General features: G+C 37.6%; 3 protein-coding genes and 1 long non-coding RNA gene across 5 annotated transcripts; 2 read left to right on the top strand and 2 right to left on the bottom strand.

Moving 5' to 3' along the window:
- Positions 1-59,994: 59,994 nt before the first annotated feature.
- Positions 59,995-108,102, bottom strand: LOC127519351 (cholecystokinin receptor). Its single transcript, XM_051906994.1, has 5 exons — positions 107,662-108,102; positions 75,460-75,708; positions 71,383-71,644; positions 68,412-68,539; positions 59,995-62,462 (listed from the first exon to the last, which is right to left on the bottom strand). Exons 1-5 carry the CDS (start codon positions 107,822-107,824, stop codon positions 61,933-61,935), a joined length of 1,332 nt encoding a protein of 443 aa, XP_051762954.1. The 5' UTR covers positions 107,825-108,102; the 3' UTR covers positions 59,995-61,932.
- Positions 108,103-110,062: 1,960 nt separating this feature from the next.
- Positions 110,063-120,845, top strand: pdzk1 (PDZ domain containing 1). The gene is made up of 9 exons (XM_051906990.1): positions 110,063-110,146; positions 112,062-112,275; positions 112,390-112,618; positions 113,398-113,534; positions 114,430-114,625; positions 117,223-117,419; positions 117,727-117,963; positions 119,456-119,836; positions 120,173-120,845. The coding sequence occupies exons 2-9, from the start codon at positions 112,069-112,071 to the stop codon at positions 120,254-120,256; spliced, it is 1,668 nt and encodes a 555-aa protein (XP_051762950.1). The 5' UTR covers positions 110,063-110,146; positions 112,062-112,068; the 3' UTR covers positions 120,257-120,845.
- A 1,494-nt stretch (positions 120,846-122,339) lies between these two features.
- Positions 122,340-130,914, bottom strand: si:ch73-390b10.2 (Golgi pH regulator). The gene is made up of 14 exons (XM_051906993.1): positions 130,707-130,914; positions 130,426-130,485; positions 130,229-130,332; positions 130,033-130,139; positions 129,822-129,923; positions 129,404-129,524; positions 129,226-129,306; positions 127,673-127,782; positions 127,308-127,396; positions 126,110-126,202; positions 125,923-126,018; positions 125,131-125,220; positions 124,828-124,893; positions 122,340-123,440 (listed from the first exon to the last, which is right to left on the bottom strand). Exons 1-14 carry the CDS (start codon positions 130,746-130,748, stop codon positions 123,234-123,236), a joined length of 1,368 nt encoding a protein of 455 aa, XP_051762953.1. The 5' UTR covers positions 130,749-130,914; the 3' UTR covers positions 122,340-123,233.
- Positions 130,915-130,978: 64 nt separating this feature from the next.
- LOC127519354 (uncharacterized) lies at positions 130,979-140,366 on the top strand. 2 transcript variants are annotated; one of them, XR_007931790.1, is made up of 5 exons: positions 130,979-131,105; positions 131,214-131,420; positions 133,164-133,287; positions 135,818-136,324; positions 139,583-140,366. It is a non-coding gene; the product is annotated as an uncharacterized LOC127519354 (long non-coding RNA). The 2 variants fall into 2 exon arrangements; XR_007931791.1 differs by having other exon boundaries at positions 135,818-139,479.
- Positions 140,367-144,179: the final 3,813 nt, after the last annotated feature.

The following is a 144,179-nucleotide window of genomic DNA, read 5'->3' as shown; positions in this document are numbered from 1 at the left end:
TTGAGGAGCGAAGAAGTGTGTCTTAAGGCCCGTTCACACCAAGAGCGATAACTATAGCAATAAAGATGTAGTTCTAAAAGTCTTTCTAAATATAAAAGAATAGCAAAGTCCACACCACAACTATAACGAGAACAGCACTGAGGAACGGTATCTTTGGAATCACTTTCAAATGATTTTTTTTTTTCTTTTTTTTTCCCAGCTAATGAACTATTGAAACAATGACAGCCAAACAGAATCTATCCTGCATTAAAGAGCTTGAGCATTTAAAGCGGCAGACGACTATGTTATTGTTCGCTGGTGTGGACGCTAATATAGTTATTGTTATATCTTTACAGTTATTGTTCTTGGTGTGAACGGGCCTTTAATTTAGCATACGTATTTGAGTCATAGCCAATATGCGTAGCCTGTGCGTAGCACTTCATCTTTAATAACATGAGATTTTGGTCAAATGACATAATAAACTGAGAGCTTACATAGCTACAATAAACTTTATAACCTGTAAGTTGATGAAAACGTAATGCGATGCACTTACTGCTTCAGATGCAGCCATTCTAATGAAGGAAAAAAATATATGTTCGATATTCTCCAAAATTCGCTGGTAAAAAACCTTGTAACTCTATTTCAGCTTGATTTTGGTAAAATGTTAAAAATATAATGACACATGCAAGTGTTACACAGTGTTAAATTCTTTATAAAATACAGTGTTTTTCCATTTCCTGCAATGTAGCGTGTTTGGAGATATCATTAACACTATCCTTTTGCTTATTTGACTGAAAATTAGTTGATTTAATCAGCTTCAACAAAACAAAAATCATAAAGAAGTCTGTTGTCTCACAATATATTGTTAGATAAACATACACTATATTGCCAAAAGTTTTGGGACGGCTGCCTTTATGTGCACATGAACTTTAATGACATCCCATTCTTAATCCGTAGGGTTTAATATGGAGTTGGCCCACCCTTTGCAGCTATAACAGCTTCTCTTCTGGGAAGGCTTTCCACAAGGTTTAGGAGTGTGTTTATGGGAATTTTTGACCATTCTTCTAGAAGCGCATTTGTGAGGTCAGGCAGTGATGTTGGCGAGAAGGCCTGGCTCGCAGTCTCCGCTCTAATTCATCCCAAAGGTGTTCTATCGGGTTGAGGTCAGGACTCTGTGCAGGCCAGTCAAGTTCCTCACCAAACTCGCTCATCCATGTCTTTATGGACCTTGCTTTGTGCACTGGTGCGCAGTCATGTTGGAACAGGAAGGGGGCATCCCCAAACTGTTCCCACAAAGTTGGGATCATGAAATTGTCCAAAATGTCTTGGTATGCTGAAGCATTAAGAGTTCCTTTCACTGGAACACTCAAGTTTGGAGGTCTGTAGCTATTGACTCTGCTGAAAGTTGGCGACTTCTGCGCACTGTGCGCCTCAGCATGCGCTGACCCCACTCTGTGATTTTACGTGGCAAACCCCATTGCTTCCACTTTGTTATGATACCACTAACAGTTGACCGTGGAATATTTAGTAGTGAGAAATTTTCACGAATGGACTTATTGCACAGGTGGCAACCTATCACGGTACCACGCTTGGATTCACTGAGCTGATAACGACCCATTCTTTCACAAATGTTTGTAGAAGCAGTCTGCATGCCTAGGTGCTTTTTTTTTTTTTTTTTTACACCCGTGGCCATGAATGTGATTGGAACGCATGAATTCAATGATTTGGAGGGGTGTCCCAATACTTTTGGCAATATAGTGTACCTTGAATTTGATGTTTTGTTACTGCATGCACTGACCTCACGGATCAGGATATTTTGCTGTGCATGGTGTCAAACAGGTGTTTAGGAAAGGGCTGTGCTGATATTTGTAGTTGTTTACCGTTTTGACTTTTACCCCGGGGGTTCTTTTACCCTGCTTGTACCCTAATCATTCATTAAATGAATCAGTAACATAATTACATTGATTTATTTAGCCACCTACTAACAAAATAACAGATCTTGATGCTATTTTCTTGTTTGTTTGTTTTAATCTGTTCCCAACTGCTGTTTAAACCTAGGAGTTCTCTGTGTCTTTTATTAGTAAAATACAATCTATGTTTGCTTTGTTTGAATGTACCATCATTATATGTTCCTCTCATTAATGTTTCTCTCTTTCCATACAATTTGTGTATGTTGATTTTCTTGACAGGACACCACCAAGTTCAGTGAAAAATGAAGTAGCACTTGCCAGCTTTTTCATCTCCATGTAGATTTCAGAGTGGCATATGGGCATTCACTCTTGGATGGCAATGCTGATTCCTGCATCCTCTGAGTTACAGCTCCGTGTCTAGACTCGCAGATGAAGGTAAGTGGCTTTGGCATGAGGATTTTTCCCGGGGCAGTTTGTTTTTCCGCAGACAGCTGTCCCTTAACATGTTTGGATGGCTGCAGAGTCTTACTGGATGGTTGAGCAAAGCCTCAGGCAGGAAATTAAAGCTGGATTTAATAAACAAATAAGTGACGGAAAGCTGGAGATGAAAAGAAGCCAGCAGAAACATTTAAAACCACAAAGGCATCTTTAAATTAACTCTGCACCAGTAACTGCTATTGCTGGATTTGCTATTGTGGGTAAAAATGGTTTGTTTTATTTTTGCATGTCTTTAGCTGTAACACATTATTCATAATTGAACAACTCTGGGAAAAAATATCATACTTTGTGGAGGAAACATTTTCTGTCCTCTCAAATACTGGTGGAACATTTAAAAAAAAAAATTAAAAAAAATCCTGTCATCATTTCCTCACCCTCACATTTATGTTATGTGGAATGTTTAGCAAAAGCATGTTTTTCCATATGCTGCTGAGCCCACAAAACGTCATAAAAGCACAATAAAATTATGACAAAATAGTCCATATAATGTGCGCACCTTATTTACTGTGAATTTTCTCTGTCAGGGAGAGAATTGAACTACAAGTGTGAACACATCCTGGAGGAAAATACAACATAATCTACAAGTAAATAATGAGATTTTTTTTTTAATCTATTGTAACTTCCGTTTCATGCCGTCTCTACATTTAATGGTGCTTCTTTCCAAGAAATGTCTGGGTTTTGTTCCAGTTTGCTCTTTGAGACACTGATGGGATATTCACTCATCTTTTCCATCTGAATCAACATCACTGTGTGTAACTAAAGATATCTACCACAGGTGACAACGTGAGGACCCTCTTCCAATTTCTGTTAACCTGTGTTTCCACAGGAAATGAACATAATGAACCAAATCACCCTGATCCGCAATCCAGCATGTTTTATCTTAGTCTCTTCATGTCAAGCAAAATATCTTCCCCCTTCTGTAAACAGCATGTCTTAATGTCTAAGGCTTTATTCAGAGAGGCAGCAAATTTATAAGTTTTTTGATGCATCAGACTCCAGTCTGGGTTTTTTTTGTTTGTTTTTTTCTTCTTTTGTAGTCTGAATACACTCATTTCTGCTTACTCTTTCCTTGTATAGTGAACATTCAATATGCAGTGAACAGTGAAAGAGAGAACAAGTTACCAGTTTTGGGCACATTATACGCATGAATGCATTTAATGCTGCTTATGTTCCCCCTTCATTACTTGTAGAAAATAAAGCTTTTAGTTTCTGCTAAAACAGATTGAACATTAAGAAAATTAAACTGGTTTCATAGAGAGGTACATTTCTGTAGCAGAACAAAGTAATGGCTACTTCGACTTGGATGATTGATTTGTTTTCCTAGTGGCACTGATAGGACAGAAACCGCATCCTTATCATGTTGCCCATTTTAGGAAACCAATTACCAATATCCATGCATGAGAAATGACTAAATTGGCTCATCAAATAAGTATAACTAAAGCAAACAGATAGCATTCATCCTCTTTCTTGGTCGCTAATCTCTTCACTTATGCACAGAAAATTGCTTTTGAAAGAAAAAAAGAAAAGTTTATTATATTTCAATGTGCATCCCAGAAAATACATTCAACTTATATGGATATACAGTGCTCAGCGTAAATGAGTACACCCCCTTTGAAAAGTAACATTTTAAACAATATCTTAATGAACACAAAAACAATTTCCAAAATGTTGACCAGACTAAGTTTAATATAACATCTGTTTAACTTATAACATGAAAGTAAGGTTAATAATATAACCAAGATTACACATTTTTCAGTTTTACTCAAATTAGGGGGATGCAAAAATGAGTGCACCCCACAACAAAAACTATTACATCTAGTAGTTTGTATGGTGTCCATGATTTTTAATGACAGCACCAAGTCTTCTAGGCATAGAATGAACAAGTTGGCGACATTTTGCAACATCTATCTTTTTCCATTCTTCAAGAATGACCTCTTTTAGAGACTGGATACTTGATGCTGGATGGAGAGTGTTGCTCAACTTGTCTCTTCAGAATTCCCCATAGGTGTTCGATTGGGTTCAGATCAGGAGGCACTGAATCACTTTCACCCTGTTCTTCTTCAGAAATCCAACAGTGGCCTTAGATGTGTGTTTAGGATCATTGTCATGTTGGAAAAGTGCACGACGACCAAGGGCACGAAGTGATGGTAGCATCTTCTCTTTCAGTATAGAGCAGTACATCTGTGAATTCATGATGCCATCAACGAATTGCAGCTCCCCGACACCAGCAGCACTCATGCAGCCCTACATAAGGACACTGCCACCACCATGTTTCACTGTAGGCACCATGCATTTTTCTTTGTATTCCTCACTTTTGCGACGCCATACAGTTTTGAAGCCATCAATTCAAAAAAAACATTTATCTTGGTCTCATCACTCCAGAGTATAGAGTCCCAGTAGTCTTCATCTTTGTCAGCATGGGCCCTGGCAAAACCTAGGTGGGCTTTTTTGGGCCTGGGCTTTAGGAGAGGCTTCTTTCGTGGACGGCACCCATGCTTGCCATTCCTCTGCAGTGTACGCCGTATTGTGTCACAGGAAATAGTCACCCCAGTTTGGCTTTCTACTTCTTTAGATAACTGCAGTGAACTTGCATGCCGACTTTCTTCAACGCTTCTCATCAGAGGACGCTCCTGTCGAGGTGTTAACTTCTGTGGACGACCTAGACGTCTCTGTGACATGGTTGCATCTTTTTAAAATTTTTGTACCACTTTTACTACAGTATTCTGATTGATAAGTAAAGCTTTGCTGATCTTCTTGTAGCCTTCACCTTTCTGGTGAAGAAAGGTAAAGAAATTATTTTCTTTCTCAGGTCTTGTGACATTTCTCTTCCATGTGGTGCCATTGCTGACAGCATGAAATGGGAAGGGGTTTTAACGCCCTTTTATAGTCAACTGTGTGCTGGACACCTGTGTAATGAATAATTAGACTCACCTGTGCTTGAATTCTTGTTAAATTAGACATTTGTAGTCTAAAATTTAGCTTTGCTCCAGAGACTTTCAGTGGGGTGTACTCATTTACCTAATTTGAGTAAAACTGAAAATGTTGTTCTCTAAGTTATATTATTAACCTTACTTTCATTTTATAAGTTAAACAGATGTTAAATAAAACTTAGTCTTGTCACCCTTTTGGAAATTGTTTTTGTGTTCATTGAGATATTCTTTAAAATGTTACTTTTCAAAGGGGGTGTACTCATTTACGCTGAGCACTGTACATGTAACTGTCGTCTTTGTTTGCTGATGCCGCTTGCCGATTTCTTCCTGCTCCAAACCTTTGTATGTTTATGACACAGTGTTTTTTAAAGGGATAGTTAACCAAGCAGATCTCGCCCCCCATTGACTACCATAGCATTTTTATTTCCTACTAGTCAATGGGGGGCGAGATTACAAACATTTACAAACATTTTTTCAAATATCTTCATTTGTGTCCAGCAGAACAAAGAAATGTATACAGGTTTGGAACAACTTGAGGGAGAGTAAATGATGACAGAATTTGCATTTTTGGGTGAACTATCCCTTTACGTAGGCTATGTAGAATGTGCCCATCTCTCTTAAACTAGAGCCTTTTGAGCTGGGAGACTTACAGATTTTTTACATTCAATTTTCCAAAAGGGTAATTCTTTGAAGACCTGTATGTTACATTTTAAGAAGAAAATTAAAAGAATAGTTCACCTAACAATGAAAATGTATAATCCTAATTATTCCATCATGCCAAATGTACCCCATAACAAACTCATCTACATATAACTGAGATGAACAATCATGAAAATCATGAAAATAAATTCAGGCATTGACTTTGCTATATAAGGGATAAGATGTTCAGCTCTCTCTAAGTCTGACCTTATAATGTAGCATAAAAAATAAAAAATACATACTGGACAAAGTTATATATTCCAATATAAAAGTCAAATAAATACTTGTAATGGCAAAACAGTTGCAGTTTAGATATGGACAATAAAAAATGGGGGAATAAACAGATCAGTGAATAAAGAAGATTGAAAAACAATGAATCGTGAATTATTTTAATATTAACCACTATAATATAGGATAATAATAAATATAATTTAAAAGATTAAATGTATATGAAAAAGAGAGAAAATGCTATTAAAAATGAAATAGAAGAATCATTATGAGTGTAGACTGCATTGTATTTTATGTCGTTTGACTATCCCAACAGGTGATATATTTCATTCACGCTTCAATTTGTTCTTTGTCTTTTCTGTACCAACAGATGAATGAGGAGGGTATTTTCTTTTCTTTGTCTCTTGGTATCTCTTGATATTTTGTTGATATTTTTCTTCATATCTTTATAATCGAATATAATTGTATTGTATGCATTTTCTAATGCACATTTAATAAGTTCAAGATTGGAAAACAGAATGTTGCTACAGTAGTTAAACATAACACATTCCTCAATGTAACTTAATAAATTGTGTCAAGAAAAATAGTTCAACTTTTGTCATGCAGTTAGTTCTGGTCCTTGAATCTTGATTGGCTGAGAGGCCTTTCAGGAGTATGAGGTCTCTATAGATCAAAAGCAGACATATCTAAATTTGTGGGTGTTTAAACTGGTGGGTGTTTCTAAATCATGCAATGAAAGTGATGTGCCTTCTGGTAACTCCCATTACTATCCTGCAGAGACCTATACTTGTTATATTGCACCAGTATCAGCATTGGGACTGTTCATCGTATGTATCACTCTGATTGTCTCTGCTCCTTCTAGACAGACAGCATTTCTCACAGCGAGTGGCAATAGTGGAGAAGAAAGCACACTATAATTAGCGGAATACTGCTGTTGTTCTGTCACTGAATGTAGTTTTAAGAGTTTTCAGGAGAGAATGTAGTTGTTTAAACTTCAAATGTGCAGTGTATTTATAAAGATTATATGTATAAGCCTAACTATATAAGGATTATTTGAAAATATGCTCAGACATTTTCGTGAGTTGCGATCACCGTGCAGTCAGCCTTGTCTTGGCAAGTCCTTCTGACATTTGTATCACAGTTATGTTCTGTTTCTCTGTCTTGTTTAGTTCAGTCATAGTTTTCATTGTTTCTGTTTTGCCTTAGTTCTAGTCATTCATTAGTTGTCATGGTTTCTCATTAGTTATCACCCATTCCCTGTTCCATTGATTACCTTCCTCAGTGTATTTAAGCCTTCAGTCTTCCTCAGTTCTTTGTCTTGTGTTAATGTTATGATCCCTTGTGTAGAGTTCTTGTTCCTAGTGTCTATTAAACTTATATTTAATTAAATATTAAATATTAAATATTAAAACCTATCATTCTTTCTGTGTCACACATTGTCTTTGGATTCCACTACACAAGCAACCCCTGACAATGTACCGCTTGCTTCGATATCTCCATAGTAGTTAAACATGAGATGTAATTTGTTTTGGGAAAATCTAATGCGCAATCTTTGGTCACATAAATCTATTATTTGTTAACGGGCAAATTGTTTTGACTTAGGGTACGTTTACACGACAACGATATGGTTAAAACGGAGAAGTTTTTCCTTTGAGTTTTCCGCGTACAGACGACACCATTGTCAAAACGATCCCCATTCATACGAATCCGTGAAAATGACTAAAAACGCTGTATTCTGCTGGCAGGCCATTAGATGGCGATGAAACACTATAGACTAAACATGTACATGAAGTCATCGTTTTCACAGATTTGCGTTTTTGTTGTTTACAAGGAGACTGTTTTCAAAAACTTGCACTTTAAAACCCGTTTTCAAAAGTTTGCGTTTTCAGGCCAGCAAAATGCCGTTGTCATGTAAATATACAGCCAAAATGCATACGTTTTCCATTTTTAGTTGAAAACAGTGTTGTGTAAACGGTCCCTAACTGCAAAGTTAAGTTAACCATTGAAAGGATGGTAAAACAAAGATATTTGTTATATTAGCTCACTTGGACATTTATTTTCACAATTTTATGACATGACCTAGAGAATGAAAGCTCTAACAGACACAGGTAACAGACACACTCTCTCTTTCTCTCTTTTAACACTCTAGTCAGTAATACTCTAATACACTAATAATATACTTGCAGCAACCCAAGCTGTCATTGCTTAATTCTAAAGTGATGTTTTAGAATTAATAACCGAGGCTTGTGCGCATCTGTTTAACTATCAATGTCAGCTTTGAATCAGTCAAGTCAAGTCAAGTCACCTTTATTTATATAGCGCTTTTTACAATGTAGATTGTGTCAAAGCAGCTTTACATTGATAACTGGTACATTGTTTGACTGCACAGCAGCTCTTAAAGAATAGTGTCAATGCAGGCAGATCAAAAGCACTGTTGAATATCAAAATGTCAAGTCAAGTGTCCCCAACTAAGCAAGCCAGAGGCGACAGCGGCAAGGAACCCAAACTCCATCAGGTGACATCAGGTGGCAGACAAGTGGCAAATTGGTGTTAAAATGGAGAAAAAAACCTTGGGAGAAACCAGGCTTAGTCGGGGTGCCAGTTCTCCTCTGGCCAACAGTGCTTTGTTACAATTCAGGTTGCTATCATAAGTCCAATAGGATCGCAACATTAAAAGTATTTATTTCAGTTCCATCCAATTGAGGATCGTATTCATCACGCCGGTATGGACGGTTGTTGAGGAACTGTGTCGTGGCTGTCGTGTCGATGAGGCCTTCACAGGGGATGATCTAGTTGACTCAATCTCTGCTGATACTTCAGGGCTGCGTTGTGGTCGTGTCAAGGTGCAGGTCCTTGGTCTCACCTGGATACGGCCCGGATCCGGTTGACTACGGTGAACCTCGGGATAAACAGAAAGACTAATATTAGCGTAGATGCCATTCTTCTTCTGATGTAACGAGTACATCAGGTGTTATAGGAAGTGTTCCCGGTTCCGGCTGACCTAATTTATGCAGCCTAATAATCCTTTAACGGATTTGGAAATATAAATTGGTAATGTGTTATGTGTATGCCAGGTTAAAGAGATGCGTTTTTAGTCTAGATTTAAACTGACAGAGTGTGTCTGCTTCCCGAACAATGCTAGGAAGATTGTTCCAGAGTTTAGGTGCCAAATAGGAGAAGGATCTACCACCTGCAGTTGATTTTGATATTCTAGGTATTATCAGCTGGCCTGAATTCTGAGATCGCAATAGACGTGAAGGACTATAATGAATTAGGAGCTCGCTCAGGTACTGGGGAGCTAAACCATTTAGTGCTTTGTAAGTAATTAGCAAGATTTTAAAATCTATACGATGTTTAACAGGAAGCCAATGCAGTGTTGACAGAACTGGGCTAATATGGTCATACTTCCTGGTTCTAGTAAGAACTCTAGCTGCTGCATTTTGTACGAGCTGTAGTTTATTTATCAGGCGAGCAGAACAACCACCCAGTAGAGCGTTACAGTAATCTAGCCTTGAGGTCATGAACGCATGAACTAACTGTTCTGCATTTTTCATTGAGAGCATATGTCGTAGTTTAGATATATTTTTAAGATGGAAGAATGCGGTTTTACAGATGCTAGTAACATGGCCTTCAAATGAAAGATTGGTATCAAAGAGCACACCTAGGTTCCTAACTGACGACGAAGACTTAACAGAGCAGCCATCAAGTGTTAGACAATATTCTAGGTTATTACGTGAAGAAGTTTTTGGTCCAAAAATTAGAATCTCTGTTTTTTCTGAATTTAGTAGTAGGAAATTACTGGTCATCCAATTTTTTATATCAGCTATGCACTCCGTTAATTTTGTGAATTGGTAAGTTTCGTCAGGGCGCGAAGAAATATAGAGCTGAGTATCATCAGCGTAACAGTGAAAACTAACGCCATGCTTCCTAATGATATCTCCCAAGGGTAGCATGTACAGAGTGAACAGTAACGGTCCTAGTACTGAGCCTTGTGGTACTCCATATTGAACTTGTGATCGATATGACATGTCTTCGTTTACTACTACAAACTGATAACGGTCAGATAAGTATGATTTGAACCATGACAATGCAATTCCACTAATGCCAACATAATTTTCGAGTCTATTTAAAAGAATATTGTGATCAATAGTGTCAAATGCTGCACTAAGATCCAGTAACACTAATAGAGAGATACAACCACGATCTGATGATAAGAGCAAATCATTAGTAACTCTAATGAGAGCAGTCTCAGTACTATGGTACGGTCTAAATCCTGACTGGAAATCCTCACAGATACCATTTCTTTCTAAAAAGGAACATAGCTGTGATGATACTGCCTTTTCTAGTATTTTTGACAGAAAAGTGAGATTTGAGATCGGCCTGTAATTGACTAATTCTCTAGGATCAAGTTGTGGTTTTTTAATAAGAGGTTTAATAATAGCCAGCTTAAAAGTTTTTGGTACGTATCCTAATGATAAAGATGAATTGACGATATTGAGAAGAGGGTCTATGACCTCTGGAAGCATTTCTTTCAATAGCTTAGTCGGTATAGGGTCTAACATACATGTTGTTGATTTTGATGATTTAACAAGTTTAGACAATTCTTCCTCTCCTAAAGCAGTAAATGAATTGAATTTTTCCTCAGGGACACTACAATGCACTATCTGACACGATACTGTAGTAGACGGTTGCATGGTTATTATTTTTTCTCTAATATTATCAATCTTGCAAGTAAAGAAGTTCATAAAGTCATTACTGCTGTGCTCTTTGGAAACATCAGAAGTTGAAGCTTTATTTCTTGTTAATTTAGCCACTGTATCAAATAAATACCTAGGGTTGTGTTTATTTTCTTCTAAGAGTTTTGAAAAATAGGCAGATCTAGCAGATTTTAAGGCCTTTCTGTACTCAATCATTCTCTCTCTCCACGAAATACGAAATACTTCTAGTTTTGATTTCTTCCAGCTGCGCTCCATTTTTCTGGCTGCTAACTTTAGGGCCCGAGTGTGGTCATTGTACCATGGCATTGGATTAATTTCCTTAATCTTTTTTAAACGCAAAGGAGCAACTGAGTCTAATGTGCTGGAAAAGACAGAGGCAATAGTTTCTGTTGCAACATCGAGGTCTTCTAAGCTGTCTGGTATGCTAAGGCGATGAAAATGATCAGGAAGATTATTTATAAAGCAATCTTTAGTGGTAGAAGTGATGGTTCTACCATATTTATGGCATGGAGGCAGTTTAGCCGCCTTGACTAAATGTAGTATACACGAGACTAGATAATGATCTGAGATGTCGTCACTCTGCTGCAGAATTTCAACAGCATCAATATCGATTCCATGTGACAATATTAGATCTAAAGTATGATTATGACAATGAGTGGGTCCTGACACATGTTGTCTAACACCAATAGAGTTTAGAATATCTGCAAATGCCAATCCTAATGCGTCTTTTTTATTATCTACATGAATATTAAAATCACCAACAACAAGGACTTTACCTGCAGCTAGTACTAACTCTGATAGAAAGTCAGCAAATTCTTTGATAAAGTCTGTATTGTGTCCTGGTGGCCTGTATACAGTAGCCAGCACAAATGTCAACTTACATAATGTTACGTAAAGTACCATAGTTTCGAAGGAATTATATTTGAAAGACTTCTGACTAATACTGTAAATATTACTATAGATTACAGCAACACCTCCCCCTTTGCCTTTCTGACGGGCATTGTGTCGATAATCATAACCTTGAGGACTAGACTCATTTAAAGTAATGTAATCGTCCGGTTTTAGCCAAGTTTCTGTCAAACACAGCACATCTAGATTATTATCTTTGATAATATCATTAACAATAAGTGATTTTGAAGAAAGGGATCTAATATTTAACAACCCGAGTTTTATCATTTGTTTAGCATTATTATCTCTATTTTTTATTTGTTGAACATCAATTAAATTTTTACCATTAAATGGGTTTGGAAGTTTTTTGTTTTTACTAATTCGGGGTACAGACACAGTCTCTATTTGAAAATATCTAGGTGTAAGAGTTTCTATGTGTTGAGAGTTATCTGAATTTTCTGACTTCTGTAACGTGAGGCAGCTAGCAGACGGTCGGTTTAGCCAGTTTGTCTGCTGCTTTCTGACCTGGGCCCCAGTTTGTCATGTTTCAGTTCTAAGACTATGTGCCATATTACTAGAGAGAAGAGCAGCACCATCCCGGGAGGGATGAATACCATCTCTTTTTAACAGGTCAGGTCTGCCCCAAAAACTTTTCCAATTATCTATGAAACCTATATTATTTTGCGGACACCACTTAGACAGCCAGCCATTGAGTGATGATAATCTGCTAACTATCTCATCACTCCGACGAACAGGAAGGGGGCCAGAGCAAATTACTTCTCCTGACATTGTACTTGCGAGTTCACACACCTCTTTAATGTTAATTTTAGTGATCTCCGACTGGCGAAGTCGAACATCATTAGTGCCGACGTGAATAATAATCTTAGAGTATTTACGATTAGCATTAGCCAGCACTTTTAAATTTGCTTTGATGTCAGGTGCTCTGGCTCCCGGCAAACATGTGACTATGGTGGCTGGTGTCTCTATTTTCACGTTCCGTGTAATAGAATCGCCAATAACTAGGGCACTTTCAACAGGATTCTCAGTGGGTGTATCACTGAGTGGGGAGAACCTGTTTGATGTTCTTATTGGAACGGAAGAGTGGTGTTTTTCGCGGCTAGGCCGCCTCACCGTTACCCAAGTGCCCTGCTGCACGGGCTCTACAGCCGGAACCAAACAATGTACAGAGTTCACTAAGCTAGTCGCATCCAAAACAGTATCTGAAGCCCTTGCATTCTTACTATCCTCGATTAAAGTTTGGATGCGTGTCTCTAATTCTGAGATTCTCTCTGTCAGCCTGACTATTTCCCTACATTTATGACATGTAAATCCCTCATCACTGACAGAGAGAGCTATGGTAAACATGTGGCAAATGGAACAGGTAGCAATGCTGGGAGAGGATGACATGACTCACCGTGTTTGTAGACTGATCCGACTGAATCAGTGGTGTAAGAAAGTAGTTTGGCACATAAGAGGGTTTGTTTTTTTGTTTTTTTTTCTTTTAAGACACTCCGTGGTTGTTTCTTATTCACGGCTATGGCACTTGGCTATATTGTAAAGTGTTACCTATAACATAATATATGATGTATGGGATTAATGCACATAAAAATGCACCTTCTGTTCAATTGTTCTGCCCCTCTCTCACTGTTTTTACCTCTAGATCAAGTGTGTGGATGACCCCTATGAATCTTATCTGCAGAACCAGGGAATCAGGGAATTTGTTAAATCTCTCTGCACAAAACTGCATTATAGCAAGTACAGTGAGACAGTCAAACTTTCACTGGGCTGCAGGTGTTCCCTGCAGAGATGTGTGGGGTAGAGCGAAGAACTGAATTACAGTTATCAGAGCCCACCGTCTCCATCTGAGAGACCAATCATCTCTGATTTTTAAATTAGTCCCTTCTAAAATTTTCTACATTACTGCTCACATCTTAGAAGTGCAATTCAGTTCGTAGAAAAAAAAAAAAAAATCAATGCGTTAAAGGGCAATGCAAAATATTTTCTGTAGTTCTAATTTAAGTGTACTCTTTGTGCATTAGTGCAACTTCTATATATATATGTTCTGCTTTTATAGCATTTCAGAAAAAAAAAAATATTAATGAACATGCTTTCTTAACATCATTTATAAGGTAAAGGCCCTTTGCTGGAGAAAATAAGTGTTTTATTTCCCTTCTTTGATTTAAGATGAAGCTGAACAAGGATACAAACTCTATTTAATAATTCATTCCATTGGCTGCAGTGCCGTTAGCTTTCAGCACGGTGTTGTGACTGTGTGTGTGACTACCTACAAAGCCCTTTAGTGCAAACACTGGAACAAGAGATTGCATGGGCTACTGCCTGCAAGTTTACGTCAGAGTTTTTTTTTTTTAATGCGTCATGACAGCTGAACATTAAGAAAAAGAAAAAAAACCCAGTTTTTTTTAGAGTAATTTACCAAGAATTCACAAAAACCAGCATTCACTTTGACTCCAAGGCAGTAAGTGTTTGCATCAAATGCAGGTACTGAGAAAAATACGTCACTACACACACTGCAGCTGTGGTTAAAAAGCTTTGAATTCGGAGATCAGCATGGTGATGGATAAAAACTGCAGCCATTAAAAAGAGAGAGAGAACATGCGTGAGGCGAACAGAGAGAAATCATGCCTTCAAACATTTTAGAGAAATGTTCTTAGGGAAAAGTGAAGCAGTCTGGCACCAGCTGCTTTGATCTAACACAATATTCAGCCTGAAACATGAGAGCACCACACTTTGACTGAAACATCCTGATACAGTAAAATCACACGCTCTGAGAAAAAACAATTATAAGAGTCTGTTTGGTGGCATTTATTCACATCAGTATAAATGGTTGACTGATGTATAGAGCATGCACTCTAAAAATCTTTTACTATGAAACATTTTTACACTTAAAAATAAAGCAGTGAAATCAATTACATATACCATGGACTGAGTAAATGTAAGTAAAAAAATTTAAGTACATCTGAGTAACTGCATTTGTACGTTAATAAATAAAATTGAGTAGAAATAATTGGGGAAAAACATTACAAAATAATATTTATATTAACTGTTTTTTATTTATAAGTAATGTTAACTTTTAATTTCCTCTAAACCGACTTTTGGCCTTTATTGTCGATATGCAGCAATGCAGCATATTTTATACTGTTTTAACATGTATACAATATTGCCTATATTTAAACTGATGTAACAAACATTTTAGAAGTAGAAATTAAACATTAAAAAGTAATTCAAGTGTAATCAACCGGTCTGTTATCCCATTTCCACCGTATCTGCGCTGGTTCTCGTGCCTAAGACGGACTCATCCCCTGCGGATGAACTTCTAACTTCAGATTTCTAACCTCACAACTTCTAATCTCAATTTCTTAAGTGTGTGTTAAAGATTAATAATATTGACTTTAAGTAATGTTTGTGGTTCTTGAAACAGATAAGTTTAATTCTCCATCCTCAAATATTTTAATAGAAATTTCACAAATATAATAAGTATATCTTTTAAAAAAAAAAAAAAAAAACTAATTGGTTAGTCAAATACTATTTTTTTTTTTTTTTTTTTTAGTGAAAAAAAAAAAAAAAACCTTGAATATGAATATAACTAAAGTTTAGACAAAATTAACTGTTGGATTTTTAGTCAATTATTTTGGTATATGTTCAACTCAAACCAAGTAAATAATGATATTTAGAGATTTTATTAATAAAGTTAATTACTACTGTGATATTTACTAAGCCACTGAATTATATTTAGAGTGTGCAGAACTGGCTCTGGTATCATAAAGTACAGGCATTATTTCCCCAGTGCTGGATGTCATTATTTTGAGGGCGCAGTAAAGGATGTTGTAAATATGTTTTGAAACAGAAGTGACATATCACCATCTTTTGGGAGCAATACATCACTTTCAAATTAACATTCAATTACAACAGGTAGAACAAGTTGTATTGACCTGTATTTCAGCAATTTGTTCAGCAAAACCCAAAGGAGACACAGCGTCTCCACGAAGTAATAACATATTCATTTTAAGATTATATTGATTTACTTTCTGCAGCCTTCCCTTCCGTATTACAGTCATAAAGCAGAGGAGACCGGGGCTAGTTGCCTAAAGGCAAGCTCGTGCTACAGGACTGTAAGACTTCCTGAATTGCTGTGGTACTCACACTACACAACAAGGTTTCTTGTCATCTGCCATCTTCTTGTCGTAGCAGTGCACACACTACACAACACTCATCAATGCTGATGAGGTGCACAAACTAGAAGTCCACATAATTTGACTTCAGAAACTGATTATGAGATGTTTCCATTTGTACCATCTGCACTGTGATTGGCTATATTTGTAGTCCTGTCAAATCTGTCTGCGACAGTGAAACCTGACCAAAAGTCATGTAGTGTGAGCTTGCCTTAATAGGGAATTGTTACATTGGCCATGTCTCAATAACTATACATAAAAGTGTTTTTCTCTAGTAGTAATGTGTCATGCTCAGGCTTGGATGCAATGACCAGAGGTGTGCTTTTTTTTTTCTCATACAACAACATAATTCGCTGCTTAACTACCATAGTATTATGCATCTTTGAAGAAATCAATTAGCTAGTCACGACTGCTTCCCGAAACTGTATTGCCTCAAATTTGTCATTCAACCATGTTGGTTAGTGATGATTTCACTAACCAACATGGTTGAATGACGTTTGAGATCTAATCTGTTGGAGTTTGTGGAGTTTGGGTTCCTTGCCGCCGTCGCCTTTTCCTTGCTTAGTTGGGGACACTTGACATTTGATATTTTACAATGTTTCGATCTGCCTGCATCTACACCATTGTATGCAAACTGAACTGAGCTGGATGATGACTTCACTCTTTACTCCAGTGCTGATATAGATAAATTAATTAAATTAATAACTATTGATCCTTACAACGGAATGAATCAATACTGAATTTACTTAAGCTAGACAATAACACCATTTTCTTTAAGAGCTGCTGTGCAGCCAAAAATTATAAAGCAGTTATCATTGTAAAGCTGCTTTGACTCAATCTGCATTGTAAAAAGCATTATATAAATAAAGGTGACTTGATTTGACTTGACTAATTAATGCTAGAATTTTTGCTATAAGTTACAGACATTGCATCTGAGGACTAATATTTCTCAGTTATTTTTATTTCCAGATTTAATTGGCACATTCTTACGTATTACACACATGCACACTCTTCAAAAATGCAAAGCTTTGAAAACGTGTTTCAAAGTGCACATTTTGACAGTCTCCATGTAAACAACAAAAACGCGAATCTGCGAAAACGATGATGCACATGTGCATTAAACGTTCATTCTATAGTGTTTCATCGCCGTCTAATGGCCTGCCAGCAGAATACAGTCATTTTCACGGATTTGTATGAATGGGGATCGTTTTGACAACGGTGTCGTCTGTACAGTGAAAACTCAAAGGAAAAACTCTTCCATTTTAAACATATCGTTGTCGTGTAAACATACCCTAAAAATCTCTTGATAAACTAAAAGATAGGTCTTAATGACATTTGTATTCGAAATAAAATAGATTGCACTGAATGTCAGCTTGCTTATTTTGCTCAAGATAAGGATTTATTTAGTCCAAATGTCATAAAAACAAGAAACTATGCTTCTAACCACAGCTCGAGAGCTTTAGTTTGCGATGGTGTTTGCAAATATGGTTTGAAATATGGTTTCGGGAAACACCCACTTCTTGAACTAATAATGACGGAACTTGCGACCATAGTATCGATGCTTTTGGGAAATGCACCCCAGAACTGAGGTAAAACTCAAACAGGTTTATTTGCAGATATGGCAGGAACACAATGCATAAATAGGTAACTGATGATACTTGAGATTGTTAGCAGATGAGGTAGACTTGTAGCTATTGATAACTTTTAAGTCTTTGTCTTACAGAACAGTTAGAGCACACACGGAGCAACGCTGAGATGAGGGATGACTGGAAGGTGACTTGGATGACGTGATGGCTGGAAGATGACTTATATGAGGTAACAGCAGCAGCATTTAGCAACATTTAGCGACTTTTTGAACAGGTTTTAGCTACTTTCCATTAAAAATAGTTGGCAATACTGAACAGCAGCCTACTTGGCTACTGAGGTAGTCAGGAACATTAAGCAGGTAAGTAGTCTGTAGCATAAGCTGACGATGTCAGACAGCAGTGTTGCCATACCCTGCGTCCCAATGTCTATACTATCCATCCTAAACAGTAGGCCTGTGAGATTATAATAAGTGTGTCCCAAAGCAAAGTATGTTGAAAAGAGTAGCCTATGCCAGAAGTCCCCGGATGGTCTACTATTTCGAAGTGTGGATCCGTGCACACTATAAAGGCTATTGCCCACAACCCATTGCACTTTGGACGAGGATTCGGTTCAGAACTATAAACATGAGTAAAAAGTGTTAAAAAACTACAAAACATGGTAGATATGCGCGACAGACGGTGAGAGGTTTAGATAAAGGTTTGCATGACTAATAATCAAAGTTTTACCTGATAAAAATATTTTTCATTTTCAATAACAATGTGGACTTTAAAAAGATCTGTTTTGCCATTAACTTATCCGCATGAAAGATCCGCGACTGCAGATCAACGTACTACTGCATTTCTCTCTGAAACGATAGGAAATGGAATGAAATGAAATGTGGAGGATGTTAACTGTGACAAGATGATTGACTGGCCAGTTTACGGTGACAGAATGCGACAGAGAGCAGCCATTAAAGACACAATTGTATGACGTGATCGTGTCCCAAAGCTTGTCTACTCTTTTGCTACACACTCAAAAGTATGTATTTTTTTCTTCACAAAAAGAGTACATACTTTTAGGGCTTAGTATAAGTAGGCGAATTAGGACACAGCAAGTATGTTGATTTCTAGTTCACAACTCTCTTAAATTAGGATCATTTTTGTGAATTCTATGATAGGCTGCTTGACCATTAAGGGAATTGGATTCCCAACTTATGTTGCAGCTGTATTGTCCTGGCTAATAACAGTGGAATTTTTCAAAGTAACCAAGATTTAGTGTATCCCTAAATACAGAAATTGACATTCAGAAATAATAATAATAAAAAAATAATAATATGTATTACTATTATTATTATTAGCTAAATTATTAAAATGTTCTTCACACTAAAATAATAATAATAATAACAATAATAACACAAAACCCAGTCTGTTTTCTGAAATGTTTGGGGAACCGAAAATGGTTCTTCTATGGCAGTGGTTCTCAAACCTGTCCTGGAGTACCACCAGCCCTGCACGTTTTGTATGTCTCCCTCATCTATCACACCTGATTCAACTTATGATCTCATTAGTAGAGACTGCAAGACTTGAAATTGGTGTGTCAGATATAGGGAGACATACAAAATGTGCAGGGCTGGTGGTACTCCAGGACAGGTTTGAGAACCACTGGTTAGTGGCATCACTGTAAAAACTCCCTTTTGGAAACTTAATTTTTAGAAATTTTCCATTGCAAAAAAAAAAAAAATAATAATAATTATATATATATATATATATAAAAACTTGGGTCATAATGTGTCAGTTTAAACACTAAATATTTTAGTTTTGGGGATGTTTAAATCCACAGCTATTTCAACAGTCTCTAGTGAATTAAAAGCCTTTAGTTGCTCTGGTCTCAGCCAATTATCACTTGCCTTCTCTTAATTGAGAGTCTATTAAAGGCACTCTAGGCTGTGTAACCTAGAGTGTATAAGAGCGTCCCAAATTAGAATAAATCATGTCTGTGCCTCTCAAGAATCACTACAACAATCTTTCATTATAACTTCTTTAGCTTTATATTAAGTACACAAAAAGACAGCACAAAATGTTCCAATGAATTGATTTCAATCATGTTTTATTCTGAGTTACTAAATGATAGTTCTTTCTATTCAAAGTTTCAGAAATGTGTAATTTAACACTCTGTGTGTTCGGGAAGGGCACATTAACTCTATTTAATGACATCCTGTGGGTAAGGCATGTTATTCTTAAAAATGTATCAAATGTTCTATAATAATCTATAAAAATATTTAGTCATCTTATTTTATTAAACAAGATACAGTACAGGTTTGATTCACATTGTTCTTTCTTTGTTTTTCCAAAATGACAGAAGCAGAAATGGAAAATTTGCATCACAACATTGGCCTTTGACATTTTAAGGAATTGTTTTTCCACCTCTGGGACAATCATCTCCCTGGTGACGTAAGCCAAATACAGCTTAAGAAGGATGGGATCTGTAAACAGCATTTCTGCCCAAAGACTTAGGTAACCTTCAATGGCTTACCGTCAGGACTTGTCAAGGTTATATTCTCACAAAAACTCACACAACTCCCAGAGTGCACTTGGATGTTATCAGGGATCAATCTGAGACCTTACTGCAGAGCGAGGGAACCTCAGGGTCAGATTGTTTTGTCTTGCGTATAATTACAGCATCACTGTGGGCAGAACTAAAGCTCTTTACCAGATGTTTATCTTCTACTGTTACATGAAGATATATTTCACCTAAGGTCAAGGCCAAAGTCTGTGGAACTGTACTGATACACATCCAATTTCTTACTCAACTGTTTACGTTCATAATTGATTGTGTTTACTTCAGAGACAAGTATTTTTACAATTTTGTGTGTATGTGGCCGTTCAAGCACAGGGAGATGCAAAAGAGGAATAAATAAGGTGTTTGCGTGCCGTGGGTGTGTATGGGTGTGTGTGTATGCGGGTGTGTGTGGCTATGCACACAGAAAGCACCATGCAAGTACCGAATTGAGTTCTCTTTTGCCTCTTCTTGCGCTGCAATGGTTTAAAATCAATTGAATGTGTAAATTGGCCAGACAAAACACTTGCAAATGATAAACTTTCACTCTATGATGGGAACTCTTTGTAATTAATCCACGAATCACATGTGTGCTGAACCGTGGGGGCCTGGTTCGTACAGTTCATGGATCATCTACGATTTATTTAACCCATAGAAATACCATAAAGCTTTGAACGTTTCCACAGTTATCACACATAATAGATATAAACTTGCAATTGCGAGAAAAAAAGTCCAAATTATGAGATAAAAAGTCACAATTACCTTTTTTATTTCTTATTCCATGGTGGAATCAATCTTCTATAGTTTTAAGCTAAATTCAAACAGTAAAACAATTATAAAGCACAAAATTGAACAGCAAAAATGGAAGGGTAACATAAAATATATATATATATATATATATATATAGACAAATTGGCCAACAAATATTGTAAGTAATGATTTGTGTAAATTAATAACATAAACATATATGTGCCGAAGGCATTTTTACTATTTTTATTTTATTTAATACTATTTACAAAATCACTGCTAGAGAAAACACATTGGTTTCACTGGATTTTTCGCTCAAAACCTTATAGTCTCTGAGAGCAAAAAGAACAAAATCTATTATCACTCATGCCTAGTCCTCCATGCATAGTAGAAAGCAGTTGTGGGTACTGCATTTAAGCTTTTTATTATAGCACACTCCAGCGTGTGAGCAGAAATAATAGCACTAATATCCAAACCTTGCAATTATACGTCCACAATAGATCATACCGGAGCAATTTTGACGGAATGTCATGGTAATTTTCCAAGCTGCATGTGTCAAGCAATCCATCCCTCCCCAGAATTCAAATGAGCTTTCTATCAATGATTAACCTACCACACAGAATTAATGTGAACAAAAAGCTCCATTAATTTGTTAACATTTACCTCTGGCATGATCAAGTCTGTGTAAGGGCAGGTAATTAACAAAATGAATCTGTTATACCGACATTCCTTCATCAGAACAGACTCTTAAGCAGGCACTACACTTTGAGGCTTTCTTGGTAATTGCTAGCCATGGGGAGCAAGAATGGAAAGATTTATTGATTCAGCGACAGATGCTTGGAAAAGAGCAATGGTGTTAAACAAGGAGGTGGTGTAAGTGTGCTCCATGTACAATCTCACCACAATAATGACAGATATCATCTGTGTTTGGAAGCTGCTGATTTATGCAACTAAAAAGATTCATTATCCTGTCACTCATGTCACATTTAGTTAATGAAAAAAAAAAAAACAGTCACAATCTTCATTCCCAAGCAAAATGAGGGCCCGTTAATTGAATGTTAATGAGATGCCATATGAGAACTGTAACACTGGCTACGTATCAATATCTAATTAATCACAGCATGTCTGCCACCCGACACCTGCTCAGCTGAAGATCAGTCCACTGTGAGACAAACAGCACTGGTGCACAAACATATGCATTGCAAACACTGTATAAATATTTGTAATGCTTAGGAGTTCACCCAGAGCTTTATATGTTAACACAATGGTTTGTCATTGAGAACACAGGAGCATTGCATGTTTTGTTGTTGACTGACTGCTGGTTTTCTGTAAATGAAAAACAAAATGAATCGCAAACGAAGGGAAAACATTCATCAAGATAAGGAGCATCATAGTGTCAAATGAATGTAAATATAAACAAAATCGAAAAAGCCATTACATGAAAACAAAGGAATCAAACTTACTTATAATAATATAATAAACATAATAATAACTATAGTATTAATATTATTAACAGAAGTAATATAAAATAATACATTATTCAAATATTATTATTATTATTGTTATTATTATAAGTATTGTAAGTACATTCAATTTCTATGCAGTTAAATTGTTTTTTAGATTTCCATTTTAGTGAGGAAAAATTATTGTCCTACCCATATGACTGTCATGTTTGTGTTTTGTTTTCAGTCTGTTACCTGCCTGTCTGAGTTCTCATTAATCTCCTTGGTTACTCATTGATTAGTCATTCTGTTCAGCTGGTCATTATTAGATCGCATCTTTGTTTGCATCGTGTATTTATACCCTGAGTTTAAATCTTTCCTTTGTTCGTTCTCGTCAATGTTAAGTGGTTTATGCTTTCCCGTTCTCCTGCAATTTCACAGAGTTTATGGAGTGGGTGCTGGAAAACAGTAGAGCAACCAACACCATCTGCCAAGGGGAGGATTCCAGCCCCACTCTCACAGATCCAGAGCCCAGCCAGCAATAGTCCCGGCGCACAGATAAGACACCTGAGTCCTCCGCAGATGGAGAGATTGAGTCTGCCACAATGCACGAGCCAGCACCAAGAAAATGGAATGAGCCAAACATCACCCTGGAGCATGAGCCTCCAGAAACATCTTACCAGGGGTATGAGCCAGCATGACCACTGTGTGACATCTTTGGAGCATAGTGGGTATTTATCTTGATCTCCTGACCCCGCTAGTCATATTTATTAGGAAATCTCCTGTGTTTAAGCTGGTTCTGCCCACTCCCTCAATTCTCTTGCTCCACCTCGGTCAGACGTCGCCTCGCCTGTGCCACGGACTTGCGAGCCATCCTCTGCACTCCATTTCCCCAACAGTCTTTAAAGCTCTGCATGCAGTTCAAGTAAATACGCAGGGCACGTACTGGACACAGCAAAGATAAGAATGGGTCTGCCTCATCCCGAGGCACTTGATCCCTAAAAGGAGGTCCTTCCTCAGAGGGATCTACCATGGAGGGGCTGTCGTCAGGAGAATGAGCTATGAGAACCAAGTCCAGGAGGGCCAATACGATGCAACCAAAAGGACATGTTCTTTGTCCTCCCTTACCTTGCACAATGTCTGTGCAAGCATGCTCACTGGGGGAAATGCATTTTTGCACAGAACCCAGGGCCAGCTGTGTGCCACTGCATCCATGCAGAGCGGGGCCTCGGTCAGGGAATGCCACAGAGGGCAAAGGGAGGTTTCCTGGGAAGCAAAAAGATCTACCTGTGTTGACTCCAGAGGAGAAGGCAGGTGAGTTGTGAAATGGGATGTGAACGTAAACTGCCCTGATGGTTTATGTACACAACCATCACCATGTTGGTCCAGACATGTTGGCCTTGCCCTGCATCAATGGCTGAAACATCCACAGGGCCAGCAACACTGCCAGCAACTTGTGGCAATTGATTTGCCAGCACAGTTGAGGTCCTGTCCACAAGCCCGAGGGTGCGTGCCCGTTGCATACTGCACCCTAGCCTGACTTGAATGCATCTGTTGTGACAATGTGTCTGGATACTTGTTCTAGGGGAACTCCTGCCCATAGAAATGCAAGGTCTGAGCAAAGGTTGAACGTATGGTGGCAGATCGGCATGATAGCCATGTGATATGTACTGCTGTGCAATGCCCATCTTGGGACTCGAATCTGAAGCCATTGCTGAAGTGGTCTCATATGCATCAACCTCAGGGGTGTTACCGCTGCCGAGGACGCCATATGCCCCAGGAGCCTTTGAAATTGTTTAATTGGGACTGCTGATTTTCCTCTGAAAGACTTTAGGCAATTCAGCAGAACCGACTGGGCACGCTTGTCAGAACTCACAGATCTAGAATTGGTCATAGTCCACTGCCTTACTTTGGCACAATGAAGTAAAGTAGAAACCCTTCTTCATCTCGGCTGGAGGGACAGGCTGTATTGTGTCCTTCACCACTTGGACCACAATTTCTGAATGCAGGACAGGGGTATCTTTGCCTGCCACCAAGACAGGTTGGGAAGTGCTAACCAGGCTTCCAAACTCTGCACGAGTGGTACCAGGGGAACAACTGTGTTTGACATACTTACTGCGGGGCGGTGTAGTGGAGTGTTGGCCGCCATGTCGGGAAGTTGTAAATCCACTGGGGAAAGGAGTGGTGCACTCACCATCTCCTGGAAAAGAGCTGCTCCTGCCTTCCCTGGGTCGCCCGTCTCAGGAACGCTTCACCTGAGGAACCTCCATGAACCCCCTGGCCACTCCACTATTGAGGGTAGTGAGGGTGGAAGAGCCCTTAAAGTGTGATCTATCAGTAAAAGGTGCCTTCCACGACTGGGGCCCAGATATCAATCATCCAACGAGAGTGCTCGGGACAGGGTGGAGGATTCCATTCCAGCCCAAAGCTCTCGGTGGCCCAGGCGATCATGGCCACCAACTCTGTTTTACACTGGGCCATTGCATCCAAGGGTGGGAGCTCAGCCGAGACCTCTGCGTCAGAAGGCATTGGCCGGTCCTCCAATGCTGCTGTTGACAGCTCCTCCTCATCTAAAGCCCAGAATGAGAAATCCGGTGCATCATGTGATGCAACATTAAACTGCTCTACCAGGCACAACATGCATGACAAGGAACGGGAGGCCCGCTGGGATTGACCTGGCAGAAAACAATCCCGTTGTTGCCGCAAAGGAGAGTTGCGACCGCAATGTCATCATGGTCATGTTCTCACAGTGAGGACATGAGGCATCCATGAAAGCTTTCTCAGTGCGTGAACCACCTAGACACACAAGGCAGCAATCGTGGCTGTCCAAAGCTGACAGGTATCGACCTGCAACCAGAAACACACAGGTGTAAAGGCATCTTTAAAAAGATACTCTCTGCTAGCATTTTGCTCTTTTAGAGGTAAACTGCTCTTTTAAGATTGTTGAAGCACCCAGGGGAAGCTCTCACTACACTTAGCTGTGTGTGGGGTGGAGAGACTGCTGCAATGCACCGTAATCTCAGGCGAATGAGAATGAGTATCTGTGTGACATCCACTCTGCACCAAAGAACAAATCTGAATAAGTGGCTGCATGCCAGATCCTTTTATACTCGTATGTCTGGGGGAGTGGTGCATGCAAATTCCACTCAATTCTCATTGGCTTTATCAGAGGTGTTTGGGACTCCCAAGTGCGAACCCTGTTAGCATTCGACACCATGTCGATGTGACTGAAAAATAGGGAACAGATTTGTGCTGATTCTAAACAATTTGAATAAATGTGTTGTTTTTATGATTTAAATAAAATCAGTAAATGAAAATAATTAATAAACTATGCCATAATTTATTTAATATTTATGTGTTTCATTTATGTATGACTGACAAATGCATCACATTATATGTGTTAGTTTATGTTAAAATTGTGTAATCCAAATGGATGGAAATTTTAAATGCAATTCAAATACATCTTAAATTTAGGCTTAATTTTTTTTTTTTTTTTTTGGAATGTACATACACAGTGCAGAGATGCACTGAGCATCCTCATTTGTTTTTCCCCTGATTTCTTCAATCTCTTTGCAGCCTCCAGCAGCAGGTTGGATTATTTGTTTATTTCCCACATTGCAGAGCTGTCCATCACCCTGAAAATGCTGTTGGCATTCTGAAGTTTCTATGCCACTTACATTAACCCGCTCTAAACAGGACAATCCCAATCAGAATAAACACCACCAATCACAAGCATTACTGACATTACATGGGCTGTTTTGTTTTTTCTAGAGCTAAAGATTACAGAAAGACCTGGTGTTGAGTCCAGGATGGTTAAGCCAGTTGTTTGAGAGTGTAATGCAGCATTTCCTTGTTTCTGGATTCACACCAATAGTGCACATTTTGGATGTCTCACTTATCTGGTCCTTACATTTCATCAGTCTCTACTAACAAGCTGAACGGAGAAGTTCAAAAAAACCCATTGTTTCCAAGAGAAATCTTTAAAATCTGGGGTCAGGTTTCTATTCATTAAACAAATCCTCAAAAAAATGCATATATATAAACAAATAAGCATCTCGACTGTTTTCAACATTGATAATACTAATAAATGTTTCTTGATCAGCCAATCTGAATATTAGAATGATTTCTGAAGGATCATGTGACACTGAAGACTGGAGTAATGATGCTGAAAATTCAGCTTTGCCATCACAGGAATAAATTACATTTTAAAATGTATTATAATAGAAAACAGTAATTTTAAATGGTCATAATGGTTCACAATATTACTGTTTTATTTTATTTTCTAACCACTGCAGATAAAAGTACAGTCACAATAAAAAAAAAAAAAAAACTTATAAGAGTGTTCCAATCTGTGCTGCACTCCAACGTCATTCCAAATCTTCTGAAGCCATACAATAGATAGGTTTGTCTGAGGAACAGAGTGAAACTGTTAATTACTGAAAATATTACTACTCTGTGAACACAGTTCCATCTCATTAAAGGAGACATCTGAAATTTAGCATCACAATCATTGGCAAAACACAAGAGAGCCATTGATGTTTGACATCACTGACGTCATGGTGGCTCTTAGGGGAGAAAACGTAATGGTATTTGCCTAAATAAAACATAGCTGACAACATAATGAAATAAGCACAGAACAGAACATAATTAGAATCAATATAAATTGAACGTTTGCCAAATGGCATTTCAAGTCATTCACAGAACAATGCGGATTTGGTTTCACTTTTTCACAGGACATGGAATGGTCAGATTATTAGATTAATTATTGACAGCTTGCAGTTGTGGGGGATGTAATACAACAAGAGTGAATCTGAAACATTATTTGGGTAGGTGACTGTGCAGCTGATTCAATATGTCAGGCTTGTGAACTGTTGCTTCCATTATCCAGGCTCATTCGGCACAGGTGCACAACTAAATTGAAGGTGACAGAGGAGCTTGACCCCTGCGGGTAAGACTCCATTTCAGATAAAAATAACTAGGTCCATTTCATCAAAATGTTTCATCACAGTTCTGTTAGTGAAATGAATAAATGCATGTGTTCTGTTAAAAGTAAGCTGTGTTATGCATAATTAACTGATAGATTTCAGAAACAAAATTTAGAGAATCTACAAATATTTTCTAATGCATGTATTAATATATATATTTAATTTGTCTAATTCTGCTAGACAAGCTCAGTCTAACCTTGCCTGACATTTGTATCAGTGATACTGCAAGTCTGTTCAGTCTCCACTTTTGACTTGCTAAATGCCAGAATAAATCTGCGGATTTAGAGGAGGGAACTCTAGTGATATTCATAGATGCATGAGGCAAGCGTAATGACAAATTTGTGCAAATGTGGTTAAAAGACACTGTGTTTTGTTTTTGTTTTCCAGTGGAGTGTCTGTTATCTTTTGGATAACATATGTTTCTTTTTGATTTAAGCATTTGTGTTAACACTTTAAAATAAGGTTTCATTGATAAACTACATTAGTAGTCACGCCGGTATGGAAACAGTTTTGTTGGGGATCTGTGCCACTGGCTGTCGTGTCGATGAGGCCTTCATAGGGGATGGTCTAGTTGACACAATCTAGCTGACATTTCAGGGATGTGTTGTGCTCGTGTTTAGGTACAGGTGCAGATCCGGCTGACTACGGTAAACCTCGGGATAAACAGAGTGACTAATATTAGTGTAGATGCCATTCTTCTTATGATGTAACAAGTACATTAGGTGTTATAGGAAGTTTCCTGGTTCCGGGTTAACCTAATTTATGCAGCCTAACAATCCTTTAACGGATGTGAAAATATAAATTGATAATGTGTTATGTGTATGCTAGGTTAAAGAGATGTGTTTTTAGTCTAGATTTAAACTGACAAATTGTGTCTGCTTCTCGAACAATGCTACTTTGCTAGATAATGCTAGGAAGACTCCAAAGTTTAGGTACTAAATAGGAAAAGGATCTACCTCCTGCGGTTGATTTTGATATTCTGGATATAATCAACTGGCCAGAATTCTGAGATCACATAGACGTGAAGGACTATAATGCTTTAAGAGCTTGCTCAAGTACTGGGGAGCCATTTAGTGCTTTGTAAGTAATTAGTAAGATTTTCATGTTAAATAGGGAGCCAATGCATTAACAGTCTTAGTTAATGTTAATTTCAACATTTACTAATACATTTCAGATTCTGGGTCACTAGTTTATCATAAACATTAGCTTTATATTCTAGTCACATGAGCACGTTTAAAACTAAATGATTTATACTTTAATTAATTTGATATGCTACTCCACATAGGAAGAACAGACATGCCAACTAGTTACTGACCTGATGCAGACACATAGCTGAAGCGGACTGATATTGTCTTGGTGTGGAGCGAGGTTTACGTGAGGTATCGTTAAAATAAGCGGGGCAGTCTGAAATCTGCCTCAATGGCTCTCAATTAGACCGTGCTGCAGTTCCATTTTTCACCACAGACTTACAGTACGTTGGAAAATTGTGGGGTGCTGTAGAGCTGGGGAGGGCTCCGAGATCGGCTGCCCACTTTGTATATGATACATGCCTGCCGGATCCATGCACTAAATTTGAATATATCCCGCTTCCTTTATAACTGAAAATATTCTAGAAAATCTGAAAAATATTTTTTGCAGAGGAATGCTGGACACATTTACAATTTATTATTAATTCAGTGTATATAGAGGTCTATGTTTGGATGAATATTTTAGTGGGGCACGATGTTTTCAGGTTTCTCTAGAGATGTTCGATTGGGTTCAAGCCTAGGCTCTGGCTGGGCCACTCAAAGAGTTATCCATAAGCCACTCTTGCATTGGCTTAACTGTGTGCTTAGGGTCATTGTCCTGTTGGAAGGTAAACCTTCTGCCCTGTCCAGGGTTCTGAATGCTCCAGACTAGGTTTTCATTAAGGCTCTATATTTTGCTCTGTTGAGCTGTCCTTCTAATCTGATGAGTCACCCAATCCCTGCTGCTGAAAAAACACTCCCACAACATGATGCTGCTCCACCACACTTTATTGTTGGGATGGTATTGTGCAGGTGATGAGCAGTGCCTGATTTCTTTCTTACATGATGCTTGGAACTGAGGTTCATCAGACCAGGGAATATTGTTTCTCACAGTCTGAGAGAGTGGGTATTCATGTGTCTTCACTGAGGAGAAGCTTGAGCCTGGCCACTCTGTCATAAAGCCCAGATCGGAGGAGTGTTGCAGTGATGTCTGTCCTTCAGTAAATTTGAAATTTGATCATGGAGCTCAATTATAGTGACCAACAGCTTCTTTGTCACCACTCTAACCAAGGCCCTTCTCCGTCAATTGCCCAGTTTGGCAAGCAGGCCAGCTCTAAGAAGATTCCTGGTTGTTACAAACTTATTACATTAAGGATTATGGAGACTACATGCTTCTGTGAACCTTCAATAAAACAGATTTTGTTTTAGTCTTCCCCAGTCTTCCCCTTGATTCAATCCTGTCTCTGAGCTCTACAGGCAGTTCCTTTGACCTCATGGCTTGGTTTTTGCTCTGATATGCATTTTTTTTAACCTTTTATTGAGAGGTGTGTGCTTTTCCAAATCATACCCATTCAATTGAATTTGCCACAGGTTAACTCCAAATTGGAATGTTCCTGAGCTAAATTTCAAGTGTCCCAGAAAAAGGGTATGAATACTTATGCAATGTAATTATATATATATATATATATATATATATATATATATATATATATATATAAATTTGTTTTTGTTTTTTTTTGTTTTTTTTGCATCGTCATTATGGTGTATGGAGTGTAGATTAATGTGGGGAAAAAAGTATTTTAAAGTTTTAACATAAGGCAGCAACATAAAACATAACAGAAAAAAATTAAGGGGTTTGAATACTTTCACAAGCCACTGTATATATATATTCACTGTTCATGTTAGTTAATACATTAATTTTAACAAATGAGACCTTCCTCCCTAATTATACAGCATTTTTCGAAAATATACCTACCAAAACTCAATGTGAATTTGAAATTATTGTAAAAGTTGACAATTTCGTATGAATTTTTACAAGCTGACATACAAAAACGTATGATAGATAGGTTTATATCACCATGAAGATGCATCCCAAGCCCTAAGCCTAACTCTACAAATGTGTGAAAGACATTGTACAAATTCACCACCAATTTTCCAAATCATAAAATGCTTATGATTGTCATGATAGTGTGTTGAAATTCACCTACATTTTTCCATTCAGAGGTCATGCGTGAACAGGCCTCGTTGTCAAAAGTTGCAACATATTTGTATTTATTTCTCTGACACTTACCCAAAGTGACTAACATTGTATTTAAAGTATATGTTTTATCAATTCACGCATTCCCTGGGGATCAAACCCATGACTCTGGTGCAACTAGTGGCATGCTCCACTGTTTGAGCTCTGTATTGATTCTGTGCATGAACAAATCCATATGTTTGTGCATGTGAGATTACAACAGTTTGAGCCAATCACAAAGTTGTAAATTAGCTGACACAATGATTTGGTGAATTAATACAAGTCAACACTGTTACCGATTCTTATGCTGTCTTCCTGAAGGTGACAATGTTTTAAGCTGATGGAAATGGTACTGTAGCAATACAGATAAAAGATGGAAGCCATTGCATGTGTGAATAGCATGGTATATTAACCACAAAAGTTAATCTGGCAATTTTACTGCAATAAAATGGCTTTCTTGTGTGAAAATGTCTAGTGTACAAGACAGCATGACAAGAAACCCAAATTGCAAAAAGATCAAATATTCTTTTGATTTAAACACTTTAATAATGCTTTTTTTTTTTTTTTTTTTTTCCCAAACTGGTCTCATGGGTGAAATTTCACTGTGCAATCATGTTAATTTCGTTAACAAAAACTATGACAGACAATTCGCTGACAACCTTTTTACCATGACTAAGACAAGACAATGATGAGATGACATCGACATCACAATAACTGTGACTATATCAACATGTAATATTGTTGACGGAAAAGCCTGTGCTGTTTGCTGTGGCTAAATATGCCTAAATCTTGTGGTTGCTGAATACATGCACTTACACAACCTCTGTGTGACAATACGAAGTCTTTTTTGTTTTGTTTTTTAAATAAAATAGTAAAATAAATACGTATGTGTTGTCATTCTCTTGATTTGTGCTTATGAAAGTGAAAGTGCAATAATTCTGGTAAAATGTAAAAAGAAATTTCTCCAATGACAACAATCTTGATCAGCAGATTACAATTTTGAGCAAAATAATTGATTATCAGTTAAACCATTATACACCAAAAACAGAATAGGTTGACTATGATAAAAACTAAAACATTTGACAGCTGACAAAACTAACACTGCAGCTTGCAAAGGACCAGATGAACAGAAAGTGACAGGGAGAGTAAAGACAGTTAAATGTGTACAATTATTGTAATTGCACCATTATTACCGCAACATCACAACAGCATAATTTTCCCTGTCTGATAACAGCCATTCATAATTCATACTGGTCATAACAGGTTCCGACTGAATTTACAATCAGACACTTCATCATCTTAACTGAGCGCTTTATCAAACAAGCCCTGGTCAGAGATGAGGACCTCCTCACCTTTTCTCCAGCCCCAAATGAATAGAACGAATGAGCCCGAGCGTGGAGAAGTGACATCATGAAAGGTCACCTGTCAGTTTGGGCTGTGTGGATGAAAGGGGTCCCCTACATAATGAGAATCACCGCTGCTTGAACAACAACACCCACCCCAATCCTCTGAGCACTGGGCGCTAAATGAGAGGAGAGTGGAAAATGTCAGATTTGTTCCACTATGCGAGTTACTCTCAAGTGGAATGCCCCATCATGAATTTTAATGAGTCCCATAAGTCATTAATAATTTCACTTATCAAATTGGATGACCATACTATCTCAATTTAAAGGCTTTCATTTCTGACCGGTCGAGCAGAGATAATGTGCAAACCACAAAAAAATTTACACTTTGGCTTTTGGCTTTCAAGAGTCTTTATTGTCTCAGTTTCTCAGTGACAGTCTCTTTTAGCTCGGAGGCAATTTCATGCAGACCTACAATTCAGCATTCAAAAGAAATAGAGTACATTTCCCAACAGGACTATTTTTGAAATGTTAGTTACTTTGTTAATAAACTTATGGTGTATATATATATAAGTCGCCAACTCTCTGCAGAGTCAATAGCTACAGACCTCCAAACTTCGTGTGGTCTTCAGATTAGCTCAAGAACAGTGCGTAGAGAACTTCATGGAATGGGTTTCCATGGCCGAGCAGCTGCATCCAAGCCTTACATCACCAAGTGCAATGCAAAGCGTCGGATGCAATGGTGTAAAGCACGCCGCCACTGGACTCTAGAGCAGTGGAGACGTGTTCTCTGGAGTGACGAATCACGCTTCTCTGTCTGGCAATCTGATGGACGAGTCTGGATTTGGCGGTTGCCAGGAGAACGATACTTGCCTGACTGCATTGTGCCAAGTGTACAGGGGTTGTTTTTCAGGGGTTGGGCTTGGCCCCTTAGTTCCAGTGAAAGGAACTCTTAATGCTTCAGCATACCAAGACATTTTGGACAATTTCATGCTCCCAACTTTTTGGGAACAATTTGGGGATGGCCCCTTCCTGTTCCAACATGACTGCGCACCAGTGCACAAAGCGAGGTCCATAAAGACATGGATGAGCGAGTTTGTTGTGGAGGAACTTGACTGGCCTGCACAGAGTCCTGACCTCAACCCGACAGAACACCTCTGGGATGAATTAGAGTGGAGACTGCGAGCCAGGCCTTCTCGCCAATATCACTGCCTGACCTCACAAATGCGCTTCTAGAAGAATGGTCAAAAATTCCCATAAACACACTCCTAAACCTTGTGGAAAGCCTTCCCAGAAGAGTTGAGGCTGTTATAGCTGCAAAGGGTGGGCCAACTCCATATTAAACCCTACGGTTTAAGAATGAGATGTCATTAAAGTTCATGTGCACGTAAAGGCAGGCATCCCAAAACTTTTGGCAATATAGTGTGTGTGTATATATATATATATATATATATACTGTGTACCAGCCACTTTATTTGGTACACCTTGCTAGTACTTGTTTCTTTGTTGCTATACTGTCATAAGAGCATTCAGTAGTTGCTGCAGATTTCTTGGCTACACATCCATCACAGCCCAAAGGTGCTCTATTGGATTGAGATCTGGTGACTGTGGAAGCCATTTCAGTATAGTGAACTCACTGTCATGTTCAAGAAACCAGTTTGAGATGATTTGAGCTTTGTGACATTTGATTTGAGTTTCAGATTAGTTTGTGCCAATCCTGTGTTTTAGGTACCATGAAAGTGACTTGGCTTTTAGCGGTGTTCATCACCATAGTAACTTACGCTCCACAGCTAACCTGCTCCAGGGCAGGTTATGTTCTGGGTAAGAGATCTCAAACCGAAATTGGACCAATCAGATGTGAGCAAAGTGACACTGACACATCCAACGCAATAAAGTCCCTCCCCCAGTTTCTCTTCCTCCAAATTAAAGATCACTATATAGTAAAAACAAATATTTAACGATGAAATTGTCTTGTTTTAATGATTTATAGAATTATTTTATGATTTATATATGATTTAAATAATTATTATAAGATCTATTAATCCATTTCACACAAGCAATTTTAGTTTAATAGTTATTATTAAGCATTTTAAATAAATATTAATATATACAGATCATATGTAAGCTGTAGAATCAACAGATAACTCTTTAAAAATGACTACATAACCTTACATGTTTGAGTCTCTATTGCTGTATATAATAAACTATATAAACACTTGACAATTTTCACTTGCTCTGATAGAGCAAGATCATTTCTTTTATTTGTCCTTTTTCATGGACAAGTTTCTTCTTTAGTGTAAATGCGTTTAAATTCTTCAATTTCTTCAGCAAAAGAGTTTTGAATCACGCTGGCTCTCTCACGAGAAGTAAATCACAGTTTCTTTCTGTTGCAAGGCATGTGATTGGCTGTTTGCCACTGATGTCACGCATTCATGTGCACGCGCTCCACAAACTCAGGATCAAAGCCTGAGTTGACAGAGAAAGTTGATGATCAGCATCATGGTACCAACAAAGCCGGATTGGAGTGGTTTGGTTTTGTCAACTTGAAACTAATCCTATAACCCTGAGTTTGTTCAACTACCATCATAGTACAGGCCCCTGCTGTGACATTATCAAAATAAAACATAAAAAATATAAAAGATAAAAAAATATATAGATCCCACTTTATTGGTATTTAAGCAGTATATGCTTAATTTGAACTTAATTATTTTACATACAGGAACAGTACACGAAGTACATGAAGTATTGAACGAAATGTGTAATTACACTTTATTTTGATGGTCCCCTTTCAGACATTGTTGTCTATAAGTTATTTTGCACCTACATGTCAACTCCTTAGAGCATGGTTCCCAAACCTGTCCTGGAGGACCCCCAGCACTGCACATTTTGGATGTCTCTCTCATCTAACACACCTGATTCATCTCACCAGCTCATTAGTAGCAGAGGTGGGTAGTAACGAAGTACATTTACTTCATTACATTTACTTGAGTATTTTTTTGGAAAATTTGTACTTTTAAGAGTAGATTTAAATATGGGTACTTTAACTTGAGTACATTTCTAATGAAAAATCTGTACTTTTACTTCGCTACGCTGGGCGACGTTCCTCTCGTTACTTTATTTTAATGCAATATACTGTACATATTAAGAAATGTGTAGTTTATTCCAAGCGCACTGTCTCTTTTTTCATGAACAATGCCCCATTCCCAAATAAATCACTCTTTTGAATCGATTCTGTTCAAAGACTTGATCAAACAAGTTGGCAAAACTGTCTAAATTGTTTCGCGAATCAGTTTGAATGATTTGTTCGGTTCCCTGCACGCACTGAATCATCTAAAGCGGTTTCTCACTCGGAGCGTTGAATGAAGTCGCAGTGGACCTACTGTCAATTAAAAGCAAATGTGCAAATGCGTCCTATTGCTTGCCAGCGATTAGTTGAACTGTGTATGCTGTCTGTGAACAATTCCACAGGTAGGCCTATCGATTTCATTTGATTTAAATTCATACAGCCAATAGCCTACATTTTACTACCAAATAGATTATTATGCCACGATAACACCACTACAAAGTATGTAGCATTTATTTAGCGTTTTTTTTTTTTTTTTGGACATATATCAATACATTAAAGACACAATATGTAAAATTTTTATATTAAAATATCCAAAAAACACTTGCACAGTTATATATTTCGTTCAGCTGTGTACTACATTCTCCTAAATGTTTCCAAGAATTTGTAAATTTAGAGAAATTCACAATTTTAAATAGTGCCCGTCCCTCCCTTGTCACTTGTCGCCTGTCAATGACGTAATATCTGCATTATCCCTGGTTTCCTTGTACTGCACAGTAACCATGGCAGCAGACACGGACATCTGCGTAACGTCTAGCGGCACGCTGTTGTTTCGTTCAAACATTATGGACCATCGCAAGCAAACTTTTGGACAAAAGGAGAAATAAAACGAGGATCAATATCGGCGTGGCCGCTCTTGCATTTTATTAGACAAGGTAAGCAAATGTAGGCTACATAAGACTAATCAATGTTATATAGCTCAACACGATGAAATGTTAGAATATCATCAGATATTCTAATGCTGATCTAGCTTACTGTTAGTCTCAAACAGCCAACAAACTAAAACATAGAATAACATTACAACTTTCAACACACTCAAATGCAGTTTAGTATCGTGTGAGATCAAGTGAAACAGTGCTGCGTTATCTCACAATTTTAATTCGTTAAATAAACTGATCTGTATGAGTAGTATTTCAGCTTTGCGAGTAGTTCGGGTAGAATGAAAAGTCCTCGTTCCTTTTTATCCCCTGGGACTCGCGTGGCACTGATATCTGTCTCTCATTAGTAATCGCGAACACCCGCCGTCCTGCGGTAATAGGGACTTCAAGCAGCAGCTGCTAATACAACGGCAACGGCATTCTGGCGTTCTGTTGCGCATGCGCAAAGTTAACTGCTACTTCTGAACTTGACGTTCTTCTGTAACCGTCTACTACGGGAGAATAGCCGATTTGCCGTAGTCGATAATACGTGACAGATTAGATAAGTAAATGTTATGTTCTATGGTTCTGTGGTATTTTAGTTGTATCTGTATGTCATTTAATGCCAAAAGCAACCATTCTCTTGCTTTTATTTACATGTAATGTATTGTTTACTATGACAAATGATTAAATGATCCACGCCGTCCTCTTTGTTGTTGCTTAGCGATTTTTGCGTTCTTTAGCTACGGCAGTTGACAGTTTACTTCCGGTCGCCGTTGCCGTTCCATCAACAGCTGTTGCTTGAAGTCCCTAATTTGTGGGTGCAGTGGCGGCACCGCCGACCTGTTCGTCTTGAAAATGTAGTAGAGACTGCAAGACCTGAAGTAGGTGTGTCAGATAAGGTTGACTATACAAAATATGCAGTGCTGGGGGTCCTTCAGGACAGGTTTGGGAACCACTGCCTTAGAGTATTAGTTGAGTATTAGTAGACTGTTAGACATTCAACAGAATTTCTAAAGGGAACCATCAAAATAAAGTGTTACTAAAAGTGTTTTTGCTGCTACATGAAAACGTCTGAAATGTCTGTGTGTTTGACAAATATTGTATCTAATCCATTTCATCTGCGATAAAGTGTGCAAACACTCCAGGAAGCAGAAAGTGTTCGACTTGACGGCTCAGTTTTCAACTCCCTCGGCTGCAAGTGGTAAATCTCGCTGATCGGTCAAAACGAACACTCCTAATATGTTAATTATTTAAAAACACATTCACATGTTCATGTTTCTCTTATGTTAGTTGGACATTGGTCAGATGACATGCAGATAAACAAATAATTTTTAAAAAATTTTTAGAAAGTATTTTAATTTGATTGTTTTTATTTTCAAGTTATTTGTTTTCATTTTTAATTTCTTTGATATTAGCTTTTTGTGAACTTACAAACTCCCATTTGGGAAACCCAGTATGCTTTCACCATACTGCACTTTTATATACAGTTGTACACAAGGTGCTGACTGTTGTCTTCAGGTTTGTCTAAAGTAAAATATGACACATTGAGTCTTGACACAGAGGTTTAGTTAGCAAAGAATTATTATTATTATTATTATTATTATTATGAACCAATAAAATCCACACAGTAAAAAAAAAAAAAAAAAGCTTTGGTTAAACTAACTTCAAAGGTTAATGATTAATTATAGGAAGACTGTAAGAAAGTAAATTACTCACTGCTGACTCATAACATGATTGTGAGAGGGTCAGTCATATTCACCCATAGGCAAATTTTCATTGTAAAAGAATAATATTCATTTGTGTGATTTCAAGAGTAATTCTTCACATGATTTCCTTTGAGGGATGTGTGAGGGATAGCTGTTTTTCTCTGAGTTCATTTTCTGCTCTGTCACTCCAGCAAACACTTTTAATCAGAGTATTTCCTGACAGCTGCTTTTATCGACAATATCAAATAAAGAACTTCAGTGTTTACTACAGTATCACATATCTTTCATAAGTATGCTCATCAACAGCTACTGGACAGAAAAATAACATCCCTTAACACTCGTCTTATGACAGTTTTTCACATATCTCACATAGGATGTCACTTGTGCTGAAAATTTACTGTTAAAATCTATGCTTATAGAACATTTTTAATGTCATTTTTAATTTTCAGTCCCACATGGATTTGGCTTACTGCCCAAACAGTAGTGGCCAAAAGTGATGTCCGACCACTTACCACCGACATCCTTACCCTTTATTCAAATATTGTTAAAAATTTGTTAAAGATTTTGTAAGCATATTGTGTAGTTGTGCTTTGAGTCAACTGTTTTAATTGTGATAATGCAATGAAACATGCCAAATTGTGCTGGCATCATTTTTGGACAGGCTGTTATAAAGAAATTATGAACATGCAAGAACAAGAGAGAACCAACAAAATATTAATAAGTGATTATGTATAAACATTTTCCTGTGAGGTGTAGTTTGCCAAATAATTTTGTCAGATGAATGCCTTAAAGTGGCCCTATTATGGATTTTTGAAAATTACCTTTCATGTAGTGTGTAACATAGCTCTAAGTGAATGAAAACATCCTGCAAAGTTTTAAATCTGAAAGTGCTCCGTATATAAAGTTATTGTTTCTCAAAAGTAAGAGTCAACTGAGTCAATTAAACTAGTCGTTTGTGAAACGAATCCCAAGCTGTTTCGTTGTGACGTCAAAACAAAACATTAGCACATTGCCCGCCCACTTATTGCACACACAGACACCAGGGAAAATACATTTTTTCAACAATACCACAGCAGTACAATCTTTTGTTGTGTTCCCATCATTTTACTGACGACTGCTTCTCAAACCTCGGGGAGTTTAACGCAGGATTCACAAAATGCTTGGTCTTAAAATATATATCATTGCCCAGTTTATTTGGACCAGCTTGCTCCTCTGAATCTCAACCTGTAAGTATGATTAATAATTGATGTTTATATTTTCTAGCGATCGTTCAAAATTCGTAGTTTTGTATGTTATGTAACGTACACCCTAGTCTGTATGTCTCCTGCTAACCGGCTAACTCGTGTTTAGTTCTGCTATTCAGATGTGGGTCCAATATTGTCTAAAAATGTGTCGATTAATGCAGCTTGTCTGTCTTATTACTTGGAGTAATGATCAAGGATGGAGCAGGACTTTTGTTTACAAAGTGTAATGCATTATCAGTTATTCACATTTGTCCTCGGCTAACATGGGAGTTTACAACATAGTTGTGGGCCCGGTTCGCTTACATAACTTTACAACAAACTGTTTTTCCTCTGCGTTTTTATTATTATAATAGAGTGGAGCTCTATCTGTATTGTAATAGGACGTTAAGATGCTAGTTCATGCTAACTAGTTGAAGTATTCTCTCTGTAAACAGTAAACACCCATTGTAACGTCAAACAATGATATGGTTATTTTTCTTTGTTAATAGTTATGGCGAAAAAGTCTGTGTACACATCTGGCCTAAACGTTTATCTTTTGTTTAGAGGTTTTCAGCTTTGCTTGGCATTCTGATATAGCACCTTAACCGTCCTGCTCCAGTCATGATTGCGAATCAGTTTCTGGATGATCAACTACTTAAGACTTTTCATCGATGCTATCTTTTCTGTCCATACATTATATACAATGTCTTGTGAATTGATAGCTGTCATTCAGTTATGGCAATGGGTGTTTCATTTCCATATTCTTCAAACTGCTTCTAACAAATCATTTTACGAATCATTGAGAACTGAGGTGAAATTAAATGTATATTATGAGAAAACAAAAGTGTTTTTGACCTTGCATGCATGTAAACCTCTTGACTCCCAAAACAATATTAGGAACCTTAAAAAAGGCATAATAGGGGCACTTTAACTAAATTTAGTGTTTTTTTTCCCCCCATCATATTTAAAATATTTAAAAAATACAGTATCTCACAAAAGTGAGTACACCCCTCACATTTCAGCAACCATTTTAGTATATCTTCCCAAGGGACAATACTATAGAAATGAAATTTGGATATATTTTAGAGTAGTCAATGTGCTGCTTGTATATCAGTATAGATTTACTGTCCTCTGAAAATATCTTAACATACAGCCATTATTGTCAAAATAGCTGGCAACAAAAGTGAGTACACCCTAAATGATAACAGTTGTATGTTGTGTAACCATGCAAAGTCACATGTCCTATTCATCATGATCATGTTTTTGTCTGCTTGACAGGACCATACAAATGTGTGGATCTTGTATTAGAGCAGTTTGCAAATTTGCAAATTTGGTGCTTTGAGTACAGTTCTCTCATACTGATCACTGGATGTTCAACATGGCACCTCATGGCAAAGAACTCTCTGAGGATTTGAGAATTAGAATTGTTGCTCTCCACAAAGATAGCCTAGGCTATAAGAAGATCGGTAACACCATGAAACTGAGTTACAGCACAGTGGCCAGGGTCATAGCGAGAGGTTTTCCAAGACGGGTTCCACTCGGAACAGGCCAAAGAAGTTGCATCAAAGAAGTTGAGACCTTGTGCTGTGTCAGGTGCAGAAGCTGGCTTAAAAAAACAGACACATGAGTGCTGCCAGCATTGCTTTAGAGGTTGCAGAAGCGGAAGGTCAGCTTGTCAGTGCTCAGACCATACGCCGTACACTGCAACAAGTCGGTTTGCATGGCCGTCGTCCCAGAAGGAAGCCTCTTCTGAAGCTGGCTCACAAGAAAGCCCGCAAACAGTTTGCTGAAGGCAATCTGTCCAAGAGCATGAATTACTGGAACCATGTCCTGTGGTCTGATGAGACTAAGATAAACTTGTTTAGCTCAGATGGTGTCCAGCATGTGTGGCGACGCCCTGGTGAGGAGTACCAAGAAAATTGTGTCTTGCCTACAGTCAAGCATAGTGGTGGTAGCATCATGGTCTGGGGCTGCATGATTGCTGCTGGTACTGGGGAGCTCTGCTTCATTGAGGGAAATATGGACTCCAACATGTACTGTGACATTCTGAAGCAGAACATGTACTTAACCAATCTTCTATCGCCCTACAATCCTTCACGCTCTTTAAGATCACAAAACTCTGGACTTCTGGTTGTACCTAGGATAGCTAAGTCCTCTAAAAGAGGGAGAGCATTTTCACATTTGGCTCCTAAACTCTGGAATAGCCTTCCTGATAATGTTCGGGACTCAGACTCGCTCACCCAGTTTAAATCTAGATTAAAGACGCATGTCTTTAGCCAAGGATTCACATAATGAATCTCATATCAGATCAATTGCACATGACTATCTTTGCTTAATGTTATGAACAGCAGCTATGCTAATTATTCTCCATTTGCTTTTCCGTTTTCGGGTGTCCCGAGGTGACTAGAGAGTACATCAGCTTCAGCTTGGATCCAGCCTCTTAAGAAGACCTCAGATGACCAACACTTTTGAAGAGACGGCGCCAACTCCTGCGAGGACTTCAGAAGATGCAACATCTGGATCAACACGCACATTCGCAAATTTCTATATATCCTCATTATTGTTAATATGTAATTCATTTTTCCAGGAGCTCTTTGCTTCTACCTTCAGTTAAATTGCTAACAGTGATTGTAAATTAATTGCCTAAATTATTACATTATTAGCTAACTGCATTCTCCAAATTGTAATGTTGACATACATTCTCTGTAAAGCTGCTTTGAAACGATACGTATTGTGAAAAGCGCTATACAAATAAATGTGAATTGAATTGAATTGAACATGATGCCCTCCCTTCAGAAACTGGGCTGAACGGCATGATAATGACCCCAAACACACCGCCAAGATGACAACTGCCTTGCTGAGGAAGCTGAAGGTGATGGAGTGGCCAAGTATGTCTCCAGACCTGAACCCTATTGAGCACCTGTGGGGCATCCTCATGCGGAAGGTGGAGAAGCGCCATGTGTCTTACATCCAGCAGCTCCGTGATGACATTATGGAAAAGTGGAAGAGGATCCCAGCAACAACCTGTGCAGCTCTGGTGAATTCCATTCCCAGGAGGATTAAGGCAGTGCTAAATAACAGTGGTGCTCACACAAAATATTGACACTTTGGACACAGTTTTGACATGTTCACTTAGGGTGTACTCACTTTTGTTGCCAGGTATTTAGACAATAATGGCTGTATGTTGAGTTATTTTCAAAGGACAGTAAATCTGTACTGTATTACAAGCTGAACATTGTCTACTCTAAAGTATATCCAATTTTCATTTCTATAGTATTGCCCCTTGAGAACATATAATAAAATGATTGCTGAAATGTGAGGGGTGTACTCACTTCTGTGGGATACTTTATAAGATATTTTGATGGTTTAATTAAAGTCAACAAATATCCCCTTCAGACATCACATTCTGCTCCATAATGGTACAAACCAGTAAATTCCAGTGAATCAGACACTGTCAACATACTAATGAAACTCTGTGATGTTAAAGAGTCTCAGACTTTTTCTTCCCCCTGAGGTCCAGTTTTTTTTTTTTTTTTTTTTTTTTTTTTTTGCTGCACCAAAATCAGTCATAATCTAGTTAATTAGCTATCTGAGACAAGCCATGCAGAACATCCGAAAGGATGGGCTGTAATGAAGTGTTCATCTTAAAAAGCTTTTTATCTGCTATTTTTATTTGCATAATATGTTAAATTGCCCAGTAACTGAATTGCAGAAACTACAAATTGACACTGAAACTGAAAAGAGAGTCTTATCTGAGAGAGATTACAGCTAATAACATGAGCGTACTGTAAGTGAACAGAACTGTTTCTAACATTTCTACAATGCATTCACTATGGCACTACTGTAAACTCTTTAGTTATTATCCACACTAATGATTTGAATCAATAAACATATTGTCACAACCGATGAAGACAGACACAAGGATATATCAACACAAAGCCTTGATACTTCAAGGGAATACAACTCAGGAACATAAAGCAATGTTAAGTATCTAAACAGGCAACTAAGCTTGATAAAAACAATGTCTCTTTCTGATGTAGGTCTCAGGACATAAAAGGATTCCAAGAGGATGATGAAGACGGAGGGAAACGGAATTACAGGTAAGTAGTCAGGTGAGTCACTGGTATGAGCAACGAGACCAGACAATGGATGTTTGTGAGGTGCTTTGTATAGCAGTCTGTGATTTCACCTTTATGATATAACCCCTTTAAAGAAAACAGATTTAAAATTGACATCTCATATTTCACATTCAGTGAGCACCAGCTCAGGGGAGATTTACCACAGTTGTGGAGAAAAGGAATACAAATCTGAGAGGACTAGAGCTGCTTTTATAACCCTTCTCCAAAAACCCCATACAGTCACATTCCCTATCTTAAACTATTTTATTTTACTTACTTATTTTGATCTGCACTACAGTATTAACCTTTAAATGTTTGACTGGGCAATGTGAAAACCTAGATATCATTCACTTTCTGAAGGACTCAAATTTGAAGTACTGAAAAATCTGAAATGCTATTTTTTTCTATTACCTTGGAGCTTTATTTTGAGGTCAAACTTATTTAAGTCATTTTAAATCAACACTCAAAAAAATGGATTGTTGGATTTACTTAAAAAAGCAGTGTCAAGTGGTTCCATGCTACTATATTGAGTAATTTGTACTAATAACAATTTAGTTTTATGAACAAAAAAAATTCAAGTAAAGCTGACAAAGTAAATACAAATCATTTGAATTTGTCACTGTTACATAATATTTCATGAGTTCGTGTGCCCATATAAAATTTTAGCGTAAGTGGTAAACAGATTTGGCTTGCTGTCTGCTATAGAGGGGCTCATAGAGGATATTCTACTCGAGCTCCGATTGCCCCCCTATAACAGGCAAAATTGTACAAAAAGGAGGAGAAGGGGAGGAGGAGGGATGCCGAAAGAACTAACAACAGGAAGAGGTAAGATGCTGGTTTTATACCTTGGTATTAATTGGAAGATTAGATGGGCGTACTCCTCACGAAATTACGTTTATTAACTTCACTTAAATGTTATGTTAAATTTATAAAAGTTTATTATGTAAGGTGAACACATTTATTGACTTAATTTACCTTATTAAATGAACTATTTGCTCTACAAAATGCACGGATCCACTGCCCAGTTAGTTGTCAACATTAATTTGTGTGTTTCACTCAGCAATGTTAAGTTGACTGAACAAAAACTCAAGTAAAGCTGACAATACTTATTTTTAGTAGAAACAACTCAGTTAAATTAAGTTTATGTAGTTACATGAGTTTTTTAAGTAATGTGAACAAGGATGTTTGAGTGAAACTAACAACAGTAAAAGTTCTTTTTTTTTTTTTTTTTTTTGTGTGTATATATACAAGTTCCAATTTGGTGTTTACTATTTTGATAAGCTAATTAACTTTGGCAAAGTCTAGTAAAAAGAAAATATACTTGAAGAGTTCACATTTTATTATACCCTTAAAGGAACACTCCACTTTTTTTGAAAATAGGCTTATTTTCCAACTCCCCTAGAGGTAAACAGTTGAGTTTTACCGTTTTCGAATCCATTCAGCCGATCTCCGGGTCTGGCGGTACCACTTTTAGCATAGCTTAGCATAGTTCATTGAATCTGATTAGACCGTTAGCATCTCGTTAAAAAATGACCAAAGAGTTTCAATATTTTTCCTATTTAAAACTTGACTCTTCTGTAGTTACATCGTGTACTAAGACCGACGGAAAATGAAAAGTTGTGATTTTCTAGGCCGATATGGCTAGGAACTATACTCTCATTCTGGCGTAATAATCAAGGAACTTTGCTGCCGTACCATGGCTGCAGCAGGCGCAATGATATTATGCAGCGCCTGTGACCCTGCTTGCACAGGGAGCGTGCCTTGCAACCATGGAGACATTTGTGAGAGACGCTGCGTAATATCATTGCGCCTGCTGCACCCGTGGTACGGCAGCAAAGTTCCTTGATTATTACGCCGGAATGAGAGTATAGTTCCTAGTCATATCGGCCTAGAAAATCGCAACTTTTAATTTTCCGTCGGTCTTAGCACACGATGTAACTACAGAAGAGTCAAGTTTTAAATAGGAAAAATATTGAAACTCTTTGGCCATTTTTTAACGAGATGCTAACGGTCTAATCAGATTCAATGAACTATGCTAAACTATGCTAAAAGTGGTACCGCCAGACCCGGAGATCGGCTGAATGGATTTGAAAACGGTAAAACTCAACTGTTTAACTTTAGGGGAGTTGGAAAATGAGCCTATTTTCAAAAAAAGTGGAGTGTTCCTTTAAATGAGCAGGTATTTGTCTGTTGTCTGTGATGGAGGTTTTGAGCATAAAACACTGATATACTCCCCTGTGCATCATAATTTATGAAGATACAAGCAAATAATTCTAATATTGGAAAAATGCAGAATTGTTAGAGGGGTGAGGTAAACATTTGTTTATGCTCATTTGTTTAGAAGTTCATTTAAAGAACTGTTTGTTACAGGAAATTTTGTTAATCTTTATGTAGCTGCTGCACTAGATGTGTTATAAGTGACTTTGAATGAAAACAGTATGTCAGGTTGGCAGTATATAGAGATGTGCAAGGTTGTAAACTGGATTGTTTCTTTGATTTTGGCACTTTTTCAAATATATTCAGTATACTCAGTATTTTGACCGCAAAACCTTAATTTCAGAGATATTTCCACACACTGTGACCTATCAACATGACAAATAAAATATATGCGGTTTGGATGAATGTGCTTTCTGAATCCATTTTGTTTTGTAATCTAACCAAAGTTTCTTGATATCTGTGGGAAGTTGCCACAGTACATTTCACAAAAATGATAAGTAGTGTGGCCGATATCAATAACCATTATATTTTGAGGCTGGTAACCAATATATTAGCTGGTAAATCTAAATAAATTGTAATACTGATTACAAAAACAAAATCTAGCCTACTTCAATCCGGTGGAATAAAATTACTTTCTTGTATAGAACTTGTTATAAATTACATGCATGAGCTGCTTTTAAATATACAGTGCATTTATAAACACTTCATTGCACTTATTTCAAACCTGTCAAAAGATAACCATAAGGAATGTAAACAAGACTCAAACTCAGTTTAAACATAGAAATATCAAATATAATAATATGAAGAAACAAAATGTCTCTCTTTTTTTTTTTTTTTTTTCTCCATATGTCAATTTTTTCCATATTATTATTAAGTGAAACCTGCTGTACTCAGACATGTATGCCCAGAGTGTTGCAAAAGTTCATCATAAAACTTTTTCCATTTCAAACTTGATCTCATTGTTTAGTATAGACAGCAGCCTGGTCTAAACAGAAGCCTCAGGATATTGTCTTGCGGTGGTGTGGGATATTACCCAGCCATGTTGCCATCCTGAAGATATCTGATAGTTTATCTTTGATGATCTTAAACTTTGGTATGCGTACCAGCTGTAGCAGGTCCAGCGTTCATCTTGTTTCCAAGATGGAAACTGAAATACTACCAATCTTTTTAAAAATATAAATATTATTTTAAATGACATTTTTATGTATTTACATGTCACCTCTTTGCGTCAAACCTTTAGACTAATGCGTAGACAACAGTTCTTATGCTGGCCATGTGAGGTAGGTTATTGCATCTCACTCCATCTCCGGGTTATTATTGTTGTTACGTTCCTGTCTTGTTTCCCTGGGCTTGTGTTAGGACTTTTATGTTGAAGTGTTTTCTGTTCCCATTGTTCCTGTGTTTAGTTCTTGTTTGCTTTGTACCTTGTTTGTTTCTATAGCGACTCTCGTTTGTTTCCATGGTTACAAGTCACCTTCATCTGTCCCCAGCCCCTTGTTATCTTCTGTATTAATACCCTAGTGTTTCTCATGTTTCCTTGTCTGATGTTGTCCTTCTGATGTTACATGTGTGCTTGTTGTCAGTTTTGTTTGCCATCCTTGCCCGTGTCTGGATTTATCAGTTTTGCCTGAATTTACTTTTATTATGTTTGTTTGAATAAATGTGTGCTGCATCTGGATCCTACTCTCGTTCCTCTGAAACTTTTCACAACATTTTTATTAATTAAAATAAAATTTAAATAAAATAAAAATACTTTGTCCTTTGTAATGTGTTGTCAACATGTATCATGATGGTGTGATTTTATCAGGTGCGGTAACTGGCCTGAAGCAGTTGCTGAACAACATCTGTTCTTGATTGTATACTAGGACTGGAGTTTCTGTATTTAAGTCACAAAAGCCAATAATGTTCTTGGTGGATTATTATTATTATTGCATAATATTTTAGCTCTGATCTGAGACAACCACAAGAGCGGTAAAGCTTCCTGCACACATTTACTTCTCAGAATTTAAGTGCCTTGTTTTCCATTACATTAAAGGGGACTAACACTCTGCTCTCTTCATTAGTCAAATGCTGTCAAGGCACCATGAAACCAGATGGCAGTGCCACGTTGGCAGTGTCTTGTTATCTGGGACTTTCACTAGTGACCACAGGGAATGCTGGGTGTTTTTATTATGCTCTGTCCTAGTTTTTTTTTTCTCTTGTGAGCTTTTATTTTGAAGTTTCTCATGTTTAGCATGGCCTTGTTAGGTCCTGCTGGGAAATGCTAGAACTTAAGCAGTAAATTATGACGAAATACATATTTTTGCAGGCAACATATAAATCAAAAATATTTCTTTGTTATAGCAGATGTTTTAACAGTGGTAGATTATTTTGGAGGCTCTTGAAAACAGGACATTTGGATATGTTTTCCTGTCTTCTGCCTTTGATGTCAGAACTCAAGATAGATGCTAGATGTGTTCTTGTGATATCATCAGAACATGTGTTTTCTTGTTGCTCCAGGGTGATTACATTAGTGAAAAAGAAGAACACTTTAGCATGCTTTTAAAAAGAGTACTTTATACTGAAAATAGTCTAAAAGAATATAATAAACCCTTGTAATGCATTAAAAACTGTATTAAACCTGTTGCATTCCCAGGTGTCACATATTGGCTATAGCTTAATCCACAGATGATGTGTAATGCAGAATGAACAAGAAATATATATTTTAATAAACACAATGAGCAAAGTCAACACAGTCCAGAAACATTGACAAGAGACAATGAACTGAGGAAGACAAAAGGTTTAAATACACAAGGAAGGTAATTGACAGAACAGGGAACAGGTGAGGACTGATTAGAAGCTATGAGTGGAGACCAAGGTGGAGCTGAAGAGCTAGGTTGACGGCGAAGGCCTGGAGGGCGAAGGTGGAGGGGGAGGTGTGGGCTTGACAGACTGGGGCAGAGACAGTGGGAGTGAGGACCATTGTGGAACCGGAGGGACGGAGGAGCCTGGCAGATCCAGAGGGGCGGAGAGTCGAGACGCTGCAGCTGACTCAGAAGTCCGAGGTAGAGCCAGAGGGAAGAGGGAGCCTGGTGGAGCCTTATGGATGACTGTCCATGGTGCAGTCGAGGGAGCGTTGAACCGAGGTGGAGTCCGGGGCTTGGAGGATTGAGGTGGAGCTAAGGGACCCATGAGCCAAGGTGGAGCTGATGACTGGGAAGCCCCTGGAGGATTCGTGCAGCATAGCGGAAACTCAGGTAGAGCCGAGGGGCTGAAAAGAGACATTGAAGATGAGGCTGAAGAACTAGATGGCTTTGGCAGTGGAGAAGGGAAAAAAAACGAGACGATGACTAAATAAAAATGCGTTTTGAATGACTAAAACTATGACTAAAATCTACTCTCATTTTCGTCAACGAATAAAAACGAAACGAAAATGATAGAGAGGGATGATTTGGGAAGATGTCTAGTCAGGACTGCTGTCCTGTGTGGAAGATGCGCACATTTGAAGTGTAGCGTGCTGATCTAACCGTGGGAAAACGTGGCGCTGTTGCGCACTCTACAGGCTCATCCAGCAGCACTTCAGACTGCTTCGCAATTAATGAATAGCGCACATTTATGCTTACAAGCTAATGTTGATGAATTATGACAATGTTTACTGCACGATGTTTATATGGTAATGTGTTTTAGAAGGTTGTAAGAATGCATATTTTATCTCCCTCATCTGAATGTAAATGAGCAGCCTGCAACTACAGTACAGACTGCAGACATTTCAGAATAAGAGTCACGGTGTATGCGGGATGGTTTATAATTATTTTTTTCCTGGTCATTATTGTTATTTTGTTTACACAACAAAATGTATTTAACTTAATTTAATTTCTATTTAATTCATAGTAAACTACTGTATCTTCTGTCACAGGAAGGAAGGACTAAGAACATTATTTGACACATTATTCAATATATTTTACAAGTATAAGAGTTATTATAGTTAAACCTAAAACCATAAAAAAATCTTCATTAGTTGAAATAAACATTAACTGAAATAAAAATATAAAAAAATGTAAACTTATTTTATTTTATCTAGATTCCAAGCTTTGGCTTAATCTGATGTATTAAACTAACTAAAACAGAAAAAAAAAAAACTATAATGACATTTAAAAGCAAAAACTAAAAGACAAACACAAAAAATTACTAAAACTTTTTACTAAAATACAATGAAAGCAGAAAAACTAAAAATCAAATCTAATCTTTTTTTTTTTTTTTTTTTTAACAAAAACTGTAATACTACCTCAATGATAAGTGAGTCAATCCCTGAAAAGCACTGAATTTAGATCTTTTTTGTGTCGTTTTGCACTTTTTGCAAAACGGTCAAAAAACGTCCGTTTGGGCAAGTAAAGTACAGTTGGTTGTCTTAAGTGAACATAAACAGTTTGGAGAATATCAAATGTATATCAGTGTATTGGTATTAGTATCAGTGTACAGTGTGATCTGTGTATGGTTAGAAATGCTTGCTTAATGCATTACAATTTAAATAAATTAGATTTTAATCAACTAAGTCTACTGTAGATTTAGTCGACTAAAACTAGACTAAAACTAAAACAATTTCTGATGACTAAAATATGACTAAAACTAAATGGCATTTTAGTCAAAAGACTATGACTAAAACTAAATCAAAATGTGCTGTCAAAATTAACACTGCTTAGCAGTGAGAGTTTGGGCAGGGCTCAAACATTCCAGTGAAGTCCACCAATATGCCCTCAATGACAGACACTGTTGCCAGCTCGCACAACTCGACAGACTCCGCATTGGGCTCGGGCTCCATTATGAAATTAGCCTCTGGCGATCGTTCTGTTGTCATAGTGAGCTTGGGCTCCGAGTCAGCGGTGGGCTCTGGCAGCAAGGCTGATGGCTGGCTGGGCTGTGGGGCTGGAGTGGGGCTGGCAATGTCCTCATCCACGGGGCAGATGGTGAATGGTATGTCATTTCTAACCACTAACCACCCACTCCACATACTCAGTGAAACTCCCTCAAGGACCATCCACACGGCGAGTGGTCAGGATAGTGAGTAAGGCACACCAGTTTGTCCTGCATGTGATCCTCAAGGGAGCGATCCCTTTGCTCCTGCAGGAGAAGGCTAACTGCAGGCATATCTATGTTTTGTCGTAAAAATCTAATTAAAGGTCTCATTCTGTCACGTGTTGGCTGTAGCTTAATCCACATATGATGCATGACACAGAACGAACAAGAAATATGTCTTTTAATTAATACAAAGACCAAAGTCTACAACACAATCTAGAAACGTTAACGAGAGACAATGAACTGAGGAAGACAGAAGGCTTAAATACACATAGAAGGTAATCAACAGAACATGGAACAGGTGAGGACTAATTAGAAACTATGAAAACAAATGAATAACTAGAACTCAGGCGACGACAAAGACAATAAAAACTAAGACTAAAACTAAACAAGTCAGTGAAAACCGTTTGGACCCTGTGGAATTTAAGCTTAGTCATACCTTACCAAATGCATTAGAAGGGTTAAGTGCAAAATAAATGTAATGTTTTAACGCACTTACCTGAATGTTAATTGCAATTAAATAAAAATGTATTAATGTTTAAATTTATATTAAATGCAATTATTTAAACTTTAGAATGTTTTTTTTTTTTTTTTTTTTTTAATGTAAACAAAACTGTCATAATTCTATTTGCAAATTAATTAAAAAAAGGAAAAATATATATATATATATATATATATATATATATATATATATGGGAATGCTTATCCAGGTATTATAGACCTCTTTTTATATACCGTGTTTTGTGTATTATTCATCTGATCTTGAATATATCATGTGAATGTTCCTGGTGAATCTGAGCTTGACTTTCTAAGGTATCTTGATTTAAGTTCCTGTTATCATGATCATCCTTGTGTTTCACTTCTAAACTGCTACACTTTATGTTTGAGTCATGGTTGTTACAGGAAGTCCATGAGTTGAAATTAGGTCACATCTTCATTCTGGTTATTGACCATGTCTCATAACAATGGATGGCCATGGTAAAATCTCTCGGATGACTGGCTCCTTTTCCTCCAGACTACCATTTTTTACTATTTGACTTAGAGACAGCCTATGTGAATGCAGATGGCCTCTTTAAAATGTATGGCCTCCGGTCAGATCTGGAGAGTGCTAATCCGCCTTACAATTTCCTCCTCCGCTGTCTTTTATCTTCTGGTGTCCAGATGCTTTGGGAGTAGGAGCGTAAATGCCAGGCCGCAGTGCACTATCCAGTGTTTCTCATATTCTCTCAGTCTTCATCTTTTCAGGTCACTAACAAGGTAGTTAGGTGACATGTTCCAAAACTTTGATGTTTGTGATGTTTTGGCTCAAGACTGCTCATTTGATGTGCAAGTCTTCTAAGCCAGGAAAGTTCAGAGATAAAGGGAAAGGACACATTCTCATTTTTACTTTTGGCGATGTTTTCGTCACTGTGTCTGAACTCCAAAAAGCTTGATAAAGACAAGTGTTTGATGTGTTTTCTTCTCTTGAACTCACGCTATCTGATCCCCCTCAGTATCATTAAGTCTCCTAGCTCCCTGTCTGTGTGTGTGTGTGTGTGTGTGTGTGTGTGTGTGTGTGTGTGTGTGTGTGTCTGTGTGTCTACAATGCTTGAAGGGGAAAATAACTTCCAACAGTATAAACAGTTATACAAGTTATAAAGCAGACTACATTTTCATGGTATAAGATGGTATACCATATTTAGATGGTATAGTTAATATAATAACTAAATTTAGACATAATCAATAACTGAGAATCATGAAATTTAAAGTAACAGTTGTTATGGCCTTGAACATTGTGACCCTGATCTAATTCTACATGAAAGGCAGGCCTGAAACTATTCATTTTACATGTACACTTTATTTTGATGGTCCACTTCAGAAATTGTGCTAACTATAAGTAACTTTGCAACCACATGTCAACCAACTCACATTAGAGTATTATTAGACTGTCTGCTTAATTTCTGCTAACACTTTATTTAGATGGTCCCCAACAGACATTCTACTTACTATAACTGACTAAGGCCCTGTTTCCACCTGGTATTAAGATGCGTTTTGGTCAAACAGATCACAAGTGGATGACGCTCAATACAGGTGTAAAACGTTTTGAGCTTGTCAACTTTCGACCACTTCCAGAGGTACTTGAAAACGCCTTGCTTTCATAATGGAAACGCTCATGTGATCGCTTGCAATCAGACAGCCACTAAAGACCGCCTACTCTCCGCCTACTGACCTAACACATAAACATTATGGGGCGTGTGTTAGCCAGATGGGATTTAAACTTTGTCGGCTGAAGACTTAGGCCTAAGTATGGTTTGAAGATGAAAAACATACCAAGCACAATGTTCTCTCACCATTCCTGATTTCTAACACACACTCACCACGTTCAGCCAGTCTTGCGGCTGTCAGAGCAGAAACGAAAGCTGATGATCTCCGTATGTTTTTCCGTTGTCTCCCGTAGCATTCATATGTAAATTGCGCAAACTTATTTTGTCCAGCAGATCGAAAGATCTGAAAAAAGCCCATACATTTACCCGCCTATAGACCCTCCCCTCGAAGAAATCAGGACAGAAGTGGTTGAAAGTGGACAAAAGAGATGGATTAAAATACCAGGTGTAAACGGAAATATGTCTCCCCTGTCCTCTTGTGATCTGATCGACCAAAATGCATCTTAATACCAGGTGGAAACAGGGCTTATCACTGACTACTGTGACTTTGCACCTACGTCAACTTACTTACTTATAGTTAGTCGAGTGTCTAAAGTGGACCATCAAAATAATGTGTAACCTTAAAATATTTTTTTTCTTTGTCCTCAAATTAGTGCATCACGCTCTGTCCACTTGTTCTTTAGTGGCATCAATCAAAAGTTTGTTCCAGAACATTTAGGGAGGCAAAACTGCTTAGATGGCAGAAAATTGTTCTAAGTGTGCATTTTCCTCTATAATCCTTTGGGACATGAGATCAAAACCTTCAAGTACTTTAGGGTCATATATGCTGTGAGAGGGAGTGAAGTAATCAGCTATAAATGTACAGCAATGCTGTTAGTTTGAAAGATTAATCAATATCCTTCTGCTTCTCTTCCTCTCTGAAAGGTTTTGATGCTCAAAGCGAAGAACATAATAAACATCTTCCCGATATGACACAATGGAAATAACTCTTTAATATCACATACCCCTGTCCCTGTCCATTAAAGCTTGTAAACATATTACACTATGGAATTTATCTCTAATTCATATCTTAGATTTTGGCAAAGGTGCATTTCTGATAAGCTACAAAACTGTTTTGCAACCTTGAACTTTGAAACTGTATTAAACAGAGCCAAATAACTCCAAAATAACCAAGGGCCATACTTCTATGTTATGTATCTTGAAGTAATTTATTGTATTGAGAACGTATTTGATTATGGTAATCTTCACAGCAGACACTGCAGAGATGATAAGCTTTATTATTTGATTACCGTACAACATCAAATTACACAGCATCAGTGGCCCCAGACGGACTCACTGGTTTACATATACATTTACACGCTGTGAAAGCAACAAGCGTCAGTCTCTTGGGTTTGCAAGCACAATTTATACTCGCAGTGGAAATACAGAAATGACATGATTCTGCAGCCGAACAAAATTGAGATTATCAGCAAATATGCCATATACTGCAGTATTATTAAGTCCTCATATACTCCATCATATAGTGTCTTAAATGAACTTACTGTTTATAGTCCTTCATATGGTGTCATATCTATATATGACACCATACATAGATACTATATGTGGTGTCATACATAGTACACTCTACTCTACTGTAAAATTAACTATTCACCAGCTACAGTATTTCATAGCTTTAAATCTTTACTTTTGAATGAGGTTTTTTTTGTTTGTTTTTTTTTGTTTTTTTACTTTGTTGCATGAGAAATGAGACAAACCATCTCTTAACAACCAAGGCAATAACACAAATGGCTGTCACAACAATCATAGTACATATTAATTTTACAGATTATAAGTAATATCATTACAATGAACACAAGCCTGAATATGACATCCTTTAAAAACCAACAAAGCAAATTCACAACAGTGGTAAACAGATTATTTTAACCAATGTTAAAAAAAAAAAAAAAAAAATCCACACGAACACACACTCACACATACATAAGCATTTCCATGCTTAAGGACTATCAGCTAGTCATTAAAATCAATGAGGTCAGCTAGCTAGTAACACACACACACACACACACACACACACACATCATTTTAAGGCATTGGTGGCCTAAAGTCTATAATGTTCCACTTTCCATGTAGTCTTGTTTTCTTTTTTTTCTTCTAGTCTTGTTTACACAATACACAGATTAAATTTTAAATCCTTTCAAATTCCTACAGTATTACACAAAAGTAACGAAATGTAACCATAGAGTAGATAGCATAACCCCAGCATTCATTTATTCATTCATTCATTCAAAAAAATAAAATAAAAAAAATAAATACATACGTAAAAATAAAATAAAATAAATAATAATCTTCTTTGTGTTATACAACCTGATATATTTCTGGCATTCAGACCAGGACACATATTTTCATTTGTTTGGTTGATTCTCTCTCTCTCTCTCTCTCTCACACACACACACACACACACACACACACACACACACACACACACACACACACACACACACACACAATCAAAAACAATAAGCCTTTGTATTCCAGCAATAACTTGTAGAAAAATTTTAATCTGTGACAGGGTAATGATACATAATTTATAACACTAGCTAAACCAGCTGCAACTATGCATGACATAACCTACATAGAGACACACTTCTGTAGGGCACACAGCTAGAATTTTGCTATGAGTTGGTGGCAGCATCCATCCTTTCATTCGGGATTTGCTGTATGGAACATGTCACTACAATTGCTGGGGTGGAGATATCAGTACATGGATATCAGTAGATGTAATAACGGTTACACTTTACAATAAGGTTCATTAGTTAAACATTAGGTAATGTATTAACTAACATGAACTAACCATGAGCAATACATTTATTACTGTATTTACTAATCTTTAACGTAAATGTTGAAATTAACATTAACAAAGATTAATAAATGCTGTATAGGTGCAGTTCACTATTAGTTCATGTTAACTAATGTAGTTAACTAATGTTAACTAATGAACCTTATTGTAAATTGTTACTGTAATAACTTCCTTTAGATGTCTGGCTTCAGCTCTAAACTTCTGGAGGTGGTTATACCTTTAGAAAACATATTTACCTCAAGAGTATACAACATTTCTGGTCACACAGTTTCATTAACTACTGTGCACTTGAATTAAAAAATAATGCTCTTATTGTGTTGATGTTGTATTGCAACACACTTTTGCTGCTATTAAGGTGGGATATGGGTAAGGTTAGGGACATGTTTGGTGGTATGGGGAGGTTTAAGGGTTAAGGGAAGAGTCAACTGTATAATTATAGATGTAATCATAGAAATTAATTACAGCTGTAATTACATGCAAGTAGGTTTTAAATACAAGTACAATGTAAAACGTATGTACATAAGTACATTGATTATTAGTTTAATAGTTTATAGTGTTAGTACATAGTAAAAACAATATAAAGTGGGATCACATTTATTTTTTATATATATTCTTTGTCAGTTATTTTATTTAAACAGCATATTTACTTAAAATATTTTAAAAATGAATGACTTTAACATTTATGTTCTGCTGAGATTTTGTAATATAATAATAATTTATATGCAATTCAAATGGTATGATACTGTATGTATGTAATTGGATTTATTTTATATTAAGTACAATTTTCAAGTTATTAAAATGGCCTTGTGATATAATGGCAATGCACATGTACATATATAGATTTTTTTTTTTTTTAATGATGGATCTCTCCACCAGTTTGCTCTGTACAAATTATTCACAGGGAAAATACAAGTCCACTAAACATGGCAACTATGATTGCGAAAGATTATGCTCTTCATCTGTTTTATTATAAATGGCAGTTTCTGTCTTTATCTACATTTTTTGGTGACTGTGGCAATTTTTGGAGAATGTCACTTTAATTAAATCTCAAATTCTTTGATGTGATGAGCATAGGTTTGCTATTTGTTTTAGAAAGCACAATCTGTCATCAGTTTGCATGAGCCAGTAATAGATGATGATGATGCTTTCTGAGTGAAATCTGTCCACTGCCTTAGTAACAGATGCTGCTTAAACCTGGTTACAAGGCTGTGTTAAGCTGCCTGCAAAAGTGATGAACGTTTTAATACATCATCTAAAAAAAAGGTTTAAAGACCTTTAAGCTTGACATGTGCACACTGCACATAAATCAAATCCAATCTTTCAGACTGACCGTCATTTTGTAGGTGATGCAATTTGAGTCGTTTGTACAGATAGTTTAGTTCATATCCGGTGTATCTAAATCAGTTGCTGTAGGAAACTAAAATTTCCATTCACTCATGTCCATCATGACATCTTGCTGTTATTCTGAACTCCTGAGGCAAATAAGAGTGACAATTTGAATGACATTTTATACATTCACGAAAATACTTTGTCCATAACCATTGACTTGTTCACTATAGTGAATGTCACATAATGGGAAAAAGTGAGAGAAAAGTCATACAATACTGCACAATTTGTATGACATTACAGATGATTTATCAGAATAAAATGACTTGAAATCTAGACTGAGATTGCAATCAAAAAATAAATAAATAAATAAATGTGGTTTGGATTGGGTTTGTAAAAATCAGATGCCATATGTTTTTGTCTGACTACCAATGCTCTTCTTACTAAACAGATTTTAGGCAAATATGCCAAAAAATATGTGTGTGTGAAGTTGGCTGCCTTAGTGTTTCTTGTCATCTTGACTGATGAGGCTGATAAACTTTTATTTTCCATCATGCTAACTTTGTCCATACAGAAGTGGCAATGTGAAGCATTTCGAGGACTACACAGCTTAGCCGAGAAGAGCTAAGAGGTTGTGTATGTAATCTAATGAGAACACTTGAGTTGTCTGTTGGTTAAACACCATGAAGAATGTGGTTAGTTTAGGCTTCAGATTATATCCTATTAATCAGAAGAGAGCTGTGAGCCACAACAATGCAATGTGTTCAGAGCTCTCGCTGTAGACTTCTCAAACACACCTCAGGGGAAATCAGTGTTTTACAGCCCTTCCATTTTCAGCCATAGCACCCAAGCTTGAGAGCATTTACAACAGTGAAACACCTCCAGACGGAGACAGGCGCTATGATGTCCAACTAATTAAAGTGTCCCACAGCTCATTTATGAAATGAATTTTCCACAGGCATAGACGTTTGCAATCTCCAAATGCTTATTGTTTTACTGGATTTAAATGGCAGATGTTGTTGCTGTCTGTTCAGACGTATTCATTTAAGTGTTTAGAGTTTAATTGATTGCACGTTCCACTAATCCAAAAACATTATGTCAAATGTTTCCTTCATGAGAGCATTTCCTGAATGAAACTAGCCTGTCCTGTTTTGTGCTAAAAAAAAAAAAAAAAAAAAAATCATGGGCTATGAAATGCACAATAGGGTGGTATCCATATTATCCATATGCAACCTACAGCAGGCTATGCTACATTTTACTATTGCTTTCACAGTTCAATAAGCAATCAAACTCACCAAGTGCTAGTTATGGGTTTTTCTCTTGCTTTGGGACTTCTTTATAAATGTAGAAGCTTTATAGGAAAACGTGTTGTAGCATGCCAGTTGTTTTTCTCAAGAAACTCATGGTTTCTCTGTCTGTATCCAAACCTGACATCTGTTTCAAAACATCTTCACAGGATGATCTGTACCACTGGTTATATATTGGTTTTCTTGGTCTCATAAAAAAAGGAGTCATGATGGGCTTAGAAAGGTCAGAACTAAATGCATCTACTGACCTCATTTCTCTTCTAATTAGAATAAAGCTGAAACATCTGCCGAACAGATATCCCTCCAAACCCTCTTAAAGACTGAGTGATGCAATGCAATTTAAAGATTGGCTCATATAAAAGCATGTTGATCCTTTTTCAAAGCATGCAATCAGGAAGAGTTCAAATGATCAGTTTCAACTACGAATGCTGTCACCTTTTTCGATCTAAAATTAACACCCTGAACTAATAGGATGCTGTTAGAATGTCAGAAACAATTGAATCCGACAACATTGTCTGGGTGATCTCATAAAAGTAATCTTTGTGTGTGATCCTGAATACCGACCCATTAAACCAGGCATGAGCAACACAGGGGAAAGATGCTATTAAAACCCTGGCTGGTGCATCAGGGAAAGTTTGGATGGCCAAGCGGCATAAATTTAATGGGGGAATTGGCAGGTTTGAAGGGCTGCTGTGTGATGGGCGGCCATCAGGGCTGGGTAAGAGTGTGGATAACAAGATATCAGTACATTGTTGACATTGATCACTGCAAAGTAGGTTCAGGGAGCAGATGCGCATTGATTAGAAAGCCAAGGGAAAAACAGAGGAACATAGAAAGCAGGGAAGAAAGGGACAGACATTTGGAAAAGAGAATAGTAGGTGGCAAAATAAAGAGAAAGGAAAGTAATAGGAATATTTTGGGGAGCCCTCATATCGTTCCAAACCTGTAAGAGCTTTGTTCATCTTCAGAACACAAATTAAGATATTTTTGATGAAATCCAATGGCGCAGTGAGGCCTTCATTGCCAGCAAGATAATTAACACTTTTAGATGCCCAAAAAAAGGTAATAAAAACAGTTCATGTGATTACAGTGGTTCAACCTTAATGTTATGAAGTAACGCCGATGAGAATACTTTTTATGCGCCAAGACAACAAAATAACGACTTTATTCAACAATATCTAGTGATGGGCAATTTCAAAACACTGCTTCATGAAGCTTCAAAGCTTTACAAATCTTTTGTTTCGAATCAGTGGTTTGGAGTGTGTATTAAACTGCCAAAGTTATGTGATTTCAGTAAACGAGGCTTCGTTATGTCATAAGTGTTTCGAAACGTTTCGGAATTTCAATGGTTCTTTGGCAGTTTGATACATGCTCCGAACCACTGATTCGAAACAAAAGAGTTGTAAAGTTTCGAAGCTTCATGAAGCAGTGTTTTGATATCGCCCATCACTAGATATTGTTGAATAAAGTCGTTTTTTTTTTTTTTTTGGCGCACAAAAAAGTATTCTAGTCACTTCATAACATTAAGGTTGAACCACTGTAGTCACGTGAACTGTTTTAAATATGTCTTTAGTAGCTTTCTGGACGTTTGAAAGTGTTAATTATCTTGCTGTCAATGGAGGCCTCACCGAGCCATCAGATTTTATTAAAAATATCTTAATTTGTGTTCCGAAGATGAATGAAAGTCTTACGGGTGTGGAACAACATGAGGGTGAGTAATTAATGACAGAATTTTCATTTTTGGGTGGACTAACCCTTTAACTGTACCTATGATGTAAAGAAACATTTTGCACATAATGATGGTTAAAGTGAGCAGGAGCAATGTAAAGTACAAGGACAAAAGTGACTCAATGTCATCTTTTAAACCAGTGTTTCCTGAGCATTTTTGTCTTAAGTATCTCAAATGCCTCATCAGTATAGCTAAAGAGTCTCTTCATCAACACCAAACCAGAAATGTGAATTCTGTTGAAGTCTTCAAAGTCATTAAGGTTTTAAAACAAGCCTTATTGCTGAAATGTAGCTCAAATCAATCATTTAAGAATTGTTTTATGACCAGTTTACACAAATTCTTTCATTAATGTTGCCCATTATTTGGTGTTCCTTCATTATAAAGGAACTGAAAAACATGACATGAATCATGATTACTTATTCAAACTAATTACTATTTTATATGTATAAAAAATTGAAAATACCCCTGGGATTGACTTAAAGTCAATGTGACCACTTACTAATGAGTTGTAATGTTAGTATTTATAATGTTTGGATGTGAATTGCAAATGATTCATTTTTCAAAATGAATGGTCTACATGCAAATTAATTAAGGATGGATTGTTTTGCAGTTTAGCTGTGAGGACTATTCAACATAGAGGAAGTACACTGTAAAAATGTTCTCATCATTATATATTTTTTTTTTAAAATCTTGTATACATCCATTGGACATATAACTTCCTACTTAATTTTATGAGTTTCAGCTTATTTGTTTTATTTTTTTTATTTTCATCAGTAATTAAAATCAAAGTGGCTGAGAAAGTGCAATGAACTTATCACTACAGGTTGTCACTTTGGCAGCACTTTAATTTTGCTTAAAGTCAGCAATCAAATTGATGTTTTCAATTTTAGTGGCTTGACAATTTTTACAGTGACTGACTCAAGTCTCACCTCCCATGAGTCCCATGGCAGTCAAAAATATCTGACATTTAATCAAGCATCTCTCTCTCTCTCTCTCTCTCTCTCTCTCTCTCTCTCTCTCTCTCTAAACTGCTTCAAAAACATGTTCTTTTTTTTTCTCTCTTCTAAAGAAGGAGAAATGGAACAATCGCAAATCAGGTTTGAATGATCTTATTTGATGAGGACCATCTGAGAGGACCTTAATAAGTTTATGTCTATAAAATTTATGAGGACATGTAAAAGCAGCCATAAATCAGTCTGTGAGATTATGACAGCTCGGCATGAGTACTCATTCAGTTGAGGTGACCTGCATTTACCGCCACTCAAGTCACAGATTGTGAGGGCCATGAAGGACATCTTCAAAAACAAAACCTCTTTGGCTCCAAAAAATGGGATGAAACCAATTGCCAAAAGCATTGTCTTGTCTAGCAACAGACTATCATCATTAACCAGCGCATTAGGTATTTGTAATACAGTAGAATTGTGACTTATACTGCAAGCCTGTTGGCTCAGACTTTGGAGAGGCGTTGCAACATGTCAGTGTTCAAGAGTTCTGATCATTTCTCATAAGTGAAATCTTTTACATTATGCAACAACTACTCCGAAGAAAACCTTGACTTCTGAACGGATTGCAGGCACTTAAAACAACAACAAAAGGATAACTTAACATAAAATGTTTAAGGCTGGCATTCCACTAGCTATTTTCAGTCATTTACATAGTTGTATGAGAATCAAAGGACATCAGTGCATGTAGCCGTCTCTCAGTAAACGCTAACAGCTCCAGAAACTCTGCTTCCTGCTGAGATCATGGTATAGTTGACTCTAACAATAGCATTTTTGACATTATCATTATCACGATAAGGCCAACCAATAGGCTTCTTCTCATCCTGAAGAACCGCTGCCAGGCTTGCATCTGATCCAAACATCTCCTCAGCAAACTCTAAGCCACATGCATCAAACACTGATTTATAGTGATTGTATAAATAAATGTTTTTCTTGGGTTCTGCTACACCAAAATGACATCCTAATTCAGTCAGAAAGAAATGTTTAGTCATTTAGTCTTTCATTTGCATTCTTAATGAGTGAGAGTAATGGACCTTCAACAGAAGAGGATGAGGTTGGTGTAACCTCTCCTACCGAGTTGTTTTAGGTCAGCTTGTGGGACGCCACCTTAAGTATATACATTTATACAAGTCTATAGTGAATATGTAACACCATGAGCAATCATGGATCATAAAACAATGACCGATGATGATGTAGCATGTGGTTTGCTTGGTTGCGAGTAGGTGATGAACAATCTAAGGGTGTTCAGTTGAATACAGCTACTCCGTTCTACCATAGTGTGAACCTTGACAATATGTCAACATCAACCCCAATTCTCCTCCATCTTTCCCAGCCTTGGTCTCTGAGAATCAGCATGGTCCCATTGTGCTGACAGTGGTGTAGTTGAATTTAGACATGGACGCTCCGGTGGCAGTGACCTCATCATCACCTTCCCTGAAGCCTCTTCTACGGCAGGGCCAGCAGCAGCAAGAGAAAGTGGTGAGAAGCGCCTTTCGAAAACGCTTGTTCATAAAGCAGTAGATGATGGGGTTGACGCAGGCAGATGTGTAGGACAGCAGGTGGATGAACGAGATGGGGGCTCCAGAGAGAGCCTCGTGGGCCGAGCGAAGGTCGAATGCTTTCCAGGTGTTAACGGAGTACAGGGGCATCCAGCAGATGAAGAACATGGCCACGATGACAATGAGCATACGGATCACGCGCTTCTTTGCCATCAGTTTAGCCTCGGAGGTGTTGCTGCGGGGTCGGTCCACCTTTGCGGAGCCAGTTGGGGTGAGGGCTGACATCTCCATGGAGTTGGGCCTCTTGGACACCTGGATGTAGCAGCCATCTCCGTCATCGGTGCTACATAAGACAGTGCCGCTGATACCATTTTTCATTCCTAGAGAGGAAACATTGCATTTTTCTTCAAAAGAAGCTCTGAGGGAGTACTCAGATAAACACACATCAAGAGGATTTTGAAGCAGATTTGCATTTCCTGAATTTACTGTAGTTCGTGCAAGGCGGCAGCAAAATAAAAGTGTTAAAGTTTTAGGTAAGTTCAAGTTTTAGGCTTTATGTATTTATTTATTTATTTATTTATTTATTTGTAATTGAAATGCTGCATTGGGGGAATCCTAATTCAGTATGCAAATAAACTAAAAAAAATCTGAATTTATGTAAATATCATAATAGTGTGGTCTTGTTGGTTTCATTTTTTTCAATGAATGCATAATATAAATTTAGATCAATCGGATACTTTCAATTTGAATTAATCTTAAAATATAACATTTATGAAGACTGACTTTATTGATAAAATGTCATTTCAATTATGTTAAGCAGTTTGAGTAAATTAATTGTAGAAATTTTTGGAGAAAATATGAATACAAATACACTTTCAAACCCTACAATAATGAATCAAATCATTCGTGATCAAATGACTCTTATGAACTGTTATTTTTAGACAAAACAACTCACAAATCAGTCTCAAACATGGCCATTTCTCAATATGCGTTCTTGTCTGTACTTGTGTTCTTGTGGACTTGTGAAACATTATCAGTCACTACCCAAGTACTATTCCAATTCAAAATTCACATCTAGCCAAGGACTGTTCAAATCCCTGGATGTGTTCTTGATCCGCCCCTTTTATTGAGGATACATTGAGGTGACTTGTGCGGACTTGAGACGGCCAGGGATCCCAGAATACATCTCGTACTATCCAGCAAGCATCAGAAAACCCAAGGCATTTAAAAATACTACTGTTATTATGTAATGAAATGTAGTTTTAAGAGTTTTTTCAGGTGACAGTGTAGTTGTTTAAAGCTCAAATCTGTGGTTTATTAATAAAGATAGGGCCTATTTGAAAACTTGATCTGACGTTTTCGGAGTTGTGAGATCCAGGCGATCACCGACCGCTCAGCGTTCATGTACCCAGTCGAGAACAGCCTTACCTCGGCTAGTCCTTCTGATGTTTGCCGCTGGCTCTGATGTCTCTGTAGTGGTTAAACATGAGATATAATTAATTTTGTCTATATCTAATGGGCGATCTTTGGTCTCATGAATCTATAATTTGTTTTCTGGCAAATCGTTTGGCTTAGGGCAAAGTGACGTTTCATAACTTTATATATTTAGGCTATTTAACTTTACCGCTGTAGGTCTGCTATCGCTGACTTTGTATGTTTGACTGAATTGTTTGCTTTATTTCTTATTGTATAGCTTTTTATACCTTTTACTTATACTTTTATAATGGATATTATTGATCATAAAAAATGACATTTAACAAAAATTAGTTTTATTTTATTACAGTAAAGATAATCAGAGTATGCAGACTATGCACATATTGCCTGAACCACATATGTTTAATATTTTTAAAATGCAAACGAAAAGAGGCAGGGCTATGTTTTATATTTTGTTTTGTTATAAATATACATGCAGTGAAGATGATCAATGAATGCGTTGCCTGAACCACATTTGTGTGGCTATTAATATGTTTAAGATTTTTTAAATGAAAACGAAAAGTGGCAAAGTGGTGTTTTAAAATTTAATTTTACTGTTGCCTAAAATATACATACAGAGATGAAGTCTCTGGTTACTGAGCGTAACCTCGGTTCCCTGAGAAGGGAACGAGATGTTGCGTACAGCTGATGCTGATGCATTGGGCAAACAGCTTTGTCAATGGCGCTCAACCACGTAAAAATAACGGGGCATGGTGCCCTTTATAACGTGGCGCAGAGCGGCATTATCTCAGAATCTTTCGACTGAATACTAAGACCTGAGCAGAGAAAACACAGCACGAACGCAACGTCTCGTTCCCTTCTCAGGGAACCGAGGTTGTGTTCAGTAACCGGAGGCGTTCCCTTTTGAGATGGTCTCTCGACGCATTGGGGTACTTGTACAGTCACACTGTCTTATTGCAAATGGCGCTCAGCTAATGTTGAGACATAACAATTCAGTGGAACATAAGCAGAAAAAGTACATATGCCGCCTGGGTGGGATATTCCTTTATAATGATAACTCAGCTAAGCCCGGCCTATCATTGCGGAGCTCGTTAGGAGATTTTATGCACAAGCCAAAAGAAATCAATTGAGGGGGGTCTCCTGAATTTGCATACCAGTGGACCTGGTTGAATCCTGTGCTCCCAGACAAGGAGGGCAGGGCCAAGACAGTCATTGAATGAGTGCGTACATAATATTGAGAGTAGATGCTGTGAAAACAGCGCTAACTATCAGAAACGTTGACAAGACAATTTATTATGCAATTATTTAGGGTTCAACCATCTCGCACCACGTAAAAACTTTATCACCAAATCGCTCCTCCCTATTGACTGCCCATCAAAACCATTATGGAGCGTAGAGGGCGTGTGGCCATCATCTAAGCGTTTTTGCAGAAAGGACAAAACAAACGAGATTGACACCCTTTGTCACACCAGTCAGTGAAAACCTTCCATTTATGTGCATAGAGGCATCTGGTGGATGGGGCTTTTGCCTCAGAAATCATTTTAATCACCTGCTGGGACAATGAGACTGAAGTTGGGGAACTCCGTTGAGTGGCCAGATGTGCAAGTCCCACAACCTCGGGTTGGGGTGCCAGATCGAACCGTTCTCTTGAGATAGGAGGTCCTTCCTAAGAGGAATGGGCCTTGGGGGGTCCGACAGAATTTCGAGAAGGTCTGGGAACTAGGGCTGAGTGGGCCATTTCGGTGCAACTAGCAGAACTGACTCCTTCTCTTGTCTGATTCTGCACAGCACCTGATGCAGGATGTTCACCGGAGGGAAAGCATACTTGCGCGTTCTCTACCAAGGGTGGGAGAGCGCATCCACTCCCAGTGTGGAGGGCTCAGTCACTGAGAAAAACAGTGGGCAATGAGTGTTCTCTGCTAATGCAAAGAGGTCCCCTCTTCTCTTCCAAATATATTTCAGATCATATTCACATTTTGAGTGTGAAGCCTCCATTCTCCCTGGGTCACTCTCTGCCTGGACAGCATGTCTGCCCTATGGTTCAGGCAGCTGGGGACATGAACGGCACAAATTGTCAAAAGATGTTGATCCACCCATATGAGCAGGCTCGTTGCAAGCGAGGAAAGAGAGTGAGAACGAATGCCTCCCTAGCGATTTATGTACACTAACACCGACATGTTGTCTGTGCAAATAAGAACATGTTTGTGATGGACTTGAGCATAAAAACTCTTGAGTGCCTGGTGGACTGCCTTTAGCTCTAGGAAGTTTATGTGCCACTTTTTCTCCACATCTGGCCAGATGCCAGATGCTGGGCGGCCGTCGCAAAGGGCTTCCCAGCCTGTGCATGAAGCATCTCTCGTGACCACTTTCCGCTCTCTTCAGCCACAGCTGGAACGGTCGTGGGTGAAGCAGTTCTAAGTGACAAACCACTGAGGCAGCTGCCATCAAACCCAACGATCTCTGAAAGCATTTCAGAGGATGTGATTTGCCTTCTTTGAATGCCGCGAGCAAGTTCATAATGTTCCACGTGTGCTCCGGTAGCAGGTGGGCTTGCATGGAGATAGAATCCAGACTGGCTTTTTTGCATGTTGATTGTGAGTCCTAGAAGCTGGAGGTGGCTTATGATAACTTTACTGTGATCGCAAAGCTCACTCGCTGAGGGAGCCATAATTAGCTAGTCGTCCAGGTAATTCACTGTTCGTATTCCACTCAAACGAAGAGGGGAGAGAGCTGCGTTCATGTACTTGGTAAATGTGTGTGGGGCTAGAGAGAGGCCAAAGGGAAGGACCGAAAATTGATAGGTCATGCCTTCAAAGGCAAACCTCAGAAAGCGCCTGTGGCAAAGGGCTATCTGAATGTGGAAATAAGCATCCTTCAGATCCACGGAAATAAACCAGTCCCCGGGTTGAACGAGCGATAGATTCGCATTCCTTGACAGGTACAATCTCCACGGACTGAAGGCTCTGGCTGCGGGTGGGGCTTTTGGGCTGGCTCAATCCGCGGTCTAGAAAAAGAGTGCTGAGAGGATGAGGAGCGCAAATGCCTTACTGATCACACGGAGAAGCTCCTGGTCTATCTGGCCTGGTTAGTATGTCTTGCTGAGACGAGAGTCAAAGTTGTTCACGTGGCTGGCTTCCTCCGCAGCTCTGGAGGAGCGGTGGTGGGGAAGCTTGGTGGACCTGAGGTGGATGCTTAACCTAGTACGAGGGCTATCCTATATGGAGAGTCCTGACACTCATGGCGTCACAGTGAGGGCATTTGGGCTCTTCAATAGTAGACACACCTGTCGTGATCATTGGGGAGCTCTAGAGGTCCCGTACAGTTAGAGCAAAGTCTAAACGACATAAGTGGCTTCACCAGAACGCTTAAGATGATTTTTTGCAATAATCCATTCTTGCGATGACTCGACGTAATCAGGTTTGAAGGAGAAAGATTCTGAGATAATGCCGCTCTGCACAGCATTATAAAGGGCACCACGGAACATTATTTTCACGTTTTTGAGCGCCACTGGCAATCGCGATGCAATGGTGTTAAGTGAATCAGGCTTGAATAATCTAATGAGGAGTAAGGTGTTTCCCACTATGCAGCTGTACGCAACGTAGAGATCATCTCGAAAGGGAATCAGAGTAGCCAGAGTTAGCTGAGTGACGCTATCAATTACGCTGCTGTGCCATTTGCAGAATCACCGGACTTGCGTCCCCCCATCCTCGGGAGTCTGTTCTCCTGAGTCAAACTTATCAAGTCCGAACTACTAAGTATGGAAGTCCAAACTTTGCGTACTTGGTATTGAGAAACACCTATAATTTTAGTCTGAATTGTTCTAAAGACTCATTCACATTCACTGATTCAATCAGAATGGTTCTTGGCTGAATCATTACTTTCATAATATCATCCACATCCTGTAATGTGTGTGTACTTAAGGCTCATGAGACTTAAATAAGCAGACTGAGTTAGAGTTTTGAAAAGTGTTTTGTAGCCTAGTATATATGATCAATTTCGTAAGGCAAGGTTTCTCAGCACTCAAGGTCTACTTTCCTGCAGAGTTTTGTTCCAACATTGATCTAACTCACTTGCCTGTAACTTTCTAATAACCCTGAAGACCTTGATTAGCTTGTTCAGGTGTGTTTTATTAGGGTTGGAGCAAAACTCTGAAAAGTAGACCTTGAAGGCCACAGTTGAGAACCCCCGCCTTAAGGAGTTGTTAAATGGAATCAGAATTGTTACATTCCTTATGATTCCCAACCCTTGCGTCTTTTACTACATAATAACCTTCATAAGACCCCACAGCAGGCTGCATTTTGACATTCTTGAGTTCCCTCCTTTTGCACAAATTGTTACCAAAAAAAATGGGAAAGGAAATGACATTTTGCTAATTCAATTGAAAACATCTTAATGGATAGAGAGGTGACTCAGCACCAGAGAGTTTGAATGCTAGATTACTGCAGCCCAGGGGAAATGGGGGCATATTTATAACATTAATAGAATGTGATTTAGTCAGAACAGCAGAATTCAGGATAGGACATAATCAAAGCAATCCTGCAGATATTAACTTCTAAGGCCTCCATCAATGAGCAATTTCAAGGAAATATTGAAGTTTATATTACCTGTTTTTTTTTTTTTTTCTTGCTTATTTTAGGAGCAGTTACGGAAATTTTGCACAGCTGTAATTATCTTTTTGAAAGTCCTATAGGTCACATTTCATTACTTAGGAAATTGAGTCTCATTCATAAACAGATGGCCACAACTGTACACACAGACAATTAAATCCTCAGGGCAGGTCATGCAATATGTTCACAGCGACTAGCACAGTTAATACCCTTTGGGATGGTCTGGGGCTTACTAAAACATGACACTAAATCAGTCCTGTAATGTGTTATTGCCTTCATAGGTCTCACCGCATTGTCCCTTCTTCTGTTCCAATTCGAACTGTATTCCACGGTAGAGCTCTCGAGATATGAGCCCGTAAGCGATGATCATCACTACTCCAGGAATGAAGAACAGAACAAATAGCAACAGGATGCACCTGAAACAAAGAGAAACCTTTTGAAACTCCCCATCATCACACAAGCTTGCTTGTATATTTCCCCAAGGATGGTCTGATTTAATGAAAAATGTTTCACCAGTATAATTCAAAGCATTCTGTTAATTCTTCCACAGATTTATTAATTCTGATTATAATTATGAATGAATTTAAATACTATAATTATGAATACATTTAAATATTAATAATTAACATCATAAATTCATAGCCATCCATTTGCATATCTTGGAGGGGACATATTTGTGATGTGCCTAACAACAAATACTGTACTTGTGATAAAATCCCTGTAATGCCCAGCCTATCCTGGCTTGATTGATTTAACAGAATATTCAGAAAGAATATGTAAAGTGTACAAGCAGACTCAGAGGGAGAAAGAGAATACTGTTGTAATCCCTTGCTGTCTATGTAGCAACAGCTGTCATAAAACATGAATGTGCCACAAGAGGCATCCAGCTGATGTTTAAGATCCTGGCTCTTTCTCCATGGGCCCTATCATACATCCGGTGCAATGCAGGGCCAGGTGCAACCCAAGTGTTTTTTGCTAGTTTCAGCCCGACGCAGTTATCATTTTCACGTCCTGTGCCACGTTGTTCTGAATAGCAATTTGTGCATTCGTGGGCATGCTGGTCTGAAAACAAGGTGTGTTCAGGCTCATTGTTGACGTGTTGCTATTTTGAGGCAACTTTGAGGCAATATTTTTTTTCGTTTAAAGAGCGCGTTAGTAATATGTGCCTTATAGGCAGGTGCACAACGTGCGTACACTCTGCTTATTATATACACAGCTTATTATATATATATATATATATATGGCTCTTTTAGACCATGCGCCGGGCGCGGCAACCATTTTTTCCGTCGTTAAACTAGCAAAAGTGGATTCGGACACACCCTAACTGCACTTGCGCCGTGCGCTTTAGTCCATGGGCTTAGATCGTAAAATAGGGCCCTATTTGTTTCTCTGTCTTTGTTTTGTATTGAGAAAGATGCAGACAGAGAACGATAATGAGTAATAAAAAGATGCTTTTCCCATTAAAAGAATGTTCAAGGTTCAAAACAACTTAATGGACAGCATTTGTGGCAGATGTTACTATCTCTTCAAAATAAAGTGCTTTATTTAAAACATGAGTTTTAATATTTCCGTTTTTAAAGCCTCCAGAATGCATTGTCCACATAAACTACTATTATAACTGCATACCTGTAAACACAATTGGTTCATATACTGACATACAGATTAAAATTGCACATTATCAGGTGAAAGTAACAGGGTTTAGCACGTTTACATGGTCATGACAGGAGCTGGATTTAACTTTGCATAGACAAGGTTAGTCAAAGTCCCTTTCAAGGAAAGTCTGTTCACTTGACGGCCATATTTGCAATGGACTCCAGGCAGCTATTTCAGGCATCTATCTATCTGAATGGGGGGATCTTGAAATCTCAAAAACTGCTTGGCGGACTCAAAATTAAACAATATACTTCAAATCAGCAACAAAATCTAACATGAACTGCCCCATAAATCCTCATAAATTCTTTTTAAATTATGATCAAATAGCGTTAAAAAGCTTATTTTTTCAGGCTAGACTAACCAATGTGCATGCGCAGTCCTAAGCGCGAGTCTCAGGTTTCTATGGGAACCGGAGCTTCTAACAGCAGCTGCAGTGACGCAATGACTTTATCAATTAGCATTTGGCTCTTTTACTTAGAAGGCGGGACGTATTCCGCCATATGGCGCATTGCAGTTTCTCCCATTTACAAGTAATAGGAGTGAACATTTATAGTCTTTGGGTTAGCAAGCAATTTTATCTTGTTACCGTCAGCGTGACGTTTAACACTTAAAGCTGAAGTGTCTTTTTTTTTTTTCAGTGTTAAATTATTTTTCCTTACCCAACTTAATATGCAACTATAAGTAGTAAACTAGTGCAATTTCACACTACTATTAAAAATTTGGGGTCAGTAAGATTTTTATTTATTTAGTTATTTTTTAAATATGTTTTTGAAAGAAGTCTCTTCTGCTCACCAAGGCTGCATTATTTTGATCAAAAAATACAGTAAGAACCATAACATTGTAAAATAATAATACAATCTAAAATGTTTTAAATATTTTAAAATGTAATTTACATGTATTCCTGTGATGCAAAGCTGAATTTTCAGCATCATTACTCCAGTCTTCAGTGTCACATGATACTCCAGAAATCATTCTAATATGCTGATTTGCAGCTCAAGAAACATTTCAAATTATTATCAATGTTGAAAACAGCTGTGCTGATTAATATTTTTGTGTAAACCATTGATACATTTTATTTTCAAGATTCTTTGATGAATAAGATCAAAAGAACAGCATTTATTTGAGATAAAAAATATTTTGTAAAATTAATAATGTATTTTATTTAATAATTTAATAAAAGTATTAAATATTTAATAAAATTATTTAAAAAGAAAATCTTACTAACCCCAATTTTTTGTAACCTCTATGCCCCCATCAAAATAATGCTTCAAAATATTGTTTGTTGGCAGCCTGAAACTGTCAGAGCTGTGGTGTAGTGGTCTGTGCATGTGCTCTGGACAATGTTGACTCAGGAGCAACCAGAATTGAGTCTGACTTGCGACCTGTCCTGATCCCACTCAAGTGTCTTATGCAAGAAGGCTATGATATGTTTGAGTGACCAATAGAAGATGAGGGGAGTGTTAGTAAAAAACTAACAGTTTTTTTTGTTGTTGTTGTTGACAAGAGTTCTGCACACTACAAGTCTTGTGTATTTTAAATGTATTTAACCCAATGCAATGCATTGCCTCACATCTATACATTATAAGTGCATCACATGAGCACTTACCACGCTTGCTCCACCTCGCTCTTTGGCCAGTCATGGCGGCACATGTGAGCTGTGATGTTGTTGGATTTGGTGAACTGCACCAGGGTGCTGAAGATGGGATAAGGTGTCATAATAAGGAAGGACAGGACCCAGGTGGAAGCAATGACTTTGTAGGCGTGGGATCGGGTCTGCCATGCCCGTGACTTCAGCGGGTTGCAAATGGCACTGTACCTCTCAATGGCTATAGCCACAAGACTGAAGGTAGATATGCACACAGAAATTCCTGTGATAAAGCAGAAGAATGTCATTTTTATAAAAAATTGGTACATACATTTACAATGTGTACAATTGCACAAACTAGAGTCAAAAGCTCAAAGATTGTATCTAAATAGTTTATCCACCAAGTTTTCTGATTCAGTTGCTCTTACATGTATTCACTGCACATCTGTTATTTTTTTCCGAAAGCTTAACGCCTTGCAAAATTGAAAGCAACAAATCCTTAATACGTTCTCCTAAAAATACAAAGCTTTGTGAAAAACATTACAAAATGGCTTTCTTGTTGTTGAATGCTGTAAAGCAAGAATTCCGAACAGCCCCTTATGAGGAATTACTGCCCTGATGCCCCAAGAGCTTTGATCTGATCTCGCCCTCCGCACCAGAGCTCATAGCAGGGAAATTGTTCTTTGCTTTACAAATCCCCTTCCTTTTCCGCCTCCTCAAAAAACAAACAGTGGGAGGGAGGTTGTGGTTGGCACAGCGTGTTGGATGTGCTGCACTGTCACACTTCGACACTGTGTGGGCCTCAGGCCACTCGCGCACACTCAAGCAAATAAGATCTGCTCTCTTCTGAACTATGTCATCTCCAGGGCCTTCACCAGACAGTGACCATAATACTGGAGAAAAACATCCTTTAGAAACGCTATCTGATCGCCATGCATGCAAGTACAAAACATGACAGTGTAATTGTTTCCAAGCCACCATATCTGATTCTTTTTTTTTTTTTTTTTTTTTTTTGTGACTTCGTGACTTTTGTGCAAATGTGCTACAATATACAGTAGTCTGCTGTTGTCCAGAACAGAACTGTCTTAAGGTTTGTTTGTTTTTTCCTTCAATCCATTTGCCAGCCGCCCTTGTACGTCAAATCTGACCTTGGCATTGTATTGGTTGTTACTGGATGAGCATTGACTTTCATTTAGGGAGGTAGTGATCCATGAAAATGCATTCATACATATGTCTACATCAGTGGCCAATTTCTCAAAGCGAGAGTGAGTGCCAAAATCTGACATCCTGGTAATTGTATTTCAAATAAACAGCAGTCTCATGTACAAATTTGACTTGCATTATATTGGTTCACTGGTTTACTTTTACAGGATGTGCTGTTTAGGAGCCAAAAACTTAGATACATGATACCGTGAAACAATTTCTGCAAAGAGATGTACAGGAGACACCAAAGAAAATAACTCTATCCTCACCAGCGTTCTTTTTGTATCAGCACTTGAATGTGGGAAAATAAAATACAACAAAAACAAAAAACAAAAAAAACATTTTGAACAAAAAGCTGAGAATATATATATATATATATATATATATATATATATATATATATATATATATATATATATAATTTTTTTTTTTTTTTTTTTTTTTTTTAAGACTGCAACATGCATAAGCAATGCTTTTGTTGCTTGTTTCTGCTTCTTTTTTGTCTGTGTTTTAATCTGGAGATTCTCTACTCTTTCAGAAGATGTGTAATAGCACTGCCTACCATATAACACTGAAAACAAGACTGTTACAATGTTATCTGTACTTACTCTAGTAATAACTATAAATTATGCATAATTACATGCATCTAACCCTGAACCAAACTAATCCTAACCCTAACCCTATCGTAAGTACATGTTGTTAAATATTACTTAAGTACTTAATGTATAATTACACTGTAATTAGGACACTTTGAAATAAAGTGCAACCACACTTTGTTTTAAAAAGTAATTATGTTGTTGATTGGCTCATGAATATTAATTAGAGCATGGATATTAGATATGCACACAATTCATTTAAAATGACTTTTGACTGTTTTAATATACAGTATCTCACAGAAGTGAGTACACCCCTCACATTTTTGTAAATATTTTATTATATCTTTTCATGTGACAACACTGAAAAAATGACACTTTGCTACAGTGTAAAGTAGTGAGTGTACAGCTTGTATAACAGTGCAAATTTGCTGTCCCCTCAAAATAACTCAACACACAGCCATTAATGTCTAAACCGCTGGCCACAAAAGTAAGTACACCCCTAAGTGAAAATGTCCAAATTGGGCCCAAAGTGTCAATATTTTGTGTGGCCACCATTATTATTCAGCACTGCCTTAACCCTCTTGGGCATGGAGTTCAGCAGAGCTTCACAGGTTGCCACTGGAGTCTTCTTCCACTCCTCCATGACGATATCACGGAGCTGGTGGAAGTTAGAGACCTTGCGCTCATCCACCTTCCGTTTGAGGATGCCCCACAGATGCTCAATAGGGTTTAGGTACCCCCAGCTTCTTTAGCAAGGCAGTGGTCCTCTTTGAGGTGTGTTTGGGGTCATTATCATGTTGGAATACTGCCCTGCGGCCCAGTCTCTGAAGGGAGGGGATCATGCTCTGCTTCAGTATGTCACAGTACATGTTGGCATTCATGGTTCCCTCAATGAACTGTAGCTCCCCAGTAACACTAACAAGTCACATGACACCAGGGAGAAAAAATGGCTTATTGGGCCCAATTTGGACATTTTTACTTAGGGGTGTACTCACTTTTGTGGCCAGCGGTTTAGACAGTAATGGCTGTGTGTTGAGTTATTTTGAGGGGACAGCAAATTTACACTGTTATACAAGCTGTACACTCACTACTTTACATTGTAGCAAAGTGTAATTTCTTCAGTGTTGTCACATGAAAAGTTATAATAAAATATTTACAAAAATGTGAGGGTTGTACTCACTTCTGTGAAATACTGTATAATTGACATTTACTGTTGTTCTGGCCATAAGGTCTGTAGCTGAGTATTGCTTATATACAGCTAAATACAACTTGCTCAATTTACTTCGTTAAAATGAAATACTGCAACACAGTATTTTTGTCATAGATTAATTTAATTGTGCACACTTAAATTTGTAAAATAAAAGTTACATTTTACCATTTGTGTTGCACTACATGAATCATTAGCATTAACTGAACATGTTGAAATTAAGTGTTATCTTATGTTTTTGTGTAAGATGAAAAGGGGAAACTTGATAAGTGTTTACTGTTATGATATGTTGGTGATTTAGGATAGTTTCTGTAATGTTGGCACTTTAGGGAATGCTGAAGAGCTTGTGTTTAAACTATACTGTATGTTGCTTTACTTGTTAAGCAATTTACTGCGTAAATGCTGGAGCAATGCCATCATATTTTCTTGGACTTCACCATGCTTTATAATGTAGTTTAAAAAATACATTTAGCATATTAGCGTGTGTTATTGCTGGCTAGTTGTGAAGGGATTCGAGAGGGATTTTTTTTTTTTTCTAAAGATTTACTTTGACATCTCATTTTTATTGGGCTTTACTCAGTTCAGTTAGGTTTCTGCTTTCTGTGTTTTAGTTAAGTTTACATGAAAATTGTATGGTTATTTTCCCCCCATATGTGGAACCAATTGAATTATGTTTAGCCAAAGAGTTATATTTTTGAGTGTATAACATAAATGTCCAAAATAATAATCCAAGCAATAATTCTTAATCATTGGGTGTGGAGAGCATCGGCTACTTTACTACACAATGCATCAATTCAGTTATAATGCTTTTTTCCATCATATGATGAATTACTGCTGCCACGATTGAGAGAAAATGTATTCAAACAATATTCAAAAAATCAAAGAATGCGTGTTTGCACAGAAAATAATGACTTAATTTAACTGTTCATGCCACAGCAAGCATTTCAATGCTGATTGCACCTGGGTAGACTAAACTGAAAAGTGTGTGAAAAAAAAAAAAATTGAAGCCATAAAGTTCTGCAGATTTAGGGAATAGTGCTTGAAGCTTGTGATATTTACCAGTGCATGTGAAAAAATGACAGTCAATCTTACCCATAAGATAGGCCACAATCTTGCACATGGCAGCTCCAAAGATGAAATCCTCCAGCAGGTTGGGAATAAGAGTGAAGGGCATGCAGACAACAGCCATCATAAGATCACTAATGGCCAGGGAGAGCAGGAATGAGTTGGTCACCGTCCGCATTCGCTTATTTACCACCAAAACCACAATGATGAGCAGATTACCAAACACGCTCAGCAGGAATATGAGAGAGTATAGCAGTATGCGCAGTGAATCCATTTCTGAAAGACAAAGATCAAATAACAGATCGACATATTAAAAGACAGATCCATGCTTTTGAAATGACAAAATATCAACAATGCTTAACCCTTATAAAGCCTACTCTATCATATTTGATAAATTTCTATAATAGTTTATACTTGTTTACTTTTAGTATAAATGCCCCCTTCAGGTTGCGGTATACATGTATTTTTGCCGTGAAATATTTACTGATCTTTATAACTTTTATATTGTCAGCAATATTTTAAGATGAACATTTACTGAAGCAAGTTTTTTTTTTAGGTTTACTTGATTATCCATACATTATTTTTTTTTTTTTTTTTTGTTAAATGTTAAAATGTGAGTATTAAATATGATGGATTAGGCTTTGAGGAATGTTTTTTTTTTATATCTTACAATTACCATTGTATTGCTGTCCACCGAATAAAATCTACAGAGCTTTGATCATAAAACTAAGCATTTGAGTATCATATTTCTAAGGCATATTGTTGGGAGATATAGAGTCAACTGATACTTGCATTGTATGTAAGTACTGTATTCTGTTATACTGTTACAAAAATCTTATTGATTTACATTGCAAGCTATCATATTTTTATCTTACCAAATTGCATATTTTTGCTTAGTTCGGGCCTAGTAAAATTGATTTAATAAAATTGTTCTCTCCCTTGATTACTTTTTTGGGTTTATTTCCCACACTGTCAGCAATTTCCTGATGGAAATTATACAGGTACATTCCAGAAAATGCTGGGTTTAATTATGTGTCTGATTTTTAATTTCCAACCTATTTTGGGTTCATTTTAAGCCAGCTATATAATTTTAATTTTTAAACAATAGTTGGGTTAAATAAAATTGCCCAGCATGTTGGGCAAACATTTAAGCCAACAGTTGGGTTAAAACCATCCAATTGCTGGGTTTGTCCATTTTCAACCCAACTTGGACTGTTTTTAACCTAGCATTTTTTTAGAGTGTATATTTATACATGAATTGCAGATAATTACTATTATGTGGTTATTTCTAAATTGTGCACAGAGGAACGCAAGACATGACCTAAGAAAAACAAAACAAAAAATTAACAATTTAAGGATCATTGTGACATGTTAGTTAGAGTTTGTAATTTGCAAGCAATTTTAGTTCTTAAATCTTTATGACACACAGTGTGTTAGCAAGTTAATCAATCTGCAAATCTGCTATGTGCTATCAGGTTTTCTTGCTGACTTCCGATAATATTTAGAACTGATGTGCTGGTAATGGAAAAAAATCCAGCCATCATCAAATAACATCATCAAACACTTAAAGCTGTTTTTTTGTTTGTTTTTTTCCAGACATGGCTGATGGATTGTCTTTTTTTAGTTGATCTCTGTGCATAAATCACAATTTTACAGAGAGAATCATTCTTCCTGACGCAGGCCATCATTTCATTTAAGTAATGAGTTGGAAACTTGATGTCTGTAACTGAAATGCTGATGTGTAATTGGAAAGTTGATCAATCAGAGGGAACTGCAGTGATTAATGGAGAAAAATTGCAGGATTACTGCAAAACAATATTAGACTATGAATCGTAACTCTGCAGAAACCTCATAATCTTCCAATGAATTCATTTAATAGCATCATAAACATGGAGCCCTTCATAAGCCACTTCATATTTATAGTTTGAACTGAAAGTTTCAGAGTATTAAAACCCTATAAATGATAGTGACTCTAAAACTCTGCAGAAACTTTAATACATTTTAACCCAGGAACCAGATAGATTTTGCACAAATGTTTCATAACTTCAAGAAATAATATGCAAATACTAGATTGTATCTTATCAGAATCTACAGGGCTGATGTGGACTTTAATTTCCTCTGAGTTTAATAAAGACATGGCACTTGCAAGACAAGATAAAATCATTGTAATGCCACAAAAATAAATGAATAAAAAGAAACAGCAAAAACGATTAATGATCAGAAAAGTAGATATGCTATTGTATTTTATATGATATTTCAAATAATAAATAATAAAACCAAAAAATAATTACTTGTTTGGTTGGACAGGAAAAAAGGAAAGTTCAGTGATATAACCAAAGATTCTGTAGGGATAATTGGTTTTGTTTGTTAGTTTCAATTTTTTGGACTTTTAGTTTATTATTTTCAGTCACATGTGTTACTTTGTTTAGTTTTCCCGCTTCTCCTTTGCTGTCATGGTTACTAATATGATTTCCCCTCACTTTCAGCTGTGTCATCGTTAATCATTTACCTGTGTATTTTAGTTCCTGTGTTTTCAGTTCATGTTGTCCGGTCTCGTCTATGTTACGTTGTAGCTACCCTGTTGGAATTGCCTGTGTGTTGAATTAAAGACTTTCTGGAATACTCATCTTCATCTTTGTGCGTTTATGTACAGCGCGTGTGACAGATTCAGGGTACCAAATATAGAATTGTAAGAATCAGACATTGAAAACCATATAGATATTCCACTATTCTGAATATGAGCATGCACCCCTTAAAGTCTATAGTGGTTATGGCCTGACAGATATGTGAATTCCTCATTAAAATTCCTCTGATAATGCACATTATTTGGTTAATTTGACCAGTGCAATATACATAATTTCCGACCACACAAATATTCTATATTCTGTGGAACACAAAAGATATATTAAAAAAACACAGGCAAATTCATTTGCATATGACTGCCTCTAGAGCAAAACATTGACTGATAGTGATACATCATCACACCATAGGCCCCACCCACTGGTGTTCAGTCACTTAACAGTTGAATGTCTACACCGGATGTGAGCATTGTGTCAAAAGAAAATAGAACTCATAATCATTGACGCTGTCTACACTGGATACAGTATACAGATGTTTGTTCAGTTTCTGACACTCTCTATAAGTAATGGAGGCAAGCTAGTAAAAGTTGTGAGTGTAAACATCAGTCCCCTGGCCTCAAGAGATGCACTAGTGACTGATGCTAGAGGCTGCGGTCTTTAGCCTCCTTGTTAGAGTGCCCGCCTCCCACGCCGGAGACTGTGGTTTGAATCCCATTTAGAGTGGGGCAAGTAGGACTGGAGAGGTTATATTGGTGCCGTGACCCAGATGGGAGTGAGGTTTAGGGGGGTGAGTGTAATGGAGGCAAGCTACTAAAAGCTGCGTATGTAAACCTCACTCCCCTGGCCTCAAGAGGCGCACTAGCAACTGACACTAGAGACTTTGGTCTTTAGTGTTCTTGTTAGCGGGCCCGCCTCCCATGCCGGAGATGCGGGTTCGAGTCCTGCTCAGAGCGGAGCAAGTAGGACTGGAGGGGTTACATATGCACTTGATTCTGCTGACAACAAGACAAATGGAAGATCCTTTTTTTTTATGGAATATTGCAGTGTTCTTTTAAATTATTTATCTGTGCACATCAATATATATACATATATATATATATATATATATTTTTTTTTTTAATCCGTGTGCCCTTTGTAATCTTTAATTAAAATATATTCTCCTCCCTCTTGCATCAACATCTCATGTCTTCCCTAATGATGTGTTTACTGATGCAAGGAGGAGACAACCTGTCACTCACATGAGATCACAGCAATAGCAAACCACAACCATCCAATCAATTCCCAATGGACAAAATCAAGTTCCGCCCTATATTTTTTTCTTGTTTGAGAAGCCGTTTTCACTCGGATATATATCACGATAGGGAAGAAAAGACTATCGCAACTTCCCCTTCATGTTGACTTTTTCAGCAACAAGTTCAAATGGCCTCCGGTGTCGCGTCAGAGGATTAGTATATGTTTGTTCTGATCATTTGACTGCAGATGGTTTTGTAAACGAGGCACAGTGGAGAGTTCACAAAGAAACTTTTGTTGAAAGATGAAGCCAACTGTATTGGATCTGACAGCAGCTGCATCACAAACTGTAACAATTTGATAATGCTGTGTCTCTAAATGACAGATTTTTATGGATAATGTTTTCAAAACACTACAACGTGTAATAGAGAGGGAGCGTTGATACTTTTTCCCATATGCAATGATATCAGCCAGTCATAACAGTAGTAGATTACTGACGTGACGCCTTAAAGGCCTTAAAAATGGATCATTTCAGGTCAGAATGAGGGTTGAAAATAATTTTCTGCACATATGACTTTTTTTGTGGAAAAAAAAAACTTCATTAACATCATAAGTGAACCTCAAGAAACATATTAAGATAAATAAAAATACATGTCATGAGCCCTTTAAGTCTTAATTTGCTATAATGATTTTTGACATAGAAAAGCTCCACAAACCTTACAAAAAACAATACTGAATACTAAGCCTTAATTTCTGGGCCCAACTATCAGTTATTGACAAGAAGCCATTTTTTTTGGGCAAAGTCCTATGTATTCCAGCTGTTTTCCATTACTGCATCTGCAGAGAGCAGTCAATATGAGCCAGCATGAGCAGTGAGGCTTATGGGATGTGAACAGTCAGATCCTGTTTGTGGCTTAGTCAGGCTAAAGCAATCAATCGAGGCCACCTTTGACTACAGTGCAGGGTTCTGCGTGTGCTCCATTACTGATCGCCTGTAGCCACTAGTCTTAAAGGATTAGAGCCACCAAAATGCTGCTGACATCCTCAGGACTTTGATCTCATAAGAGATGTGGTCCACATGAGTGGCTCAACTAAAATCGATATAATCTCTCATGCTCTCTGTCGTTGTTGCGAAGAAGGCTTCCGCGTTTATCAAGTACTCTCCACATGGCATTACTTTCTGTGGGACGCATTAGCCTCACTATGTGGGAGAAGCATGAACTAAACTGTTTAAGGATTGCTGTGAATTCTGTCATAGTCATTGGTTTCACAGGCCTCGGGAAATACTTAGAAGTATTAGACAACTGCAGTGTGTTTCCTTGGGGTGGGATTGACTAGATTTAGGGTTAAAACAGCATGTGCCATCATTGGTGGTAATTGGATTAATTTACTATTTTGAATTCTCTATTATATGGAGCTTCATATACATTTGTACAAGCTTTAGAAGTTCAAAAGTCATTGAAAACCCATCTTCTTTTCATAACTATAAGTACATTTATGAAACTGACAACAGTTCTCTTGAAAAAGAAGTACACTTCAGCATATATTTTAAAAGAATATAGTTAAGTGTGAATTTAACAGCATGTTAACTGCAATAAAATGAAAATATATTATAGTTTAAATGTATATTAAAGGATTAGTTCACTTTCATATAAAATTTTTCTGATAATTTACTCACCCCTATGTCATCCAAGTTGTCCATGTCTTTCTTTCTTCAGTCGAAAAGAAATTAAGGTTTTTGATGAAAACATTCCAGGATTACTCTCCTTATAATGGACTTCAATGGCCTCCAAATGGTTGAAGGTCAAAATTATAGTTCTGTTATGCAGCTTCGGTCATTTTCGAAAAAAAATGTAAATGTATATGCTTTATATAAAGAAATGATCGCCTTCCAAGTGCTTTCACCAAAACCGTACTTTCGTATTCTTCAAAAAGCTTACGCTGTATGTCCTGCACCTTCCCTATTCTACTTACGGAAAAAATGTAACTGGCGCTGCGTTCGTTCTGTAAGTAGAATAGGGAAGGCGTAGGACATACAGCGTAAGCTTTTTGAAGAATACGAAAGTATGGTTTTGGCGGAAGCACTTGGAAGGCAATCATTTGTTTATATAAAGCATGTACATTTACATTTTTTTTTCGAAAATGACCGATCGTTTCCCTAGATAAGACCCTTATTCCTCGTCTGGTATCGTTTAAAGCCCTTTGAAGCTGCACTGAAACTATAATTTTGACCTTCAACCGTTTGGAGGCCATTGAAGTCCATTATAAGGAGAATAATCCTGGAATGTTTTCATCAAAAACCTTAATTTCTTTTCGACTGAAGAAAGAAAGACATGGACAACTTGGATGAACATGGGGGTAAGTAAATTATCAGGAAAATTTTTATATGAAAGTGAACTAATCCATTAAATTCAGTTAGTTGAACTTTAGAGTGCTTTTTTAACCCACTTAAGTAGGACACATCTTTATATGTAATTTTATAATTACGTCTTTGAAATAAGGTAAAGTGTACTGTTCAATGTACTGACAAGCATTTGGTAAACTAAAATACTTGAATTTCTTGAATGTCTATACTTAAATATATTTGTAATAACACATTTACAATGATAAAGTTGCAATGCAGTTAAAATTGGGCACCTCTGAGTCCAGACCTTAATTTCATTGAAAGTTTTTGGGATGTGCTGGAGGTGACTTTACAGAGTGCTCACCTCTTGCATTGTCAATACAAGATCTTGATGCACCTCTTGATGGAAATAACATCACAACATTTATTTCCATCGAGAGGTGCATAATTTTTTGGTCAAGATCTTGTATTGACAATGCAAGAGGTGAGCACTCTGTAAAGTCTCCACCAGCACATCCCAAAAACTTTCAATGAGGTTAAGGTCAGTGCCAATTCATGTGTGAAAATGATTCTTCATGCTCCCTCCCAACAATTCTTTCACAATTTGAGCCTGATGAATCTTGACATTGTCATCCTGGAATATGGCCATGATACATCTTAATACATGGTTGTTTAAGAAATGAAAAGCTACACACTCCAACCGTTGCCAAACATATAACATGCTAGAAACATAATAATCACTGTAATAATGATCCATTCATAGACTATTAAATAGTATAGTTTATACTATAGTTAATACTATAGTATTTGCCTATTAAAATCCAAACAGCAACTTTTTTTGGCCGGGCAGTGTACATTTGACTGTGTCGAATGTTATGTTAATATTACTCTGTGCGTTCGCTCGGTATGAGATACGTCCTGTTGAACACTGCGGTAAGCTAGATTGATATTACAATATCATATTAATAAAACCTGGATGACTTATTGCTAAACTTCTTACATGCAATTAACTTTATTGTATATTGTATGATGGAGAAAATGCTGTATTACTGTTAGTATAAATAAAGCTCTTTCTGATTATGCTATGTTAGCCACTTGGCAGAATAGTGTCGTCTCTGAGGCATGGTACAAACGTGTCACTCGTGGTGAATCAAGAAAATACGAGATTCAAACAAAAATACTAACCGTGTTGAGCTATATAACAATGATTAGTTTTCTGCCGATGAAGGTATCCAAACTGTTGCTCACCTGTCTAATGAAACAATATATTAAAGCTTCTGTGGTGTTTCCATGGTTTCTACGGAAATAAAACAGGAAATTGAGGGTAACGTGGATATGATGTTATTGACAGGCGACGCAATGACACGGGCTGTTACACTGGTTAAAATTGCTGATTTCTCTGGATTTAAACATTGTTGGAAACATTTGGAAACATTTGAGTGGCCTTTTATTTCATTAATATTATATTATCGGCAAGTACAGTTTTTTTTTAAAAACTATACAGTTGCATGATAAAGTATGGGAACCACTTGCAGAATCTGTAAAAATGTGAGAGATCATACAAAATGCATGTTATTTTTTATTTAGTACTGTCCTGAGAAAGATATTTTACATAAAAGACTGTTGTTGTTGTTTTGTTTTTGTTTTTGTTGTTGTTTTGTGATGGTTGTTCATGAGTCCCTTGTTTGTTCTGAACAGTTAAACTGAGCTCTGTTCTTCAGAAAAAATCTCCAGGTTCTGCAGGATTTTTTTTTTTTTTGCATATTTGAACCCTTTACAGCAGTGACTGTATGATTTTGAGATCCATCTTTTCACACTGAGGACAACTGAGGGACTCAAACACAACTATTAAAAAAGGTTCAAACAGTCACTGATGCTCCAGAAGGAAACATGATGCATTAAGAGTCAGGGGGTGAAAACTTTTGAAAAGGATGAAGATGTCAAAATTGTTCTTATTTTGTTGAAATATATATATATATATTTTTTTTTTTTTTCTCATTTAGTACTGCCCTTCGGAAGCAACAGAAGATACATACATGTTTCCCGGAAGACAAATTAAGTGCAATTTACTTTGATCTTTAAATTCAAAAAGTTTTCACCCCCCGGCTCTTAATGCATCGTGTTTCCTTCTGGAGCATCAGTGAATGTTTGAACCTTTTTTAATAGTTGTGTTTTGGATCTTAAAATCATACAGTCACTGCTGGAAAGGGTTCAAATATGCAAAAAATCCTGCAGGACCTGAAGGATTTTCTAAAGAACAGAGCTCAGTTTAACCGCTCAGAACAAACAAGTGACTCATGAACAACCACAAAAAAACAAAAAACAAAAACCAGGTAACCACACACAGTACTAAGAACCAATGGTTCCCAAACTTTTGAACGGGGCTATTTAATAAATTCAGCAAATTGTTTATTTTTATTTATTTGTTTATTTATTTTGTCTTGTGGACTATATATAAACATCTTTTATGTAAAATATCTTATTCAGGACAGTACTAAATAAAAAATAACATGCATTTTGTATGATCTCTCTTATTTTGTTAAAATTATTCACATTTTCACAGATTCTGCAAGTGGTTCACATACTTTTTTCATGCAACTGTATACTTTTAATATTTGAAGTACAGTCAATGCAATTATGCACACTTCTTTTTTTCACAAGGGTTGTTAAGCTAACTTAGACCGACCACCCACAAAGACCAAACAAATAGGCTGAGACAAAGTAGAAACACATAAAAGAAATCAGAAACATACACTGGTGAATGCAAACATAACTCAGTTAGGAGAAAAGAATTACGAGACAATAAATTAGATTACAGAGAATGAAACACTTGTTCTCCTTCCACAATTGAAATGTTCCAAAAGGACCGTCTAATCAAATTCAACTACTTTTACCTCTGTGCTCTTCTCCCTGTGGATGAATGTCTTCTTTGGTATATTTTACCATTGTTATCTTGGCGTCTGTGACAGATCTTTGTTTTAGAATGATATCTCAACACGTCCTTTCTCGCACAAACCTGCACTGTCAACATTCACAAGTCACATCGCTATTCAAACCATCCAAGACAGCATGATCTGTAAACTGCCAATAGCTCGCAGCACATGAGGAACTGACAATCCAGAATGAGGTCTTTATAAAAACCAAACACTGTCGTCATTGATCATTTATTTAACCCTCTGAGGCTACTAGACGAGTAGATCTTTAAAAACATGTTTAAAGTCCTTATGCGTTTTCATATGACCTTTCATGTAGTGTTTAATACAGCTGTTTGTAAATTTAAAAGGTCTGCAAAGTTTCAAAGATCAAAGTGCACGATAAATGAAGTTATCTCCAAAAAGTAATAACCAATTCTGAACTGCCTGAAACAAGTCGTCAGTAATTCCAGTCTTACTTTCTGCACAAACCTACATAGATTTGTAACAAATTTGCATAATGCCAGTTTCATTGGCTGCCTGTGAACAATGTCTACTTTGACCCACCTTCAAACACTGTAGTTTGTAGTCACTGAAGACTGGAAGAGTTTGGTTTGTGTTGTCGACATGTCAAGAAGATTCTGTTTTCTGCGCTGTGAAAGCAAATCTACTTTACATGCACTTCAAAATGATAACAATGCATGCTTGAATTGATACGGTAAAAATGGCACCATCATTATTGTTCATATTACTGTGTATAGTGCTGAAGAAGCTTCCAGAGCTGATATTTAAATATGGTAATGGGACTTTTGTTTCTGACAAATAAGATTATTTAATATATATATATATATATATATATATATATATATATATATATATATGACAAAAAAAAAAAAAAAAAAAAACTGGGCCATCTGACCAGTCAGAGCAGAGTATACTCTTGTTAAGATGGGGTTTAGAGAGACCCAGTCCTTTATCGAACCATTTCAGAAACTGTGAGAAAAGAGGTGATGCTGCAATTTATATTATGAGAAAAATAAAATGTTTTTGACCTTGCATGCATGTAACGGCGTGAAATGGCGTAATAGGGGCACTTTAAGCAACAATATGTCCTTTTTAAACCATGAACCTTCAAAAATTGTGGTTTAAAATAACTATGAAAATAAATTATGATGTCTCTTTAAGTGGAAAATACTCAGATGTCCAAATTGGGTGTACTTTATATCCCTTTTTGTACGTTTCTAAAAATATAAGCATTGAAGTCAACAAAAAGCCTTAAATATTATGTCATTAAAATATCCATTTTGTTTGGATTTTATTTATTAACAATAGAGCTAAATGAAAATTCACATTGAACTGCCCAACAAACAAATGAAAGGCTCTTACTTATGTAATAGCACTCCCTGAATGGTTAACTACCAGTTGCCTTTGGCTTACATTATTTTAAAGGCAGCGGCTATTTGCACTAAGTGAAAATAGCATATTTTTAGTGATAGATGCTATTTACACTAAGTGCAAATAGCTGTAGATGCTATTTACACAAAGAAAAAAAACATCAATATATTCTATTTACACTAAGTGACAATAGCAGCATTTTCTGAGCGATATGCTATTTACACTAGGTGAAAATATATGACGTTAAATGATGGACAAAACAGCGCAAGCGCATAAACACAGCACGCAAGCGAATTACAGCAGTGTGCGCACAGTGACAAAGCTTGCACGTAAAATGTAAACTTGCAGAAATCGCAAATCCCAAACTCAAGCACAAAAAATGTGATTGTGCAAACAAATCAACACGTTGTGAAGAGAAATAACAAAACCGCGAGTCCTGACAGGTCTCACAGGCACAGAACTGACCACAAGCCCGAGCTGAAATCTTACGCACACGAGTCAGTTTTGACAGGGGGCGGTGTCCAAACCTGTGTTAACAAATGCTATTGGCTTCTCTGAAACTCTTATTTTGATTGGCTGCTCGTATTACCTTAACGATGTCCTCCTGTTGTGATTGGCTGTTGTTGGCCCCTTTTTCGAACAAAGACAAAACGGGTTGTGTTGGGATTGGGATTCGCAGTAAAGTTTTCTTTCTAAATCTATAGGTCTAGGTAGCTGTTGTGTTGGGAATTGGATGGCAGGCAGTAAAGTTTTCTTAGTAAAGTTCATACGTCTGAGTAGCGGTAGGATTCTTTGTGAATTGGAGCAGCCCTACAGAAGACCTCAGACCATGCATTATTATTAAAATGCTGTATTACGTTAAGGGATGCGTTTCCTTTTTAAGTTCATATGTCTTAACAGCTGTAAGATTCTTTGTGCATTGGAGCAGCAGGTTTCCATTAAGGCAAACATGCTTAGTTTCATAAATATATGATGCAAATTATAAATGGTCAGTTATTTCAAATGAAAGATGACGGATAAGGAATATTTTAAGCCTAAATGTTTTTCATATCAGTTCACATCCATTTGAATGGAAATGCATCTAGTTCATTTGCATAACTATGGTGTACTGACAGTATAGTTTTAGAGTAGAAATATGTGAAAGGCTTATAAATGACTTAAAAGTTTATTGAACTTTTATAGACCCCAATAAACTTTTTCTTCAAATTGCCAGACATGATTAAATATATTGCTGTCCATTTAAAATGAAGATATAATTTTATTTGCCTTTTGAAGAAAATCAAAATTAAGATTTCTATAAAGACACACTTATAGACTGTTGTGTTGTGAATGAAAAAAGAAACATACTTTCTCATATAACCTGAAACCAGCTTAGAAGCACCTGCAGCACAAGAATTATTCCATTTAGGCCTGTTTTTTTTCTGACTGTCTTAAGTTATACGACAGTTTGTTCTGTGTAGTATTTCTGCATTCCAGTATTATAATTTCTACAAAAATATTACATGATTTATTTATTAGAGTGTTGGTAATGGGCCATGGTGCTTAGGCTCCGATGATTGCTGCTTGCGGCTATTTAGAAAATGTTTTATGTGTGTGATCTGAATGAGATACACTACAGCATGAACCACCAATATTTTATGATTAGGCCTACACATCATTTAACGTTGAAGAAAATATCGAATGTTTAACGAATGTCCAGTATCAAACCCAACTTTACCGTTGTTTCAAACCAACTTAAGTTAAAATCATATAGTAAGAAAACATTTTTTTATGTCTAGGTCAAGAAACAGATCATGAAAAAACAACTTGTTATGCCGAGATCACAAGAAAACAAGAAAGAAAAAAATAATAATGCATGGCCTCTTCGCTACTCAGACGTATGAACTTAAAAAGAAAATTTTACTGTCATCCCATTCCCAACACAGTACCTACTTAGACTTATGAATTTAGTCTAGATAGAAAATTTTACTGCCTGCCACCTCAACACAATCCGTTTCGAGAGTCTTTGTTCGAAGAGGGCCAACAACAGCCAATCACAACAGGAGGACATCGTTAACGTAATATAAGCAGCCAATCGAAATAAGAGTTTCAGAGAAGGCCATCAGCCAATAGCATTTGTTAACACAGGTTTGGACACCGCCCCCTGTCAAAACTGACTCGTGCGCGCAAGATTTCAGCTCGCGCGTGCAGAACAGAACTGTGCGTGTGAGACCTGTCAGGACTCGCTGTTTTGTTATTTCTCCTCACAACGTATTTATTGGTGTGCACAATCATATTTTTTGTGCTCGTGTTTGGGAATTGCGATTTCTGCAAGTTTACATTTTACGTGCGAGCTCGCGCTGTTTTGTCCATCATTTAACGTCATAAAAATAGCAATAGATTCTGTTCACACCATGTAAAGTATCAGTTCTTTGCAATAAGAATAAATAGTATTTAGATGCTATCTATACTTTATATTGGCAGATACTATTTACACCTCAGTATTTTTGTACATTAACAGGATGCAATAATATCACACAGTGTAAATGATTATATTTATTACAATTATTAAATGGACTGCTGCCTTATTGGGAGAATAAAAACCCTCCCTACACCTTCCCCTAACCCTACCCAATAAACACTTTTACTATTATTAAACAATCGTTCGCAGTTTATTTCCACTTTTAGAACATTATTTTAATTTTTATTGAAAATAAATGCGAGCTCGGCAAAAGGCGGATTTGAACCCACGTTGATTGCGTTAAAAGCTAGATCTGCAAGCCCTATTCACTACTGTTGCACCACTGAAGACATTTAACTCTGTGCGTCTTTTTTTAAACTTGAGTGGCCCAAACAGACATTGGTGGGCGGAGCTAGTGTAAATAGCGTTTGCCAACAAGGGACGCTATTTGCACTTAGTGTAAATAGACACTCCGTATATTAAATTACAGTACAACCCTAAATGTATAGTGCCCTCTACAGTGGGCAGACTCTCCCAAAATAAATAATTTTGAAATAATAATAATTGCAATAATTACAATAAAGGTAATAAAATAGGTAGTTTTGTCTTTCGTGGTGTAATCATTCATGCATCAGAGGGTTAATGATCCATTTGATCCATCCTGTTGTATGCCTTTGGGGTCTTTACACTGTGAACCCAAAAAACAAAACTTATAGCATGATGTCTACCGCACTTAACATTATCTAAAATGTATATGCAAGATATACAGATCATAAAATCAGATGGATATTGTTTAAAGTGAACCGAATATTTGTTTCAAGATGGGATAAACTACGGCTCATGTCATTAAATGCCTTGGCTCTGTGTCCTGTAAACAAAACATCACTATGATTTCTCATCATCCCTCGTCCATTTCCATCTTACAACACACCGCCTCTACTGTTTCAGCTGTTGAACTTCCCCTTTCCAAATCTTTACTATTTCATCAATGCTTTTGGCCTCATGATCAATTCATGAGAAGATTAAACTGGGTTATGAATACAGGTCTCAAACCAGAGAAGGATGAATAATGAATAAATTACAATCAAGAGGAATCAAGATATCATGGATGTTAGTTTCATGAATTATGAATCTGAGGCCAAATGTGAGTGCATAAATATTTTACACTTGCATAAATTTGTTTCCTTACACATCAGCTGCATTTTACAGCACATGCTTTAAGTCATTGTTATATAGGACAAGTGCTATAACTAACTTGAGGGGAATAACTAACTCATTGTAAAAACTGTTTTTGTTTGTTTGTTTGTTTGTTTGTTTACAGTGTAATTGTTGCCTTGAACTATTTTTATTTTTGACTTAAATAAAATCAGTTAATTTACATTCTACCATATGAAGTACATTTTTTTTTTTTTTTTCAAAGTACATTTTTTGCAGTATCAGATCAGCTGCTTTAAAAACGTTCTGGCGGCATGTCTCTGTTGCTTTCTGTTATTTGCCTGTGTATATATTCTAGTTTTTCAGCTGTATTTAGTGTGATTTATATATTTGATTTTTGTAATGTATTTATTAATATGTTTAATGATGTCACCCTAAATGGTCAACCTTTTTTGAGCCACAGCAATATATTAAAATAGAGATTTAAAATATAAATGATAAAATCCAAGAATAATATATTGCCCCTTTAAATAGAATCTTATTTTTGTTAAAGTGTCCATATTATGCTATTTAAAGGCTCCTAATTTTGTTTTGGAGGTCTCCTACAACAGGTTTATATACATCAAAGGTCAAAAAACACTTTAATTTTCGGTAAGACTTTATATTAAGTATACAGTAATAAAGTACTTACAGTTTATTAACAAACTATTAGTTTATAGTTCATTCTTACTTCACTTTCTCATAATATAGATGCACATCGCCTCATTTCTCAAAGAGTCTAAAATGACAAAATAAAACGCCTATCGCCATATCTGAATTTTAGCGAAGGCTTCCTCTGCACATGTATACACAGTGATACGAACAGTAACAATGGTGTCGGTTTTACAGTATCAATTCAAGTGCGAATCCTCTTTGGAAGTGCTTGGGAATTGGATTTGCTTTCAAAGCGCAAAAAACAGCATCTTCTCAACATGCCGACAACACAAACCAAACTCTTTTAGGGCTCAGCTACAACTACAGTGTTTGAGAGTGGCTCAAAGTAGACATTGTTCACGGGCAACCAATAAAGACCATAGGCTGGCATTATGCAAGATTGTTACAAACCTACAGGTTTGTGCAGGAAGTAAGACTGGAATTTTACTCGTTCCAGGCACTTCAGAAATTTCTTTTGTTTGAGAGACAGCGACTCCAAGTAACATGTGCTCTGATCTTTGAAATGTTCACAAACAGCTACAAAGGTAAATATCCAAAAATATCTGAATATCTGAAAAAGCATAGGGCACTTTAAATAAATGTATGTCTAATCATGGATTTTGAGAAAAAGCACGACTGTCAGAGAAAGTCAGAGGTTATCAGTCCTTATTCTGCAGTCAATATTCCTAAAGCAGAGAAGTAATCTATGCTTTTTCCTGAATGTTGTTTGTAATTGGTGTCCACAGGGGGGCCAAGTACGTGTCTGTAATTGAAATAATCAACTGTTCGCTAATTAAAATGCAGGACAAAGCACATGAAAAACATGAGGAAAAACATTTGCCAACAGATTGTTTTTTATTAACTATGTACTGTGGTACATTTTGTAGAGATCCACTTTTAGCTATGTGTGTTTTGTGATTATACCTGTACAAATATATTACACTACAATAACTATATACTAGATTAAAGAGTGCAAAGTATGCAGTTTTTCTGTATGTATAGAGTACCCAAATGACCTACTGCATTTGCCAAAAGTATACATTAAAGCACACTACACTGCATACTCTATCCCAGAATGCAGTGTGCACTACGACCATCTATTTCAAGCAGGGCTTGACATTAACTTTTTTGCTCATTAACTTTTTTCAGCCACTGTGGCTAGTAGTTTTCTAGCCACTCACCATTTTCACTGGCCACAATTTTGACATTGATACCATGTGGAAAATGTCTCAGGTTACTCATGTAACCATGGTTCCCTGAGAACAGGAAATGAGACTCTGCGTTGACCGCATATGGGGAATGATATACCCACGCCGCCATGCTTGAGGAGAGTGCATGCCAAAACGGCTAGACAAACGTCCAGCAGTTTCGAGAGAAATGCCCTTTCGAAGGGAACTCTACTCTGCGTTGACCACATATGGGGAATGATATACCCACGCCGCCATGCTTGAGGAGAGTGCATGCCAAAACGGCTAGACAAACGTCCAGCAGTTTCGAGAGAAACGCCAGATAGCAACTCACCCTCGGGTCACACAAAAGCTGTCAGTGACAGCATTCCCTACATCCAACAGCCCAAGATGAACCTCAAAGAGGCCTTCCGTAGAAAGCCTACCAAGGCTGCTCAAAGGCTTCTGGGACCAAAACTTCTGCAGAAAGCAGGTCCCTTTAAGGGAATGTGGCCAAGGAACCAAAGGGAACCCCGGCCAGTCACTAGAAGGGGGACATAGTCACCCCAATGCCACCAGTGAGGCCGACCTAATCCGACCTAATCTGGCCAACCCTGTCTGAATACAGAGTCTCAACAACGCATTCTTCAGAGAAGACAGCAAGTAAGAGCGACTGCGAAAAAGGCAGTAAACAACTCAAACCCACGCGTAGAGAAGGGCATCCTGGAGAGCAGAACTCAGCTGAATGCTAAGAACCCTCATATCGAGGGGAGTACAATCCGTTCAATCCTAGGATCTACTCAGTGCCTAAAATTGCACTGAGGAGGCTGTGCGGTAAGAGACTTTGACAAGGTAGCAAAAACCAGCCTAGGGCTGATCCTTAATGGGAGGCCTCATGGAAGCCTTCACCAATGATCAGCTTAGGGAGCTAAGCACTATTACAAAACAACCCTAACAGGGGAGTACAAAGCTCAACCTAACAGATAGACCATACTGTAGGCACATAATCATGGAGGCCAAAGAGGGGCCTACAACATGACAAAGCTCTACATGAAGTAGAAACTACACAATTAGCAGATAAGACTGTAAAGTGCCCAAATAACAGTCCACCTAACACAATCCAACAAGCAGTATACTCGGTAAAAGAACCTTTTTACTCTTTAAAGCAAGAGGAGTACAACATACGCCATCATGAACTAAAGGAGGCCCAAAAAACGGGCCTACAACTTCAGTCAGACACGTGGCGTCAGCTCGTGGCAGTGTTTCAAGCTCCAGGAAGGACAAACAACCGAACTACAAGGAGGTTAATAAGTCACCTGGGGCCCTGGTCAACCAGCAGTGTACTCAGCAAAACAGTCTCAGCAAAAAATCTACCGATCGAAGCAGCAGTTTGTTTAGTGGCCCGGAGAGCGAGATCTGTGGTGGGGTGCAGCTCTTCCAGCACTTCAGGGGACAAACCTTGCCCCTGATCCAGATCCTTCAGCAAATCAGCCTGGTACGCTTGCAGCACTGCCATCGTGTGCAATGCTACACCAGCCTGACCTGCTGCCGCGTATGTCCTGCCATTCAAGCGTGATGTAACTTTAAGGGGCTTAGACGGCAGGACCGGAGCTTTTAGTGTGCGCTCCCCGTGACGAGATAGTTCGCGAACGTCTCGTCAACAGGGGGCATCGACACATACCCATGCTGGCTCAACCCTTCAACATCAGCGAAGTTCGCCCACTGAGGAAGATGAATGCGAGCCGAGTATGGGTTCTTCCATGCCTTTTCAATCTCAACGTGTAGATCAAGAAGGAATGGAAGGCTCACTGGAGTTACCGGGTTATGGCCGGAAAGGAACCGCTCGTCAAGTCATCCGCGTACAGTTTCTTTCCTAACACGCTCCCAAGGCAGCTGCAGCCTGCCAGAAGCGCCTTCCATAACCTCCAGTAACTCAGCATACGCTGGGCAGGAAGGCCTAGAGGAAGCTGCAGGCTCGCCTGCTTCTTCCTCCACCGCCATCTCCTGCTCTCTGGGGCTGGCCGCCAGAAGAGCACTCGCTCTCGGATCTGATGACGTCAAAGACAGGACGTCATCGTCATCCAAAAGCTCATCCTCGCCAGTCGCCGAGGGCTGAGAAAGATTTAAACCTCTCTCAAACTCTGCGGCGAGCTCCACCTGCGAGCCCCATGATTTCAGCCGCCGCTCAGCCTCAGCACGAGCGGGACCAGAACCACCGGGCACAGATGTTGACGCCTCTCCCCTCGAGAAAAGGGCCAGACAAGAACGGAGCGTATTCATGGGAAAACGGTCACAATTAACACAGACAGCGCCCTCAAGCACTGTCCGTGCGTGCTCCTCACCCAGACAGAAAACGCATAGGTTGTGGGTGTCAGAAACCTTGGACACGGATCAGCACACTTCCTAAAACGTTTGTCAGACATATTAGAAAAAATTCCTTACCGGATTTGAAAACAATGGCAAAGACACAACAGTCCTGAAAGACGAAAAGATACTGACTGATTCTCTAGGCGCTCCTTTTATACTTCCGGATCGCGCTATGATGATGTCATAGGCTGTCGCCGGCCAATAGGATTGGAGTGGTTTGATTCCTTGGCTTTCAGACATTGGTTCACGTGTGACTTTCCCCATATGCGGTCAACGCAGAGTAGAGTTCCCTTCGAAAGGGAACTGTCATATAGATATTTTTAATATCTCATAATTTGGCAGCAGGTATATTTGGCTGCTGTCACTTTAAGACCTGACGCAAAGATCCATTATTCTGTTTTCTTTTTCAACTGTTTACGCACACTTAAAACATAATTGACTGTGTTTATGTGAATACTTGCCAAGACCGGCATTTTGACATTATTTTGTGTGTATTTGACTGTTTAAGCACCATAAGCTATGAAAAAGAACTCAGTTTAGTACTCAGAGGTGGCTTTATGTGCGTGCACTGTGGGTGTGAGCACAAAATCTGCAGGAATGAGTAAATTTTTGTGCAATACACGCAATCCCATGCTGAAATTCAAGCCCTGTAATACCAACAATAGTCATCCGGAGCAAATGAAATGAGTGAGTGAGGGGAGGCGTGTAAAAAATAGGTATCAGAAGCGTTTCAGATATTTCAGTATCGATATGTATCGAAAAAAATCTATATTTTTGACAACACTACATTGCACTTAATTTATTATTTCAGATGCCTTTTTACAAGACTACAATTAAAAACAATGTATATATTATATATAAATTCAACCTACCAAAGTGACTGTGTTACACGCCACTGCTGAAATCCATCCACATGTTAATGTCAAGCTCTGATTTGTGAACCATTGACCCAGTGAACCATTTCTTTTCTGAACCTAATTATTTTGAGTATTTTTTTGATCAGACTGCCAAAAGAAAGAAAGAAAAAAAGCCTATTGTTCACTTACTATTTTTAAAGATCAGTAGGCAGTGCACAACGTACTGTACTGTGCACTATTTCTGTGAGTAATAAGCTGCCTGTCTCTCGCTGTGAATACCCAGCATCCCTCTATACAATGGTGTGCAAAGTCCTTGAGCTGTGCCCTTAGAAAAATTAAAGGCTGTGGCTCATTCCTGCAAGCCGATGGCCTTCAGTAACCCCTCGGTTTGCTCATCTCCATCTGGATCATTCAGACGCACTGTACACATAAATGTCTGTAAACTGTTGTATATTATTTCTGTATTTACCAGAATACACATTCAAGGTCCTGAGAGACATTCTGTGAGCAAAACAACAGAAACTAATAGTATTTACCCCCACATCAGGACATCAGCTGCTATCAGTCTGCGGAGAATCAGGGAGATTTGCAGGTGTTAGTAACTGTAAAAGTGTCAGAGGATGAGATAGCATGTTGCTGAGTGGAAGAGCCCACACAAGTTTACAACTCAACAGTCTCAACAGTCTGGTGAAGTGTCAGGTGAAGTGGTAATAGATGGTAACAATTTTATAAACATTCAGAAAAGTTATTAGGAACATTCAGAAAACAGGAGAAACTAAATTCTTAAACTTGGTTTATTGAATTAATTTAAACCTTTGGGTAAGTGAAATCAATTAATTTAAACCTTTGGGTAAGGGTAAGGGATTTGGGCAAAAATGACACTGAAACTGAAAAAATACCCTCTTTTAAAAAAAAAAAAAAAAAAAAAAAAAAAAATGTAGTGACTATTATAGCATGGTTTTCATTTCATACAACAAACTTTCTGGTTCCCGAATCTGATTGGCTGAGAGGTCTTTCCAGCCATGTGACATTCTACCAATATCGCAGCTTTCAACATTCTCACAGCGAGCGTCATGGCAGACGAGCAAACCCACCATATTTTTTATAGATACTACTGTTATTTTGTAACAGAATGTAGTTTTAAGAGTTATTTTAGGCAAGAATATAGTTCTTCAGACCGCAGATATGTGATTTACAGGTGCTGGTCATATAATTAGAATATCATCAAAAAGTTGATTTATTTCACTAATTCCATTCAAAAAGTGAAACTTGTATATTATATTCATTCATTACACACAGACTGATATATTTCAAATGTTTATTTCTTTTAATTTTGATGATTATAACTGACAACTAAGGAAAATCCCAAATTCAGTATCTCAGAAAATTAGAATATTACTTAAGACCAATACAAAGAAAGGATTTTTAGAAATCTTGGCCAACTGAAAAGTATGAACATGAAAAGTATGAGCATGTACAGCACTCAATACTTAGTTGGGGCTCCTTTTGCCTCAATTACTGCAGCAATGCGGCATGGCATGGAGTCGATCGGTCTGTGGCACTGCTCAGGTGTTATAAGAGCCCAGGTTGCTCTGATAGTGGCCTTCAGCTCTTCTGCATTGTTGGGTCTGGCATATCGCATCTTCCTCTTCACAATACCCCATAGATTTTCTGTGGGTTAAGGTCAGGCGAGTTTGCTGGCCAATTAAGAACAGGGACACCATGGTCCTTAAACCAGGTACTGGCAGCTTTGGCACTGTGTGCAGGTGCCAAGTCCTGTTGGAAAATGAAATCTGCATCTCCATAAAGTTGGTCAGCAGCAGGAAGCATGAAGTGCTCTAAAACTTCCTGGTATACGGCTGCGTTGACCTTGGACCTCAGAAAACACAGTGGACCAACACCAGCAGATGACATGGCACCCCAAACCATCACTGACTGTGGAAACTTTACACTGGACCTCAAGCAACGTGGATTGTGTGCCTCTCCTCTCTTCCTCCAGACTCTGGGACCCTGATTTCCAAAGGAAATGCAAAATTTACTTTCATCAGAGAACATAACTTTGGACCACTCAGCAGCAGTCCAGTCCTTTTTGTCTTTAGCCCAGGCGAGACGCCTCTGACGCTGTCTGTTGTTCAAGAGTGGCTTGACACAAGGAATGCGACAGCTGAAACCCATGTCTTGCATACGTCTGTGCGTAGTGGTTCTTGAAGCACTGACTGACTGAAGCTGCAGTCCACTCTTTGTGAATCTCCCCCACATTTTTGAATGGGTTTTGTTTCACAATCCTCTCCAGGGTGCGGTTATCCCTATTGCTTGTACACTTTTTTCTACCACATCTTTTCCTTCCCTTCGCCTCTCTATTAATGTGCTTGGACACAGAGCTCTGTGAATAGCCAGCCTCTTTTGCAATGACCTTTTGTGTCTTGCCCTCCTTGTGCAAGGTGTCAATGGTTGTCTTTTGGACAACTGTCAAGTCAGCAGTCTTCCCCATGATTGTGTAGCCTACAGAACTAGACTGAGAGACCATTTAAAGGCCTTTGCAGGTGTTTTGAGTTAATTAGCTGATTAGAGTGTGGCACCAGGTGTCTTCAATATTGAACCTTTTCACAATATTCTAATTTTCTGAGATACTGAATTTGGGATTTTCCTTAGTTGTCAGTTATAATCATCAAAATTAAAAGAAATAAACATTTGAAATATATCAGTCTGTGTGTAATGAATGAATATAATATACAAGTTTCACTTTTTGAATGGAATTAGTGAAATAAATCAACTTTTTGATGATATTCTAATTATATGACCAGCACCTGTATATGTAAACATATAGCACCTATTTGAAAATTTGTTTAGACACTTTCGGAGATGTGAGCTCCAGACCGTCAGTGACCGTTCAGCGCTTATGTACCCGCAGAGAACAGCTTCATCTCGGCCAGTCCTTCAGGAATTTGCTGCTGACTCTTATGTAGATAGTGTTTAAACATGAGGTATATTTCGTTATAGGTATATCAAACGGGAAATCTTTGGTCTTATAAATCTATTACTTGTTCCAGAGCTAATATATTTGACTTATGGGCTATATTAAGTTTCATAACTTTATTGAAATAAGTTGTTTTTCAAATAAAGTTTGCCGAGTGATAACAGATTGTTTGCGTTTTTTTTTTAAATTACTTACCCTGTAATTACATGAAACAAGAGTGTAACAAGCACCACTTTAATTTACGGCCCGCAATGTCATACTTACCCTGTAACTACATGAAACAAACGCATATTTCCCTATGTATTAAAAAAGATTGCAATAGTTCTTTCTACTTGCCTTGAAACAACTTAATCAGTGCACTTTCCCACTAAATTTCTCCCAAATGTAAGATTGTTGTCTATCATAATAGTATAAGTACCCCTTAGTTCTAAAATTCTTACAGTATAAATAATTTGTTATTTTCCTGGTTGTTACCCCTTTATTCCCAAGACTTTACATATTGTTCCCCTATACTTACACATACTTACTTTATAGGTACACTATAATTATCGAAAGTTACGCTGTAAATTCGTTGTAATTATGCAGTACTTTCCGGTCTGTAATCTAAAGCGTTACCGAAAAATCTCTTAATAAATGTAAAAATGCTCCTGTAAGTCAATTTCAGGAAGGCAATCTTGCTTCTTTAAAAGCAATTAATTTCAGACACTGTATTACTTGTGTGAGATTGTTTTCACAGGCTGTATCTGAATAGGCAGCTGATTTGTTGCCTCGCTGCCCTATCAGGCAATGACTTTGCAGGTAACATTTGGACACGAAGGTACCTCACGAAACTGATTCCAGACAGACTTCTGAGGCAGCATAACCCTTTAATGATCTACAACAAAACAGAGAGAGCTTTGGTGATAACTAAGGAAATATTTAATGACTACAATAGTAATTTCTCACTAGAAATTACATCAAAAGTGGAAAACGTTGGTCAGATATGTAAATTTACACATAAAGTGACAACCAAAGGCAACTTTATTTTTAGCTTAACTGTCACATGGAACACACAGGATTGTGGGATATCATAGGCGGTGAAGGAATTCAAAATTCGATCAGATGAAAATATCTCCGGAAACAGGAAGTGAAGCTAACATCGAAGGCAGCGTTTTTCAGCTTTTGGTGCAGCCACAGCCTCTTTCCAAACACAAACAAGTGAAAATCTTTAAAAAGGTAAGTAATGCAGTGTGGACACAAAATTATAATATAATAAATGAGCTCTTAAATGACTGGGTAGCAAATGTTCTTGAGTTAGTTGCTTTTACATGAAAGCCAAAAACAAAGGTAATGCCTTAATTTGGATTCAGATCACTGTCTGATGTGCTGAAGACAACCAAACAGCACATTTGTCAATTAAGACGATTATACCTATTTAGGTACACCGTATACTGCAATAATACAATCACAATATCTTTGTTTTTGTTTTTTTGTTTTGTTTTTTGTGAACAGTGTGAAAGATTAGTTCTGCTTTTCTGAAGCAATACAGCATCAGAGATATAACCAATATATATCCATAGATGCATAACCTACTATGAAGAGAAGAGTAACAGACAGGCAGTAAAGCAGTAAATTATCTCATGATTGGATCCTAAATGGGTAAATTTGCGTCAATCATCATCAGGTCAAGATCTGTCAAGGAAGTTTATTAATCACATAAAATGTTGCTATATTAAGCAAAAGCATGACGTTCTGCTAACCTCTGTGTCATTTTAAATTACCCTGATGGAGCTTCATCACTGGACTCATCTAAATGTTAAGGGCTCTTGACTGATGACCTCATCCTGAGCGGACTCAACAGGGGTCTTACCTGAGATCAGAAGTTGCACAGCATCAGGGAAAATGACTTATACTACCTGCCTTGTCAAGTTAACGCAGCACATGTTTGAACATATATTACAGTGTTTCCCAACTGAAGGGTTACAGGTACAGTGGTGTTAATTTTAACATCAGATGACACTGACAACATTAAACACAAACTGTGACTATAGCAACATGAAATATTGTTGACAGGAAAAGTCACCAAAATTTGTCTATATTATTTAAAAAAGAGCAGACAAAAATATTATAGACCGTTTTCAACAAGCCTCTATGAGCTTTCATGCTTGGGGTTGCCAGATGTGAAGAGTTTCAATTCCCTAATCAGTTTTCTACGGAGCCCCACACATGACATAGCACGATTTATTATTTCGTTCCCTCGATTTATAAATCATGCGCATGATTTATAAATCGAGGGAACGAAATAGTAAATCGTGCGCACGTTTTAGTAAATCAAGGGAACGAATTTGTAAATATTGCGCACGATTTAGCCTACTATTTTTTTCCTGCATGTCATGTCCGGGGCTCCGTAGTTTTTTTTTTTGTTTTGTTTTTTTTTTTAATAGAAAAACAATAATTCAGAATTATTGGAATTACTATTAGGAATTTCACTGTTTTAGCAAAAAAGTTACTCTCTAAAGAATGTGTTAATTTATACAATAATATTATAAATCAGGAAACTAGGAAATTTGTGCTTATAGGTGAAAGTGCAATAATTCTGAAGAAATGCAAAAAAAAAAAAAAAAAAAAATCATGCTCAGTAATCAAGATTAGAATTTAGATAGGTTGACTATATGATAAAAAACTAAAAAGGGCATTTGACAAAGACTAAGGGCCAGATTTACTAAACGGGGCAAATTAGCATGAGAGCGCAATTCCACAAATGCGCCGATGGAAGTGGCAAGTTTTGCGCGTGATCTACTGCTGACGTGCAAATTAAAGAACACAGACGCAGTCAAATAATTTACAAAATGACCAACGCAATCCACCAAGAGCAGTGCAAATTAGTGTTGGGTCGCAAATAAGCAGAGCTGATGCTCATCAGGTGCGGGTCGACACAGGCGCAACTTGTTAGATATAATATATGGATAACGTCTTCCTCTGGCATTCCAAAGAAATTAATACGAGTGGAAAATATTTCCTTCCTTCTACCACGCGCTCTCTGTTCTCTGTGTTGTCTCCTCCTAGCAGCTACAATTGCAGCCATGTTGCAAAATGGGTTAAGACATGCTTTTTTTGGGTGTTAAATAATGGCGCAAATACCAGTAAACTGACTAGCGCAAACATTAGTAAATCGCATTGCGTGATTCATTTAAATAGTCTTCTCCCATAAATTTTGCGTCTGAATGGGAAACTCCTACAAATGCATATGCAATAAGGTCAGCCGCAAAAACAACTCAGTCCGCGCCTTTTCAGCACTAATTTTGAACTGTGTCCTGGAGTCATTATGAAGAAGAATGCTATATTAAGCAAAAGCATGACGTTCTGCTAACCTCTGTGTCATTTTAAATTACCCTGATGGAGCTTCATCACTGGACTCATCTAAATGTTAAGGGCTCTTGACTGATGACCTCATCCTGAGCGGACTCAACAGGGGTCTTACCTGAGATCAGAAGTTGCACAGCATCAGGGAAAATGACTTATACTACCTGCCTTGTCAAGTTAACATGCTTTTTTTGGGTGTTAACTAATGGCGCAAATACCAGTAAATTGACTAGCACAGACATTAGTAAATCGCATTGCGTGATCCATTTAAATACTCTTCTCCCATAAATTTTGCGTCTGAAAGGGAAACTCCTACAAATGCATATGCAATAAGGTCAGCCGCAAAAACAACTCAGTCCACGCCTTTTTTAGCACTAATTTTGAACTGCGTGTCTTTAGTAAATCTCAACAGTAGTTTTTAATGCCAAAAGAGGGTTTGCGCTGGTACAAGCTGTTAGTAAATCTGGCCCTAAGACTGAAACTATTTTTTTTTTTTTTTTTTAAAAGCTGACACTAGTCACAGGTTTGTTCTGATGGGGGTCAGCAGAGAAAATTAAGCTAAATGCAAGTGATAGAATTCAACTAACCATGTAATCATGCTTAGTTAGGACAGCAAACTAATAGGCTTAGAGGAGAACAGGCTCCATTCAACAATATTGCATTGCCAAGTAAAGAGATTTACTAAGATTAAAAAAAAAAAAAAAAAAAATCACTGAGATGACACCAAAGTAAGCATGTGCACGCCATCCTGGAGTCATTATGAAGAAGAATGAACAAGCAGTGTATGCTAACAGTCCAAACTCGGTGGATTTGAAGAGGCTGATGGAGCACAATGTAATGGCGATAATGACAGACGTGTGTCTGATGATCAGGGTATATTCTGGACACAACAACAGAGAGCTCAGCAGCCTCTGCTGATGGAGGAAATGGACAGCAAATATGTGAATTCTCTGATTGGGCTCCTCAGTGGCAATGCACTAAATTTAGCCTGGACCCCGGAGGTATGCTGAACGCTTACTCCAAACCACCCACAGAAAAAGAGGAGAAATCGCTTGTTTTTGCTGTAAAATGTGAATGTGTAGTAGTGTGTGCCTTAAAGAGTTGTTTCGACCTCAGCTGACTCTTTAAAATGATGTTCATTGTTGTCACTTAATAAAGGCAGGTTGAATGAGTATTTAAATAGTATTTTTGACATAAAACTTAAATATTTAAAATAAAAATAAAACCAGTTAATTTAAATGTTGAAATAATCACATGAAGAGTTTGAAGAATTTTTAAAGCATTTAACACTGACTTGTTTTTGTTATCGACTTGATTAATTATTTATATTCGAGTCACATCTACGTGGGTTGTGCATCGGCACGGCTCCTCAGCACAAATGAATCTAATGTTTTGAGGAGAATGTGTAGGCTGTCAGTCACCACACTAGTGTGGATACTGTACTTCGGAATTACAGATAATACGTCTTGGAACTACGACCGAAATATTTAGTTTCACCGGAAAATGTCGACTGAATAAGTAACATGTCTGCCACTTTTGTTCTGCAATTTCTACAATAAATCTAATGGTGATTAAATCTAACAATCGCAGAGTTAGCTTATCACGTCAAACTGTGCAATTTATTATTATTGTTATACTTTGTTCTCAAATTGTTAATGTTAACAACATCAACATTGCGTGACTACGTGTATTTAGTATGTACTGGCATTATCTAATTAGCATTATCTACCCAGTAAACCATTAAAATGTCTTACCTGTCCAGCAGAAAAAAGCAATCTCTGCGTCCATTTTAAACCCGTTCAAAACACAGAGTTTACACCACCTTTCAAAAGCCCTGCCGATATTTATATTCTACTGGTGATTCACCAGTTGTCAATGATGATGGTCGTCTTTACCATTCTTGATTACAATCCGGCATTAAAATTGCAAGCTTAATTATTACAGCTGCTGTAAGAGTCTTCAAATGATCCACCACCTGCAGCGTCCGGGACTCCTTCTTTATGTATACAGACGTGACGTAATGACAAAAAGGCAAACTCGTATTTCCCGTGGAAACCTACCAGTACCACTCAAAAAAAAAAAAAAAAAAGAACATTATTACAAGCTTATCGCTGTGAATCGGGCTAAGGTAAGGATATAGTTTTGAACACTGGCTGGTTATGTACTTGCTCAATAATTGATTTTGGATCATTTTTAACCAAAAAAAAAAAAAAAAAGTTATGGACTGCAGCTTTAATTATGGTTAGTGCAATTTGTCTAGAAAACCTCTAAAAATGATCTAATTTTATATTTAGTTTTTGAATTTTAGAAATCCAGTCACAGCCATGAAGTTCACAATCCTGTTAAAGTGAGCAACAGCCTGAAGCCTTGAGGACACTGTTGTTATGGCTTGATATGTTGCAAGTGGCAATTGGAACCTGTCATCATGTAATGTCCATCACTAATCTAATATAAGGACAATTTGTCTTAGAAACGTGTGCTTTCTGAAGTCGCTAACTTCATTGCAGTGCAAGGTGGTAACTGATAACATCTCATCTGGATTACGTAATCAGATTCCAAAAATTAAGTAAAAATTAAGTAATCACGTGCCCACTGTTGACGCTTTCGGCAATGGACGGGTCAGCATGGGCACCCTGACTGGTCTGCGGCTATGCAGCCCCATACGCAACAAATTGCGATGCACTGTGTTTTCTGACACCTTTCTATCAGAACCAGCATTAACTTCTTGAGCAATTGTTGGATTGGACCACACAGGCCAGCCTTCACTCCCCACATGCATCAATGAACCTTGGCCGCCCATGACCCTGTCGCTGGTTCACCACTGTTCCTTCCTTGGACCACTTTTGATAGATACTGCTGACCACTGCAGACCGGGAACACCCCACAAGAGCTGCAGTTATGGAGATGCTCTGACCCAGTCGTCTAGCCATCACAATTTGGCCCTTGTCAAACTCACTCAAATCCTTATGTTTGCTCATTTTTCCTGCTTCTAACACATCCACTTTGAGAACAAAATGTTTACTTGCTGCCTAATATATCCCACCCACTAACAGGTGCTGTGATGAAGAGATAATCAGTGTTATTCACTTCACCTGTCAGTGGACATAATGTTACGCCTGATCGGTGTATATGCTCAGAAGGTCTTCCAGGTTTGTAGAATTGAATTGCACACACACAGACCAGCCACTAGTCATGAGCCTATCACTGAAAACTGAGCAAAACACAGCATTTGATCACTGAATTTACAAAAAATAATTTCACTTTTTAGAAGTTTTTTTTGTTGTTTCCTTCAACATTGCATATCTAATTTGCTCCTGACGAACACATTAATTATTTGAATTATCACTCAGTGAATTATTTAACCATGTATTACTGTCTCTGGAAGGCTTTTGTCTTTCAAAACATTAAATTGTACAAATTCATGTCATTTCATATTAACATGCAATGCAGGGATTCCCCAACTTTTTTGTCAGCTGAAACTCTTTGCCCTAATTTACTTGAAGTAAACCCTTAGATTTTGAGTTAATAAGTTAAGTCAATAATAATAATATTTTTTTTTTAGTAAATGTTTTATTTTGATAGTTTTTATTTTTAAAGGATTTATTTTAACCCTGACGGAATGTAATATTTAATACACTTCATGTTGTTAATATGTGCTTTTTCTCTGTATTTTTATATCAATATGATACAAGATTATCCTTTTCAAATCAATGTGATAAACAAGTAATCTAAAAAGTTGTCAGAATATATTACCTAAAATGAATAATCTAGATTACATTACTAACTACAATTTTTGTCATGTAATTTGATATCAGTAATCTACCCAGCACTGCTTCATTGATAATATCGTTTTTTTCTCCCTTTAATGCTTTGGGATATTGTATACTTAGAAATTTTACTGTTTTATGTTTTAATGTTAACATTTAAGGTGATGTTTTTATATAAGCAATAAACAATCGCTTCTTTACGTCATAAAACAGTCCCTCACGTCATAATGCCCAGAAGATGAACATGGAACGAATGCAGTAAAGTCGTCTGAATTATTTACATGCTTTGACTGTGATTCTAATAGCAATGGAAAGACTGCAAACTTTGTTTCTTGAATAGACACTGCTTGCCTCATTTAGATCCGTGAAATTTAATGAATCCATTTAATCCCAGTTTTTCCCATCAGCGTGAGCACATGTATTGTACTTCTTGGATAGCCTAATGAAACAACACTTTACTAAGGTTTAATAAGAGTGTTTTATTCCTCAATTTTACAAGTGTGAAACTATCAGACAGTTGTAGAGGGAAAGGGGATGATATATCAAATCCATGCTTCATTTTATTTTTTACTTTGTTTCATTTAATGTAGTTTGAAATCTATAATAATGCAAATCAACTTATTCAAAATGCTGAATGTGACCACTGATGCATTTACGTGTATTGTAATCATGATTTACTGTATATGAAACAGGGCATATTCAGAACTTTTAAATATATGTCCCAAATATGACAGTACGACATGTTATATGGAGCAGATTGTTATTTAAAAACTCCATTTACAATAGCCATGTAAAAATGTTCACGTGAAAATTAATGTTCTTTTTTTGAATATGCTTTGATTACAGTTCACACTAAAGCACTAACACATAACACATCTTCTTATACCTTCACTCATATGTAAATGTTGGTCACAGGTAGGATTAAAAGGGTTTAATTAAATAGCTAAATTACATCAGGTTTCCACAAAGACACATTTCAATTTCCTTTTGTTGTATCATCTCCTGTTGGCTTACAAGCATCAGAAACTAATAAACCCGATCATAATCACACAGATGTCTGAATTACCACTAAAAAGTGACAAATCAAGATGTAGTGATGCTGACAGAATTTGATTTACAGTTTTCCAAGATATAACAAGCATCGTCCTTTCCCCTACACCATACAGTAATATGATGGTAATACTTCAGTAATTTGATATACACCATGAGTGCTGAATGATTACCACATCAATGCCATAGTATTCTAGAAATATGCCACTTAAAGGTAAGGACTGAAATGATACAGGACAAAAACATCCTGGAGTCATGAAGAATGAATGTGTAGTGTATGTTAAAAGTCCAAATGGATTTGAAGAGGCTGTTGGAGAACTATTTGATGGCGATAATGACAGACGCGTGTTTGATGATAAAGGCTTATTCTTGACACAAGAACAGAGAGCCCAGCAGCTTCTGATGTAGGAAATGGACAGCAAATATTGTCAAGAAGTCTTTGATTAGCCTCCTGGTAATTTACCATGAGTGTTGAATAAGTACTACATTCATAGTTATATGGTAAGAACTGAAATGATACAGGACAAAAACATGACACTATTATGGTATGTCATGTCCAATGTGCAAATTATTCATTGGCTTTTAATATTCTGAGGGTAATCTCTTTTAGGTTTGTCTTCTTGAGCCACCAAATTGTATTTGACGCACCTAGAACCCAAAGGTCGATCATCTACTAGACTTTTTAAACAAAACTTTATATATATATATATATATATATATATATACACTGCCCGGCCAAAAAAAAAAAAAAGGTCACTGTTTGGATTTTAATAGGCAAATACTTAAGAGTCTATGGACGGATCATTATTACAGTGATTATTATGTCTCTAGCATGTTATATGTTTGGCAACGGTTCTTTTAATACTAAAAGAAGGAGTGTGTAGCTTTTCATTTCTTAAACAACTATGTAGGAAGACACATCATGGCCATATTCCAGGATGACAATGTCAAGATTCATCAGGGTTACAATTGTGAAAGAATGGTTCAGAGAGCATGAAGAATCATTTTCACACATGAATAGTCCAGACCTTAATTTCATTGAAAGTTTTTGGGATGTGCTGGAGTAGACTTTATAGAGTGCTCAACTCATGTATTGTCAATACAAGATCTTGACCAAAAATTGATCCACCTCTTGATGGAAATAACATCACAACATTTATTTCCATCGAGATGTGCCTCATTTTTTGGTCAAGATCTTGTATTGACAATGCAAGAGGTGAGCACTCTGTAAAGTCTCCTCCAGCACATCCCAAAAACTTACACTGAGGTTAAGGTCAGTGCCAATTCATGTGTGAAAATGATTCTTCATGCTCCCTCCCAACAATTCTTTCACAATTTGAGCCTGATGAATCTTGACATTGTCATCCTGGAATATGGCTATGATGTGTCTTCCTACATGATTGTTTAAGAAATGAAAAGCTACACACTCCATCTTTTAGGGTTAAAAGAACCATTGCCAAACATATAACATGCTAGAAACATAATAATCACTGTAATAATGATCCATCCATAGACTCTTTAGTATTTGCCTATTAAAATTTAAACAGCGACTTTTTTTTTTTTTTCCTTTGGGCCAGGCAGTGTGTGTGTGTGTGTGTGTGTGTGTGTGTGTATATATATATATATATATATATATAATAGGCTACTTGTTTTGCAAGATGTTATGCATTTAACTGAAAGTGCTAGAGTACTGTGTACGCTCTGACTAACTTGCATTCTAACTTTTGTGGTTACTGAAATGTTTATTATTATTATTATTATTATGAGTTTTATGTATAGTCTATAGGCTAATCTTTAACACCCCAACCACTTCAAGCTTTTGGAGGGTTCTCCAACCTCCCCATAATGTCAAAACATGTTCACGATAAGTTTTGGTACCTCTTTGTTACAGTGAACGAGAACGAATGCCTTGAATGAACGATCTGAAACAGCGCTGAGTGTCGAGAGATCCTCACCTTTGGGTCGAGCTGGTTCCGTCTTGGGCATCAGAAGCGCGTCTCCACAGGTGCCGTTGGAAATCTCCAGACTTCCGTTTGAGGTCCCGTTCAGAACCGAGCTGTTCTGAAACTGGAGACATGCCCAAATCCCAGACGTATCATTTAGCGTTTGTAAATCCATTTCGGACCTAACCACAACTATTTTATATTAGTAGTTCCTCTCAATCATCAGTCAACAATAAGTGTCCAATGAATAGTAGCTAAGTGGCTTAGAGAGTATTTAACGTTTAAAGAGGATAAATTAAGAATCAATAAAAACAACAAAACAAAAAGGTAATCAGGCAGAAATAGGATTAGCTTATGGTGAAATAAAACGTTTCAGCCGTTGTTGCTCAGCTCAGCTCAGCAGTGTAAAGGCACAGTTGCTCTGTATGAGAATGTGATGAAGCGCGGAGCGGCACTGAGTCTCTCGCGCGTGGACTGAGGGTTTATTGATGAGGTCTGAAACAGCAGAGGTGGGAGTTTGGGGGTGTGTCGGTGGGATTCAGGGATCTGAGCATCCTGGAGAGGAGGAGACATTGAAAGGAGTTTGTGGAGTACGTGCACAAAAGGCTAAGAGAAAGTTATGAATGATGAAGCAGGTGAAGTGAAGCATCAGCGCCCTCTTGTGGAAGCAAAAGTGATTGGCTTTGGTGAAACTTGTCCATTTTCAAAAAGGCATTAAAAGATTTTTGTAAGATTTTAGACATTATTAACAGACACAGTGTCTTTTGGTGTAATACATTTCATCCTAAATTAATAAATATTCATACAAAGCGGGGCTAGTTGTCATAAATTTTACTTCAATGAACATTTCTCATGACAAGTTAAAAAAATATATATATTAAAGGTGGGGTAAGTAGTTTTTCGAAAACACTGTTTGGAAGTTAGTCGGCCGACATCAACGACAAACGTGTAACCAATCAGCATTAGGGGGCGTATAACGGTCGAGAGAGATGAGACACAATACAAAAGAGCTCAAAAGAATATCACTGGAATGAAGGTTTATGACTGGGCAAACGCTTTAGGACCCGCGTTAATATTAGAAAAGCTTTCCAGCGCTTGTGAGAGCTAAGCAGGAAGGCCTGAAAACAGGAGGCTGCTTTGATTCTGCTTCACATGTGAGTAACACTGGGTTTGATTGTCTGGAGCTGCTGTTCTGTTGGCAACTAACACCGAACACTTGTTTGTATTTGCTCTTGTGTACTGTACGTTCATTTTTTTTGTGCTTATTTGTCATTCGTTCATCATCTGCACTTTATTTTTCGTGAAGCATTTTGTTGCACATCAACTGTGATAAACAGACATCCACTCTCGCATTGCGTGTGTAACAGTGGCCAGATAGTGAGAGTTGTGCAGGTAAACCACTGCACACTGACGACCGCTATAGAATGCGTCATTGTTAGTGCACTCGCCTCGCCTGCCAGCAGCGAACGGTCCGGGGTTCGAGACCACCTCGGATCAGGGTGGTTAGGATTGGAGTTTTGGAGGCGGAGCAATGAAGAGAGGGGTGAGTTTGTTAGGGTTGATTTCAAATATCAACAATGTCCAACAGCGTTTTTGAAAAACTACTTACCCCACCTTTAAAGTAGGCCTATTGACCAAAAAAAAAAAAAACTTGATTCTACTGAAACATGTATAAATAAATAAATAAAAATAAATAAATAAGTAATAATGCATTGAAAAACACAGGAACAAGCTTACATAACACAATCAGCTAAAACTGATATTTCATTGGTCCTCTCATGTTTTTACATCTGTTCATAATATCTTTGTATGACAGCCTGTCCAAAAATTATGTCAACATAATTTGGCATGTTTTATAGCATTAAAACAAATAAAACATTTGACTTCAAGCACATCTACATAATATGATTACAAAAGCATTAAATAAATTGTTAATTGTATTTAAATAAAGGGTGAAGATGTCAGTTTTCCAATGCTGGACATCATTTTTGGCCATGACTGTATATTACACTCTCTCAGATGAAGAATTGCATTGTAATTTTAACGGCAAAAGCCCTCTTCAAGATATGCAATCTGGTTTCTTGGCTTGGATTTTAATATTGTAGACTTGATGACATTAAAAGAGTCATCCAACTGTCACAAATGGCATGTTGTAGTGCTTTAAACGAACACTCTTTTACAGCCATGAAATAGCCATGTAAACCAAGTAAATAGAGTGAATAAGAGATATATCCTTGCAGACTTCATAGATTTACAAATTAAGGTGTCTCCTTAAAAACAAGATCTTTTTGTTTAAATTTCATTAGGGTAGAATATGGTCACTCATAGCAACAAAGAATAAACCTCCAGCCACGGGACATGGTTAAATAACTCACCTTTTAGATCAACCTTTGGCCTGTCAAAGTCCTTCATACACACTTACACAGCGCTAGATAACACCTGAGCAGAAGAAAGCAGCCACCTCCTTTAGGCTGGGACACTGAGGAGACTGCAGCTGGTGAGTGACAGCCACTTCTTTTCAGAACATAGATACATATATGTTTAAATATTATCTGCTTTGAGGTGTAACTTACAATCTGGAGTCATGTCATTTGAACATTTTTATCAGAACAGAATAGAATTTAATGTACAATTTGGAAAATGTATTCATTATGTCTTTTAAAAGATTTTATCAGAACAGAATAGAATAGAAATTTAATTTACAATTTGGAAAATATTCAGTCATTTTATTTGAGAGTTTTTATTAGAATAGAATAGAAATTTTGTACCCGGCCTCCAAGTTCTACCTAGGAATCTTGTTAAGAAATGTTGCAATCCATTTTGACAGCTTAAGTGAAATTCTTGTTTTTAAATTATTTGTACCAGATGAGAAACTTGAAGCAAGTAGCATTAATTATTAAACAGCAGCAAGCAGGTAGTTTAAGGCATAATGTGGTGATGTGAAAGCATTACCAGCTCATATAGCAGTTCATGGACCACTCAAGTGTGAGAAGTGTACTTCAGTTCTCAGCTGATGTGTGAGGCATTGTGTAATTGATATGGCATCTGTGGTGCTTGAATCTACAGCTAGATGTTTATGCATTTTCCCCTAGTAAAACATTTATGAAAATGAGCAAAGGCTGCAATCTTGCTAAAGCCTTGATGACGGTTCTTCACATTTGTGTCTACTGTTTTGTAAAGATTTTATAATTACTAAGGCAAGGTACAAGTGTTTTAGACCAAAACCTAAATTGAAATAAATAGGCAATTATGGAGTCGGAGCGCTCACTCATTCTCTTCTTTCTTCATGATCTGTAATCGTAATTGTAGAGACAAGGTACAAACGTTTTAGAGCAAAGTGTACTTGGACATAAACACTTTTAGCCACTTTGTTAACAATTAACAGTTGGGTCAGAGCACTGACTCTATTATTTATTTATTTATTTATACTTTATTTATTTATTTTACACATTCCTGGTCTTATTGCATATGATTAATTGGTGCTTATTTACGGAGCCCCTAAAGGGACATGGTGGTGGAAAAAAAAAATGAGATGGAGGAAAAATAAGTGCGTTCCCCACAGAAACTTTGCGTTTGCTTGCAAAACCTTTGCGTTCCCCCAAGAAACTTTGCCTCGTTTTTACGAGGGAATGCAAAGTTTCTCAGGAGAACGTCAAACATTTGCTAGAGAATGCAAAAGCATTGACAAACAATTTTTCCTCCATCTCATATTTTTTTTCTTCACCATGTCCCTTTATGAGCTCCGTACATATTATTTAAAAAAAAACCTTTAATCAAAATGTTAATACATTTAATACATCAATTTAATATTCTTTGATCTAATAATTTAATTAGATTTGATACCTAATTAAAATTTAGTAACTAGTTTAATTTAAATTTATATTTAATTAAGAAAACCGAAGTGATTTGACCTAGCTAAATAACCTGCACAGAAATGTGTAAAATATGTTACAAATGTCATTTCATGTTGACTTTAAACCTTAAGTGATTTACTGTAGAATGGAAGATGCACCCTAACACAGGGCGATGATTATATGGCCTTTGATAATTCTATATTACCCCAGTTATCACCTCCATTTGAAGAACATAAGATTACATAATCGTGTCAGCATGGACGGGTTCCCTTCTGTCTAATCTGCACTGGTCTGCTGCCATTGATTACCAACACCTGTCATTTATATATCAACATTTTGTCATTATAACACTGCTACATATAGTGAGAAATGAAATCATTCTCCAATCACTTCATTGGTACATTCCGGATTGTAATTTTTTTATCACCAAATGACTGGTATATAATGAATTGTGTATATCTGATAAGATAACACCAGGTTTACCAAGAAGAGCATATTATCACATGTTTGATGACCTCAGTGTGAAGGCAACACTGATCGATCAATGTTTCCTAACAGAAAAAAAATGGCTGGGCCAAAACCACGTATTATTTCTCTGACCAAGCGAGAGGGACAGGGCTATGGCTTCTACCTCCGAGTGGAACACGGCGAGGAGGGTCACCTGATCCGAGCCCTTGAGATGGGCGGCGCGGCTGAACTGGCCGGTCTGAAGGATGGAGACCGCATTATCAGAGTCAATGGAACTTTTGTGGACAATTTGGAGCACAGTCAGGTTTGATACATTTGGAAATGGCCTTTCTGTAAATGTTAAATTAATCTCAGGAAAACAATGTTTTATTCAAAAAGTTTGGAGGTAAACCTCGCACTTGTCTTTTTCTCGGGCCAGGTTGCAGATTTGGTGAGAAAGAGTGGGATGAGCGTCACATTGCACGTTCTTGGAGAGGAGCCATATAAGACGGCCAAAGCCAAGGGTGTGAATCTCGCCGACCCTCAGTCCCAGTCAGGTCAGAGCCAGCCCACCATGAATGGAGTGTCTGCACCAGCCGCTAAAGCCAAACTTTGTTATCTGCAAAAATCCAGCAGTGGATTTGGTTTCTCCTTAAAGTCCACCAAAGGTAAGCTATAAAACTCTACAGTATAACATCTGGTCCACAATTTGGGCCAAGAATTGACTTCTATGACAAAATAGACCATCTGACCAACATGTAAAGACAGAAAATAACAGATATATCAAATGTGTGTAGAAAAAATGATGACTTTGCTATCTGAATTCTTGTCCATCCAAAGTACACTTAAAAATAAAGCTCCCAAAAGAGGGTTTTCACAGAGATGCCACAGAACTATTATGAGTTCCCAATAGAATCTCTCAGTCTTAAAAGAACCATGTTTCTTAGTTTAGTATTCTGAAGAACCCTTTTCCACTGTAATGAACCTTCTGTGCAATGGAAAGTTTCCATGGATGTAAAAGACTCTTAATGGAATTATAGATGCCAATAAAAAACTTTATTTTTAAGAGTGTAATAAGTACAGATTGTTCCACAGCTATAACACAAAAAACAAACCAGTAAACCTAGTTACTGTCCCTCAGTCTGAATATCTTTTAAAGATTTCCCTCTAAACTGGCAAACGTTGGTATATCCAGTCATTAGTTCATCCTCAGAAATGCTCATGGTCAGCTAGTCAGATTAGAGCTTGCCAACCCAAGAACGTGTTTCCAGTGCTGTCAACAGTCAGCAAATGTTCATCTGATGCTGAGAAAGTTAAAGGTTAACTCATTTTCTCGAGCCTGTCTTGGATAAATCAACCAATATGTTGATAATTGTCGGAAATATTTGGAATGACACGTGAAATGAAGTACTAACAGTAGTCATTTGTTCTAACCGTTTTCTCTCAGGTACTAAAGGTGTATTCATGATAGACATTGTGTCTGGAGGAGTAGCTGATCAGGCGGGTGTCAAGCTGGGTGATCGTTTGGTGGAGATAAACAGCGAATATGTTGAGAGTCTCGCACATGAACAGATTGTGCAAAAGGTAAGTTTAATTTTCATTCTTCAAATTTTTTGTGCATGTCTAACATGAATTATATCCTGTCTGTTTCCTCTTTGTCACCCATTTTATAATATGGTACTTTAAAGAGCTTTAAAGGGATAATTCTGTCATCATTTACTCACCCTCATGTCGTTCCAAACCAGTAGACTTTCTTTCTTCTGCAGAACATAAAAGAAGATATTTTGAAAAATGTTGGTAACCATACAGTTTCGTTCCCATTGATTTCCATTATATTTTTTTTGACCATACAATAAGAAGGACCCAAAACTGTTTGGTTACCATCATTCTTCAAAATATCTTCTTTTGTCTTCCACAGAAGAAAAAAAAAGTCATACATGTTTGCAGTGACATAAGGGTGAGTAAATGATGTCAGAATTTTCATTTTTGGGTGGACCATCAATTTAAAGAGGCCATATTATGCCTTTGTACAGTCTTGATTTTGTTTTTGAGAATAGGTTTTTATGTCTGAATGTTCAATAAACTAATGCAACTCAACCAGGCCTTGCCCCTTTTTTGCATATGTCTTGGACAGGAATTATATTAATGAGGAATATTGTGCGTTCCCGGAAGAAAATTCAAGACTACTATCAAGATGTTTTAGGGAGTTCAGAAACAGTGCTTACTGATATAGAGAATAACTCCCTTTGGAGTGACTTTTTGCTATAACTTTGCAGGCCGTTTTCATGCTTAAACAACAACATTACACACTAAATGTAAAAAATCACAGTAGTTCCTATTTAATAGCTTTTCATGTGCAACCTGAATGCTGCCATGCATGCTGCTGAAGACCTTGACCCAACTGTTTTACCCTGCATTACCCTAAATATCAGTACTTTGAGGAAAATATTATAATCATGTACTCCATTTGTTATTGTAGTTGAAAGCAGCCGGTGACAGAGTGATGCTCTTGCTGGTGGATGAGGATGCTGACAAATACTTCAAGAGCAAAAGCATTCGACCAGGGGTGGCTCATGCCACGGTCAGGCACCTCGCACATAAGCCACGCATTGCAGACATGACCAAGAGAGCAGATGGTTATGGCTTCATCCTGAAGGAAGATCCTAAACGTAAAGGTGAGTGCGTGCCATCTCTCATGGTGTGGATATCAACATGAAATACACAGTTACCCTTTTACGCATTACTTAAAAGGGTTAGTTCACTCAAAAAGGAAAATTATACCATAATTTACCCACCCTCAAGCCATCCTAGGTGTATATGACTATCTTCTTTCAGTCAAACACAATCTTATTGTTATCTTATAGTTATATTTAAAAATATTCTGGCTCTTCCAAGCTTTATAATGGGATTGAAAAGTTACCAATATTTTGAAGCCCACAAAAGCACATCCATCCATCATAAAAGCAATACATATGGCTCCAGGGGGTTAATAAAGGCCTTCTGAAGGAAAGTGATGCATTTTTGTTAGAAAAATATCCATATTTATAACTTTATAGACTATAATCAGTCCGTGCGTGTTCATGAGAGAGTCGAGTTCTGGCGTATGACGTAGATGAGAGTAGACGCCTCTCGCGGTTCAAACAAATAGGGCTGGGCAACAAAGTCAAGCTCCGACATTTCTCTTTAAAAATTCTCGTTTTAGACTTCTAATTCGTGACCGGTGTTTTGTTTTGCTCTATCTAATGCACTTCCGCATTCATCAATACATCATGCGTCAGGTCAAAGTCGACTTGCGTACGGAAGTCAGTGATTCTAGTTTATAAAGTTATAAATATGGATATAAAAACGCATCACTTTACTTCAGAAGGCCTTTATTAACCCCCTGGAGCCATATGGATTACTTTTATGATGGATGGATGTGCTTTAAAATATTGGTTACTATTCACTCCCATTTTAAAGATTGGAAGAGCCAGAATATTTTTTTAATTAACTCCAATTGTGTTTGACTGAAAGAATAAAGTCATATATATCTAGGATGGCTTGAGGGTGAGTAAATGATGTGATAATTTTCATTTTTGGGTGAATTAAAATGTGTTATCATGCTCATATTGACTTTAAGGCCTTGTCAAAGTTAAATGCAGTCTACATTAAATCTGCTTCAGTTGTCCAAATTCTCAAAATAGGCTATTGGTGAGCTTTTATTTGGGGTAAATAAAACCTTTCCAAGTGTCTTTGCGTAGATTTTGCTTTCTGCTGAGGGATGTGTTATAGCAGTGCACTTTGTATCTGACCAGCCAGTGCATGTTAAAGTAGTTGTAGATATTTAATAAGTTAAATAAAATAAGAATATTTAATAAGTCACAAGCTATTTATTCTTAAGTAGTAAGAATTTTATCAAGAATTTGCATTTCATCCAAAGTGACTTACAGTACTCTAATTGCATGGACCTCTCTCTGGAGCAGCCTAAGATTAAGTGCACTGCTCACAAGGGAAATACAGCAGGATTGTAATTTTCTGGGTCCTGGAAATTTGATGTTAGCAGCCCAGATTCTATTAACCATTGCATTACTATCATCTCTTTTGTTTATTTTTTTAATTATTATTATTTTGTCTAGCATGGTGGTGCCAGCTGAACTTACTGAAGTTTATTGCAATGTAAGAGCAATGTGTTCATGTTGGATAATTGACATTGCATAACTGAGGAATTCTGATAACATTGTACAATGATATGCAAAGGTTATCTACTGTAATGGCTCTATGTTGCTGTAAAAGCATTTAATACCACAAAATGTTCATATGTTCAGTGATTTAGGGTGCAAATGGTTAAAGAAGGCATTTTAACAAATAATTTAACAAAATAATTGAATTCAGTGAATTCAGTGATGCAAACTCAATTCTGAATTCAATTCTGCTGTAAAGCAGCTCTAAAAAGACAATAGTAAATAGTCATTATTCAGTTCAAATCAGTTCAGTGTTGATTAATTTCAAGTACATTTAAAGTACATCAATTATGAAATTAGTTATTCAGCTAAAATAATACATTAAAATGCCTAGAGTCTATTTACACCATGTGCATATTTGGCAGAGACTATTTACACTAACTCCACCCACCATTGTCTGATTGAGCCAGTCAAAATTGCCTGGAGAGTAAGGCAGATGGTGTTCGAATCCGCCTTTTCTGAACTCACTCTTCTCCCGTTTTCCCATTGCATATCAGTTCAGAGAGGTGTTTATTTGAATTAAAATGGTATTCAAAAAGTGCAAATTAAGTGCCTAACAGGTATTTAATAGTGAGAATAAAGTGTTTATCAAATAGAGTTATGGTGTAGGTGAGGGCTTTGGAGACAGGAACAAATAATGTACCAATAAGGCAGTATCCATTTATGATTTTAATAAATATAATCGTATACACTAAATATGTTTTTATTATTACATACTGTTTTTTTTAATGTACTACTACAACACACTGAGGTGCAAACATCTGCCACTATTAACACTATGTATACTGTAAGTATAGCATCTAACAACTATTTTCACTTTGTGTAAATAGCATCTATTGCTATTTACAGTTAATGTGCATAGCATTTAACGCTAGTGCAAGTAGCCGCTGCCTAATTAAATTGGGTAAATTAATATGTTTTTTATTAGAACAAATAAATTAATCCCAACACTAATAACAGACCTTCTGAAAAAGATAAAGTGAGAAATTGAAAAATATTTGTTTCATGTTTCAGTATTTGATTCATGACATTTTTTTTTTTTTTTATCTCAGGTCATTACATTGGAGAAATAGACATGGGAAGCCCTGCGGAGAGAGCAGGACTGAAGGAAAATGACCGACTAGTGGCTGTGAACGGAGAGGAAATCGATAACTTCACACATGAGCAGGTGGTGAACAAAATAAGTAAAGAAGGAAACAAGTGCTGCCTCCTGGTGCTGGATGCTGTAACCGAGAAAATGTACAAATTGGTGAGTCCTTTTCATTCACTAACATTGCTGCAATACAACATTAAACATTTATTTGAAACATTTACACTGATACTGAAGAGCACACTGGTGACTGTGTACTTAAAATTAAAAACTGGGTAACACTTTATTTCGATTGTCCACTTTAGTCATTCTACTAACTGTAAGTGACTTGCAACTACTAGAATGTCCAAAGTGGACCATCGAAAAGTGCAACCAAAAATGAAAATCTTAAATGTTCACCTTGCATTTGTATTACTATTATACATTATTAATTTATTAAATTATTGAATAATACTGTGTTGTCAAGGGTGGAGTTTCTCCACTTCTGTACTGGGAGGAAATGAGAGGATCCCCGCCCAGCTATCCTGAGCTTGAACCTGCTCCAGCAGTGCCCGCGCCTGTCCCAGCTGTACCTGCCGCAGCTGTACCTGCCCCAGCAGATGTGGACCACAAACCCAAACTGTGCCGGCTGGTAAAGACCGATGCTGGATTTGGTTTCCATCTCAATGGCATCCAGGGAGTTATCGGACAATACATCAAAGAGGTCTGAGAAATTACCTACACTGATATTTCTAGAAAGCTTGTCTAGATCTAATTGTATAGGTTCAGTGTTTCAATAGGTTCAGAGGGGATAGTTCACCCAAAAAATCTGTCATCATTTACTTACCCTCATGACATTTCAAACTCGTGTGACTTACTTTCTTCAGCTGAACCCAAAAGGAGAATTTTTGAAGAATATCCCAGCTTTTCTTGTCCATTTAATGAAAGTGAATGGGGATTGGTGTCTGTCAAGCTTCAAAATATCAGAAAAGCACCATAAAAGTATCATAAGTGTTGTCCATAATCCAAGTGCCGTACACTCAAAATCTGACTGTTTCCGTGTTTAAGTGCTATGATCAGTTCTAAGGCAATGGCAAAAGTTTGAGCAAAGCATGCTAACTGTTCTGCCGTTGGCTGCACAGACGAGCACAGAACACTTAGAGTCTCATTAGCATGGATAGCCTGCTAGTTGACCCTGGCAAGCTCGATTGCTAAAAAAAAAGGAGCGTTTCTGTATTTTGGAAAAAACATTAGACCCTTCACAGTATTCAATAGCAATCATAAACGTTAGCCTGGTGTGTATGGCTCTTTTTGGCTAACAGGTACACTATGTATAGTGGGCGTCCATACAGGTTTTGCACAAAAGATTAACATGACGGCACATGCTAGTCGATGAGTTGAATCAACTCCACAGCAACTACATAAATTTATCCTCTAACCATTCAAAAAATGTCCAATCTGAAAGTCTCTCCATCAGTGTCTGACTCCGGTTTGAACAATGTAAGGCTGAACACCGTTACTGACAATCGTCATTTTGGCTGCGTGAGATTTTCCAGCTTTGTTGTTGTTGAGCAACCAAAGCATGAGCTGTTAAAGCTCCGCCCTTTTTTGGAAAGCGGGCAGGAAGCAGCAGCTTATTTGCATTTAAAGGGACATACCAACCCGATCTCACGGCAATTTGTTTGTATTTCACAAGGTGGCTAATTCATATGACCTCACTCGTACGAATTAATGTGTTTTTTGCTAAATCATACATATTTTACGAGTTGCCAAATTCGTATGAATGACCCTGCCCCTAAACCTACCCATCACTGGGGTTTAGACAAATCATATTAATTCGTGAGGTCATACGAATTCGTACGAATTAGTCACCTCGTAAAATACGTACGAATTGGTCGTGAGATAGCATTGGACACACACAAAAACGGCATGTTTTTGCTCAGACCCAAATAGGGGCAAATTTGACAAGCTATAATAAATGATCTGTGGGGTATTTTTAGTTGAAACTTCACAAATCTGAAATTTTGACTGCAATTTAATTTGTTATTCACACATATATATGATATATATTTAAAAAAAAACTTTTAAAAAACTTTTAAAAGTAAAAAAAACTTCAAAAATATTCTTCACGAATATCCTTCAGGTATGGAACATAAGGATGAGTAACTTTTTCATTTGGAGTGAATTAATTAATCCTTTAATGTATTTCTTTTCAGGTGGTGAAAGGTGGAGCAGCAGACAGAGCTGGACTGGAGGATGATGACATTGTTGTGGAGGTGAACGGGGTGAACGTGGAAACCAGCACACATGAGGAGGTCGTTAACCTCATCCGCAAGAGCGGGGACACGCTGGTCCTCTTAGTGGCTGAGAGGACAGCCTATGACCACCTGAAAGCACAAGGGATCGCCATCACCCCTCAACTGCTGAATAATGAGCCCTCCACTAATGTCCCAGCACCAGCTTATGTGCAAGAGGTCCCAGCACCAGCTTATGTGCAAGAGGTCCCAGCACCAGCTTATGTGCAAGAGGACGAGAGGAAAGACACAGGAAGTGACAGTGAAAGACCAGCCACTCCACCAGCTCAACCCCGTTCAAGGGTCAGTACCGCTTTTCAACATTTCCCATTCTCAGCAGACAGAAAAATAATACAAATATAAAAAAGGTAACACTTTAGTATAGGGAACATATATACTTTTCCCTTAATAAACTTCTAATTTACTGCTTATTAATAGTTAGTAAGGTAGTTGTTAAGTTTAGGTATTGGGTAGGATTTGACCACAAACTTTTGAATAGTATATATTGAGATATAATTTGCTTTGTCATACACTGAGCCTGAGATATATTCATATAGGTATAACTATGCCTTTAAAGATACAAGCCATGACTAAATCCTAAAAGAAATACTAACTCCAGCATCTATATTTTCACCCTAGGCTTCTTCTTCGTCATCCTCGTCATCATCATCATCATCATCATCATCTTCCTCAGCATCAAATAGTGAGGACGACAGACTCTGAGCATTCACTTTCCTGTACCAACAGATACTTTCAATAGTAACACTTTATTTTAGTGTCCTTGTTACACCTTATATGTAGTAATACAGATATGCTCCATATAGTAATAACAGTAAATTAAGCATAATTACATGCAACTAATCCTAAACCAAGCCCTAACCCTATAGTAAGTACATGTTGATAATTAATATTATTCAGTACTTACATGTATAATTACACTGTAACAAGGACACCTTAAAATAAAGTTTAACCCTTTCAATCAACTACTGCACAATCTATTAAGAGAGGAAATGCCCGTTTGAACAAGAGACTGTAATTCCCAAGTATTTTCAATGTGAATTTACAAAGCTACACTTAGTAAGGATATCAAATGTAACATTATTTCTGTACTGCTTTCTTTGGGAACTGCAACAATGACAATCTATTTAAACTTGCGTTATTATACTTTTGATGCATGAAATATTAAATTACAAGCAGTTAAGGGCTTTCAGACAATGCATAGGCCTACTTCTTGATATGTAATTTATTCTACGGGATGGTTTTTGTCATTTTTCTGGTGGATGCCTGTTGAATAAAACCTGCTCTTTTTTGATGATATGTCAAATCGAATTCTGTGTAAACCATTCTTATCATTTTAAAGCAAATTCTTTAGTGTTGACATCGCTGCTCCTCGTGTACCAATAACACAGTATTATTTGACCATGATTTACGTAAATTACACTTATACTAGTGAGTTTCAGAGAGAGGTCTACACAATAATTAAACTGATTGGATGGTCATGGTGACAGGTTGTCCCTGATTGGATGGTCATGGAGTGACAGGTTGTCCCGCCCTCGCACCAGTAAACACGTCATCAGAGAAAAGAAGAGATGTTGATGCAAGATTTTGATTATGAGGGTACATGACTTCGGCTTCACTATTTTCTCCATCAAATCTTTTGTGTGTCTGCCGTACCAAAAGTTTACACTCGTTTTTGCTTTTGTCTGTCTTTCTGTCTTCAGATCTTTTCTACTTTGGCCGTACAGGTACAGATTCTCCCTTTGTCTATACTAGTAAAGCATGAATAAGTGTAGATGAGTTCACACAATGTCAGATTTTCCATAATTACCAGATTCCAACTTGTAAAAAGCCTTCATGTTCTTGTAGAACTTGTAATTACAACTTGTAAACTCTGAATTTTCTGAGATCTGAGACTTGTACCTCGTGACCGCTGTACCATATGACCACTGCAGATTCATTTCAACGCATAATCCTGAGTCCGAGGACGTGAACTGCTCCGAGTAGAATGTCATATGTTGTCATCTAGTAATTACGGTAATTACAACATGGTGTGAACGCAGCATGCGTTTCATTGGCTGTGTCCGAAATTTCATATTTCCCTACTATACAGGGGTGCCGAATCCTGTCCCTGGAGATCTAACTTCCTGCAAAGTTTAGCTCCAACCCTGATCAACACCTGAACCAGCTAAATAAGCACTTCAGGAGCACTTAATAATTACAGGCAGGTGTGTTGGAGCAGAGTTGGATCTGAACTCTGCAGGTAGGTAGATCTCCAGGAGCAGAATTGGACACTCCTGCCCTACTGTATAGTAGGCGAAAAACAGTATGTGACAAAAGTATGTCCGAATTCACAGTACTCATAAAAGAGTAGACAAAAGTACCCGGATAACCTACTACTTCCGGCGAGATTCTGAAGTGTGCATACGATGGGCATTTGGCTATCCCATGAGGCCAAGGAAGGTGATTTGTGAATGACAGTGAAGCGGCGCAGGTAGGTCACATGATAATGATATGTCAAATGTAGTCCAGGCTACATTCATACTACACATATTCATACTATATAGAATGTACATTTTTAGCGCTTACAAAGTAAGTACTTATTCAAAATAAGCAACTACTCAAGAGAGTAAGTGATTTCAGATGCAACAACTGTCTAAATTTCACTCTTTACATCACCAAACACTACGCTACTAGTGTATCTACAGAGGCGGCAGCCAATAAGCTTGAGGAATCAATTTAGTGAAACATCACGGGTCACATCATTTCAAAATGGCGAAATACATTGAGGGGAGAGACCTGCAGCATACATATTTAAAACACTTTTTATAAAAATAATGAGTACAGGCTTCAGTTCATGCAAGTGCACACCATTCAGATGGCTCTTCACAAAAACACTATTTCTTAATGTGTAAAACCTTTTAAACCAGCACCAAACTAGTAATTGCACCTTTAAGAAACAGTGGAAATGCTTAATAAAGCCTTTTAATTGAATTTGAATTCTGAGCTGACTTAATTTGAGCATAAACCCCAGACAGTTACATCTCTGGCACAGCCTTTTTAGTAAATCAAAAGCACCCGTCCATTTAACACAAAAGAAAAACACAATAGCCTAAACTAAGACATGTATTTCTGCATGATTTCAGATTATGACTCTCATTCACTCGATACGGTATCAACATGTGAATCAGTACAGTTCATAATGTCCCTGGACAAGACATGGATTGATAGTAACGATTAACAGGCCTGTAAGAAAAACAAGAGTCCAACAGTCCACTGTAACATCTCTGGGTGTAGCTGAGATATATACAGTATGTGTTGTCTATTAATGATAAAAGATGGCTCAAGACTGATTTCATGCTAAACAAACTAGTAAGAGGGGTTAGTTTGTTCATCTACCGTGGAAAGCACAATAACACCTGGTATGGGAAATGATATGCTCTTTATAAAAAAATTACACCTATATTGTATATGATTTTGTTCCCTCCAGTAATAAGTCTATTCAAATGATAGTGAACCAGCATCACCGCCTTTGAACCCAAAGTCAAATAAACACTGTCTGTGGGACCCTCCTGATTCAGGAAATACAGACCCAATAATGCTCATTACAGAATAGTGGCATGAAAGTCCTTCTAAAAGGAGAGACAAAAAAGGCACACTTCAGTCCTGTGCGTCTCTTTCTCTGATTAGGTCACTTGTAAGGTCACAGGGTCACGTGCTTCTCAGGTGCCTGTTTATGGGCCAGGTAGAGGAAGAGGATGCTGGAGAGAGCGCTGACCAGGAAGATCACGTCAAACCAGCGGTGGTAGAAGTTAAACTGTAGTTCTCCCAGTACCTCAGTCACTATAGTACGGTACTCTAAAGGCATGCTCATCCGCATCAGGAGCACTGACGACACAAAATACATTCCCTACAAATAGACAGCAGAGAGAGAGAGAGATGGCACACCATTTTGTATATAGTAAGGTTTTAAAATATAATAGCTGGGAATCAAAAACAATTGCACTTTTTTAAACAACACTGGAACTAAGAGTTTTTATGACTTTTAGGTTCTGGAACATAAATTGGTAAATGAATTCAGAATTGGAACCAGGAATACTTCTTTATGATTCCTATCCTAATATATTGGAGACTATATTAGTGTCTATGTACATGTTTTCATGAGATAATATAGATTATTATAACATAATATTAGACTTTTTTTCTTTTTTCTTTTTTGGTTTATATATATATATATATATATATTTTTTTTTTTTTTTTTTTTTTTTTTAACACCAGGTTTTATAAATTATTAATCAGTTATACATTATTTCTGCTGCACACTGAACTGTTTTTACACTGCCGATGTCAGTAAAAATGTTATGTTTTTGTAAGAAGTCTCTTATGCTCACCAAAGCTACATTTTATTTGATCAAAATACAGTGGAAAAACTGCAATATTGTAAAATATTGTTACAATAAAAAAAATAAAAAATAAAAAAAACTGTTTTCTATTTGAATATATTTCAAAAATTCAAAGCTGAATTTTCAGTATCATTACTCCAGTCTTCAGTGTCACATTTCTTATTATTATTATCAATGTTGAAAACAGTTGTGCTGCTTAATATTTTTGTGGAAACTGTAATACATATTCTTTTTGATGAATAGAAAGTTCAACAGAATGGCATTTATTTGTAACAGATATAACTTAATACATAAATGTCTTTATCATTTTTTTTTATCAATTTACTTTAAATTTTATGGAAAAACAAAAAAAATATATTTTGTGGATTTTTTTTTTTTTTTTAAGATTCTTTGATGAATATAAAGTTAAAAAACAGTATTTATTTGAAACAGAAATCTTGTGAAACATAAATGTCGTTATTGTTACTTTTTATTAATTTAATATAAATTCATGGGGGAATATATATATATATATATATATATATATATATATATATATAGATGGATTGTCTAATATTATAATCCGTATTATCTCATGAAAAATATATTTTTATTCATTTTAATTTTATCATATATATTATATATATATATATATATATATATATATATATATGTATTTCATCAATTTAACGCACTCATGTTGAGTAAAAGTATTAATTTCTTTAAAAAAAACAAATAATCTTACTGACCCCAAACCTTTGAACGTGTATGAAATACACAAAATTTTTCAATGGCTATGATGTACAAATAATTATCAGTATTGGCCAAACTTTTACTGAACATCTTTAATTAACAAAAGTTGTCCTTCTAAAATAGTGCAGTTGTTTTTTGTCTGCTTTTTATATTATGTCTCACCATGATCTGAGCCAAGACGAGCACAATGACATTGGAGGACTTGCTGCTGGAGATGGCATAGAAAAACTGTAAACAAAAGAAAGAGATTAACCAAAACTGCTTTTTATGAGATTTGAACATATTTTAATGCTTCTCAGAAACTGAATCCGTCAATACCATATTACAGTTGCTCAAGGAAATAATCTCCTCCCTTTACACCGGCTGAACCAGCACGCCTATGCACATGTAATATGTGACTGTTTTCCATTAAGTGATAAGACTGAATGAGGGAAAAAAACAAAAAACATGTTCATCCTTCATTACCTTGGTGAGTGTGATTAAAAGGCCTCGTATGGACGTGACTATGATGATTCCCACCAGGATAAAGGAAATGTGCTGAGACCAGAACTTGACCTGTGGGAAAACAGAGGTTTAAGTTCTTCTGCACATAAATTAAGATGCTTTATCCATTAGAAAGGGATGAGCAGCATTTGTGAGAGCGAGAGTGAAGTCGAACCAAGATTACATGTTTAAGAGGCTGAATCATTACCTCCTCATGGGGAAAGATTAAACGTCATTTAACAGGCTGGGGAACAATTAACTGCCAACCAAAGCAGTAAATGTCAGCTGACACAGCACGCACAATAACAGCCTGCATTTACAACCGCAGTCATGAGTATAAAGTCTATTAAGGTGGATACACAACAATTATGTATATGAGCATGGACTAACAAGTGTAATCATTTACTATCATTAAAAAAAAGTAAACAAACACAAACTGGTGTGGTAATTTGTCGTGCTGTGACAATGCAGTGCTAAAATCTGATCTGTCTGATCAGTTTTATATATTGGCCAATAGGGGACAGTGAAACACAAGAAGAAAGAGTTGCCTATAAAATGAAAAGACATTAAAAATGTAAATGTGAAGGGATGATTTACGCATGTGAACAATAGTGTACTTTGCCATTAATATTCAATGCTGAGTAACAAAATCTGAGCATAAGAAGAGAACGAAAAACTTACAAAGTCTATTGGGGAAGCTTAAAAGAGATTTAGTTAGCCAAAATACAAAAAGCAGCTTAAGTTGATAATTAAGTTTATATGATAATAACATACATCAAACTGAATTCCGAGATAGTTGACTGTGATCTCGATTCCTCTTGTCACAGGGTCAGTCTTCCCAACACGGTCAAACACTATGTTTATCGTGGCCTAAGGAGAACACATTACATCACTGATTGAGATTCATTCTTACAATACTCTATAGTACATGCCAAAAATAATGTGAAAAATCAATTCTTACCATGAATATTTTCCACACACAGTAGATGGAGAAGAAATATCCTAAGAAGTTGAAGTATTTCCCTTGAAATGTTTTTGAGTATTCTATCCGTTCCTTGGGATATAAGAGACATAAGACTGTTTATATAGTGCTTTCAATATTTATTTTTATTTATATAAAGGTTTCCCACACATTTTGACCAGAATTTGTAATTACTGGATATTTTAAAGCCAATCGTGACTAAAGAAAAAATTATTTAATTTAATTCAGTTGTTTATTTATATATTTATTTATGTTATTGTTCATTTCCATGACTGTTCTGGTAAATTACAACGTTTTAAATTGTCTGATACATCCCAGTTTTACATGACCATGGGATCCCTGTATATCCACCTTTTTCCTAACAAGCCTACTGCGTTTTAGATTATGGGAGGCACTTACGGTTTGCGAACGTAGTAGTTTACTTACGTAGTAAGACAAGAATATCTGTGGCAAGAGCTCTTTTTAGTCGCTGCATTCTTTTCCTCCGGATTATTTTCTTTTTTCCTTTGTATTCCGCTATAACAGTGTGAAAAAGGACAACATACACTAAGAATTTGTGGTCTGCTCTCCCAATTTAATTTACAATATATCCTGAAATGCACTAAGAATCGCTCGTTTTGCTCCCCAAATCCTCACGTTTCTTTCCAGATTTGTTTTCACACGGCTGCTTTAAAATGTAATTGTCTTTTCACTTCTATTCCCTATAAGCGGTGTTTCCTGAAATCTTTCTAAAGCATGTAAATATAATATTTATTTTCTGTCACAATCACTTTAAATCACTTTGAATTATTATCACTCAATGTTCCAGTTAATGAAAATTTTTTATTAAGGCAATGTGTTACATAATACAGACTATATTACTACTGTGATATTTAACACGTCCGTAATATTGCTGCGGAAATAATCGGGGGTTATTCATGGTCTGTGGTAGTAATTTCTTAATGCTTTTTACACTTTTAAATGTCCTTTTAACATTCAATGGTTAAAGGGTGAGTTGTAATGTCATCTCATTGTACCCAGTTTTTGAAAATGCTTATTGCGTTCATAGAGCGAACCTTTTGCTAATTGTTTACAGTTTAACGGAAGTTACTCCCATAATTCGCGCTAAGCATCATGAGGCTTTGGAAAAAGGTGGACAGAAATAAATCTCAGGCATTGTATTTCATTTGTTAAATACCTTGGTGGCCTGCAGGTCTACGGTCTCTAGGAAAAGCTGCCTACTGAGTTCCTCCAGAGCATCCACTTCCTGCTGGATCAGGGAAAGATCTGCAGAGCCAGAGTTAAGAAACATTCCTGACTACATGGTTATTTTGTGTTCAACAGAATAAAAAGAAACTCATACAGGTTTGGAACAACTTGAGGGTGAACAACAGAATTTTTATTTTGGGGTGAGCTATGCCTTTAAGCTCTTTGCTCAGACATTTCGAGCACAATGGTGATGAATGTGATCTCAGTAACTCTCCAGTTGCTGGGTCACTCCTAAATGAGACTGTAAGAAGTCTTTAGCCTGCTGTCTCAAATGAACCGGGTCATTAAGGATACTCTCACTGCCTGATGTTGAGGAGGTCACACTCTTTATCATTCCCCAAAATCCTGTCTGTTTATTCTGCTCCTCTCCACGCTGGTACATCTGCCTTCTTACCATGGCAATCCTACAAAGAGACATTAAAAACTTCTTAAAAAGAAACATCTTACTGTATCTCTTGAATACAAAACTTATGTTCTTAAATGATTTACTATTTTAGGTTCAAATAACATCCAAATATGAAGGGTAAGTAAGATTATTTATTTATTATTTTTATTCAGGGTAGAGGTAAAGAAATGAATAACTCAAAAGGTTTTTATTTTAAATAAATTATTTTAACTTCCTATTCATCAAAGAATCTTGAAAACATAACACAGGTTCCACAAAATATTAAAGATGCAGTATGTAGGATTTCTGTCCGCTAGAGGTCGCTAGAGGCCTATTCAAAACAAAGGCGTAGCTTGATGACGCCAAGTTTGAGCGCGGAATCTTGGGACATGTGGTCTTCACCTCAACAGACGGTGCAAAAGAATAGGGATAGGACTCGGGAAGAAATCATGTTCATGGATGCGATTATTAATGTTACTGTAGTATGAAGCAGAGCAGGACCGAGTGTTGTGGGAGCTGAACGAGGCCGCTGGAGCGACTGCGCAACACACGCCTCACGAGCAGCAGAACCTTTATTATGTTACAGTCGCCGGCGCCGCTTCTGCTTTTCCGGTCATGAGTATGAGGTAACACAGCTCTGTTTATCATATTAGATACATTTGAGTGTGTTGAAAATGATGTTATAATGTTACTCTGTGCGTTCACTCGGCGGCTGCTGTGAGACACTTGTTGCACACTGCAGTAAGCTAGATTGATTTTAGAATATCATGTTAAATACTGGATGGCTTGTGTTGATAAATGGCATGCAATTAATTTTAAAACGTATTGTATGATGGAGAAAATTCTGTATTACTGTTACTAAAAATAAAGCTGCATCTGATTATGCTATGCTAGCTACTTGACAAAATTGTGTTTTTCTCTGAGGCATGGTAAAGCATGGTACTCAAAAAAATCAAGAAAATCAGATTTAAACAATAAGGCTAAACGTGTTGAGCTATATAACAACAATTAGTTTTCTGTCTATAAATATATCAAAACAATTGTTCCCTTGTCTATTAAAACGTCTTTGGTGTTTCCATGGTTTCTACGAAATAAAACCGGAAACCGAGGGTAACGCGGGTATGACGCAATTGACAGGCGACTCCTCACACATCCCGGAGCCTTGGTTAAAATTGCAATTTTCTCACGATTTACAAATAGTTGGAAACATTTGGGATATTGTAAGTACTCAAGTGAACAAAATATATAACACTGGCCTAGTGGTTTTTGGATATTTTACTGCAAAAATCTTACATATTGCACCTTTAAGCAGCACAACACGCATTTTAAGTCTTTGTTAAAAAAAAAAAAAAAAAATTCCCTAACAGCAAATGTGTTCAGAAAGACATGTGGGTGAGTAAATAAGGACAGTACTTTAATTATTGGGGTGAACTGAATGGATCACTCTTTTTATATCGCTTACCTTTTCTTTTTACTGACAATCATGTCCATAGTCTGAAGCAGTCTTCTCTCCAGGGCCAGGATATCACTGTCCGTCACATTTCTGAGTAAACAAACCAAACAAATATCTAGCATAAAAAATATAAATACAATACAACACTGTTTTCTATGTTAATTTATGTGTCTGAGAGCAAAGATACCTCAGGAAATAAGACATGTATGTATAGGGACAGTTTACAGCACCAAAGCCAGACAGAAGAGCCATCAGTGTGACCCCAATGACCCCCACACGACTGATCAGCTGCTCTATGGACAGTATGCCTGAGAACACAAGAAAGAGATAACATCTACATATTTTATATTATTAATATATTTGCTTTCTTAATGCACACATAATGTGCATGATTCACAGGTGCCCATTATTTCCAAATAAAACAAATGGTTGTTTTCATAATTAACTAAAATCTTTCATATACCAATTGATTCTGTTTTTTTTTGTTTTTGTTTTTTTTTTGTTTTTCTTGTTAAATATCCTGTTTCGTTCATAAATACATAGATAACAGATGCAAAATTAGTTGCGAAAAATTTCATGTTGACAGTGACAAGAACAGTGCCTACCATGTTTTGGACTAAGAATAGGGAAAGGATCGCCCAGTTTCCAGAAGAAATACATGAACGTAAACCAGACCACACATGAAAAAAGTAACCTTTGTCTATGCACTGTAAAAGAGAAAAAAGAAATATGTGCGATGCATAAGCAAACTTTGAGCAAATTTAACAAACAAATAGAAAAGTTAAGGAATATAAAAAGAGGACTGAATTTACTTACATAAACGTATATTACTGACCACAAAGTAGCCAATGTAGAAGGGCACCACAAATATTAGAACTAGTAATATTACATACAAATTGAGCTTCCAATGAAAATATCTGGACCTGTTTAGAAACAAACATGTGACCAATCTGATCTACAGTTCTCAATTCTCACCAATAATGATTTCATCAAGTAAATCAAAAATACTTACGTGCTGCTTAATACACCGAGAATCTCAAAGATAATGAGCTCAAACATAGTGCAAGAAAAGGCAAATGTGATAGAGAACACCACCTGCACAACATACTGTCGAACCTGTTGAAGAATTGAGACATGTAGACCTGTATGAGAAATACTGAAAGGCCAGAGTCAACAAAACAGGTCTAAGTCTACACATATGCACAATACCTCATAATCTTTAAACAACTGCCGCATGAAAAACAGCCACCCGAACCCGAAAAACAGCACCTGTGTGTAGGAAACTATGTTAGCTGGAGCATTTCATATATTCTTCAAGCTTTTCTATGTGGAACATGTTATATATTGTAACATACAGCAACACAAAACAAAAAAGCTTCAAAACTACTTAAACTACTGATCAGATTGATGACCAGGGGATTGAAAATTGTACAATGAATGAAAATATTTCTGTTAGCGATGTTCATGTTGATATGAGAGATGAGACTTACCTGAGAAGTAAACATAATCACTGAATCTACGAAGAAAGACATGGCGTAGCATGTGGTATCAAGTTTATACACAGAAAATGACAAACGCACTCTCAGCTCATAATGTTAAAATGCTCAGTTAATACAAGAGAAACAAATATTGAAAGAACAAGTGTTGACCAAGCTGTCAAGCTGAAGACGTCATGACATGCGACACACAGGTTTTCCGGCGCAGAGTAATGTCATCATCGACTGTTTCGTAATGCAGTCCAGTCACTAGAGGGCGTCACCACCTCAAAATAGGAAAGTGCAAACCGAAGTAAACAGACGACACTGCTATATCATAAATTAACGTTATTACGATTTTAATAATGTATTAGTAAATGTTGAAATTAACATTAACTAAGATTAATAAATGCTGTAAGTATTGTTCATTCTTAGTTCATGTTAACTAATGTTAACTAATAAAATCTTATTGTAAAGTGTTATAGGTAGGGCCTACTAATGATTTGCTTTTTTTTTACCAAGAGAGAGAGAGAGAGAGATCATGCTGCTCTGGTGTGTGATTGAGGCCAGGGCTGGGTGTTTCATTATTAAGATGGAAAGTCTCATCAGACTGAAGCGACATATGGAACAGAGAACATGGGAGTCTTGGCTAAATCACATCCTGTGAAAGCTGTCACCACACAGCAGTCCCAATGGCCCATTCAGCCTGTGGTGTCATTTTTATAACATGTAAATATCAAAACTTCACTTACATCATTTGAAGTTATTTTTCCTTTTCATTATTAATTTTAGTTGAATGTCAAAATTAAATAACATTTTATTTTGCATATGGTAGCTAATAGGCCTAATTATACATTTCATCCACAAAAATAGGACAAATTACAAATATAGGATCATGTTAAGCCCGGAACACACCAAGCCGACGGTCGGCCGTCGGGCAGTTTTTGTTCGTCAGCCGACTAAAGGCAGGAACACACCAAGCCGACGGTCGGCTGTCGGGCAGTTTTTGTTCGTTGGCCGACTAAGTTTTCTAAGTGTGTTCCGCACCGTCGGCTGAAGTTGGTCCTCGTCGGCTTTTTTTCGGCCTGAGCTCGTCGGTCCGTCGGGCCATCTGGTCATTCTGATTGGCTGTTCAGCTACTGCCACCTGCTGGTACAGAAAGGCATTTCATCTTACGCAGGCGCAGAACGGACGTGCTACTTGGCCGTCGGGTGTGGAGCGGCGGTTTGGTGTTTCAGGCCAACTTTGGACCCAGACGCTGCCGACGTGAGCCAACCCCGCAGTCTGCTTTCATCGCCACTAGTTCGTCGGCGTCAGCTTGGTGTGTTCCTGCCTTAAGTTTTCTCAGTGTGTTCCGCACCATCGGCTGAAGTTGGTCCTCGTCGGCCTTTTTTCGGCCGATTCGACATGTTGAATCGGTGTCGGAGCTCGTCGGTCAGTCGGGCCATCTGGTCATTCTGATTGGCTGTTCAGTTACTGCCACCTGCTGGTACAGAAAGGCATTTCTTCTTATGCAGGCGCAAAATGGACATGCAACTTGGCTGTGTGGTTTGGTGTGTCAGGGCAACTTTGGACCCAGACGCTGCCGACGTGAGCCAACCCCGCAGTCTGCTTTCGTCGCCACTAGTTCATCAGTGTCGGCTTGGTGTGTTCCGGGCTTTATAAAGAGCAACAATACAAAGCAGTCATCAAATGGGGACTTTAGAATGTCCATGTGTCTCCTCAAGAGTTTCAGAAGAAATCTATAAGGTTTCTCATACGCATTAAGTCAGCATTGAAAAGTCAGAGGTTTCACTATGAACTCAAATGTTTCTCATCATTTGTCAGTATCTAAAAATAAAGGTTCCAAAAAGGGTTTTTCACAGCGATGCCATAGAACAACCATTTTGGGTTCCACGAAGAACCTTTCAGTTCTTAAAATAACTATTTTATTTCTTAGTGTGAAGAACATTTTAATAATCTAAAGATTTTTCATCTGTAGAAACTTTTGTACACTGGTTAGGTGCTTCATGGAACCAGAGATGTCAATAAAGAATCTTTATTTTTGAGAGCATATGCTATCCGCATTAATATTTTAGCACTTTACTTGTATTGTGTCAACATTCATCTAAAAAAAACATTAGAAGAAACATCTGAGAAACAGCTGATAGCTACTTGACTAAAACGTGTCCTGTGAGCTACAAAAGACCAATAAACATCTGATTCCTGAAGCAAAACCCGTTGAGAACAGCTGCTTTAGCCAACCAACACTCTTCCTTTGCTACAACTTGCCCAAAGAAAATAAGCGTTAAGTCAAGACCTCCTACAACACCATAAAAGGCTTGACTTCCTCACGGCCTCTGAAGTGCTTCTTGACAGTGCTAAGGTGTGAATTGAAACAGATGCTCAGGTGTCCCACAGCTCTGTCAGCAGACAATTGGAGGTGACAGAGAGTTTTCTAATTCATTGGTGTGATTTATTTATATACTGTAGGAGACCAGGACTGATGTGTGGGGAAGCATCCGCAGTGGAGACTACGAAGCGATGCAAGAGATAAAGTGTTTCTAATGAGCTTGTGGGACTCTTGGGAAGTAAATATTCTTTGAATGTGAGAAAGGTAAAGAAACACACATCTCTCAGGCCTCTTTCAGATCCCAGCTTTCATTTTCATATTTACAAATGTATACAGCAGCACATTGATTGTCTGGAGGTATTTCTTCTTTTTATGCTTTGTATATGCTAATTGAGAAAACACTGAACACAACAAAGCATTAAACCATGCAAACAGTTTTAACATAATCCATTTATAGGCAGTCAAAGAGATTAATTGGCTCATACTTTTTATCGGCATCTGGGTTTCTCATCCTTGTCTAAAAAGTGGCTCACATTTGACCTTTTACTCATTTCAAACATTCCCTATTTATTTATTTCAATTTTTATTTTTAAATGGTAATTTTCTTTTCCAGAGGAATGTTTTATCTCTGAAAGGGTTGTGTGTCTTTGTGTGCATATGAGCGAGAGGAAAAGAGAAAGTCTGAAAGCATGTTTGTGTATGTGTGGGAGGAAACAGCTGTCACACACAATCTGTGTCAGAATCCTCTTCTGTGAGAGCTAAATTAAGCCTGTCCCACATGGGTGCTCCTTAAAGACACCTCCATAGCAGTGTACACACAGCTCAAACGTCCATTTCATGGTTCAGGGCATCAGTGTCAGCTTTAACCTTCAGCTGTGGTGATTAATGTTATAATTCTACACAAATCTGCTCATTTTACAGTCTAAACCTGTGCAAATACAACCCACACATTTGCACAAATTGTGCACAAATGCATGAAGTGTCATTGGCTGAGTCAGTGTTGCTGTGTCTGGTCTGGCTGTTCACAATGTTCAAACAAATTTAATGTTGTCTCTGCAAATTAAGCTGTGACTGGAGAAGGTACTTTAACATCATAAAATATTCTGTTCTATTCAAGGAACAGTATCTGAAGATGAAAAGGATTCATTCTATTCTATTCTATTCAAGGAACAGTATCTGATTTTGAAGAGAATGATTCTATTCTATTCAATGAACAGTATCCTAGTATCTGATGATGAACAGAAGAATTTGTTCTATTTTATTCAGTTCAGTTGTATTCTATTCAGTTCTATTCTAGTCATATAACAGCATCTGATGAAAACGGAAGAATCAGCTCTATTCTATTTTATTCTATTCTATTCTGCTGTATTCTATTCATAGAAAATCATCTGATGAAAATTATTATATTCTATTCTATTCATGGAAAAGCATCTATATAAAATCCATTCGGTTATGTTCAACTCTACTCATAGAACATTATCTGATGAAATGAGAAGGATCCATTCTTTTTCTTTTCTTTTCTTTTCTTTTCTTTTCATGGAACAACATCTATAGAAAAATTTCTGTTCTACTCTACTTATAGAACAACATCTGATGAAATTAGAAGGTTCTATTCTCTATTCTATTCTATTCTATTCTTAGAACAACATCTACAGTATAGAAAAAAAAAAAATCTGTTCGGTCCTATTCATAGAGCATTATCTGATGAAATGAGAAGGATCCATTCTATTCTATTCTATTCTATTCTATTCTATACATGGAACAACAACTATAGAAAAATCCATTGAATTCTGTTCTAAAGCATCATCTGATGAAATTAGATCTGTTCTGTTCTATTCTATTCTATTCATGGAACAACATCTATAAAATCCATTAAATTCTGTTCTAGAACATCATCTGATGAAATTGGAAGGATCTGTTCTATTGCATTCCATTCTATTTATGGAACAACATCAATAGAAATATCCATTAAATTCTGTTCTAGAACATCATCTGATGAAATTGGAAGGATCAGTTCTATTCTATTCTATTCATGGAACAACATCTATAGAAAAATCTATTAAATTCTGTTCTAGAACATCATCTGATGAAACTAGATGGATCTGTTCTATTCTATTCTATTCTATTGTATTCATGGAACAACATCTATAGAAAAATCCATTAAATTCTGTTCTAGAACATCATCTAATGAAATTAAAAAGATGTGTTCTGTTCTATTCTATACTATTCTGTTCTATTCTATTCTATTCTATTCTATTCTATTCTATTCATTGAACAACATCTATAGAAAAATCCATTAAAGAACATCATCTGATGAAATTAGAAGGATCTATTATATTCTATTCTTGGAACAGCATCTATAGAAATATCTATTCTATTATATTATATTATATTCTAATCTATTCACACATGCCTTATATATTATTTTATTGGTCCACGCAAAATTATAAATTATAATCATGATTAAATATCTACTTCTTATAATTGTTTTAACATGACAATTAATATTTAATATAATGTATCATCAACTTTGACATGGTTGCTGAGCTTCTACTTGGTGATATTCTGATTATTATTATCATAAATAAATCTTACTATTTATTCATCATGTTGCTTTTTTATAAAAGCAATAAGCCATTTGAGGTTGTGTTTACAGTGATTGTAAGGCCAGAACACCATGATGCTTTATTCTAAGTAGGCCTGCATGTTTCTCCATACAGCACTTGAAAAGAGAGCTCTTAGAGCATCACAAACATGTAATCGTGATATGATTCTTTTTTTTTTTTTTTTAAAGGTCTGAAATATGAAAAGTGGAGGTGTGTTTTGGCTGCAGCACTGGTGCGCTATATCCTCTACAGCCTCTACAGAGTGTGACAGTGGACATGTTGAGGCAGAGAATACCATCACACCACAAACAGCTATACCAGACAGAGATAGATGGTGATAAGGAGAAAGAGATTTAAAAGAGAGAGAAAGAGATAGGTTCCGCTATTGCTTTACATATCACAAAAATAAAACATTCCCCAGGGCTGACATTTCAGAGCTTCATCAATGTAGTGTGGAGGAACTCCCTTCCCCAGGCCATGCACAGAAAGGACGAGATATTTCGATCTGCATGTTTGTGGTAATTAGAAGCCAAATGGGTCTTGTAAATTCTTTAAGATGCTACAAGGAGTTTAAGAGGTCAATGGAGGATAGGTGTTGGGCGGTTTGGGGGAAGACTGCATTATGAGTATAGACTGGGTGGAAAACTGCACTATAATTTCTCATTTTCCTTCTTTTGTTTGCCTGTTCAACTGAGGTAAGCTATTTACATTTTACAAAGTAATTTGTTATGTTTGACATGATATATTTGCATTTGATTTGCTGTATGCATGCATTATGTATCATAAACATTTTTACTGCATTTACCAATGTTCATTTATATCTCTGTTTAAAATACAACTGTGTGTTGTGGGGTGAAACATACCAGTATAAAATTACTATTGTAATTGTCAATTTATTAACAAATGTTACTTTTTAAGTTAAAAATGTATTAGTATATAGTAGTTAACATGAACCTAGATTAATACATGCTGTAAAAGTATTGTATATTGTTAGTTCATAATACCTAATACATTAACTAATTAAATCTTGTTGTAAAGTGTTACCTTCAAAAACAATCACTAAATGAAGTTAAAACCTGAAATTATTAGGCTGTTCCTCTATTATCTAAGTGCTCCTTTATATATCCTTTCTGCTATAAAGGGAAATGTCCTGAACACTGCACCGGATCATTGCCTACCATGGGACTAATCTTACAAGGCTAATGTCCTCTCTGTGTTAGGATTAAAACCATTTCTCATCTTACTTAAGGGATTAGTGCACCCAAAAATTAAATTCTGTCATTATTTAGTCACCCGCATGTCATTCAGAACCTGTATGACTTTTTTCAGTTGTGGAATGAATCATGAATTTATTTGTTTTGTATTGTTTTGACCATTTGTGCTGGTTGCTCTTTCAATGCAATTCCAGGGAATGGAGACTGAGGCTTTCAAGCTTCAAGAAAATGGCAAACACTGTGACCGTAAAGTGTCATTAAAGTGGTCTAAACAACTTTAGCCTCAAGCCTCCTGAAGCCAAATGATGGTTTTCTGTGAGGAACCTACAAAAACACAGTCCAACAAATGAACAAACAATTAAAAATCTTAATCATTCACCATGGAAAACAATTAGTGATTTGGCAAAAATACAATTTTAATGGCATGCCAATTAACCTTTGGAACAATAGAGACTTTAAATGTGAAAATAAATGATTATAACAATATCAGGGCTCTCAATATTAACAAATGTGATTAACACATTATAATAAATAAACACAAATTACTGAAGCATGTGAAATTGCGTCATTAACGTAATTTACGTCACGCAGTTAGATGATCTTAGGCTGCTGTCACTCACCAATCCATCCAGAACTGTTCCTAACTACCACCTCATCGGCCATGGGACTGCGCGATTGATCTCCTTCGGTGAATCAGTACCCAGAGGTAAAATTTATCCATTAACCATCCTTGAGCAGGAAGCCATGGAGGAGTATATTCGGGATGCTTTACAACAGGGCTACATCAGACGGTCTACTTCCCCTGCTGCTTCTATCTTCTTTTTCGTGGCCAAGAAGGACGGAGGCTCGTGGCCCTGATTTGACTACTGGCCCTCAACAAAATCACTGTCAAGTTCCGATATCCCCTTTCTGTCGTCCCTGCTGCTCTGGAACATCTCCAAGGTGCGAAGATCTTCACCATGTTGGACCTCCGCAGCGCGTCCAACCTCATCCGTTATGCCTTATGAGCTGGTCAACGCCCCCTCCGTATTCCAGGATTTCATGCATGAGGTGCTCCGGGAGTTTCCTCATCGATTCATGCTGGTCTACATAGACGAAATCCTGATCTACTCCCGGAGCCAAGTCGAACATTGCCGTCACGCTGCGGAAGGCCCCCCAGAAGCTCAGATAATTTCATCTCTTTCTCAAAGCTGAGAAGTGTCAATTCCACAAGTCTGAAATCCAGTTCCTTGGTTACATCGTCAACGAAAATGTAATCTCCATGGACAAGAGGAAGGTGAAAGCTATTCACAACCAGTCGATTCCCAAAACCATCAAAGCACTTCAGAGATTTCTTGGATTCACTAACTTCTACCATTGGTTCATTCATAACTACAGCTCCATCACCAATCCACTAACCTCTCTGCTCTGTGGTAAGCCCAAGTCTTTGTCCTGGTCTTCTGAAGCCTCCTTCAATACCCTGAAAGAAGCTTTCTGTTTTGCAACGCTCCTCACTCATCCTGATCCAAATCGTCCATTCGTTGTGGAGGTGGACGCCTCTACCACTGGTGTAGGAGTGGTGCTTTCCCAGCAGCAGGAGATGCCTCCCAAACTCCATCCATCTGCTTATTTCTCCCGCAAATTCAACCCTGTCGGAGAGGAATTACAACATCAGAAAACGCAAGCTCCTTGCCATCAAACTAGCTCTGGAGGAATGGAGGCACTGGCTTGAGGGGGCTCAATATCTGTTCACTGTCCCGTTCCCAATCACCCCTGGTCACATATAGGGGTGGATTTCATCACTGACCTTCCTCCATACCAAGGTAACACTTGCATCTTGGTAATTGTGGATCGTTTTTCTAAATCATGTCGTCTTGTTCCCCTCAAGGGATTGCCCACTGCAATGGAGACCGCTGAACTTCTTTTCATTTTCAGAGTCTGGAGAGCTTTTATGAAACTTCCAGACGTGACTGTCAAGTCAAGTCATGTCACCTTTATTTATATAGCGCTTTTTACCATGTAGATTGTGTCAAAGCAGCTTCACATTGATAACTGGTACATTATTTGGCTGCACAGCAGCTCTTAAAGAATAGTGTCAATGCAGGCAGATCAAAGCACTGTTGAATATCAAATGTCAAGTCAAATGTCAAGTGTCCCCAACTAAGCAAGCCAGAGGCGACAGCGGCAAGTGACTGTAAGCCTCTCCTCAGGGCACCATACTCAAACCAACGGGCAGATAGAAAGGAAGGTACAGGAAGTTGACCGTCTCCTCTGAACCTTCTGCCATAACCACCAGAACTCCTGGAGCCAGTATCTAGCTTAGGCCGAGTATGCACAAAACCTGTCGGCGAGCCACAGGTCTTACTCCATTTCAGTGCGTACTCGACTACCAACCACCCTTGTTCCCCTGGTCGGGAGAACCATAGGATGTACCATCAGTCAACCACTGGTTCCAGGAAAGTGAGAGGGTCTGGGTCTCAGCTCATCACCATCTTCAAAGGGCTATATGGAGACAGAAACAACACACTGACACACGTAGATCCACCACTCCAGGCTATCATCCGGGTCAGAAGGTATGGCTATCAACCAAGAACATCAGGTTACGGCTGAGTCCCAAGTACACTGGCCCCTTTGAAATCACCAAGGAGACCAATCTGGTAGCATTTCAACTCAGACTCCCAGATCACTATCGCATTCACCCTGTATTCCATGTCTCCCAACTCAAGCCTTATCACTCACCTGTTTCTCTCCCCTCCACAGAGCCTGGTGATAGTGGTGTACCTCCCTTGCCTTCCGTGGTGGATGATGGTGGAGTCTTTACAGTTCGAGAGATCATGGACACAAGGCGCCGAGGTGGTATACTGGAATATTTGGTGGATTGGGAGGGCTACGGCCCTGAGGAACGATCCTGGGTTCCTAGAGGTGACATACTGGATCCTGAATTACTCACCACCTTCCACAGCACCCATCCTGAGAGACCTGCACCACGCAGCAGAGGTCACCCACTTCCTCATTGTTGGAGTCGTCAGCTCTCAGGAGCGGTCCGTGGAGAGGGGGGTACTGTCACGGAATCACCAGACTCCACCCACACACAGCCACAAAGATCACAATAACCAGAATTTTAATCACCACCAGCTGTCACTTATTTCACCTGCACCAGTTATAAGGACTCTCCACACACACACACTCACTGTCTAGTCTCATCTTAGACTTACCTCATGTTTCTCCCAGCTTGTTCCTTACCTGATGATTCCTTACCTGCTGTTCCTCTCTGCACCCGAGTCTCCATTCTCCCCGTTTCCGATCTCCAGTCTCCAGCTCCTTGTCTCCAGTCTCCAGCTCCATCTCCTTCTCCAAGTGTTGTGTGTGTGCACTGCAAGAAAAGAAAGGAAAGTGTATCTACTCATCAGTGACTGAGAAATGCATGTGTGTAGCAACGTACCTGTCTGTTATTCACCTGCTGTGTCTTCAATACTCACCTGCCTCACGATTCGCCATCACCATTCTGCTGTTTTTAAATAAAGCTTGTCTTTTATAAAATACATACCATCTCTCTGGTCTGTGTATCTTGACAGCTGCGTTTAACTCCACTTTTAGACATACTCTAGCAAACTTCCCTAAGCACTTCCCCTCGGGGGAATGTGACTTGTCTAAAATGTAAATAAGCTCTTTGCTGTTGCTCTGTACAAATACTATACACTGTGACTTCTGAAAACTATTTTTTCTGTAATGTTTTTTTTTTTTATTTTTTTTTATGGGTACTTAGATGTGTATAAATATATGAATTATATGGAATCCTTATCACTTGGTTATTTGGTGTCTTTTTGGAGGCTCCAAGTGTCCTTTTTTTGGAATACGCTTAAATTAATCTTGAAATTAACCTGAAAAGCTTGCAAAAAATACAGTTTTGTGGGAATCACCCTTCAGTCTGATGGTTTACTTTGCTGAATATAGCAAATTATGAGTGAAAATTAACATTTTAAACAAGATAAATGGTGTGTTTATTGTAATTATAAGTTCGTTTATCATTAAATTAAGCATAAATTAAGCATTAAAAATTTTTATCAATTGACAGCCCTAAACAATATACATTATTGTCATGATCCGCAGTATAATGTTAGCAAAGTTCAGACAAAGAAGAAGGTTGTGAGGTGATTTAGCTGAAAGTGCTGATTTAATTAGAGGTGTGTGGGGGGGAGGTGGTGTGTGTACGAAGACCTTGTGAATAAAGGGTGTTAGAGATGCATCACTGGTTAGAGTTCCAAGTACTTTCCAGAAATCTCTCATGTCATTATCGCCCAACTACACCTTTAATGAACAGATTCAGAGAACAGGATCTCTTTCAGACAAAGAACTGATAGATTACACTTTTCAAACAACACATTACACAGAAAGAGCTTTAAGTTAAAAAATAAAACAATAGAGTATTTGGACATATATGATATGCTAACATAATTGTGTACTCTGTGTGAACTTGAGGAGAACTGATTTCATCTGAAATACACTTTGTACAGGCATGTGAAATAACATTGAAACAGATAGGTTAAGTGACTACTGAATATGTTTACTCTATACTGAAGTTTTGAGTGATCTCTATATCTATTTGGATGAAAGATGAGATCAATTTATTAGGGTTGTCTGACCCAATTTGAAATCTGTGTGGTAAGACAGAGAAACTTTAGGTGGGCAAATGTACCAAGGTCATCCGGAGTTCAAATTCAGAGTGATTGAAAAGAATAGAGTTGAGGAAATGTGAGAGCTGAGTTCAAACAAAGTTCATTCAGTTCAAATGAATTGTAGATAAGTTTCACTTGAGGCATCAGACACCGAATTATTACCCAGGCAGAAATTTGCTAGGAAGTGATTTGCTGACATATATCTGAGAGATTATAGGCCAGGGTCAAAAGCTGCCTGCTGTAAATGGTTCATCTCTTAGTGACGAGTTACGTCAAGCACTCATCTCACTTTAAGCCTCATGCCTTAACCTTTGTCCATCCCTCTGTCTCTCTCTCTCTCCTCCAGATGTTGAATGATTTCTCTAATACTCCCTCTGGGCCAGACTCATAGCAGTACACAACTCAAATATATCTGTTCTCTCTGGCTGTTCAAACAAGCAGAAAGGGAATTAAATAAAAGGATAAATCTGTAACTAATAAATGATTCTTCAGATAGTGGATAAACCAGTCTTATTAGTTTATGAGGAACAATGAGGTTACTTATTATTATCAGCTGTATCTTATTTAGTTCCTTTGTTATCTCCTGCATACTCCTAGTTCAGTTCAGTCTGCTGTCTGTTATTGTATTTATGTAATGTTTATTTCCTGTATTCTCCTAACTATCTCCTGTATTTATCAATAACGACTGTTTGAAATATTCCCAGTTTGTGCGTGTTGCTTACAACGTTACAGAATAGCCAACCAAAAATATAAAATTTGGACTCACCTGCACTGTGTCTCCTCCTCCGTAAGCAAAGGCCTTTGGTGGAATATTTGCAATGGATGCTCTGGCAAGGCAACTTCCCTCTCAATGTTCGTGAACCTGAGGAGAGGCCCGTCATCCCTGGGTATACCACGTAGCCAGAGACAGTCCATCCACCCAGTCCATCCCAGAGCCAGGAGAGCCACTGCATTATAGATCTGTAGTTTGCGGATCCAGTTCCCTCCCAAGTCCCCACCCTCAAATCTTCATCTTCTCCACCGGTCCGGCTACCTAGATGCTCCAGTCCCATACAGAAATCTTCCCCCTCCTATGTTCCCACCTAACTCCTGGTCCCATTTACTCCACTGGTTACGTCTATTCCCCTGCATCCCTCAGCTCCACTGGTGTTATCCAACTCCTCAGCTCTGCCCCAACCGCTAACTCCATGCAACTCTTCGGCTCCGTTTTGGGCTTCCGACCACCAGCTCAGCATGAGACTGAGTCCCCGGCTTCTCCTCGGACCCGTCAGCACATTGGCTCCGCACTCCCTTGGCTCCACTGTGGTCCATTGGCCCTAGGACTCCTCTGGGCTCCCTCGTCCCTCTGGCCCAACCTCAGTCAGTCATCGCTTTGCCTCCGCCACAGACTTCCAGGTCTCCTGCTGTGGCTCCACCCTCCACTCCTTTGGCTCCACCGGGCTTCTCCTTCCCTCCAGCTTTCCCATCGTCCTCACTTCGTCCATCGTCGTCCTGGTCTGCCGAGCCCCTGTCTCCACCTTGGTCCTATGAGCCAGCAGCTCCACGCACCCTGGTTCCGTCAGTCGGTCCCCTGGTTCTGCCGGGCTTTCAGCCAAAGCTCCACCCTGGCTCCTCCTGCTGTCTGCTCCACCGTGGTGTCTCTCTCCACAGACTCCCCTCATCCCTGTCCATCACCAGCTCTGCAACCTCCTCCAAAGGCCCCTGCCTCCCACACTCAAACTATCTGTTACGGCGTGTAGTCAAGGGCCTTCCGGGAGGGGGGAGTACTGTCACAATTATGGACTCTTATTTTGATATGCTGTTCTGTTTCCCTTAGTTCCTGTTTCATTGCTCTGTTTAGCTTTGGTTTCCTTGGTTTCTGATCATGACCCTTTTAGTTTCTATGGTTGCTTATTATCAGCTGTATCTTATTTAGTTCCTTTGTTATCTCCTGCATAAATACTCCCTGTTCAGTTCAGTCCGCTGTCGTTGGAGAAACAGGAAACTCTGGAGATACAGGGAACAGTGGAGATACAGGGGGACTAGGGAATAATTTCTCCAAAAAAGTCCATTAAATCCTCCACAAACAAGTCCTTTAGTTCCTCAAAACATCCTCCAGAGGCCAAATCGTACTCACACACAGCGGCGGGAATGTGGGTGGGGCAATGCTCCAAGTCGTCAATCTCCACTGACACTCCCTCTGCAATCCGTGGTTTTGATAGCTCACGCACCTGGTTAGACTCTGTAAGGGGACAGGCTCCAGGCAATGTCCTCTCCTGTCTTGTACAACATCTCCGTCGAGTTGCTCACTGGTGGTGGTTGATTGGTCTCTGGCAGTGCTGGAGTGGGGCTGGTGACCCACTCCATGAATGTGACAAAGTCCTTTGGACTGTCCACTGTAAGGCGTGCCATAGACCGCTCGCTCAGGCTGGTGTGGTAAAAGAGCAGTCCAGGTAGCGCGTTTGGCATGCTAGCTGGATGAAGTCCCGGGTATGGTCTTCCAGGGAATGGTCTCCCTGCTCCAGGCACAACAACTGAACAGCTGAAGGTCCTTGGTGACAGAGGGGGAGGGGGAAAAAAAAAAAATGTTAAAAAATTAACTTCTGTTAGGTCTGTTAGATCTCGCTGCACAAATCGCACAATGCAGGAGATCAAGGAATAGAACAGTATTTAATAATAAATCCAACAGGGAACACGGGAGA

The sequence above is a fragment of the Ctenopharyngodon idella genome, chromosome 9 (genome assembly GCF_019924925.1).
Source record: "Ctenopharyngodon idella isolate HZGC_01 chromosome 9, HZGC01, whole genome shotgun sequence".
Taxonomy (NCBI): Eukaryota; Metazoa; Chordata; class Actinopteri; order Cypriniformes; family Xenocyprididae; genus Ctenopharyngodon; species Ctenopharyngodon idella.
The sequence above is the reverse complement of the archived record's forward strand: the minus strand, read 5'-3'. Positions and strand labels throughout refer to the sequence as shown.

Excerpts from the sequence above, each read along its gene's own strand:
- pdzk1 (XM_051906990.1), top strand. The coding sequence starts at position 112,069 with ATGGCTGGGCCAAAACCACGTATTATTTCTCTGACCAAGCGAGAGGGA. Across the intron at positions 112,619-113,397 it reads CTCCTTAAAGTCCACCAAAG|GTACTAAAGGTGTATTCATG; the intron begins GTAAGCTATAAA and ends GTTTTCTCTCAG. Across the intron at positions 117,420-117,726 it reads CCGAGAAAATGTACAAATTG|GGTGGAGTTTCTCCACTTCT; the intron begins GTGAGTCCTTTT and ends TGTGTTGTCAAG.
- LOC127519351 (XM_051906994.1), bottom strand. The coding sequence starts at position 107,824 with ATGGATTTACAAACGCTAAATGATACGTCTGGGATTTGGGCATGTCTC. Across the intron at positions 75,709-107,661 it reads GGAACCAGCTCGACCCAAAG|AAATGGATTCACTGCGCATA; the intron begins GTGAGGATCTCT and ends TTTGTCTTTCAG. Across the intron at positions 68,540-71,382 it reads AGCGAGGTGGAGCAAGCGTG|GTGCATCCTGTTGCTATTTG; the intron begins GTAAGTGCTCAT and ends TCTTTGTTTCAG.
- si:ch73-390b10.2 (XM_051906993.1), bottom strand. The coding sequence starts at position 130,748 with ATGTCTTTCTTCGTAGATTCAGTGATTATGTTTACTTCTCAG. Across the intron at positions 127,783-129,225 it reads ATTGTCAGTAAAAAGAAAAG|GATTGCCATGGTAAGAAGGC; the intron begins GTAAGCGATATA and ends GTCTCTTTGTAG. Across the intron at positions 126,203-127,307 it reads TAGACCTGCAGGCCACCAAG|GAACGGATAGAATACTCAAA; the intron begins GTATTTAACAAA and ends TTATATCCCAAG.